The 116,806-nt window shown below is 58.7% G+C and overlaps 3 protein-coding genes and 1 long non-coding RNA gene across 9 annotated transcripts; 1 reads left to right on the top strand and 3 right to left on the bottom strand.

Moving 5' to 3' along the window:
• The first annotated feature begins 15,889 nt into the window (after nt 1–15,889).
• LOC129006018 (uncharacterized) lies at nt 15,890–17,326 on the top strand. The gene is made up of 3 exons (XR_008491890.1): nt 15,890–16,020; nt 16,110–16,257; nt 16,763–17,326. It is a non-coding gene; the product is annotated as an uncharacterized LOC129006018 (long non-coding RNA).
• Nucleotides 17,327–21,731: 4,405 nt separating this feature from the next.
• Nucleotides 21,732–26,568, bottom strand: VENTX (VENT homeobox). Of its 2 annotated transcripts, none has more exons than XM_054504017.2 (3): nt 25,397–26,568; nt 23,672–23,832; nt 21,732–23,586 (listed from the first exon to the last, which is right to left on the bottom strand). In XM_054504017.2, the coding sequence occupies exons 1-3, from the start codon at nt 25,635–25,637 to the stop codon at nt 23,206–23,208; spliced, it is 783 nt and encodes a 260-aa protein (XP_054359992.1). In that variant the 5' UTR covers nt 25,638–26,568; the 3' UTR covers nt 21,732–23,205. The 2 variants fall into 2 exon arrangements, with proteins under 2 accessions (XP_054359992.1, XP_063526489.1); XM_063670419.1 differs by having other exon boundaries at nt 23,678–23,832; nt 25,397–26,543.
• A 5,344-nt stretch (nt 26,569–31,912) lies between these two features.
• On the bottom strand, nt 31,913–33,291 carry UTF1 (undifferentiated embryonic cell transcription factor 1). Its single transcript, XM_054504016.2, has 2 exons — nt 32,634–33,291; nt 31,913–32,504 (listed from the first exon to the last, which is right to left on the bottom strand). Exons 1-2 carry the CDS (start codon nt 33,259–33,261, stop codon nt 32,029–32,031), a joined length of 1,104 nt encoding a protein of 367 aa, XP_054359991.2. The 5' UTR covers nt 33,262–33,291; the 3' UTR covers nt 31,913–32,028.
• A 4,111-nt stretch (nt 33,292–37,402) lies between these two features.
• KNDC1 (kinase non-catalytic C-lobe domain containing 1) lies at nt 37,403–107,779 on the bottom strand. Of its 5 annotated transcripts, none has more exons than XM_054504007.2 (30): nt 107,293–107,770; nt 99,933–100,131; nt 99,213–99,271; nt 83,746–83,892; nt 83,247–83,364; nt 77,679–78,394; nt 75,702–75,816; nt 74,488–74,559; nt 74,342–74,403; nt 67,976–68,134; nt 66,124–66,201; nt 65,487–65,580; nt 64,735–64,897; nt 63,967–64,655; nt 63,631–63,775; nt 62,744–62,829; nt 61,359–61,756; nt 56,198–56,291; nt 56,023–56,120; nt 55,625–55,839; nt 52,103–52,216; nt 51,243–51,390; nt 50,955–51,134; nt 49,877–50,083; nt 49,056–49,138; nt 48,661–48,811; nt 42,924–43,046; nt 42,787–42,846; nt 41,781–41,938; nt 37,403–39,195 (listed from the first exon to the last, which is right to left on the bottom strand). In XM_054504007.2, the coding sequence occupies exons 1-30, from the start codon at nt 107,392–107,394 to the stop codon at nt 38,964–38,966; spliced, it is 5,265 nt and encodes a 1,754-aa protein (XP_054359982.1). In that variant the 5' UTR covers nt 107,395–107,770; the 3' UTR covers nt 37,403–38,963. The 5 variants fall into 5 exon arrangements, with proteins under 5 accessions (XP_054359982.1, XP_054359983.1, XP_054359984.1 ...); XM_054504008.2 differs by having other exon boundaries at nt 64,594–64,655; XM_054504009.2 differs by lacking the exons at nt 37,403–39,195; nt 41,781–41,938; nt 42,787–42,846; ... (22 more) ...; nt 83,247–83,364; nt 83,746–83,892 and adding an exon at nt 86,373–88,376 and having other exon boundaries at nt 107,293–107,779.
• Between the last annotated feature and the right edge of the window lie 9,027 nt (nt 107,780–116,806).

Genomic DNA, 116,806 nt, shown 5'->3' with positions numbered 1-116,806 from the left:
CCCCGCCCCGTCTCCGGACAACGGCCAGGCCCCGCCCCCGTCTCGTCTCCCGGCAACGGCCGCGCCCCGCCCATTCCGTCTCGTCTCCCGGCAACGGCCCCGCCTCTTCCGGCCCCATCCCCTTGTCCCGGCCACTGCCCCGCACCATCCCCGCCATGCTGGGCTCGTCCCCGGCCCCGCGCGGCTTCCACGCCTGGCTGGACGCGCTCCCGCTCAGCCACCCACGCGCCGCCTGGCCCGGGACCTCAGCTGTGGCGGTGGGCGCGCGTCCGCGAAGTCGTGGAGTCCGAGGGGCCCCGCAGCCGGGGCCTACGCCCTCGGCCCAGGAGAAGCGGCGAATGGCCCGCGGCGCCCCTCCCGGCTGCTCGCTGACCCCCCCCGAGTCTGGGGCTGCGAACCCCGCTTCGCCTTTGCTGCATCCGACTCAGCCTTTAAGATCTGTAGGATCCGGGACTCCAGTGTCCGGCCACAGGGCAGGGCTCACGGCCCACACGCGCCGCAGTACGCAGCCCGATGCGCACGTTCCCTGTGGGCACCCCCTGGGAGCGTCCCTGTGGTGCCAGGCTGGCGCGCTGGCCTCTGAGGAGGTGGCTTCTGGTCTAGGCACCTGGGCAGCAAGTCTGAGTGGGCGCCCACGGGGCGGAGGCTGTTAGACGCATCTGGTGCTGCACCGAGGAGGCCTGACATTGGCCATCTACGTCTCCTGTGGCCAAGCCCCCACACCCATTGGTGCTGTCTCCGGGTGGCTCCTCCGAGGCAGAGCCCTGAGCTGATAGCGCCCATTCGTCTCGCAGGCCTCCCACGCCCCCAGCTCCCTTCAGCACGAAGAATGAGAGCGTTCTGGAGGGGACAGGCCACTGCACTTGCAGAGGCTGGGTTCCTGTCTCTCAAGCCCGCCAACCGCCCATACTTCCCTCCCTCCTGGTCTCCCCAGCCTCCGCCGCCCACCCCATTTCCTTGACAGTTGGATTCAAGGCTGGTGTCTGCCTTGTAGTGGGGACCCAGCCGCCGGGCGCCAGAGCACCCAGACCCCGGAGTCCAGCAGCTACTGGAGGACAAGGAGCAGGCGCTGTCCTTTCCGCAGGAGACAGTCAGGGTGCAGGCAACCTGGCGCCCTTGTTGCCGGGACACCCTGTGGCTGAAGGACTGGGAAACAGGGCCTGTGCCGAGCCTTGCAGAGAGGGCATGGCCTTCGTTTTCTCCAGCCCTCCCCAAAATGCAGACATTTGCTGAGTACCTGTGGGCACCAGCTCTTATCACCTGGCAGTGCTGGCTGGCAAGTCTGCCTGGCTGCCCTCCAGCCAGAGCCGAGCCCCTTCTCCCATCCCCAAATGTACAGAAGACAGCCAGAGAGCCAGGGTCATGGGCAGCACCTGCCCAGCCCAAGACTCCACATGAGCACTTAGATATGCAGTGCACACCTGGCTCTCTGCACACACCTGGTTCTCAACAGACACCTGGCTCTCCATGCATACCTGGCTCTCAGTGCACGCGCGGCTCTGCAGTGTACACCTGGCTCTCTCTGCACACCTGGTTCTCAGTGCACACCCGGCTCTGCAGCGCACACCTGGCTCTCAGTGCACACGCGGCTCTGCAGCGCACACCTGGCTCTCAGTGCACACGCGGCTCTGCAGCGTACACCTGGCTCTCTCTGCACACCTGGTTCTCAGTGCACACCTGACTCTGCACACCTGGTTCTCAGTGCACACCTGACTCTCTGCACACCTGGTTCTCAGTGCACACCTGACTCTCTCTGCACACCTGGTTCTCAGTGCACACCTGACTCTCTGCACACCTCGTTCTCAGTGCACATCTGGCTTTCTCTGCACACCTGGCTCTCAGTGCACACCTGGCTCTCAGTGCACATGCAGCTCTGCAGTGTACACCTGGCTGTCTCTGCACACCTGGTTCTCAGTGCACACCTGACTCTCAGTGCACGCCCGGCTCTGCAGCGCACACCTGGCTCTCAGTGCACACGCGGCTCTGCAGTGTACACCTGGCTCTCTGCACACCTGGTTCTCAGTGCACACCTGACTCTCAGTGCACACCCGGCTCTGCAGTGTACACCTGGCTCTCCGTGCACACCTGGTTCTCAGCGCATACCCGGCTCTGTGGTGTAAACCAGGCTTGACAGGCTCTGTGGACCCATGCCTGGCTCTGCAGGTGCACACCTGGCTCTTTCACCAGGGGTCTCCAGTTTTCCTGCATGCAGGAAGCCCCTTGCCATACCTGCCTCTCTCAGCTCCAGCCATCAGGGCCCTTAAGGGATGCTGGACGGGAGCCCTGGCTCCACACAGATGTTCACTGCAGGCCTGCTGGGCAGTGCACGGCTGCATCCGGAAGAATCCCTCTCACCCCAGGCACCTGCCGAGGGCACAGTGGCCGTAGGAAAGGTCTGCTGACTGCCTCCTAAACCTTCCTATACTGGAAGCACAGACCCAGCCAGTCTCCAGCAGCAAACAACGTGACCCACTGTGGAAAAGCTGAGCTGCCTCAAACGACGTTTCCCAGGTGAAGCCCAGGAATGACGGCCACATATGGGCAGAGCTGGGTGGCAAGGGGCAGGCCTGTGCTCAGTAGACTCAGCCAGACCAGGGCCCCCATGTGGACCCAACGCCACTTGCCGGTCATCCCAACAGTGTCTCTCACTCAGAGACGAACTCCAAAGGGCAGGGTGGCCTCGGCCTGCACGTGAGGGGCACGGTCCAGGGTGCTGGGCCTCTGCCAGAGGACACAGGAGGTGCCTGCTCTTCATGGCCCAGGCCACTCACTGCCCCTGCCAGGGGGGTCTCTGCTGACTCCTCCGGGGCATCCATCTGACCCCGTGCTGTGCAACGACTAAGCCAGGGCGCTCCGTGGAGTCGCCTTAAACTGCAGCTTGAGCTGCTTTCCCTCCGGGTGTCATAATGCAGCTGTGATTCACGCTGCCACACGTGGACCATGGAGGCCGTGACTGGGAAGTCAGCAGCTTCGCTTCTGCCAGCACTTCCTCTCTGCCAGGCTGCGGTCAATCTGAAGCCACCAAATGACGTCACTTTCCTGTTTTCTCCAGAAAACAGCTCATCCAGATCTGGGCACCCGCTCAGGAACCGTGATGTCGACATCACTTCCGAGAGCCCCTTTGACTCCGAGGCCCCTTGGGCACAGCCTGCACACCTGCCCCACACACTCTGTCGTGCGTCACGGGCCCCTGTCTTGAGGTTCTGCCCTCCCCGGTGCCCCTGGGCCAAGAGCTTAGTCCCCTGCGGGGTCTCAGGAAGGAACTTCAGGGCCACAAACCTCAGGAGGGTTCCAAAGCCGCCTCAGGAGGTGAGGCGAAGGCAGCTGAAAGCAGCTGCTTCCTCCCTGAGCCAGAAGGCAAGGCCCCCTCCCCCTGCTGGGCTGGCTGCTGCACCGCCCTGCAGGGTGACTGAAGCACAGCCCTCTCCACGCAGTGTCCCTGCAGTGCATAGGCTGAGAGGGCGGCTTCCCAAAGACTGGCCTGGTCAGGTGTGGTCAGCTACCCGGGGCCGCCTGTTCCCAGAGCCCCTCTCGAAGCCAGGCCAGGGCTGCCTCTAGGAAGGGGCTATTCCCAGGGGAGCAGCCCCTCAGTGCCACAGTGGGCTGGGGAGGGCCACGGCGGGTGCCAGCCCCCAGGGTCTGCCGCTTCCCTGCTGTCAGGGGGACTCTGGGTCCTGGCTCAGGAGTCCGGGTCATGCTGGGTCATGCACGTGGCAGGCTGCAAGCGGTGCTCCTGGAATCAGGAGCAGGAGACTCAGGTTTTCCTGAGTCACTGCAGTGACCCCTCAGAGACAGTGCTCCCACAGCACAGATTTCAGCAGGTCCTGCAGCTGGGGCTGGGCAGGAAGTGCTGGGGAAGGGCCTGGCCAAGAAGCCCGAGCCAACCCAGGCCCAGGCAGCTTCCATCAGGAGCTGTGGCAGCGCCAGACCCTGCCCTGCCACCCCGGGTGGCGACAGCACAGGCCACCGCTCAGCTCCAGGTGCCCCCACACGCTCATGCACACACAAACAGGACTGCCTGCCACCTGCGAGGAACCTGCTCTCTCCGGGGACTCAGAAGCAGGCGCCAGGCCAGAGGTGCACCACAGCCAGAAAGGCAGGTATTAGGAGCCAGCGGGTGCTTGGTGCCTGGAGGCCACACCCCAGACACCCACAGGCAGGGCTGGCTCACAGGCCCAGGAGGCCTTCTGCAGGGTCCCCAGGATGACCAGGGCCCTGGCAGCATGAGGCTGGTGGAGGGTGTTGAAGCCAGGAACCCTCTCGATGGAGTATGGACCCCATCCTGGCCGGAGGAGAGGTTGTCAGGGCGGGGCCGGCCCTTGGGAGGCGCCACAACCCCTGTGCTTGGTACCCCAACTGGGGAGAAGCCACCAGGCCACGCTGGAGTGGGAGCCAGGACCTCAGCGCCAGGTCCCCGCAGCATCTGCCGTGCCCGCCCTAGAGGGTGCTGGCCCCTCCCAGCTCTGGGTGTGTGGTGGGGAGGAGCTGCTTCTCTCCGTCCTCACCCGGCCTTGCCCTCGGCCAGCAAAGACCCCAGAGGAGAATGAGACCCTTGGGAGCTCCCTGGGCTCAGGGGTTCTGAGCGCCTGTGCCGGGACCTTGGATGGCCAAGACGCCGCTTGACTTCCACGTCCTGTCCTCCGGCGCCCGCCTGCACCTGGTCCTCTCCCTGCCCACGCGGCCAGCTAGGAAGCGCGCGCCCTCCAGTGGGAAGGAGAGCGAGGAGTAAAACGTCCCGCCAGGGAGTGGGGAGTGTCAAAATTAGGAGGAACTGTCGGGGCTGCGGCGGCCTGGATGAAGGAGCACAGGCCCTAGGGCAGAGGAGGGGCGGGGGGAGCCGTGAGAGGCCCGGAGGGAGCAGGGGAGGTGGAGAGGAGCTCTCCCAGGTGGAGCTGACAGGAAGAGTCCCAGGCCTCCCGCAAGGAGCGCATTTTAGAATTCCAGGACCCGGGAGGAACCCGCAAGATGAGGCTCCCCTTGGGGGCAGTCAGCCCGTTTCTCAGCGGGAAGGTGGGTGTGGGTGCTCCTCACGTCACCTGGTGTTTATTTTTGCATGTGTGAAATATAACAACAATTTTAAGGGGAAAACACCCCAGGGTGCACAAAAGTTGTAAAAATGGGAACAGATGGTCCGAAACTCACTGCTGAATGATGTGCTGTCATGAAATTTACTTCAAAAACCCCTCACATAAAGTACAATCTTGGGTAGATGAAGGAGAGAAAAAGTAAAAATGAATTTAAAAATCTCTTAAAGCTTCTGTTTTTTGTTTTTTATTTTTGAGACAGATCTGGCTCTGTTGCCCAGGCTGGTGAGCAGCTCACTGCAGCTGGAGCCGTTCTCCCACCTCAGCCTCCGGAGCAGCTGGGGCCACAGGCAGGTGCCACCACGCCCAGCTAATTCTTTTCTTTTCCTTTTTTTTTTTTTTTTTTGAGACAGAGTCTCACTCTGTTGCCCAGGCTAGAGTGCAGTGGCACAATCTCAGCTCACTGCAACCTCCACCTCCTGGGTTGAAACGATTCTCCTGCCTCAGCCTCCCAAGTAGCTGAGATTATAGGCGCCTGCCACCACGCCCGGCTAATTTTTGTATTTTAGTAGAGATGGGGTTTCACCACATTGGCCAGGCTGCTCTCAAACTTCTGATCTCAGGTGATCCGCCCACCTCAGCCTCCCAAAGTGTGGATTACAGGCGTCAGCCACTGCGTCTTGCGTAATTCTTTTCATTTTTTGTAGCAATGGGGGTCTCACTGTGTTGCCCAGGCTGGTCTTGAACTTCTGGACTCAAGCGATCCTCCTGCATCTGCCTGCCACAGTGCTGGGATTACAGGTGTGAGCCACTGCGCCTGGCCAGCTTCTTTAGATCAAGCTGTAAATAACTTCAAATAGTAAATTAGCAGAGCAGACACAACTGACTGAAATTATTAGCAATGAAAGCACAAAGGAGTAAGCAGGAGAGAGGGCACCCTGAGCATGTCTGGACGAGGAGCTCGCGTGGGAAGTCCAGGCTCAGAGCACCCCACAGGTGTGCAGGAACCGGGCTGGACAGGAACCGGCATGAACCACAGTGATTGCCTTTGGTGGCAAAACTTATTTCTTTTCTGCAGTGCCCACAATTCTCCATCATAACAATGTGTCGCTTTATAAGCAGGAATAAATGAAAACGATGGCTGTTCAAAGCTTGCTGGAGAGAGGTGGCGGCAAAGCCCTGCTGCTCCCTGTGTTTCTGGAATCTGTTTACAGTTGTATCCACGCTTCTCACAGACTCTGAGAAGGACACATATGTTTAAAATATATATATAACTTCCTCAAAGAACCACTGAAGGCCGGGCGTGGTGGCTCACGCCGGTAAACCCAGCACTTTGAGAGGCCGAGGCGGGCGGATCACCTGAGCTCAGGAGTTCAAGACCAGCCTGGGCAACACAGCAAAATCCCGTCTCTACAAAAAATACAAAAATTGGCCTGGCGTGGTGCCCGTAGTCCCCTCTACTTGGGAGGCTGTGGTGGGAGGATCACTTGAGCCTGGGAGGTGGAGGCTGCAGTGAGTCGAGATTGCATCCCTGTACTCCAGCCTGTGCCACAGAGTGAGACCCTGAAGTAAAGAAAAGCTGTGGACGTGGCTGAATCGTGTGCACCGCTGACCTCCAGCGCGGGGGCCTCACCCACCATCCATGCGACGTCCTCGCCAGGAAAAACAGAGCCACGTGACCGGGGAGGGTTGATGGGGGTGTCCAGAGGCCAGAGTGCCCTGGCAGGGTGGCCCCCACCCCATCGGTCCCTGGGCGTCTCTGTCTCCTTCTGTGCTGAACTCCACTCTCCAACAGCTCCCCATGGCTGCCCAAGGAGGGGTGGCGGGGTGTCAAGGGGTGCCCAAGGTGGGTGGCGGGACCACGGTGCAGAGGGGCTGTGCATCCTGGGTAACCCCACCCTCGCCCTGGGTGGCCACCAAGCGGTGCCAACAGCTGGACCTGGGTGCAGAGTGTGGAGTCGAGTTCACCTGCCTTTTTGTGGCTCCCAGAGGAACACACAGAGACCCAACTAAGGCCAGCCTAACTGGGGCTGCTGAGAGTCAGCCCCAGCATCGGCTCAGGGCACCAAGGACCCAAGGAGACTGAGCAGGGGCTGCAGCCACTAAGCAGGGTTTGGAGGTGGCAGAGCCCTCCTCAGCCTGGGGGAGCTCAGCCCTGTCCTCAGTGAGAAAGACCCCCGGCCCCCAGGAGTGGACGGCGGTGACCGCACAGGGGCCTGAGACCAGGGGCTGGGACCTGGGCTCAGTGTGGGGTCCAGACCCAGGTGGTAGAGAAAGGAGTAGGCTCTGCAAGTGAGTGTGTGTGCATGTAGTGTGCTGTATGTGAGTGTGGGGTGTGTGTGTGTAGTGCTATACACATCATGTGATGTGTATATGTGTGTGGTGTGTCTACATGTGGTGTGGTGTGTGGGGTGTGTATTATATGTGGTGTGTGTGTGGTGTGTGGGGTGTGTATTATATGTGTGTGTATTATATGTGGTGTGTGTGTGTGTGGGGTGTGTGTGTGTGTGTGGTGTATGGGGTATGTATACATATGTGGTGTGCATGTGTGTGGTGTGTGGGGTGTGTATTATATGTGGTGTGTACGTATGTGGTGTGTGGGGTGTGTATTATATGTGGTGTGTGTGTGTGTGGTGTGTGGGGTGTGTATATATATGTGGTGTGTACGTATGTGGTGTGTGGGGTGTGTATTATATGTGGTGTGTGTGTGTGTGTAGTGTGTGGGTTGTGTATATATATGTGGTATGTACGTATGTGGTGTGTGGGGTGTGTATTATATGTGGTGTGTATGTGTGTGGTGTCTGGGGTATGTATACATATGTGGTGTGTATGCGTGTGCGGTGTGGGGTGTGTATTATATGTGGTGTGTGTGTGTGGTGTGTGCGGTGTGTATATATATGTGGTGTGTACGTATGTGGTGTGTGGGGTGTGTATTATATGTGGTGTGTGTGTGTGGTGTATGGGGTATGCATACATATGTGGTGTGTATGTGTGTGGGGTGTGGGGTGTGTATATATGTGTAGTGTGTACATATGTATAGTGTGTACATGTGTGGTGTGTGTGTTGGGTGGCATGTGTGCACGTGAGATATAGGGGTCCAGCCCGGTGGCCCCAGCTCCTGGCCAGGCGCTCCCAGGGGACAAAGGCTCCTGGACAAAGTGGCTTTGGCCCCTTCCGCCCGCCGTGGCCTTGGAGGGCAAAGTTCTCATGGCCCGGCGAGGGCTCCTGATACGTGGGTGTGCACAGGAGAAGAGAAAGAAAATATCAAGAAGCGGTGATTATCTCCTCTGAGGGAGTCACAGACACGCAGCCTTGAAACGCCGGCCCTGAGCTTGGGGCAGGGCTCTCCCGGGGCAGGGCTCTCCCAGGGCCGGGGATTAACTCTTTGCCTCCCTCTCCCTCTGGGGCTGGGGGCTGCCTCCGCTGAGCCCCTGGCCCACCAGCCCCTTGAGACCATCGCAGACCCTGCCAGGGGCCAGGGGGTGATCAGCTTCTGGGCACAGGCCCAGCCCTCCATCTCCCCGACAGCCGGCCTAGAGCACAGATTCCAGGGCCTGGCCCTCAAGGGGATATCCCATGGGGGCCCAGGGCCTCAGGAGCCTCAGGGCCCGGTCACTCAGCTGCACTGCCCTCCACACATGATCTGGGGCAGCCCCAACACGCCTCAGGTCCTCAGTCTGACCTGGATCCCGGGAGCCCCCTGAAGACAGACGAACCGACCTGGGTCCTGGTCACTGCTCCAAGCTCATGTCCTCTCCATAAACTCAGTGTGGGGCCACCAGATGTAGCAAGTAAAAATTCAGGACACACAGTTAATTCAAATTTCAGTGAAACAATGGAAACTTACAGTGTGAATGCGTCCTAAATATTTCATGGGACATATTTATCCTAAGAAATGGTCAGTGTTCTTCCGAGACGCAGATCTGACCCCGTGCCCCGTGTTATTCTGACCGGGGCATCCCGGGTTCAGCCGACCACCACAGAGCGGGCACCCCCACGGCTCCGCCGCACAGCCCCAAGTTTTATTTCTATTTTATTTATTTTTTGTGGAATAAACAGTCTCAAGTGTACAAGCCCAGGGTTCTGGCAAATGTGTCCAGCATGTAACCACCTCCTCCTCAGGCCACGGAACATTCTACCGGGGGCCCTGTCACCCCATGTGGTTTGGCCTGCTCTGGGGAGGCCCGAGACCCTGTGTGTCTGCTTCTTTTTTGTACAGTCGTCATAATTTTTTATCCATTTCTCTGTGGATGAAGGGGACTTGGGGACTTGGAGTGGTTCCTGTTTGAAGACCTTCTCCTTCTCCTTCTCTTTCTCTTCTTCTTCTTCTTCTTTTTTTTTATATGGAGTTTCACTCTTGTTGCCCAGACTGGAGTGCAATGGTGCAATCCCGGCTCACTGCAACCTCTGTCTCCAGGTTTCAAGCAATTCTCCTGCCCCAGCCTCCCGAGTAGCTGGGATTACAGGTGCCCACTAACACGCCCGGCTAATTTTGTATTTTTAATAGAGACGGGGTTTCTCCATGTTGGTCAGGCTGTCAGGCTGGTCTCGAACTCCCGACCTCAGGTGATCTGCCCGCCTCAGCCTCCCAAAGTGCTGGGATTACAGGCGTGAGCCACCATGGCCAGCCTTTTTTTTTTTTTTTTTTTTTTTTTGAGACAGGGTCTCGCTCTGTCACCCAGGCTGGAGGGCAGTGGCACCATCATAGCTCACTGCAGCCTCGAACTCCTGGGTCAGGTGATCCTCCCGCCTCAGTGTCTCGAGTAGCTGGGACCACAGGTGCATCCACCACACACAACTAGTTTATTTTTTAATTTTTTGTAGAGACAAGGTCTCACCATGTTTCCCAGGCTGGTCTCAAACTCTTGGGCTCAATCAATCCTCCTGCCTCAGGCTCCCAAAGTGTTGGGATTACAGGCATGAGCCACCCACCGCACCCGGCCCAGAACATTCTTACTGAAGTCTTTCTGGGGATGGATGATTGCATTCCTTTTTGCAAAAGCTTAGGAGCGGAACTGCCAAGTCACACGGTGGACACAGGTTTCATTTGTAAGACTCTGCCCATCTCCAAGGGAACTCTATTTCCAGCACCTCGTTTGACAGGTGGGGAAACTGAGTCCAGGAGCGGTCACCTTTGCTCTAGGCCTCGACTGCTTCTCTGGGGTAGCCACTGACATTGCCCGGCCTGCAACTCAGGGGTTGGTGGGGCCAGCACATCACCCGAGGGAAGGGCTGACTCCCAGGACACTGGCCCTACGGGGTGGGGGCTACAGGGCAGGGTCAGGAGCAGAGAGGGACAGGGTGCAGGGAGGGATGGGGTGCAGGGCAGGACGGGGTGCAGGGAGGGATGGGGTGCAGGGTGGGATGGGGTGCAGGGCAGGACGGGGTGCAGGGAGGGATGGGGTGCAGGGCAGGCTGGGTGCAGGGAGGGCTGGGGTGCAGGGAGGGATAGGGTGCAGGGCGGGCCGGGGTGCAGGGAGGGCTGGGGTGCAGGGTGGGCTGGGGTGCAGGGAGGGCTGGGGTGCAGGGTAGGACGGGGTGCAGGGAGAGATAGGGTGCAGGGCGGGCCGGGGTGCAGGGTGGGCTGGGGTGCAGGGAGGGCTGGGGTGCAGGGAGGGCTGGGGTGCAGGGCAGGACGGGGTGCAGGGCAGGACGGGGTGCAGGGAGGGACGGGGTGCAGGGCGGGACGGGGTGCAGGGAGGGATGGGGTGCAGGGTGGGGTGGCGTGCAGGGAGGGCTGGCGTGCAGGGCGGGCTGGGGTGCAGGGTGGGCTGGGGTGCAGGGAGGGCTGGGGTGCAGGGAGGGATAGGGTGCAGGGTGGGCTGGGGTGCAGGGAGGGCTGGGGTGCAGGGAGGGATAGGGTGCAGGGAGGGATAGGGTGCAGGGCGGGCCGGGGTGCAGGGAGGGCCGGGGTGCAGGGTGGGCCGGGGTGCAGGGAGGGATAGGGTGCAGGGAGGGATAGGGTGCAGGGTGGGCTGGGGTGCAGGGAGGGCTGGGGTGCAGGGAGGGATAGGGTGCAGGGAGGGATAGGGTGCAGGGTGGGCTGGGGTGCAGGGAGGGCTGGGGTGCAGGGAGGGATAGGGTGCAGGGAGGGATAGGGTGCAGGGTGGGCTGGGGTGCAGGGAGGGCTGGGGTGCAGGGAGGGATAGGGTGCAGGGAGGGATAGGGTGCAGGGCGGGCCGGGGTGCAGGGAGGGCCGGGGTGCAGGGTGGGCCGGGGTGCAGGGAGGGATAGGGTGCAGGGAGGGATAGGGTGCAGGGTGGGCTGGGGTGCAGGGAGGGCTGGGGTGCAGGGAGGGATAGGGTGCAGGGAGGGATAGGGTGCAGGGCGGGCTGGGGTGCAGGGAGGGCTGGGGTGCAGGGAGGAATAGAGCAGGACAAGGTGCAGGGCAGGCTGGACTGCTGGGCAGAATGGGCTGCAGGGCAGGGTTGAGCCCAGCCTCAGGGTGTGGCCAGTGTAGACTGAGGTCTCCACGTGCGATGCAGGAGGAGCAGGCCACGCTCTTTGCGAACTTCAGCAGGGAGAGCCCACCAAGGGTTAACAGTGGGCTGCCTTTGGTCAGAGACAGCTGCAGGGATACCCCGCCACCCCCCTCCACCAGGCCCCACAAGGAATGGAATGGAGGGAGTGGAGCCGCCTGAAGGCCACGCGTTATCACCGCCAGCTCCGTGCCAAGCACGTCTGCCAGACCCACAGAGATCCTTTCTGTCTCTGGTGGAGGGAGGGAGGGAGGGTGGCTGGTGTGTTTGGTGTGGAGGGGCTGCTGTTGGGGTCCGAGGCACCCAGGGAGTGTCTGGACCCGCAGCAGGGCCCCTGCCCAGGTGGCCATCCTGACTCCTGCTGATGGGGGAAGGACCAGGACACAGTCCCTGGCTGGTGCTGGCTGGACTGCTGAGGCCTTCTTGGGGTGGGCGGTGCAGCAGGAGGCCCCGGGATGGTGGGAAGGATGCCCGGGGTGGGCATCCTCTGCTTTCAGGCCCTTCCACCCCTGCTGCTGCAAATCTCCGGCAGGAGGTCCCCAGGATGGGTGGGAGCCAGGCTGTGCGGCCTCCAGTGGGTGAGGTGGGGCCCTGTGCTGCTGCTCACAGGCTGGGTTTCATTCAAAGCACTGGGGAGCCACAGGGAGCTCGGGACAGGGGCAGGTGTGTGGGGTGCGCCTGTCGGGAAGCCTGGGGTCCACCTGCGGGTGGTCCCTCAGCCCTCAGGGGCTAGGGTTTGCTCTGAGTCCCTCCCTTCACCTCACAGAATCCCCCGAGGGGTCTCAGGACCTCCAGGGCTCGTAGCCGGGATGGCCAGGTGACACTGACACCTGGTCCCTCGGCTGCCTGCCCCTCTGGCCAGTTCGACCCGGCAGCCCAAGCCCAAGACAGAGAGACAGAGACACAAAGAGACACACACAGAGAGACAGAGACAGCAGAGAGACAGAGACACATACAGAGAGACAGAGACAGTGGGGAAGCAGGGAGACAGAGACACAGACACACACAGAGAGACAGAGACAGTGGGGAAGCAGGGAGACAGAGACACAGAGACACATACAGAGAGACAGAGACACAGAGACACATACAGAGAGACAGAGACAGTGGGGAAGCAGGGAGACAGAGACGCAGAGACACACACAGAGAGACAGAGACAGCAGGGAGGCCCTGGGCTATTCTAGGGCATCGCCCAGTTCCTCACTTTGTTTCCCTAACTTTTCTCTGGATTATAAACCCACACCTGCTGATCAGGAAGCACTTTAATCATCCACACGGGTTTAAAGGGGCATCCAGGGACCGGAGGGTCGGGCTGCACACAGGTGTGAGGACGGCCACCCTCTGCTGCCTCTGCAGGTGGAGGAGCCCAGGGCCCGTCTTCCTGCTGGCCCCATCGGCTGGAGCCTGGGAGCTGGGGTGACAACTGGGTGGGGGCCCAGACCCCCCCTCTGTTTCCCCCTAGGCCGCAAGGAACCACGTAAGGCTGTGGGACAGGCTGTGGGCAGAGGGTGGCCGTCCTCACACCTGTGCGCAGCCCGACCCTCCGGTCCCTGGATGCCCCTTTAAACCCGTGTGGATGATTAAAGTGCTTCCTGATCAGCAGGTGTGGGTTTATAATCCAGAGAAAAGTTAGGGAAACAAAGTGAGGAACTGGGCGATGCCCTAGAATAGCCCAGGGCCTCCCTGCTGTCTCTGTCTTTCTGTGTGTGTCTCTGTGTCTCTGTCTCCCTGCTTCCCCACTGTCTCTGTCTCTCTGTATGTGTCTCTCTGTGTGTGTCTCTTTGTCTCTCTGTCTCCCTGCTCTTTCTCTCTGTATGTGTCTCTCTGTGTGTCTGTCTCTGCCTCTCTGTCTCCCCACTGTCTCTGTGTCTCTGTCTCTGTGTCTTTGTCTCTCGGTCTCTGTCTCCCCACTGTGTCTGTCTCTGTCCGTGTCTCTCTCTCTTTGTCCCTCTGTGTCTGTCTCTCTCTGTCTCCCCACTGTCTCTGTCTCTCTCTGTCTGTGTCTCTCTCTGTGTCTGTTGATCTCTCTCTGTCTCTGTTTCTCGTGTCTGTTGGTTTCTGTGTGTCTCTCTCTGTCTCTGTGTTTCTCTCTGTGTCTGTCTCTCTCTCTGACTCTGTCTGTGTCTCTCTGTGTCTGTTGGTCTCTCTGTCTCTGTCTCTCTGGCCCTCTGCCTCTCTCCTCCTTCCCTCTTGCAGAACCGAGGTCAGGAGCCCAAGGTCAGGGTTTGCATTGTGTGTTTCCCAGAAGCCTCGCCGGGCAGCTGTAAACGGGGAGAAACGGGGAGAAACGGGGAGGGCTGATGCCGGGCGGAGGCTCAGGATGGGGGGCTCTGCATGGCCCTTTTGGGCCCAGGCCCCCGAAGTGTGATGCTGGGGCTCTCTGTGTAGGTTCTAGGTGTCTGGAGGAGTGGGGCCCCTCCCCTGCTAGCCCCCCAAGGACCCTTCCTCGGATCCGCAGACCTCATGGAGGTGGGGGACCACGGGCGTGTGTGAGTGAGGGTAAGCATAAGTGTGTGAATTGTGCATGCGCATGTGTGTGGATGTGTGCGTGCCTGCAGGAGTGTGGGTGAGCCTGAGTGTGAGCATGCGTGTGTCTGAGCTCCACGTTCCCTCCTCCCCCAGAAGGCAACCCTCAGCCTGCCAGCAGGTGGATGGAGCCCAGCAGCCCCCTGTGCCCACTCTGGGCCTTGTTGTGGGGGCCCAGCCCTGAGCAGGGCCTGTCCCCAGCCCCGTGTCCCCACCAGGAGGGCTTGTGACCGACTGATGTGCTCACCCCCACCCATCTGTGGCCATCGCTGGTCGTGACGATCACCTGCTTGGCCTGGCGCATGCAGATCAACGGTTTGCACGAGGCGGGGGCAGAGGCTGCTCCCGTGGGGGGTCTGCAGAGCGGCCTGGTAGGTGGCTGGGTCATCATCCATCGTCCATCGTCCCCATGGTCCCTATGGCTCCTCCTGCCCAGCAGGGCCCACTCGTCCTTCCCCAGACGGGGCTCCTGGCCGCCTCGGGGGCCATCAGGAGGGCTCTGGACAGTCTTGCAGCCCCACCTGGCCCCTCATGGCCCCCTGTGCCCCTCCCCGCTCAGGGGACAGGAGACTCTGGCGTACAACAGCCAAGGCCCGCTGCCCCTGGGGGGTGTGTGGCCCATTGCGTGCGTGTCTGTGTGTGTCTCTGTGTGTGCCTCTGTGTACATCTGTGTCTCTGTGTGTCTACATGTCTGAGTGTGTCTCTGTCTACATGTCTGTGTCTCTGTGTGTGTGTCTGTGTGTGTCTCTGTGTCTGTGTGTGTATGTGTGAGTCTGTGTGTGTCTACATGTGTCTGTGGGGGTCTCTGTGTGTCCCTGCCGCATGTGGGTGCTGAGTCGGATCAGTTCTGAGACTCTGGCCCTACAGATCACAGGTGCTGGAGCCAGGCGCCCACACAGGCCTGCCTAGCGACGTTGAGTCTCCCCAAGGACGTGGTCACTGCAGAGGCCTCCGAGGCCTCAGCCTTGTTCCTTCGCCAGCCTCCACTTGCCTACGTCCTGGGGAGAGGCCACTGGCTGGGGTTCAGAAGCCCCGTCCCCTGGCCTCCTCTGGGCTTCTTCCTTATGTCCTGAGCCTGGGACACAGGGGCAGCCCCAGACCTGCAGGAGTTCTGCTGCCTGCCTGGGCCCCTTGGCCAGGGGCTCCCTCGCCCTAGGAGAGGGTGTCTGCCTGCCTGTGTGGTCTCACTCTGTGTGGGCAGCTGTGGGTCTGGCCAACTGTCCCTGAGGGGCTCTCTCCCTCTGACCCTGCACTCTTGCCGCCAAGGCTGCAGAGCCCGGCCCCTCTCCACGTGCTCGCGGGCTCTGTGGCCCGGGGGAGGCTCTGGGCCTCACTGGACCAGTGTCCGCCTGATGCTGCGAATCCTCAGGGAGCCCCAGCTGTGAAGGCCACCCCAGGCCAAGCAGGGCCACCTGCCCTGGGGGTGGGGTCTGGTTCCCAGTGGCTGGGACAGTGTTAGACACGCTGGCTGGGGGGTTCTGAGAGCCCCTGTGAGCCAGGAGGCTGTGGGTGCAGCCCAAGGTACTGCTTATCGCTGAGCTGGGCAGGCCCAGGAAGGGGAGTCGGCCCCTTCCCTGGACAAGCGATTCTTGCTCACGTGTGCTTTGGGGCCCCTGACGCAAGCAGAAGCTCGTGGGGAGATAAGGGCTGGAGGAGGCGGGGGGACAGGCTGGCCCCGTCCCAGCTCCCGGGCCAGCAGCCCCCGGCCCACAGCCCTCGCCGCCCGCCCGCCCGCCGGGCCCTGGCTCAGCACTCTTTTCACAGCAGGTCTTTGTGCCCCAATCTGGCAGGTGCGGGGGTGGGACGGGGTCCTTGGCACAGAGCAGCCCTCTGGCTGCATGTGACAGCGGCAGCCAAGGTCTCCCCTGCGCATAAATGTGGAGCTCGCTCGGCGGCAGCACAACTCCCGGCTCAGAGAGTTCTCCACCGCTCCTCCCAGGCTCACGAGGCTCACGGGCTACCCAGTGCCAGCGGCCCGGGAGGCTGGACCACAGGTAAGACGAGGCCCAAGGCCTGCCTCTGGGAACTCGGCCCTGGCTCGGCTCTGCTCTCCTCACTCCCACAGGATCTCCGCACCCACCAGGCCTCAGTCCCGACGTCTCCCTGCTGCCCGGCACGGGACCCTCCCCCAGGACAGCCACCTCCCGGTGCTGAAGAGCCGGCCCTCCACAGAGCCGCCCGCCGTTCCTTTTTCCTATGCATATACTTCTTTGAGGATCTGGCCTAAAGAGGTATAGGGCATGGGAAAACGGGGCGGTCGGGTCCTCCCCAGCAGCACCTGCACCAGCGCACCTGTACCTGCTCCAGCAGCACCTGCCTCTTGACTTGGGACTCCGCCTGCTTCCTCTCTCCTCCGCCCGGGAGCCCCGGGGCTTTGGCCCCCACGTCCTTGGGGCAGAAAGGGGCCAAATATTCTAGAACAAGGAAAACGGGGATGTGTGCTTTTGTGTGGGTTCTGGAAGTGTCTGGGGAGGACGTGGTCCAGGCCTCTGCCCTGGGTTGATCTCTGTAGCCCCTGAGCTGGGACCCAGGATGCAGAGAGGAGGGCTGGAGCTGGGCGGTGCTCTGTGACCAGTCTGACCGGAGATGGGGGTGGACGCCTTACAGGAAGTGGCGGGAGGGACAGGCCTAGGCTCTGGGGCTGCCTGGTGGTTGGGAGAGGTGGGGCCGGGTGCCTGGGATCTGGGCTCTGGCTGGGAGGATCCACAACTCATTCTTTGGACATTTTCTTTGCAGACCACGAAGCTGCACCGTGTGGGGCCCACTTTTTACACAAGTGGGTGGTGGTGGATCCAGGCGAAGACAGGAGTGAGGCGTGGCGGAGACGCGTGCACGCTGGGTCTGTGCGCTTCTGCTGCTGCTTTTTTTTTTTTTTGAGATGGAGTCTCGCTCTGTCACCCAGGCTGGAGTGCAGTGGCATGATCTCGGCTGACTACAACCTCCATCTCCCGGGTTTAAGCGACTTTCCTGTCTCAGCCTCCCAAGTAGCTGAGATGACAGGCGCCCGCCACCACACCTGGCTAATTTTTGTATTTTTAGTAGAGATAGGGTTTCACCTTGTTAGTCAGGCTGGTCTTGAATTCCTGACCTCATGATCCACCTCCCTCGGCCTCCCAAAGTGCTGGGATTACAGGCGTGAGCCACTGCGCCCGGCCGGCTGTTGCTTCTTAACATCTTTATTACTTTTGTAATCATGGGTATGAGTTGATTTTCTGGTTAGAAATTTCAGTAGAGCTAATTTCATTCAAATGTGTGAGATGTGGTCAAGTTTTGACAATAAATACAAATTTTGACAAAGCAGCTCTGTCATGCTGGTCTCCTCTCGTTCGTGGTGGTTGGACGTCACATTAGTTAAGTGTGGACTTGGGGAAACTTAGTTAAAAATGCATAAACATAACGGGGATGAAACGGCTCCTGGAGCCTTGGTTGGGGGCCTGGCCTGGGCACCGGTCTGGGGCCACCCTTCTGATGACCAGGGTCGCTGGAACAAGTCCAGAGCCTGGGACCGGCCAGCAGTGTTGGGAGAGCCCAGACGGATGGCTTGTGAGGGCGGGGGCCCCGTGGCTTCCAGGCCTCCGCAATGGCCAGGGTGGGACTGTCGGTTTGACTTCCCGCTGAAGGAAAATGAACAGGGGGGTCCCTCATCAGCCTGGTTTAAGGAATGACAGTCGGCTGCTGTCTTAAAAGAAGGCCTGAACGGGAGTTGGGGAGGCCCCACCCTTCAGCCAGAGTCCTCGTCAGCCGGCAGGGCCACGCCCAGGTCTTTGAAGGTGGCAGCCTTTATCACCACTGAGCCTAGCAAATGGAGCAATGAGCTGGCTGAGAAGCCCCCAGGCCCGTTATCAGGGGCTGCCTCCCCAGGTTGCGCATCCTCTCCAAGCCTAGCACTAATCTCATCTGATAGTCACCTCCCACCTCCCTCATAGCCTGCAGCCTGGGTGTCGGAGGGGAAAGATCAGGCAGCAGGCAGAGGGGTAAGGTGCTTCCAGCTGGGAGGGCTGCAGGCCACACGTGGAAGGGCAGCCACGCCTCCCACCCAACGAGCTGGGCTGCTCCCCCTGCCCCCTAGGGAACGGTGGAGGTCCGCCCTGCTGGGGAGTCTCTTCCGGGCCTTTGAGTCACTCTCCACAGGACACCTGAACATAGGGTTTTAAATCTGCACAGATAAAGCAGGTATCACCTCACTGTGCTGTGTGGACATGCAGCAGCTGTTACTCACAGACGGTGTCGGCAGAATGGTGGATGCAGGCACAGCTGGATCCAGGGAGCCAAAGGCTCTGCCTCACTCTGCACTCGTACCCCGCCTGGCTCCGTCCCTCTGCCTCACTCTGTGCAAGTACCCCGCATGGCTGAGACTCTGCCTTGGGGAGTACTCAGGAGCCCCAGGAGTCCCCTGAAAAGCTGACCGCCACTCCAGGGCACGAACGGAACCTTTCTGAGGTGGGGGTGGCAGAGCCTCCCAGCCAGGCTGCAGAGGCAATGGGAGAAGGGCCAGCTTTTCTGGTACTTACCCTTTTTTTTTTTTTTTTTTTTTTGAGATGGTGTCTTGCTCTGTTGCACAGGCTGGAGTGCACTGGCGCGATCTTGGCCCCCTGCACCCTCCGCCTCCTGGGTTCAAGTGATTCTCCTGCTTCAGCCTCCTGAGTAGCTGGGACTACAGGTGCCTGCCACCGTGCCCAGCTAATTTCTGTATTTTTAGTAGAGATGGTTTTCACCATCTTGGCCAGGCTGGTCTCGAACTGCTTACCTCGTGATCTACCTGACTTGGCCTCCGAAAGTGCTGGGATTACAGGCGTGAGCCACCATGCCCAGCCCAGGTGATTTTTCTTTGACTGGGGGCCGTGCAGGGCCCTACCAAACACCCCTAAAGGGGGCCGAGGCCTGCTTTTGTTCAGTGAGCCCACTTTGCTCCAGAGGTCCTGGCGTGGCCTAGGAGGCCCTGAGCACTCTGCCACTTCCTCACGGCCTGGAAGCCGACAAGTCTGGGCTCGGAATGGGAGCAAGTGCTGGGCCTCGGAAGAGACGCTGGGGCCAGCTAGGGGCCAAGTCCAAGCAGCCTCTTCCCTGCAGGTTCCTGGATAGTCTCAGGTGCAGAATCGAAGAGAGAAGTGCACGAGCCCCGTGGACTCCTCAAGGAGAGGGGAGTGGCTATTCTGCCATATTTATGTCATGCTATGTTTTGAACCCTTTGAATGTCAGTTTCAGATCTGAGGCCCTGAGCACTGCCTCCGGAGACAGCGTGTTCTCCACACCTGAGGACACGGACCACTCCCCAGCACCGTCCCGAGCCCCTCGGAATCGTCCCCACCAGCTGTGCAGGGCTGTGCTTTCCCACACTTCTTTGTCACGGCTCATGTGTGCACCTGTGGCTGTGTCTCCTCCGCCTCTGCATCAAGGGCACCCTGCCCTCTCTCACAGAAGCTTCTGCAGAAGCCCAGCTGAGGGCCCTGGGAGTCCCCGAGGGTTCCTGTCCACTGGAAGTTAGATGTGCAGGTTCCCAGAGATTCTTGGCAGGACTATTTCATAGCGACTGCACCTCTCACCCGATCCCGCGGGGAAGGAGCCGGCATAGCCCTCGGCCCCATGTGGGTGAGCAGCTCAGAGGGAAAGGAGGGTGAGCAGGAAGCCTGGTGGCATCCAGCAGGCCCTGGGCCCATCAGCAGCCAGAGCCCCCCGCCGGTGTCCACACCTGGCCCCACAGCCTCCCTGTCCTGACAGCCACTTGGGTTACAGAGAGGACAAGGCAGAGGTGACAAAGGGTGTCCAGGGCTTGGGGGAGACACACGACATACGCACAGTACACAAGTTCACTACACACGACACACGCACAGCACATGTGTTCACTACCCACTCACACACAGTACACACGTTCACTACACACATGCACAGCACACTTCACTACACAGACACGACACACGTGCATACAACACACACAGTACACACATTCACCACATGCACACAGGACATGCACACGCTACACACGACATAGCACACATTACACATGCACAGCATACACATTACACATGTACAACATACACACGATACAGTAACACCACACGTGCATACACTACACACGCACACACAACACATATACACCCCACATCCAGAGCACAACACGGAATTCTCACTTTCATGACATGTACGCACTCACACCACACACATCACACGTGACACACCCACTCACACGCCACGTGCAGCACACGTGACACACCCACAAGTGACTCAGCTTCGGCAGGAATCATTGTGGAGCTCAGGAGTTCTGGAGGGGCGTCTAGAGACGGTTGTTTTCTGATGCATCTTGACTGGACCCCAAGACTTTCTGTCTCTGAGAGCTGGACCCTGAGGGCCCTGTCCTACGCCATGACCCCTGCCCTCTGGTGCGTCCAGGCTGCACCCCTCGTGCCCAGCTCCGCTGAGACCTCCTCACAGATGCAGCTTCTGACCACCTTCCTCTGCCCGGGATGTGTGGGTGTCTCTGCCCCGCCGCCCTGCACCCCCAGTCAGGTCAGGACCCCCAGTGCTTGTAAGATGTCCACATGGGGATGCTGAGTGGGGTGGGGCCGAGAGCACCTGGAGCACTGTGCTTGTGGGGGCAGCTGGGGGCATCCAGGAGCAGAGGACTTGCCAAACTCTGGGCCTGACGTCCAGCAGTCAGCCAGAGGACCCCAGGTGAGAGCGGGAAACGGGCTGCAGGGATGTGAGGAAGGCCCCCAGGTGAGAGCGGGAAACGGGCTGCAGGGATGTGAGGAAGGCCCCCAGGGGAGAGTGGAAACGGGCTGCGGGGATGTGAGGAAGGCCCCCAGGGGAGAGCGGAAACGGCTGCAGGGATGTGAGGAAGGCCCCCAGGGGAGAGCGGAAATGGCTGCAGGGATGTGAGAAAGGACCCCAGGTGAGAGCGGGAAACGGGCTGCAGGGATGTGAGGAAGGCCCCCAGGGGAGAGCAGAAACGGGCTGCGGGGATGTGAGGAAGGCCCCCAGGGGAGAGCGGAAATGGCTGCGGGGATGTGAGGAAGGCCCCCAGGGGAGAGCGGAAATGGCTGCGGGGATGTGAGGAAGGACCCCAGGGGAGAGCGGAAGCAGGCTGAGGCCAGCGGAGTGGTCACTGCATCCTGGCCAGCTGTGACGCAGCAGGTGGGTGGAGTAGGGCTTGGGGGCATCTTGGTCTTCAAGGTCCACCCAGATACCAGCAGCCCATGGGGCCTGGGCCAACTCACTCTGCAGCCCCGGATGGGGGACAGGGAGAGAAGTTTGGAAGTCACGGGTGGCAGAGCCTTCCCTGGGCCTGAGGGCCTTGTGGATCCCCCAGAACTCAGGGTCTAGGTCCCTGCTGGACACTTGGAGCCCGCCCCACTCCTCAGCCTCCGGGACTTTGCCCTTTTCCAGAGCTCCTCATCTGCAGGATGGAGCCAGGGCCCTACGAAGGCACAGGTGTGCCTCCGAACAGGCCCAGCTCAGCCCCAAGGGGCTGCCTGCCTCGTAGGGCCCAGTGTGCTGGCAGGACCTCGAGACACCACTGGGCCAGGGCCCTTACTCACTGGGGGAGTTCAGGACCAAGATGGTGTGGTTTGTGGCCCAGGGCCACACAGGGGACCAGAAACCAATCCCCAAGGGCGGTGACGGACACTTGTACTTTTATCACGGACAACGTGACCCCGTCCACATCCACAAATCAGTGCTGTCCTGGCCAAACCCAGTAGCCCCTGTCCAGCAGCTGCCCTCTGAGGGCCTCGCCCAGGCTTCCGTCACATCATCACTTGCCAGGACAATGCACGGCAGCTGTTCCCCTCTTACCTGAAGCTGTATTTTAAAAGCACATGCCAGTTGTAAACACTTCCAACAAGGAAGAAACAAGCAAGGGGAAAGTGAAACTCGCTGTGAACGCAGCCGCAGGACCACGCTTCTGTTCCTGTTGGGGTGCCGGGTGGGTTTCACAGGTTGCCTCTGGTTCTGCAGGCTGAACCCGTCTGCCTGGGCGCCCCGTGCTGCCTGCCTCCTGGGCACTCTGGGGCGACATGGACGGATGTGCACTTGTCTCAGGTTCCATGCATACAGTCAGGCGTCTGCACCAAGCACGGTCCATCAACGTGGGAGTCCTCCTCGGGAGGGGCTTCCGTGCCTCCCATTCTGGGCACTTCCAGACCTTCTGTGGGAAGTGCTGTCCTTGAGTCATTCTGTTTCGTCCCGAGGCTGCTGCGAGGAGGGGGACAGGTGAGCACGTGTTGGAGGGTGGGGACCTGCGGAACAGCTTCAGTCCAGGCACAGCCGCAGGTCCCGGCTGCCCCGCTTTCCCTGGCCCGAGAAGAGCAGCCCTCAGCAAGCTGTGGGTACAGTCCTGGCTCACACACAGCCTACAGCGCACTGCAGGGCCCCAGCATCCCCGCCCTCATTTTCACCTTTGTTCCCTCCTGCTTTCCAGCTTTGGAGTTCTTGTTAAGAGGGACTTGAACCATAAGGCTATAAACACGACACCTGCATTCCGTGTTTTCTTTTTTACACACAAAGCTTACAACCTTTACTGTTTCCAACTGGAAAACCAGTTTTTCCAACCCTTTTTAAAAAACAAAGGATCCTTTTATCGTACTCTGAAAGCCCTACCCATGACAAGCCCCCTTCTGCATTTGACTCTGTTCACTGACCCTTCGTTTCCTTCCTAAACCGACTCTTTTGGTAACTTTCAGTGAAGAGGTAGCTTTAATAAATATATTCTCAGGGCCGGGTGCGGTGGCTCACGCCTGTAATCCCAGCACTTTGGGAGGCTGAGGGGGGCGGATCACAAGGTCAGGAGTTCGAGACCAGCCTGGCTAACATGGTGAAACCCCATTTCTACTAAAAATAGAAAAAATTAGCCGGGCGTGGTGGCGGGTGTCTGTAATCCCAGCTACTCGGGAGGCTGAGGCTGGAGAATCGCTTGAACCAGGAGGCGGAGGTTGCTGTGAGCCGAGACTGCTCCACTGCACTCCAGCCTGGGCGACAAAGCAACACTCCGTCTCAATAAAAAAAAAAAAAAAGTATATATATATATTTAGTTTTTTTTATATATATTCTCCAGAAATCTCCAGAACCTTTGTGTGGGTTAGGGTGAGAGGTGTCACCACGATGTAAACAGAACAGCTGAGTCCTCCAGGTAGGAGCCAGGTGCGATCAGCAAGACCGCGAGTGTGGGAGTCTGAGGCGCCTCCTCAAAATGCATCCCCTGTCTGGGGCAGAGCACACAGGCCCCGGGGCCCCGTGGACAGGGCTGGTCCCAGCGTAGGCCGGCCACTTCCTGGGGTAGGGGGGTGGGATGCTAGAGGCTGCCAGCAGCAGGAAGCCTCCGCAGAGGCCAGGGCCTCTTGTGCCACTTGGCAGAGACCCCAGAAGGAGCCAGGGGGCAGCATCAGAGCCTGGGGCCCGGACAGGGGTGCCCAAGGGCACAGCAGCTGCAGGCCATTGGTAAGGCCAGAAGACGGTGAGTGGAAAGCTGGGGGCGCGTGGAGAGACCCCGAGAAGGGGCTGTGCAGCTGGGGGTCCTGCATTTGCCGTTTGTGTTTCATCCGGCGATTCTGAAACCAGGTTTTTATCTGCAGGAAAAGCAAGATCAGAGCAGGGGTGAGACTAGGCCACCGGCCCACCCTTGCCCACCCCAGCCTGCCCAGCCCACCTCACCTGGACCTCTGAGAGCTGCATCTCCCTGGCCAGCCTCTTCCGCTCCAGAGGGCTCAGGTACTGGTGGTGCTGGAAGACGCCCTCCAAGGTGCGGACCTGCTCCGTGGTGAAGGCTGTGCGGACACGGGGGGCCCGCAAGGTATTTGGCTCCTTACTCAACCCTAACATGGAGGGTAAGGGCATTTGGCTCAACATGCCACCCCATGGGGCAAGCTCACGCCCACGGGTAACAGGTGAAGACAGCCATGCTGGGGGCTGGGCAGGGCAGATCTTCTCACCTGACAGTGACCAGCAGCCCCCCACCCCGCCGCCTCCCAGGTCACGTGCGGAAAGGGGGCTCAGAGAGGGGGCTCAAGGGAGGAGGGAATGTTAACAGCAGCTTGGGCCTGCCTTCCACTCAGTTCACTCAGTTCACTCAGTTCCGCCCCATCCCACACTTCCCTTCCAGAAGCCGGTTCCCAGGATGCCCTTCCCGCAGCCTTCCAGGCAGGTAAGGTACAGTCCATTATATGCTAAGGCCTGGCGACCCACCCAGGGGGACCCGTCCCTGTCCCGGGCTCCGTCTCCTCAGCCAGCGGAGGCCAGCTCAGTTAATCCCCAGGCCCATTGTGGTCAAGCCTGTTTCCTAATTTCTAAGTTAAGGAATGGGGGCTGGCACTAAACAGCCCCACGAGGTGGTCTGTGGAGCTGGGTCTGGGTCCCAGGAAGGATTAAATGCAAGTCTGACCAAAATGCTCACTGGAGTTTCTGCGGAAGGAAGCATATTTTACAAAATGTCTTAACGTTAGCCTGAAAGCACATGGTAGACCCAAAAAGCAAATGCCTTCTGGCAGGGAGGGCTGTAGGACTGGCATCAAGAAGGGGGTTGCGGGACAGGGATGGCTGGCTTTTTTGTGGTGGGGCAGGATAGCTAGCTGGGGAGAATACATTTAAATTTTCATTTTCCTTAAGTACAAAGTTATTCCATCATCAGTCAAATTTTTAAAAATGAAAACTTGTAGATGATGTCAACCCCACTTTTGACCAAGTACTACCTTAAACCTAAAAGTGGTGATGATGTCACAAAGACTAAAACACAAACGCAGAGAACCTTTGTTCTCAGCAGACAGCAGAGCATCTGGGCGGCCACAGGGGGAACTTCAGAGCTTCTGCAGGCATGGGGTCACCGCCACCCCTGCAGCGAACCGGCAGGCTCTTTAAAGACAGCTGTGCTCCAGGTGGCCTGGAATGGGCTTGAGCCTAGATGCTGAGCAGGCACCGGCTTTGCTGGGGGGCGGGGGGGGAGGGGCTCGGCAAATCATCGAGACCCCTGGGTCCCGATGGTTGCGGGGCTGGAACACCAAGGGCACAGGTGCCCACGCCCGCGCTGTGTTTCAGTGAGCGCCCAGAATCAGGGCAGGGAGGTGCGGACAGGGACCCCTTGGACGGTCCCTCGGCACCAGGCCGGGGCGGGGGACGGGGACACAGCTGAGGAACGGGTTGACAAAGGAGGCAGAGGAGCCCATCGGGGGCTCAAGGAGAGAAAATCCCCGTCAAGGCTTTGGTTCCGAGGGAAGCTGCGCTCCAGTGAGGGCGCAGGCAAGGCCTTCGCCGGCCCTCATGGAAACGCCCCCGGCCCTGACCTAGTCCGCAGGGCACCGCGGGGAGTGCAGCCGCCGGGCTCCTGGCCTCTCCCCCACTCCCATCTCCACCTGGGAAGGAATGGACCCCCCCACCCGGACCTACCGGCCACCGCCCTCTCCGGCGCAGGCAGATTTGAGGACCTGGCGGCCTCCCTGATGCTGACGGCCTGAGGGCGCTGCCGGGCGCCGGATGTCTGGCCCGGGCCAGGGAGGATCCCCGGGGAGACGTCGGCAGGCCTGGGGGTGTGGGTTGTCCCTGAGCAGCTGCTCTGGGAGAGCCAGTCCACGGAGCCAAAGCTGGAGGGCTGCTGCCCGCCACGAGGAGGGGAGGAGGAGAGGCGCATGGCGGCCAGGTGCGCCGGAGGGAAGGCCAGGCGGGGCTGGCCAGGCGCAGGATCTACCTCGGGCCTCGCCAGGCGGCGGCGTTTATAAGCCCAAGAGGAGGGGGCGGGAGCCCGGTTTGCATACACGGCTAATGCCGAGATAAGCGGGGCCTAATTGCCTTCGATTCAGAGGCACAGAGGAGGCCGTTCACACCTCCCCGGCTCCTCGATGTCTGGGGGCGGGGCGGGGCTGCGGGCCCTGGTTAATGGAGAGGTGATGGTTCGGGACGGGTCACCGCCTTTCATCTCTCCCACCCCCCACCCCGCGGGCCGAGGCCGCAGGAAGGTAGGAGGGTCCCACTCCCACTTGGGCCTGTCCTGAGAGGTGCCGGGCGACCTCTCCTCTCCAGGGGGACGCTGGCGCCTGTGCCCAGCCAGGACACCCGAGGGCGAGCAGGGCTTCAGGCTGGGAGAGTCAGGCCGGTGCCCGCGTGCGCTCCGTCCAGGCTGTGCGGCCGCGCAGGAACCGAGGGAGGCTCTCCCGGAAAGAGACGCGGAGGGCCCGGGGAGCGGCGCGCGGAGGCGGGAATGTCGGGAGGGGCCTCTCGGGGGACTCGGCCGCCTCCAGCCCTAATCCGGCTCCTCTGGGGGACTCACTCCCGGGGCCATCGCAGGAGCCTCTGCATTCGGGCGCGGGTGGCTCCCTGACTCCATCCCGAGCTGGAAGGGCCGCAGCCACACTGCCTCGCACGGCGGGGTGGGAACTCCGCGTCGTTTGCGGGACTGGCGCGTCCCCGCCAAGCCAGACTGTCCCCACTGTGGCCAGGGCGGGGGCAGAGCCGCCGGTGACTGTGGAGCCCAAACCTCACGGGGACGCCCTGAGCACGGGCCCCCGGGACGGTCATAGCGACGCGCGGCCGCCGCTCCCACGAACCTGAGTCCCGAGCTGTCTGCGTCTCCGCGTCCTGGGCGTCCCCGGGTCGCCTGCGCACGGCGTCTCCGGCGGCCGGAGTTAGGCGGAGGCGCAGGTCCGGCCCCCGAAGCCATGCGGGGTCCACGGAGCAGCCCCGACTCCCGGCCAGGTCCTGACCGCGGCTGCCTCAGCGCCCACCCCGCCCGCGGAAATCAGAAAGACCGGCGGGCCTCGCCCCACGGTTACGCCCACCCCAGCCAGCCGAGTCTCCGGGGCTGAGCAAAGAGGGAGGAGCCCGGGAGGCGGGCGCTGGGGCGGGACCTCAGCCGGGAACCGATCGGCGGCCGACCTGGGGTCACAGGTAAGGGGTCGGGGAACGGACCGTGCCGCCGCTGACCCTGGTCTTCCTGGGACCCTGACGGCCCAGTTAGGTCACTGGGCCCTCAAGGGGGAGGCTGGCGGCTTCCCCCTTGGCGCTGGGGGGCTTTGGACGTGGCCTCGGGGGTAAAGCCAGGAGGGGCGGGGGGCCAGGAAGCCGGCCTAGACCCCCTCCCCATTTCATCTCCGGAGAGACCGGGTCACCCCCGGTAGAGGAGCTTTGAGCCACTGCACAGGACCGGCAGAGTGTCCCGGCCGGGAGCAGCGAGGGCCCAGATGCCTGTGGCCACAGGGCTGGCCCCGAGGATGCGCCATGGGGCAGGTCCCCAGCACTCCCGCAGTGGGGGCGGAGGCCGTGAGGGTGGGGGCTGCGGCGGGGCGGTGCCTCAAAGTGGAGCAAGACAGCACACCCTCACACATCCCGCAAAAACATACAGAACGTTCGACAGGCAGGGAAAAGGCCCAGAAGCCTCCCTTACATAAAGAGGAACACCACGAGCATGGATTTGCGAAACGCCAAGCACCCAGCTTTCCATTTCTCCATTTCTAATTTCCGGGGCCCCGGGCCCCGGTGTCTCAGCCCCCTTCTGTACGTGGTTCAGCCCCCCCACCCCCAGCTCTACATAGAGCCCCTCCTGCCAGTTTCCCAGCTCCCCCACCCACCACTTCCACCTGAACCGCCCCCTCCGACCCCCCGCAAGTCCGAAGACAACGTCACCTTCACACAGCAGGATCACACAGCCCCTCTCTCCTGGGCCCCCACCCCAGCCCCTTGCTGCGGCCGGGGTGGCCCCTCTCTCCTGCCCAGCGGCCCCACCGCCGTGGCTCAGGCCTCCCCGCCTCCTGCAGCCCGGGCCCCTCCCTTCACCCTCCCTCTAGGGCCCGCAGAGGTTGCTCTAGCCCAGGCCTGGGGGTCCCCAAAGCTTCCGCCTCCAAGCCTCCGTCCGCCCCCGGCTCTGGGACGGCGCCCTGATGCGCTGCCATGGGTAGGAGACTTAGGCGCCCCCCTCGCCTCCTTCCTCCCAGCCCCTAGGGCAGCCCAGCCCCGAGAATTGCGCCCCGCACGCCCCAGAGCGTGGTCCCCGCGGGCGTCGCCCCGTCCCCCACCCTCCGGGGCCAGGCCGGGTTGCGCTGGGCAGGAAGTCCCGCGTCACTCCCAGGCCGGCAGCCCCGTCCCCACGCACAGCCCGGAGCCCAACTAGTCCCCGAAACGCGCTCCCCCCGAGTCCACAGCCTGAGGACAGGCACTGGTCCCAGCGCGTGCTGCCGGCCCCGTCGCGACTCGCCCGAGCCTTCTCCGAACACTCTGGGACCACCTGAGGGGGAGGCCCCAACCCCTCCCCAACACCCACCCCCACGGCCTCGGCCTCCCTGGCACCCCACGTGCCCCCTTCCCCGAAGCCCCACGATCCCCGCTCCCCGACATCTCCACGCCCCCCTCCCCGACACCTCCATGCCCCCCTCACCGACACCCCCACGAGCTCCACTCCCCTACACCCCCACACCCCCCTTCCCTGACACCCCCACGCTCCCCTCCCGGACTCCCCCACGCGACCCTCCCCGACACCCCCACACTCCTTCCTCCCTACACATCCACGCCCCCTTCCTCGACACCCCCAGGCCCCCCTCCCTGACACCCCCAGGCCCCCCTCCCCGACACCCCCACGTCCCCCTCCCCGACATTCCCACGCCCCCCTCCCCGACACCCCCACCCCCCCTCCACTACACATCCACGCGCCCCCCTCCCTGACGCCCCCCTCCCCGACACCCCCACGTCCCCCTCCCCGACACCCCCCTCCCCGACACCCCCACGCCCCCTCCACTACACATCCACGTGCCTCACTCCCTGACACCCCCACACCCCCTCCCCAGCACCTCCACGCCCCCCCGACACCCCCACGCCCCCTCCCCAACACCCCCACGCCCCCTCCCCGACACTTGTCCACTAGGAAGTGGGGCTGGTCTGGTGCACGGCCGCTAAAGAAACGCTAAGCCGGCCAGGTGCGGTAGCTCACGCCTGTAATCCCAGCACTTCGGGAGGCCAAGGCAGTCGGGTCACCTGAGGTTGGGAGTTCGAGACCAGCCTGACCAGCATGGTGAAACCCTGTCTCTACTAAAAATACAAAATTAGCCAGGCGTGGTGATACATGCCTGCAATCCCAGCTACTCGGGAGGCTGAGACAGGAGAATCGCTTGAACCCGGGAGGCGGAGGTTGCGGTGAGCCAAGATCGCACCATTGCACTCCAGCCTGGGCAATAAGAGCGAGACTCCATCTAAAAAAAAAAAAAAGGAAATGCTAAACCAACTGTGCTCAGACACTGGCCCCATTAAACAGCACACAGGAGGCTAATCCTGCCATCCCTACAGAGTGCCTTAGTTATTTTAGAGACAGGCTTTCACTGTTGCTCAGGCCGGAGCACCTCATGTGATCATAGCTCATTGCAGCCTCGACCTCCGGGGCCCAAGTGATCCTCCTGCCTGAGCCTCCAGTGAAGCTGGGACTGCAGGTGCGTGCCACCATGTCCAGTTAATTTTTGTGTATTTTGTAGAGATGGGATTTTATCATGTTGCCCAGGCTGGTCTCAAACTCCTGAGCTCAAGTAATTCTCCTGCCTCAGCTGCCCAAAGTGCTGGTATTACAGGCATGAGCCACCGCATCTGGCCCCTAGATTGATTTAAACAGCCAAAATATACTCCTTGCACCAGATTAGAAAGCATCAGAAGTCCGGGGCCCATGTATTCAGATTCATTATTCTGATACCGGGCTCAGGAGGATCATAGCACGTGGCCCCTGCCCCACTACCTGAGCAGGAAGGCAGATTAATTGTGCTTGGTGCCCCTAAATTGCTCCAGCCCAGAGATGGGTCCTTCCTCCAGGGCCGAGTGTCCAGTAACCCGAGTGATAGAGTGGCACAGTCCCCACCCTTAGGGTGTTGGTGTGTTTGCTGGGATGTGGCTGTCTGGACCTGGGCTTGCTGTCAGGCATAAGCTCTTGGAGCGACAGGGTCACGTAGGGTGCACCTACGCTCTGTTTCAGACCCCACTGTGACCCCAACCTGTGATGCTGACCTTTGGGGGCTGTGTATGTGAGGGGGAATGTTTGCAAGCTTGGCTCATCCAACAGGCTTTTAGCAGCTTGGAGATTCTCAGGAAACACAGCAGGGTGGAGCTGATGTGAGACAGGGTCTCACTCTCACCCAGGCTGGACTGCAGGAACAAAATCAGGGCTCACTGCAGCATTGACCTCTTGTGCCAAAGTGATCCTCCCACCTGTTTCCCTGAATAGTTGAGACTACAAGTGCATGGCACCACACCCCACTGTTTTTTTGATTTTTAATAGAGATGTGGTCTCACCATGTTGCCCATGCTGGTTTGGAGCCTGAGCTCAAAGTGAGCCTTCCGCCCAGGCCTCCCAAAGTGTTGGTATTACAGGCATGAGCCACCGAGCCTGGCCTAGAGTGCCTTTTTTTTTTTTTTTTTTTTTTTTGAGACGGAGTCTCACTCTTGTCACCCAGGCTGGAGTGCAGTGCAACCTCCACTTCCCAGGTTCAAGCGATTCTTCTGCCTCCTCCTTCCTCAGCCTCCCGAGTAGCTGGGATTACAGGCGTGAGCCACTGCATCTGCCATCAGTGTTTTTTTGTTTGTTTGTTTTTTGAGACAGTCTCTGTTGCCCAGGCTGGAGTGCAGTGGCGCAATCTTGGCTCACTGCAACCTCCGCCTCCTGGGTTCAAGCAATTCTCCTGCCTCAGCCTCCCGAGTAGCTGGGGCTACAGGCACGTGCCACCACACTCGGCTAATTTTTGTAGTAGAGATGGGGTTTCACCATGTTGCCCAGGCTGTTCTCCAACTCCTGAGCTCAGGCAATCCACCCACCTCAGCCTCTCAAAGTGTTAGGATTACAGGCATGAGCCACAGCGTCGGGCGCCTCAGTGTCTTAAATGAGGTGAAGCGTGGAGTTAGTTTTTGTAGGCGTGGTCTCACAGGCCTCCCCCTCAGACCTGGGCAAGCCCTTCATTTCCCCAGGAGCTGCCATTAGCACTAGCGGGAACTACTCTTCCGGATCCCCAGAAAAGCATGTGCAGGAGGGGCTGCAACCCTACCACCCACAGGGAACCCCTCAGGACTGCTGGGTGCTGGGCCAGCGGGGACCCCCCCAGCCCCATTTAGCTGCATGGCCCTGGGCAAACCACTTGTCTTTCTGGATGGGCCCACTAATTTGCAGGCATTGTTATGCTAGCGGAACTCCTCCAGGCTACATTTGTATCTCCGGCTCCACCCAATCCCCCCTTCTGACTCAGGGGTCCAGGGTGGGGCCCTCTATTGCTACTTGGAAAATGCTTCCTGGGCAGGTCTGCTTCGGTTTTCTCAAAATTGCAAGGATCCTGCCCTCAGCCTCTGTCCAAGGATCACACCCCAGCCGCTCAGCGCCTCCCTAGGCCCACCCAGACCAGAGCCACCTCCCTGGAGACAAAACAAGCATCCTCCCTGGAGCTGTGTGGCTCCTCTTCCTCTTTTCTTTCCCAGGACCTGGGAGAGTTCAGCCGGGTGGTTCAAGACTGCCCGAGGCCATGGGAGGACCTTCGGAACCCCCCATGCTACTCCTGGGTCAAAGGGGGTTTTCTGCTGGGCAGTGTGGAGGCGACCACTCTAACCCCTACCCCTGCATTGAGTGAAGAGGTGGGATCAGCCTCAGTTTCTCTCCGGACCCCCTTCGTTTTACTCAGTGGGGCTCCCTGGGAGGGGCAGGGAGAGTCCGGTGTGGCTTTGAGAACCGGGTGTGTGACCAGAACCCGGCAGCAGGCACCATGCCCACCACCCTCGAGCCTGGCCTCCTGGGCCTACATTTGGGTGCACCCCACGGAGCTCTGTCTACACTTTAGGAGCGAGTGGGAGCCCCTCTCTGTGATGAGAGCGTTGCAACCCTGCCCTGACCTTCGCAGCCCCAGCACTGCAGGGCGTCACTCCCTCCCCGCTTCCAGACCCGCACTCCTACACAGCCCGGAGTCTAGGAAAACAATCCTTTTATTGAACCTACCCAAGAACGGGAGTGGGAAGGCAGCAGGAGAGGTCAAGGCGGAGGGGCCTCGGCCTGGAGAGGGGAGACTGGCCGCAGCCGGGACTCACTGGCACGGGTCCCTGAGGACCCCTCGCTCGGCGGCCGCGCTGCCCAAAATGAAGCCCACGGCCAGGGACACTGTCTGGTCGAAGGCGCCGCGCAGCTGCTCCACGTGCTGGTTCAAGGTCAGCAGCTGGTCGCGCAGCGGGCCCAGGATGTTCGCGATGTCGCCCAGGTGCCCCAGGGTCTGCAGCAGGGCGGCGTTCAGCGACGGGGGCGCGGCCGGAGGGGGCGCGCAGGCCTCGGGGCGGCCGGGCGGCGAGTCGGGCTCTTCGCGGGCCGGGGGTGGCGGCGGGGACCCGGGGCCGCGGACGGGCGCGCGGTCCTCGGGGATGCAGGTGGCGAGTGCGGTCGGGGCGGGGGCTGGCGGGGAGCTGGGCGCGCGGGAGGCGTCCGCAGACTTCGGCGGGGACGGGCTAAAGCGGAGCGTCCAGGTGGGGTCCGCGTCGGGGTCGCGGGCGGTGGGCAGCGGGGTGGCGTCTGGGAACGCGGAGCAGGCGGTCGGGCGGATATTCGGGGGGCGCCCCCGCCCCTCCCCCGCAGCCCTCGGCCGCCCCGGGTCCCTCCGCAGCCCTCGGCTCCACCTGGCCCCCCCAGTCCCCCGCCTACCTGGTTCGCTGGGAGCCGGCGCGTGCGCGTTGGGGACCAGGCGGCGGCCGCGCTGGGGGCGCCCGGACCCCGGGGAGCGGCGGCGAGGCCGTTTGCGCCCGTTGTCGCCCAGCAGCCCCATGAGCTTCCGGATCTGCTCGTCGAAGGGCCCGGGCGGCTGGCCGTGCGCCTCGCGAAACTTGTCTTTAAGGAACTTGTAGCGGCGGCGGCACTGCGCTGGGGTGCGGCGCACCTGCTGCTGGGCCAGCGCGGCCGACACGCGGCGGTAGGTGGGCAAGGCCTGGCGGCGGTCCAGGAGCAGCGCGCGCCACACGGCCGGTTGCAGCAGCGTCCCCAGCAGCAGCTCCGTCTCCCGGGCGCTCCAGGGCGTGCGCTGCGCCGAGCCTGGGGACACCGGCAACCCGAGTTCCCCCAGCGCGCTGGGCGAGGCGGGCCTCCGGGGCGGGGTCCCCGGGGCGTCTCCGGGCGTCCGCGGCTCGGGGTCGGGGCTGGCGGGCGAGGGCGGCGCGGGGGGCGCGAGCGGGGGCGGCCTGCGGGGCCGGAGCAGCATCCCGGGGCCGGGGCGCGGCGCGTGAGGATGGGGAGAGGGTCGGACGCCGCCCGGGCCGCCCACACGCGTTCTGAGCATCCCGCGCCGCCGTCCCTCCGTCCCAGCCGGGTCTACGCGACCCTCCCACCATCCCCGCCCCGCCCCGCGCGCCCCGCCCCGCCCGCCCGCCGGGTCCTAAGGGGTCCGTCCTGGCGCTGCGGCCGGGAAGACGCAGAGCAAAGCCTGGCTTCGGTCGGAAACGGGGGGTCCTCAGCGGTTCTGTTCTTAAAGCCGTTTAACTGAGGTGCCGCGATGCCCAAGCCCCGGCGGCTCCGTTCGTTTTTAGCCGTGCCGAGCCTACCCCCGCCCCCGTCGAGGTGTGTGCGGGGCCCCTCCCGCTCCGGAAGGCGCTGGCGCCCCCTTGTCCGGCCCCCAGTGCTGTCCCCGCCCCCGCCCCCGCCCCCGCCCGGGCTTGGCACCTGTACGCGAGGGGTCCCGAGGACCCACCCGGGTCCCAGTGGGAGTCGCCAGGCCAGGGGATGGGTGGGAGAAGCCGCGCCAGCCGCGGGAATGGGTGTCGGAATTCACGCGCTCGCAGAAGTGACTTTTTAAATCTGAACTTCCATCTGCAGCGCGTCTGCAGCCCGCATCCCTGGGAGGAGGAAATTCTCTTCCTATTAAATGCTTTTCCTCCTCGCCGCACGGCGCCGAATCCTTCTGTCTCCTGGGTCTCTTCTGGGCCGTGGCAGCTTCTCGCGTCCTCGACACCGTTGAGGACGGGCCAGGTGTTTGGTTGAATGTTCCTCGACTTGGGTTTGCCTGGTGTCTTCCTGTGATCGGATTGGGGTGGTGGGTTTTTGGAAGGAAGGCGCAGGGGTGGAGCCTCGCCCCTCCTGCCTTGTGGCTCAGCACCGGTGAGGTCCGCTCCGTGCTGGGGTGCGGACTGTCTGCCACGCTTGCAGTCTTCAGGTATCGCCTTTACATCCCTGCTCCGGTCACTGGAATCCGGCCCCTCAGCCCATCCCCAGCTCATGGGGAGAGTAATTAGGCCCCACCTCCTGGAGGGGTGTCTGTATTTTCTGGGATTTTTCTGTAAGGAGGTTTGTCTCTCTGCCTGTTGATTTATCTACTCAGTCATTTATTTCTACAGTGTGGGCTCGTGTATATTTATTTTATCCTTTAGGTCATAACCCGATGCTGTTATTATTTATTTATTTTAAAAGTTCCGTTTGTTTTTATTATTTTTTACAAATGGGGTCTCTTTCTGTCACTCAGGCTGGAGTGCAGTGGCCCGATCACAGCTCACTGTAGCCTTGAACTCTTGGGCCCAAGTGATCCTCCAGCCTCAGCTTCCTTGGTAGCTGGGACTACATGTGTGCACCACCACACTCAGCTAGTTTTTTTTTTTTTTCACTTTTTGTAGGGACAGGGTCTTGCTATGTTGCCCAGGCTCGTCTTGAACTCCTGAGCTCAAATGATCCTCCTGCCTGGGCCTCCCAACGTGCTGAGATTACAGAAGTAAGCCCCTGTGCCCGGCTTTTATTTATATTTTTGCTCATATTGTTCCCGCTTTGGCCATTGAAAGTCTTCTCACCTCTTCCTCTCTTCCTGTGTCCTTTTGAAACCCCCTCCCAGCTCCCTGGCACTACAGGATGCTCCTGCCTCATCTGGTCCTTTGCTGACCCTGGCCCTAGAATCAGCTTTTCAGACACTTCTCAAGAAATCTGTGGTTCCTGGCCAGGCACTCATACACGTGGCTCACACCTGTATTCCTAGCACTTGGGGAGGCTGAGGTGGGCAGATCTCCTGAGGCCAGGAGTTTGAGACTGACCTGGGCAATATAGTGAGACCCCCATCTCTGCAAAAAAATTAAAAATAGCCGAGTGTAGTAGCAGGTGCCTGTAGTTCCAGCTACTTGGGAGGCTGAGGTGGGAGGATGTCCTTTTGCTCAGGAGGTTAAGCCTGCAGTGTACCGTGATCACCTGACTGCACTCCAGCTTGGGTGACAGGGCAAGACCGTCTTAAAAAACAAAAAGAAAAGGAGGGGCGTGCAGGAGTGGTGGCTGTAATCCCAGCACTTTGGGAGGCCGGGAGGATCACCTGAGGTCAGGAGTCTGAGACCAGCCTGGCCAACATGGTGAAACCCCGTCTCTACTAAAAATACAAAAATTAGCGAGGCGATGGGTGTGCACCTGTCATCCCAGCTTCTAGGGAGGCTGAGGAAGGAGAATTGCTTGAACCTTGGAGGTGGATCTCAAAAAAAAAAAAAAAAAAAGGCCGGGTGCGGTGGCTCAAACCTGTTGACACCCAGCACTTTGGGAGGCCGAGGCGGGCAGATCACGAGGTCAGGAGATTGAGACCATCCTGGCTAACACGGTGAAACCCGTCTCTACTAAAAATACAAAAAATTAGCCAGGTATCGTGGCATGTGCCTGTAATCCCAGCTACTCAGGAGGCTGAGGCAGGAGAATCGCTTGAACCCAGGAGGTGGAGGTTGCAGTGAGCCAAGATCGCACCACTGCACTCCAGCCTGGGTGACAGAGCGAGACTCCGTCTCAAAAAAAAAAACCAAAAACCTAGAAAGATTTTTAATAACAGGGTTGGGGGTGCTAGGGGCATCTGATGGGTGGTGATCAGAGATGATGGTGCACAGGACGCCAGCGCAGACTGTCCAGCCCACAGTGGCACTGCAGTGCACGGCACAGCCCGCCATGAACCCACCTGGGACAAAGCCAGGAAGTGGATGACGGCGTAGGGGACAGAGCTGGAAAGTAGATGACAGCGTGGGGGACAGAGCCGGGAAGTGGATGACAGCGTGGGGGACAGAGCCGGGAAGTGGATGAGGGCGTGGGGGACAGAGCCGGGAAGTGGATGACGGCGTGGGGGACAGAGCCGGGAAGTGGATGAGGGCGTGGGGGACAGAGCCGGGAAGTGGATGAGGGCGTGGGGGACAGAGCCGGGAAGTGGATGACGGCGTGGGGGACAGAGCCGGGAAGTGGATGAGGGCGTGGGGGACAGAGCCGGGAAGTGGATGACGGCGTGGGGGACAGAGCTGGGAAGTGGATGACGGCGTGGGGGACAGAGCTGGGAAGTGGATGACGGCGTGGGGGACAGAGCTGGGAAGTGGATGAGGGCGTGGGGGACAGAGCCGGGAAGTGGATGGCGCCGAGGAGCGAGGCTCATAGGGTTGCTGGCTGTCAGCTCTCCAAGAGAAAAGTCCTGTGCTCAGCGGAGCTGAGTTTATTGGAGCCACTGCAGTGAGGGGTCCGGCCTGCATGGCGTGGGGGATGAGGACACACACATGACCAGGACCAGGGCCCCCTGTCTGGGGCAGCTCCTGTCCAGCACAATTGGACTCCACCATCTTGTCTTCTCGGCTTTTCCTGGGCCTCCCTCCAGGCGGATAACCGCACCGTTCATCACAGGAACTTCCCGAAAGACCCATCAGCTCTTTTCCCCAAAGCATCCACAGTTTACAATCCCAAAACCGTCGGAAGCCTTGGCCGTGAGCCTCTCCCTGAGTGGTGTCCACCAGTCTTACCCTATGACAACTGTGAGAGCGTCGTTTCCCGGGCCACCAGCCCCACCTGCAGGAGCTTCCCCTTCTGGCCTCCCTCTCCACTTTGGTCAGAGCTACGGCTTGTACCGTGATGACGGGGGACCCAGCTCTGTCTTGCCCACAGGGCTGCCAGGTGGGAACTGGCTGGGCTGGGCAGAGTTTAGGGCAGGTTGACCCAAGAACAGCCATGGGTCTGTGCAAATAGCCTGTAAGAGCTGACGGACAGACGCCCGTCCTGATCTTGGATGAAGACACTGCACGTCCAGCATGAGGGACGTCCTTTTTGTCAATGGAGGGGCGAGCCTGGATGTGTGCACACATGAGCGTGGTTTTGGGAGTCCGTTCTTTTAGGCTATTTGCAGTCACAGCCAGAAGCAAGTGTTTCCTACCCCAGCAGGTACGTTTGCTTGTTCCCACGGCCTGGGAGTTTTGGCGGCAGCTTTTCTCCTGGCGGGGCGTGAGTTGCGACACACGTCTGGCAGACCCAGGCCTTTCTCTGCGGCATCAGAGGGCGTCGCTGTGGACCGGCAGGTTGGTTTTCAGTCCTGGGTTGAGCACATCTCGCACCTGGAGTCCTTGTGAGCACCTGTAAGGGGCCTTTGTGCGGCCATAAAGGAAACCATCTCGACCTGCAGAGGTCACCTTGGGGACCCACAGAGTGACCACACAGCAGCGGCTGGTAGAAAGGACTTTATTCAGAAATTGGTGCCAGGACAGGAGGGAGCCATGCGGACAGTCGCGCTGAAGCCTGAGCCCAGTGCTCCCCCGGGGTCAGTCCTGACCGCTGGAATGTTGATTTGCACTGGGCACCATCTTCGTTAAATACAAAACCTGAAAATGCGGGCAGGGGTCAGCAGAACATAATCCATATAAAAGCTTAAAAAAAAGTGAACTGCATTTCGTGGCCAGGACGCCGACTTCCTCTCATGTTACATCGAAGCAGGGCCCAGATGTCTCCGGTGAATTTATGTGGGAAAACACATCTTGACATTAAAAATGCAGCGATTTGTCACAGGTCACGGTTTTCCTAGAAATGCCACTAGCTGGCTGCTCTGAAGAATGACTAATTCTAAAACTCGAAAGCACAACCCTGGGTCTTGTGATTGGCACCGTGAGAGCCACACGGAGCTGGGGCCGTGCCCGGGGCTCTGGCCACCCAGCTGCAGAGGCCAGTGTGGATCTGACTGCGCGGGTCTCCCATGGCCCTGGCCGAGGGGCTCCACACCAGCTGCCTGGGGTCCAAGAACCTGAGCAAGGGCTCAGGGCCGTGGAGGCAGCGCACTTCCTGTCTCTGGCGAAGCGTGAGTGTGTGGCGAGCTGTGGAGGCAGGGCTGCGGGCGCACATGCATGGCTGCTGGAGGTGGTGGGCAGCGGCAGCCCCTGGGGCATGAGATGGGTGGGGGCACTCTCAGGGACCCCCGCCACAGAACCTCTGTCTTGGAGCTGCTCTGAGTGTCCTCTCCAGAAAGCAGGGCCTTTGCCCGGGCACGGCCGCCTCACCAAGGGCTGTTCTAAGCTGGGGGGCCCTGGGCCCTGGGGGAGCAGGCCCAGCCCAAGGTGCCTGCTCCAGCAGCAGGCCTTGGGCACCTGGGGGTCTGGGCTGGGGAGGAGGGGCACTGGGCAAGGAAGGGGAGAGGGGTTCTGGGTCTGGATTGTGGGGGGTGAACCCAGGCAGGGTCTCAGATGGGAGGTCTCGGAGCCCCTGGGAGCTGCGGTTGACATGACATGCTCAGAGGTCAGCTTTGGTCCTTCGTTGCTCAGCCAGCCGAGGCTGGCTCAGAAACCTGCTCAGGGAGGAGCTACTCTGAAGTCTGTTGAGTCGGTGGTGGAGGCTGTTGCTGTTTTGTGGGGGAGTCGCTGAGAGCTGGGTAAGAGCCACTTATCTGTGTGTGAGAAGTGCAGACAGGATAAGAGCCACTTATCTGTGTGAGAGGCGCAGACAGGCACAAAACTCCTGGGAAGCTGTCTTTCATTTTCATTTTTAAATTTAACTTTTTAATTCTAGCAGAAACACGCAAACCTCCAAGACTCTTGTGCCCGTCCTGGCTCCGTCTGCTGGGTGGAGACCAGCTCTGCCTGTCCCCGTGGGGTCCCCTGAGCCTCCACCTCCTGGTCCAGCTCCCCAGGGCTCGGGGGCGGAGGGGCCTTGATAACGGCCGGGCCTGAGACACGGCTCCCACCTCCCGGCCCGCCCCCCGCAGTCGGATTCGGATCTGGAATTCCACACCAGGCCTGAGCTCGGCTACTGGAATGTGGCCTTCATCCTCCGTAGCTTGTCCTGAATCTTCCGCGAGTGCTTATCGCCGGAGACCTGGTGGAAGTTGGCCCTGCTGTCTGCGGCGAGCGTGGAAATGTCGGCACCGCTGAACTGGGCAATCCTCTGCTTGAGGTACGACTGGAGCTTGGGGTCGGGGCTGAAGGTGTAAGGGTTCTCCTGGAATGCGTGCACCTGGCTCACCACCTTCGCGATGTTCCTTCCGTTGGGGAAAGAAGAGACGTTAGTTTGCACAGGGCAGGGGTGTGGCTTCCATGGGGAGGGAGTCCCCCCGCGTTCTTAGGAATCATTTGGACTAAACCTTTTCACCGTGTAAATTCTGAAGGGTGGGTTTTCTGTATTTATTAGCGAGGTGAATCTCACGTCACTACTCAGACCGAAAATTTCCGTCTGTCTGACTGTCCATCCATCCACATTTCAGTCCACACACGCTTACGGAAACCCTGCAGGCTCAGGCTTGTCCGTGCCGAGCGTCCCAAGCAGAGTCAAGCCCAGTTGGCCGCAGGGACTGCAGCTGAGAGGACGAGGCAGGCAAGGGACTCCCTGCTGCCGTGCAGAGCGTTCACATTCATACCTGGGAATCGCCATGGCCGGGGCCCAGGGCCGGATTCCCGGGACAGCTGGTTGTTGACGGTGACCAGCACACTACAGAATATAACGGAGAAAACTGGCCAGTCAGGAGCAGGAGCCCTCAGCCAGGCCTGGGCACACTGATGCCACAGACAGACGCCCTGTCCTGATTTTGGATGGAAACACCACATGCCCAGTGTGAGGGACAAAGAAAGGGACGTCCATTATGGCAAAGAAAGGGCAAGCCTGGATGTACTCACACACACACGCTGGGAAGAGCATGCCTGGATGGGCTCACACACGCCGGGAAGAGCATGCCTGGATGGGCTGTCTCTCACACACACACACACACACACACACGCCGGGAAGAGCATGCCTAGATGTGCTCTCTCACACACACACACACACACACACACGCCGGGAAGAGCATCCCTGGATGTGCTCACACACACACACATGCCGGGAAGAGCATGCTTGGATGGGCTCTCACACACACGGGGATGCTGGGAAGGGCAGATCTGGAGGCGCTCACATACGCACGTGGACGCCGTGGTGAGCAAGCGCCACTCTTGGCTTGTTTTCTTTCCTGATTGAGCATCATCTTAAGTTTTGTTTTTTTTTTGAGATGGAGTTTCACTCTTGCCGCTCAGGCTGGAGTGCAGTGGCGTGATCTCGGCTCACTGCAAGCTCTGCCTCCAGGTTTCATGCCATTCTCCTGCCTCAGCCTCCCGAGTCGCTGGGACTACAGGCGCCCGCCACCACGCCCAGCTAATTTTTGTATTTTTAGTAGAGACGGGGTTTCACCACGTTAGCTAGGATGGTCTCGATCTCCTGACCTTGTGATCCGCCTGCCTCAGCCTCCTAAAGTGCTGGGATTATAGGCGTGAGCCACCACACCCAGCCTTTTTTTTAAGACGCTGTTTCACTCTTGTCGTCCAGGCTGGAGTGCAGTGGCGTGATCTCAGCTCACTGCAGCCTCCGCCTCCTGGGTTCAAGTGATTCTCCTGCCTCAACCTCTTGAGTAGCTGGGATTACAGGCGCCAGCTACCACACCCAGCTAATTTTTTGTATTTTTAGTAGAGATGGGGTTTCACCATGTTGGCCAGGCTGGTCTTGAACGCCTGACCTCAGGTGATCTGTCTGCCTCGGCCTCCCAAAGTGTTAGGGTTACTGGCGTGAGCTGCTGCGTTCAGCCTACCTAGGGTTACAGGCGTGAGCCGCCGCACCTGGCCTACTTTAGTTTTTAGCTTCTCTTTTGCTGACGTGGGTTTTCTGATCTCTTACAATGAGCATACGTTTATGGCATATTATAATTATTGTTTTTAAATTGGTGCCTATCTAAGAAGGGGACCTTCACCTATCAGGCTGAGGATCCATAGGCACCTGGTCCACTGGGCACTGCTCCCCAAGTGAGGCCATCCACCGTGGGGGAGGGTGGAGCCGCCGTGGCCTGGGCAGCCTCCACCTGACCGTGTGTGGACAACGGCAGGCGACGAGATGAGACGGGAGGGTGGGAGATTGTGAGTGAGGCCGAGCTTGGGGCTGTGGGCACCTGAGGGCCATCGGACACACCGGCCTGGGGCTCCGAGGAGAGGCTGGCCCACGTGCCTCACCAGGTGGAAGAGCCCTGTGGGTCGTGGCGGTGGGTTTACAGCCAGCCCCAGTCTGCGCCTCCCAGGTGGTGTGCAAGGTGGACAGCAGGACCACAGGGACAGGCTGAGGACTGATCCTGGGTCCCACGTGGACGTCTCTAGGGAGAGGGGTCTGAGGGGGAGCAGGGACACTGTGGCACCCAGCAGTCAGGACGGGTTGCTGCCGGGCAGCCTCTGTGCTGCAGAGACCCTCAGGGTGGGGTGGAAAATGTGCCTGGGTCCCAACACGAGGGTCCCTAGAGACCACGGGGAGTGTTTTGGGACCATGGACAGCAGGAGTGCAGGAAATGCTCCAGATTTGCAGAGAAGGAGGTGGCTGGAGGTTATCCTGGGTAGAGGGAGGTCTGAGGCTGTGAGTGCCAAGCGAGGGGCAAGGTACCCAGGCCTCTGAAAAGCAGGGACAGGAGGAGAGGTGCCACCGGAGACTGCCCCACCTGGGCGTGTGCCCATCTGAGCCCCTCCTCTGCTGGATGCGCGGCCGCCTGAGCCCCTCCTCTCTTGGGCGTGTGCCCGCCTGAGCCCCGCCCCACCTGGGCGCGTGCCCGCCTGAGCCCCTCCTGACCTGAGCTTGCTCCATCTGTGGGCCCCGTTGGTCATGGTGAAGCCACCTGTCTCCAGCTGCTGGATGTGCATGGCCAGGAGGTGGGCCGAGGGCAGGGTGGGCTGCGCCCGGAAGCGCCGCCCTTCCATCAGACACAGGCTGTCGCTCTTCAGGAAGACCTGGTGGTCCAGCCGGGACGGGGCCAGGGAGAGACACGGCCTGGTCAGTGCAGGAGCCTCAGCCCGGGCCAGCGCAGCCCAACCAGTCCCAGCTGGTCCTGCGTTCTCCACGCACTGGGTCTACCCGGCTCTCTGAATTAGCTTCCAGTCCCGAATGTGCCTGGATGGTTGGACTTGGCTCACACCTGCAGGGTCTTAAGCTTTCACGGCCCTGACAGCCGCTGGGAGGTTTTGTGCCTCCTGCTACTGAAATGGTGAGTCCCTTTCCTTGCTCTCTGCTGGACTCCAGGAAAGTGCCAGGTAACCCAGCTTCTCTAAATGAGACCCCGGCTGACCAGTGCAGGGCCCCGCGTCTGCGTGTCCAGCAAAGACACGCAGGAGCCCTCCCACCCGTGGACAGCTGTGGCTGGGGCTTGAGGCCGAGCTCTGAGACCCAGGATGGGGACAGGCTCTGGCTGCTCTGGGGCTCGTCTGTGTCATTTTTGGGGATGGCCGATCACTTCCAGCAGTGCTTCCTTGTTCGTCATCTGATGAGGCCACCCCTGCCGTCCTGGAGGACGTCCAGGTTGGTCAAGCGCAGGCCCCAGCCACAGACCTCAGTGCTCTCCTCTGGGCACCTGTGCTCTGTGTGAGGAGCTCAGACCAGCAAGGCCCCGTGACCGAGCAGGTGGGACACCTTTGCCCAGGTGGCAGCAGAGGCCCTGCCGGGAGAGGACCCCTGGGCCTTGGTGAGGCCACCTGCACGCTCTGTGGTGCCTGCGTCTGGGTGCGGCAGGCTCTGCACAGCAGGCCGTTTAGGAGAGGGCCTCGGGGGACCAAAGCTGCCCGGCCACGTAAAGTGCTGGTACCTCCACGGCTTTGAGCTCCTCCATGACCTCTGCTATCTTTGCAGGCAGAATTCTCCAGGCCTGAAATGAAAGTACAGGTGAGACTCCTGCGGCCGTGCGGGTGCCCACCCCCGCCTCGGGGCCCGAGGGGGACGCACGGGAGACTGCCTCACGGCCGGGTGCTCCAGCCCGCTCAGGATCTGCATGGCTGTCGCGAAGTTTCTCTGCTCATAGCAAGATTTTGCAATCAGCAAAAATTTGGACAGCAAGTTCACCTGCAGCTGCAATGAGAAAATGACACATTTAGCGTCTTCTGGTTTAAGATGAACAAAGGGAATATTTGAGAACCTGTTAAAATCACCCAGCTCCAAGACACAACAGTGTGTGCTGCATCACGTGTGTGGAAAGGAAGCGGCCGTGTGGACGCAGGTGAGCCGTGGCCATGGCCGTGGAGGGGCTGGGCTGGCGGGATGGGGTGGGCATGACTTGAAACAAAACAAAATAAAAGCAAAGCCTGATAATGTGGAAAGATGTGAAAAGAAGTCCACCCTCACTTCTCAAAAGCAAGATTGTGCCTGGACGCACCTCCCCAGGCAGCTTCAGGACTGGGAAAGGCGTCCCCACCCAGGGAGAGGCCGCTGTCTGTCCACAGGCAGATGGGGAGCCACACGCAGCTCCTTGCCTACCCCCCACCCGCTGCGCCGAGCCCGTGGCAGGAGCGTCTGGGTGCAGTCCGGGGCCGTGGCAGGAGCGTCTGGGTGCAGTCCGGGGCCGTGGCAGGAGCGTCTGGGTGCAGTCCGGGGCCGTGGCAGGAGCGTCTGGGTGCAGTCCGGGGCCGTGGCAGGAGCGTCTGGGTGCAGTCCGGGGCCGTGGCAGGAGCGTCTGGGTGCAGTCCGGGGCCGTGGCAGGAGCGTCTGGGTGCAGTCCGGGGCCGTGGCAGGAGCGTCTGGGTGCAGTCCGGGGCCGTGGCAGGAGCGTCTGGGTGCAGTCCGGGCCCGTGGCAGGAGCGTCTGGGTGCAGTCCGGGCCCGTGGCAGGAGCGTCTGGGTGCAGTCCGGGCCCGTGGCAGGAGCGTCTGGGTGCAGTCCGGGCCCGTGGCAGGAGCGTCTGGGTGCAGTCCGGGCCCGTGGCAGGAGCGTCTGGGTGCAGTCCGGGCCCGTGGCAGGAGCGTCTGGGTGCAGTCCGGGCCCGTGGCAGGAGCGTCTGGGTGCAGTCCGGGCCCGTGGCAGGAGTGTCTGGGTGCAGTCCGGGCCCGTGGCAGGAGTGTTTGGGTGCAGTCCGGGCTGTGGCAGGAGTGTTTGGGTGCAGTCCGGGGTGGGCGCCTGAGTGCCGTCCCCTCCTCTGAGGCTCTGTGGCTGGCGGTGACGACCTTGCTGGTCTTGGTTGGAACACCCCATGGGTGGTGAATTCCTCACCCGGCAGGATTCGTATTCTGAGCTGTCCCGAAGGGCTGCATTCTTGGATCCACTTCCAGGACTTCAGGAAGATTCTGGAGAACTCAGCTGACCCCTCCTGTTGGAGCTGCCTGTCCCTGAGGAATCACCTTGGCCTGGGCTATCCTTTGGTGGAAACCAAGGCTGCAGAGTCCAGCTGGACGCCGTCCCCTGGATCGACTCCTTTTTTTTTTTTTTTTTTTGAGATGGAGTCTTGCTCTGTGGCCCAGGCTGGAATGCAGTGGCGCGATCTTGGCTCAGTGCAGCCTCTGCCTCTTGGGTTCAAGTGATTCTCCTGCCTCAGCCTCCTAAGGAGCTGGGATTACAGACGTGATAATTTTTGTATTTTTAGTAGAGACGGGGTTTCCCCATGTCGGCCAGGCTGGTTTTGAACTCCTGATCTCGTGATCTGCCTGCCCCAGCCTCCCAAAGTGCTGGGATTACAGGCATGCTAATTTTTGTATTTTTAGTACAGATGGGGTTTCACCATGTCAGCCAGGCTGGTCTCGAACTCCTGACCTCGTGATCTGCCCGCCTTGGACTCCCAAAGTGCTGGGATTACAGGCGTGATAATTTTTGTATTTTTAGTGGAGATGGGGTTTCACCATGTTGGTCAGGCAGGTCTTGAACTCCTGATCTCATGATCTGCCTGCCTCGGCCTCCCACAGTGCTGGGATTAGAGGCGTGAGCCACTGCGCCCAGCCCCCGGGCTCAACTCCTGTCTGCAGGGCCCCTGTGCAGCTGAAGGCACCTCATATGATCCTGGGCTCACCCCAACTGCGGCCCCAGCTCTCCTGCCTGAGCGCCTTGAGAGGAGTTTGAGAAGTGTTTACCGGATACACTTTCTACGCTGACGTCTCAGTCTATTTCTTCATTGGTTTAAGTAGATGAAAAGTATGTAATTTTGAGATACAACTATTTCACCACACTTTTTCATGGTTGTTTTAACCTTTTGATTTTTAATTGTAAAAAGTATGTAATAGAGGATTTACCTTTGTAGCCTTTTCTAAGTGCACAGCTCAGCCGTGTTAACTACATCCACATCGTGCAGCATGTCTGCAACTCTCCATCTTCCCAAACTGAAACTCGGTCCCCGTTCAACACGAGCTCCCTGCGCCCCACTCCCAGCCCCCGGCACCCACCCTGCTACTTTGTCTCCGTGAATCCGGTGCCTCCAGGCACCTCGTGTACGTGGAGCTGTCCAGTGTCTGTGCTTCGTGACTGGCTCATTTCCCTGAGCCTGAGTCCCTCGAGGTTCATTGTGTACGTGGAGCTGTCCAGTGTCTGTGCTTCGTGACTGGCTCATTTCCCTGAGCCTGAGTCCCTCGAGGCATCGTGTACGTGGAGCCGTCTAGTGTCCGTGCTTCGTGACTGGCTCCTTTACCTGAGCCTGAGTCCCTCTCGTGTACGTGGAGCTGCAGTGTCCGTGCTTCGTGACTGGCTCCTTTACCTGAGCCTGAGTCCCTCGAGGTTCATCGTGCTGCCGCAGGTGTCAGAATTTCCTTTTTGTTAAGGCTGAGTGACTTCTTAAGGTACGAAGAGGCTGCATTTTCTTTATCTGTTCTTCCCTCCGTGGACATTTAGGTGCCTCCACCTCTTGGCTATGGTGTTCTAAACTTTTAAACAAATCTAAATAAACCAAAGCCCTATTCTGCTTTCAAACTCCCCAGTTTTTAAATTTTTTTGAGATAGGGTCTCGCACCGTCATCTGCGCTGCTGTGGTGCGACCTCAGCTCACTGCAACCTCCACCTCCTGGGCTCCTGTGATCCTCCCGCCTCAGCCTCCTGAGGAGCTGGGACTCCAGGTGTGCGCCACCAGCCTGGACAATTTTTTATATTTTCAGAGGAGACGGGATTTCGATATGTTGTCCAGGCTGGTCCCAACTCCTGGGCTCAAGTGATCTGCCCTCCTCAGCCTCCCAAAGGGCTGGGGTTACAGGCATCAGTCACTGCGACCGGCCTGTATTTTGTTAAGGTGAGAAATTTTATGCTGTTTCTTCCTGCTTCTGTTTCTACCTTGTCTCCCTCCAGACATCGTCTAAACGGTGCCACTGAGACATCATCTGAACGGAACCACCAATCCCCCATTTTCTTAAGGTGAGAAATTTTACACCGCTTCTTTCTGCCCTTGTGTCTCCGCTTTGCCTCACTCCAGGCATCGCCGGAACGGAGCCACTGACCCCCGAGCATTTTTATTGATCACTGCTGCCCTCTGTGCTCAAATTTTATATTTTAACGATTTTCTGGGGTCCTGAATTTACAAATGTGAAACTCAGTGTCCTGGATCGTTCCGACCTCACAGCCATTGAGACACAATACGTCAGGACATTGTGGATCTAACACTTGTTAGATGGACGAGCATGGTGCTTTTAGAAGTGGGTCTCTGGCGAGGTCTGTCCGCTCCCGTGAGGAGGTGAGGGGCCTGTGGTCTCCGGCGAGGTCCGTCCGCTCCCGTGAGGAGGTGAGGGGCCTGTGGTCTCCGGCGAGGTCCGTCCGCTCCCGTGAGGAGGTGAGGGGCCTGTGGTCTCCGGCGAGGTCCGTCCGCTCCCGTGAGGAGGTGAGGGGCCTGTGGTCTCCGGCGAGGTCCGTCCGCTCCCGTGAGGAGGTGAGGGGCCTGTTCTGAGCGATCCGCAGCTCCCTTTTGCTAACGGGTATGTGGCAGCAGTGCCAAGCTCTGTCCCAGCCACGCTGGGTGCCAGCAGCCCTGGGTGTGAGCCTGCACGACTCTTGCCCACCCCGCAGACCTGGACATGGGCGCGTGACCAGGACGAACGGCCATCCTGGAGACCCTCAGGCAGGGCCGCCGCAGGCTCGAGGTGGGTCTCAGGCTGGGAGGGGCGGTCCTCCACCTGCTGGGGCGGCTCGGGGTGAGGGTGCGCCCAGGACACTGCGGGTTGGCCAGGTGACGGCCACCTGTCCTTGTGCTCATCCTCATGAAGCCTGGCCACACGGGCCGTGCGTGAAGGCTCTGGTTTAGGGAAATCGCATTTTCACGTCCCTCATGATATGGTGAAAACCATGGATCCAAGCAAACAGGCAACCAGGCTCCCTGTTCCCACATCCCGTGCTGGTGTGCCCTGGCAATGAATCCCCAAAGTTGGAAAATTCTCCCCAAGGGAGGAGAGAAGGCAGCGCCTCTGCCTTCGTTTATGGCCCGGGGTTGCCTGCGGGCTTGGAGGAGCGTGAAAGAATAATAGGAAGGGAAGCTCTGTCCACCGTGGAGGTGGCTTTGCCACCTGGCAGGGAGGTACTGCACCTTGGTGGGCTGCGAGCAGCTCCTGGTTCCCCCAGAGCCTTCGGCCCACTCTGGGACAGCAGCAGGGACGGCAGTGATGGGGTTCGTGGCCGGGAGTCCTGTTCCTTGGGCTCAAGTTTGCTTTCAGAGAGCTGCGGCCCAGGAGGGGGTGGGTGTCCACCCATGGGCCGAGGCCGCCACCTCCCTGCTGTGGGGGAAGGGGCCCTGTAATCCTGAGTCTTACTTGGAGCGGGACCTGGTGACCCCAGCCCACGACAGCCAAGCCCCAGCTGAGCTCAGGTGTGAGGAGATCAGAGGCCTCTGTAATAGGCTGTCCGTCCACTGGGTGAAGGCGTCCGCTGGGTGAAGGTGCAGACCCCCGGGGCTGAGGGACTGTGGCCTCCTGAGAAGCTGTGGACCCTGATGCCTCCTGGGCAGGTGGGCCCCGTGAAGGATGAGCTGGTGGAAGCAGGTGACTCTCTCGGGGCTGCACAGTGCCCTGCCTGACAGCTGGTGGGGCGGGTCAGGTGAGGAGCCCCCAGTCCAGCCCAAGCCCCACAGGACCTAGAAGAGGCTGAGACTGGGCTCCGGCGCTGGAGCTTGACCTTGACGTTGGTCAGACCACGGAGCCGATGCGTTCCACAGACTAAGAACCCACAATGAGCATTCGGCCAGGAGGAGCCCAGGGTGGGACGCTGGGCATCACAAGCCCCAGCCCAGGGACTAGGCTCAGGCACAGAGGGGATGGGGCCTGGGGTGGGGTGGGGTGTGTGGCGGAGCCCAGTGCTGGGGGTGGTGCGTGAGGGACTCTGTGTGTGGTGAGCACAGGTAAGGGTGGTAGCAGTGGTGGGTGCAGTTTGTCCTGGGTCTCCAGGCGGCCCACAGCCAAGGATCACCCACAACTGAGGGGAGCCATCTCTGGCTGCAGATGTGGACGTGGCTGGGGATGTGGCTGGGCACACGAAGATGTGGCTGTGGATGTGGCCATGGATGTGGCAGGCAGTGCTGGGGGAGAGCTGGGAGGGAGGCTGACCGCCCCCCACCCCCGATGTAGTGAAGCCTGTGCCCTGCTCCCCTCAGCCTTGGGTTGGGTGTGGCTCCAAGGGACACAGAGTTGGGTTCACTGCATTGGGAGAGGGTTCAGGCCACGGCCTTACAGGAGGCGCTGCCACCCCCGGGTAGGCGGGCCCCACGCCCCGTGTTGGCCTCGGAACTGTAGGGTGCCCACCTTGGAGGTGTGGCTGGTCACAATCTCTGCAGCCACCCAGGTGCTGACGTCATCCGAATTTCTTAGAAGCTGTAACAGATACTTGTCCTGAACGTAATTGGGCAGAAATAAGCTGCAGGTTTTGGCTGAAAGAGACTCAGAAGAGCTGGCTCTGGAAGAGAAATATGGCCCCCGTCACCCCCAGAACTTGCGCAGGTGGCCCTGCCCGGCCCTGGGGCTGCTGGTGCAGGGTGGGCTGGGGTCGGGCCACGAGGCCGCTCCGACTGGCAGACACCACTCTCTCGCGTCTCTGGAGACACAGGCATCTCCTGCTGGTCAGGGGCGTCCACAAGACTCTTACGGGAAGCCCCCAAGACCCTCCACCACTGCTCCCAGCTGAGGCCCCGGACACTCACTTGGGGATGGCGGTGCTCTTGTCCATGACGCCCAGGGCCCGTGAGTTCAGGAAGTGGACTGGGTGGCACTTCTGAAACAACTCCTGCCCAGAACATGGAAACAAGAGATTCAGGCTTCCATCCCTTAGGGCCTTGTGTCCAACGCAGGGTCCCAGGGAGGGTGGGGGTTTTCTAGGGGGCCATCTCTGCAAACCCAGGTTCAATACCCACCCAACAGTCCACAGGGATCGGCCGCAGGGCTCCCCATGTGCTTGGCCCCCAGGGGCTCATGGCGTCCGGGGCAGCCCTCGTGACAGCAGGTGGATCACTAGGTTGGCATCACTGCTGTCACCTGCTACATGAGGTGGGCTCCCGGGATGGCAGGGACCTGGGAAGAGGCCACCTGAGGGCTGGCTGTGGTGGCGGCAGAGGAAGTTGGGCAGCGCCCTGGAGCTGGGTGAGGCACAAGGAACCGGGTTGGCCCAGCTCCGGTGGAGGGGCTGGGGGGAGAGACTTAGCGCCCCATGCAACCCTCAGGGCATCCTCTAGTGCCTGTGAGGCCGGAGTGCTGGGCAGAGGCAGGGCCAGGCCCAGCGGGCAGTGGTCTGGAGAGGAGGACTCAGGTTTGCTGGGGCCCAAGCCCCTGCTTGGGCCTCCCATTGAGGCAGCAGCCACCTGGACCTGTGCACCTGGCAGCCACCCCCAACCTGCGGACCTGGCAGCTGGCCCCTTCTCTGCCCGTCTATTCCTTTGGAAGCAGCCGCTGAGGGCCCTGTGGGCGCGGAGTGTTTCTGGGGCCCCGACTCGCAGGTGACCTGGGTGCGGATCCTCTCCCTCCTCACCTGCTGTAGCAGCGTGAGCTGGCTGAAGAGCTGGTGAGTGCTGTACTCCGTCAGGAAGTAGGGCCCCTTCTCGCTGGTCTTGGCACAGGGGCCGTAGAAGTCCTCGAGGAAGCAGGGCTTGGGCAGGGCTGCGGCAATGGTGTAGGGGCGCTCCTTGTGCGGTGGCAGCACCAGCCCGTTGCCTCGGGGCAGCCTCCAGGGGAAGCTCTGCAGGGCAGGCCAGGCACTGAGGGGCCCAAGCTCCGTGTCCCCTCCGGGTCAGGGGTCCAGGGAGGTGGGGGGGGTGGTGAGGACCAGGCCAGGTCCAAGCCCGGTGCTCCTCAGACTGGCCCAGCCAGAGCCAGAGAGCAGCCTGCCCACCCACAGCTGTGCTGGCACAAGGATGCCTGTCCTGGTCGTTTCAGCAGGTCCCCCATGGGCAGGATGCTGAGGTTTAATGGAAAGGGCATTTCTCTCCCCACACTGGCTTCTTCCGCCTTAGTCTCTGGCCCATGGGTCAGTGAGTCACAGCAGGACCCTCCTCTCCTGAGCACCCAGGACAGTGCAGGAGGTGCCAGCCCAGCAGGGCTGCCTGGGACCGGGAACATGGAGGGGGTATGTGAGTGTGCACATGTGGATGTGAGGGTGCATGTGTGTGTGTGTGTGCGGGTACACGTGTGCGCATGTGTGGATTGCGTGAGGGTGCACACGTGTATGTGTGGATATGTGTGAGAGTGCACATGTGAATGTGTGAGGGTGCACACGAGTGTGCATGTGTGGATGTGTGAAGGTGCACGTTCGTGTGCACGTGTGGATGTGAGGGTCACGCGTGTGCATGTGTGGATGTGTGAAGGTGCATGTTCGTGTGCACATGTGGATGTGAGGGTCACGCGTGTGCACGTGTGGATGTGTGTGATGTGCACAGGTATGGATGTGCACACAAGTGTATGTGCACACGTCTATGTGTATGCACATATACAGATGTGCCCATTTGCACTTGTGTGTATGTGTGTGCATGCACCAGTTACGTCTTTGAGGCTGGGCTCAGGGACCCACATCCGCCTGTCCAGGGAGGCCCTCCCCTGAGAAAGGACCCCACCTTCCTGGAGATGCCGTCCTCTGAGAGCCTCTTACAGAGGGCGTTGAAGGGTCTGGCATCCTCCTCGGCCTCCCTGGGGTTCTCCAGGTCTGTGCCGCGAGGGCTGCCCTCGGCCCGCCGGTCCATGCCCACCTCCAGGAGGCTCAGCAGGTGCTTGGCAGAGCCGTCCAGGGGTAGGATCTAGGCAGAAGCACGGTGGTGGGGGGTCATTGCCACCTTCCGGAGGAGGGCGGCACCTCCCGCTGTGGGAGCTTTGGGTGCGGCCGCCCAGCTCGGCGCCACCGTCACCTTGGAGGAGATGAAGTCCTCCAGCTTCCCCAGCAGCCCGCTGTTCCGAGGGAAGTCCACGGCGTAGCAGTCCTCCACCCAGGCCTGCAGGACGCAGAGGCTCCGCCTGTAGATCTTGCTGAAGGTCGAGGTGGGGTCCTGGTGGGCCCTGGAGACGCAGGGGAGCTGCTGAGCTGCCAGGATGTGGGAGTCGGGGGCAGAGGCCCAGGGGCTGCGTGCGGCTCTCCCGGAAAAGCAGGATGGGACCAGGCTCCACGTGTGCAGGGGGCTTAGGGGGCTGGGAGTCTTCCGTGGGTCCCTCCCCCAAGGCAGGAGCTGGCTGGCTGATGGCCTGAGGTGCCAGGGAGGTGCCCAGCCTGGGCGTGTGGGGGCAAGGTGGTGCATGGCGTGTCCTGGGGGGGGCAGCAGGTCAGCCCGGAGAGAGGGAGAGCTCCCCCCCCCTCGGCCCACCACCCCTCTCCTGATGCCAGGTGCTGGCCATGGGTATCGAGGGAGGCTGGGGGCTGGCAGGACCCTCCGCTTGGTGCTCCCCCTTCCCCCAGCTGACCTTCTGGCTCTCACTGCCTGCTCACCTGCTGTCCGCTTTCCTCCCGGGTCAGCAGGAAGAGACCCCGACTCCCCCAGGTCCCCTCCCAGAGCTCCCAGGTGCCCAGGCCACCGCCCTCCTGCCCCAGCTGCTTTCTCCACATCCCTGTGTGTCCCCCACCTCCAGCCAGACCTCCAACCAGACTTCCCTGGCCCCTCACCCCCTTGGGTCACTAGGGACCACCTCGTTCTTCATGGGGGCTAAACCAGACCCATGGGCGCTCACCCTACCCCGGGGGAAGCTCTGGCGGGCGTGGAGCTGTGGAGTGTGGTACCTGGTCAGCGTGCTGTTGATGCGGTCGAGGAGAAAGTGCAGGAAGTCGTGGGGTGTGCAGAAGTAGCGGAAGGTGTAGAGGAACTGCTGCACGTAGCCCTCCAGGAAGGCGTCACTGTGGGGCGGGGCGGGGCGGGCGGCGGTGAGGGGCGGGGTGGCCTCACCCCAGGGCTCGGCTAGTGTTCGAGTGGGGGGTGTGACTGTATGTGTGTGTGCATTTTCTTTGTGTATCACCGTCAGGAGAATCCCCGGAGAAATTAAAGGGGGGACATGGATAACCCTCAACTTTCAAGTTTCATTTGAAATTCTCAACTACTTCCCAGCCTTCCAGCACCAGGGCCTTTTTTTTGTTTTTTTTTTGGCAGAGTTTCACTCTTGTTGCCCAGGCTGGAGTGCAGTGGTGCGATCTCCGCCTCCTGGGTTCAAGCAATTCTCCTGCCTTAGCCTCCCGAGTAGCTGGGACTACAGGTGCCCACCACGCCCGGCTAATTTTTGTATTTTAGTAGAGATGGGGTTTCACCATGTTTCCCAGGCTGGTCTCGAACTCCCGACCTCGGGTGATCTGCCTGTCTCGGCCTCCAAAAGTGCTGGGATGACAGGCGTGAGCCACTGTGCCCTGCTGAACACCAGGGCCTTTCTGAACGTAGCCTGTGCAGGACCTTGTGGCGTCTCCACTCGCAGGACCCGTTAGCTCGGGAAGCTGAGGGAGCCGGTGCCTCGGGACTGGGCACAATGCTGCACGCTCAAAGGTTCTGGGTCTTCACTGGGTGAAACTGGGCCACCCTCAGGAGACACTGACCAGGGCCCCGCCTGCCGGTCTGGGACTGTCCTGGGAGCCCGACGGCCACGGTCAGGAAGCAGAGGCCCGGCAAGGCCTTCTCCCACCCTGGAGGGGTCTCAGGCAGGAGACGGCACGGCCCTGGAACAAGGGGCCTGGTCACCCGCTCACCTGGGGGCTGAGGACACAGGTGGCCACAGCCCCAGCCCCAGGCTGCCCTGCAAAGGTGACGCCCACCAGGTCCACAGAGCGGGGAAGCCCCTCGTGACCACATCACGGCCTGGAGACGCTCCTTCCATGGAAGCACAGCACTCACACTCACGCCGTGCAAGCTGCAAACTCCACAACCACAGACACGCACACCACACATGTGCACACAAGCCACACAGAACTCCACAACCAGACACACACCACACATGTGCACACAAGCCACACAGAACTCCACAACCAGACGCGTACACCACACACGTGGACAAAGCCACACAGAACGCCACAACCAGACATGCACACAGAACTCCACAACCAGATGTGTACACCACACACGTGCACACAAGCCACACAGAACCCCACAACCAGACATGCACACCACACACGTGCACACAAGCCACACGGAACTCCACAACCAGACACGCACACCACACACGTGCACACAAGCCACACTATACCCCACACCACACATACGTGCACACAAACTATACCCCACACCACACACTACCCACACCACAGATCACACGTGCACACATGCCACACTATACCTCATGCCACATGTGCACACACACTATACCCCACACCGCACACCACACATGTGCACACACACCACACTATACCCCATGTCACACACCACATAGACACACTATACCCCACGCCACACACCACATACTCACCACACTATACTCCATGCCACACACCACAAACACACTACCCCATACCACACACCACACGTGCATACACACCACACAAAACCCAACCACACACGTGTACACGCCACACTACACCCCATGCCATACACACATGCACACATGCCACGCAATACCCAAACACACACCACACAATACTCCACATCACACAGCATACATGGGCACACAAGCCACACACCACCCCACACATGCACACACGTCACACTATACCTCACAACCGCACACATGTACCTACACCACACAATATCCCACAACCACACAGCACACACGTGCACACACGTCACATTATACCCCACGCCACACACACGTGTGCTCACATGCCAGACAATCCCATCAGCACATACACCACACACATCACACAGTCCATACAAGCCTAAATACACATCACATTTGTGTACTACACATGTACAATAAAGCACATCACACATTACCCGGAGACACCACATATGCACACACACCAAGAACACACCACACTGCACACGTGCACAGTCACGCACACGGACGTCTCCCACAACAGCACAGAGACCCTATGGTGGGTGTGGGCCATGCCTGTCTTGCAGATGAGGAGGCTGAGAACTAGGTCCGAGGGTCAGCCTGGACCCCTGGCTAGTAGCTGACCCCATGTGACCAGGGGCAGCTCACCTTGGGAGAACGGGGTCGGGGGTGGGGCTGCCATCCCTCTCTAGAGGGTCCTTGGGGGTAATGGGGTCGGGGGTAGGGGGCCACGTCCCTCTCTAGAGGGTCCTTGGGGTAACGGGGTCTGGGGGATGGGGCTGCCGTCCCTCTCTAGAGGGTCCTTGGGGGTAACGGGGTTGGGGGGGGCCACGTCCCTCTCTAGAGGGTCCTTGGGGTAACGGGGTCCGGGGGATGGGGCCGCCGTCCCTCTCTAGAAGGTCCTTGGGGGTAACGGGGTTGGGGGGGGCATGTCCCTCTCTAGAGGGTCCTTGGGGTAACGGGGTTGGGGGTGGCCGCCATCCCTCTCTGGGGGCCTCCCTGTCCCCACTGGCTGCTGAGAGCCCTGACTCCCTGCTGTCCTCCTTGGCGTCCTTTGCTGGGCCCCATGGCCTCTGCTCAGACAGGACCCTTGGGGCTCCAAGGTGGTGTCATAAGGGTCCCATAAGCCAACGTGGGGTTGGCCCCAGTCACTGGCAGGGTGGCCTCTCTGGGAGCTGGTCAGACCAGTGGGTCCAGAGCCTGCTGCAGCTCCCAGTGCCTGAGAACAGGGTGCAGCCCAGGGGCCCATGCAGGCCAGAGTGGGTGAAGGGCCGAGGGGGCTGGTGGGGCGGCCGGGGGTCTAGCCCTGTGGCCCCGGTGGAGGTGAGTGGGCCCGGCGGCTCCTCCCTGCTGCAGGCGTACGTACGCGCACCAGCGTTTACGGATCAGGGGTCTCCTGAGCCAGTGTGCACACCGAGTGGAGGGGCTGCAGAAACACCCAGCCTCACCCGTCCCTGGAGCTAATTACCCCGGGTGTTCTGACTCGGTGAGTTGGATGGAGTCCAGGCCACATCGCCGAGCTGCCCATGCGTGTTATTTTTGGAAGCCATTCCGTATGTTAATTATGTAGGGCGGGTTCCGCAGCACCTCTGGGGACCACCAGGCACACCTGAGACCCGGTGCCCAGGCCCACAGGCGGCGGAGGCCACTCTGGCCAGGGCTCTGCAAAGCTGCCGGCGGCACCTAGTGCACATTGGCCTAAACCCCGATTAAACATTTCTCTAAACTAAAAAGTGCAAACCAGCCCAGCTGAGCGGCGAGGGCACGTTCCGCACCTCTTCTCAGCACCCAGGGCTACGTCTCCTTTTCCGGGTGAGCTTTTCTCCCGACGCACCTGGAGTACAGGTAGGCCATGAGCCCCAGCGGCGTGCCGGCCTGCAGGATGCGGGCCTTCTGCCGGCCGCCCGGGTGCTTGTTGACGTTGTAGAAGATGAGCGAGGAGGACTCGTCCAGGGGGCTGAAGTCCAGCGTGTCACAGGGTGCCGCCGCGATGTTCACAATCACCGGGAGGGCGCAGGGCTCCAGGCCCCAGCGTTCCGCGTACATGACCTGCCGGAGCGGGACACGGGCGCTTGGTCACTCTGCCCCTCGCCCCAGGGCTTCCTGGCGTTGGACCCTCAAATCAGGGCCCCTTTTATGACTTAACATGGACAGATTTACAGCGTCCAACAGTGGGAGGCCCGTCTGAAGCTACTGCCTCATGGGGCAGAGCGGGGTCTGGAGCCCACTTGCCTGCAGATACTTCTTGACCAAGCTGAGGAACTGCACCCTGGATTTCATTTCTTCCAGCTGCCCTTTCAGCTTGGACAGCATGGTCTTGACGTCGGAACCTGTGGGCGGAGCAGAGTGGGTGGGGGCCGGGCTGCCTGCGGCCGGGGTCTCAGATCTGTGCCCACGCGGGCCTTACCTTTGTTCCTCTTTTCCTTCTGTAAGAGTTTCTGGTAGAACTTCAAGGTCTTGCGGTAGTTTCTTTTCTCCATCATGAGCTGCTGTTCCAGCTCCTGGGGACGAAACACAGCGCCTAAGCCCCAGGCAGCCCCAACACACATCAGCCACATCCAGGGCCAGGTCCCACCCCACCGGGGCCTCCCCGGCCTTGGAGATCAGCTGCAGGGCAGGGTCCCATGGAGACAGAGGCCCACTCAGCCAGCGAGGCCAGCCCCGGCCTGGGCAGTGTAGTCTGGGGGGCCCTGGGCTGCCCCCAGGCTCACAGGGCAGTGCCCAGCTTGGGGCTGACTGCCACCTGCGCGCCTCACCCACAGTCAGGCCCTTGTGGAGGATGCTCAGGAGACTGCTGTGTGACCACCACCTTGGGCCCTCAGGGGAACCAGACCCCACCCAAGTCAGCACCAGGCCCTCCTGCCCAAGCAGGGCTGTGCCACCTCTGCACTTGGGGGCCCACATTGTGGGCGGGGCTGGGGGAAGGGGGTGGCAGCGTGACCTCCCCAACGTGCATCCCGTGTGTCTTCAGGTGTCTGCCTTTTTATTTTTAATTTAGTTATTATTATTATTTTTGAGATGGGGTTTTTCTCTTGTTGCCCAGGCTGGAGTGCAATGGCACAATCTCAGCTCACCACAACCTCTGCCTCCCAGGTTCAAGTGATTCTCCTGCCTCAACCTCCCGAGTAGCTGGGATTACAGGCATGCACCACCATACCCAGCTAATTTTGTATTTTTGGTAGAGATGGGGTTTCTCCATGTCGGTCAGGCTGGTCTCGAACTCCCGACTTCAGGTGATTGGCCCACCTCGGCCTCCCAGAGTGCCGGGATTACAGGTGTAAGCCACCACATCCAACCGTTTTTTATTTTTATTGACTTTTTTATTTAATTTTTTATTTTTTGAGATGAGGTCTTGCTCTGTCACTCAGGCTGGAGTGCGGTGGCGCGATCACAACTCACTGCAACCTCCAACTCCCTGGGTTCAAGCAGTTCTCCCATCTCAGCCTCCCAAAGTGCTGGGATTACAGGTGTGAGACAATGCACCAGCCTTGCCTTTCTTTTAAACTTAAAGAAGCCCAATGATGCGGATTCTAGCTGGCCCGTGTAGACGAGCCCCGCCAAAACCCTCCTCCCGGGAACCCACTGGCTGGACCATCGCGGTTTGCTGGGCAGCGGCCGCAGGGTTTGCCCCAGCCCTTAGCTGCTCCGTAGAGTGTGAGTGTGAGTGTGAATGTGAGTGCACGCCCGGGTGTGATTCTCCGGAACCTCCCGAGTCTGAGTTCCTGCCTGCAAGATGGAGCCGGGGACCTTATCCCCAGGGCTGTCTCCATGAGGGAAGCAGGACTGAGGCCAGACGGGCAGGTCCTCACTGCAGGAGCTGGGGGCGAGGGCTGCCGGGCTCTGTCCCTGGACTGCAGAAGCCGGGAGCGAGGTCCGCTGGGTGCTGCTTCATGCAGACACCAGTTGGGGCTGAGCGCCTCCCTGGACGGGACTACATTCAGGGAGAGGGCGCCGCATTGTCCCAGGACGCCTCCCACGCCTGGCCGGGCAGCCCCTCGTCTGAGCACTCCTTTCGTCCTGCGGGACAGGCACACGGGCATAGAGGCTGGAGGAGGGGCGCCCTGAGGATGGGCTGCCAGGGCAGTGACCCCAGAGATGGCTCTTCCCTCCAGGGGTACAGGAGCAGATACAGCCTCCTCCTGCACCCATGGGGCTTGGCCCAGTACTGAGGAGGGTGGTGATTCTGGGGTGAGGGGTCTGGGAAGCCCTGGGGGTCCATAGGAGCTGGGCCTTGAGCAGCAGGTCTTCAGGGGGACTGTGAGGTGCCACGGGGCAGGGGCATCTGGCTGGGGGCAGAGGCGAGAGGCGAGAGGCGAGAAGCGCAGCAGCCCTCGGCCCGCGGCCTCCTGTGAGGGGTTCACGTGCCCAGGGCCCGAAGCGACCGCCCCGAGGGGCTCATCCGCGAGCCCGTCCACCAGGCTTCCTTTTGTGAAGTGCAGTTGGCTCAGATCCACACAGTCACCCCCTTGCCTTGTCAGCCGCCAGTGACTCTGCTGTTGACAGTGTTTATTTTTGAATGTTTTTTGCAAAATAAAAAAATGCAGGCGACATTTCTATTTAACTACTTGAATCCGCTCTGTCTGGTGGTTCCATGGAGACGGGGTCCCTGTGCTGTCTTCTCCCACGCACGGGTTCAGCAGCGGCAGTGGCGGTGCCACGGAGGGCCAGGCTCCCAGCTACGGCAGTGTGGGCAGTGTCCCAGCTGCGTAAAGACCAGGCCCTCTGCAGAACCTCGGCCACTAAGCCAGGTTCCCAAGCCCTCTGGATCCCGCTGCCACCCAGCCAAGTGCGACCCCACCTCCCATGCTGAGCTGCCTGAAGTGCAGTGAAATTAAAACGTCAGGTCCTCGGTCACGTGGGCCACGTTTCCAGAGGTCAGTAGCCACACGTGGCTGTTGGCTACCCCGTGGACAGCGTCTAGAACATTCCATCATCAAGGAAGGACCTACCGGGCTGGGCAGGTCAAGGTTGGTAAATGCAGGTGCCCCCATGGAGCTGTGTTCTGCTGCCGGGGCACCTGGTCCTGGCTTCTGAGGATGGTGGTGGCCACGTTCCCCCATGGGCTGCAGCATGGGGCCCTCGTCCGGCCCCCGGAGGTCACCCGCACCAGGCTCCATCCAGCCCTCTCACCCCCATGCATTTGCAGAGGTGCTGATGTCGAGAAAATCTCCTGGGAAAGGTCTGTGTACCCCGAGGCATCTGGGAACCTGGAGGCGGGTGCCTGCGAGCCCAATGACCGCCTGGGTGGAGTGCAGCCCACGCACACGCGTCTCGGGCCGGCACCTCCACAGCCTCCGTTCACAGTCAGACTCGATGTCCGTCAGGGGCGCTCCTCACGCGGGAACCACAGGCAGACTCGAGAAGGACGGTCTTGACTGACTTTAATAAGTCCACGGGAACTAAAATCCACACCACATGTGGGGTGGTGAGGAGGGAAACACGAGGCCAGGCTTCACCGGAGCAGACAGACGGGGGAGGAACCCACACCAGTGCTGTCCACCCTGACGCTGGGAGCCACGCTTGTTTTAACAGCAGGAGACATGGATGCCGGCTCCACAGCCCCAGAGCATCCGCAGTGCTGAGCCCAGCACACACGGCCGGCACCGGTAGGTGGGGGTCAGCGCCGAAGGGAGGAAATGCCCACCGGCTGCTCCGGCTGCCCCAGAGAATGGCCCTGGCTGCACTGTGTGCATTTTGGGCTGCAGATGTGAAAATCTGTCTCCAGGTGGTTTTTGCCCTTGCTGTGTTTCTGAGCCTCCTGTTTTGAAACAGACACAGTAGTTCCTCCAAGAGAAACGTGAGGCTGTGGCCACGGGCCGGATGCTGTGCATTTGGGGGCCGAGTGCTCCCTACAGGATGCTGGGCATTTGGGGGCCAAGTCCTCCCCAGGACACTGTGCATTTGGGGCCGAGTCCTCCCTGCTGGACTCCGTGCGTTTGGGGGCCGAGTGCTCCCTGCTGGACTCCGTGCGTTTGGGGGCCGAGTGCTCCCTGCTGGACTCCGTGCGTTTGGGGGCCGAGTCCTCCCTGCTGGACTCCGTGCGTTTGGGGGCCGAGTGCTCCCTGCTGGACTCCGTGCGTTTGGGGGCCGAGTCCTCCCTGCTGGACTCCGTGCGTTTGGGGGCCGAGTCCTCCCTGCTGGACTCCGTGCGTTTGGGGGCCGAGTGCTCCCTGCTGGACTCCGTGCGTTTGGGGGCCGAGTGCTCCCTGCTGGACTCCGTGCGTTTGGGGGCCGGGTGCTCCCTGCTGGACTCCGTGCGTTTGGGGGCCGGGTGCTCCCTGCTGGACTCCGTGCGTTTGGGGGCCGGGTGCTCCCTGCTGGACTCCGTGCGTTTGGGGGCCGGGTGCTCCCTGCTGGACTCCGTGCGTTTGGGGGCCGGGTGCTCCCTGCTGGACTCCGTGCGTTTGGGGGCCGGGTGCTCCCTGCTGGACTCCGTGCGTTTGGGGGCCGAGTGCTCTCTGCTGGGCGCCGTGCGTTTGGGGGCTGAGTGCTCCCTGGGGGATGCCGTGCGTTTGGGGGCCGGGTCGTTTGGTGTCTGCTGTCCCGGCCGCCCTTTTCTCTCCCCAGCCCCAGGGGAGGCCTGCGTCCTCGAAGCCCCCTGAGGCCCTGTGTGGGGTGTCGGAGATGCAGGTGCGGAGGCTGTAGCACCATGCGGGTCTTTCACGTGGTCCAGAAGCTGAAATGAAGTGAACGCTTCACAGAGCTTAACCCCTGTCCCCTCACCTGCCCTGAAGAGACACCGGGTCATGTTCTGGACCGAGTCATAAAGTGCAGGCCGGGAGGCGGCAGGAGATGAGCGAGGAGGAGCCCCAGGAAGGGCTCCGATGCCCAGAGGCTGGGGGAGGCTTCCAACGGCGGCTCGGCTCGAGGCAGACGGTGGTGGGAGAGGTTCCCGGAGCTGATGGCCACTGGGCCCCTCCTGTCATCCACCCTGGAGTCCCGGGGCTCTCGAGGCTGCAGCCCAGGTCGGGGCTGTGGGTCACCAGCCCCACCTTGCGTCCAGAGCTCTGCAGCCCTCTCCTGCACCCAGGACTCCCCAGTCTAAGATCTCCTCTCCCTGCTGGCCAGGGAGGAGTTGCAGCTGCTCCTGACTCAGGATGGCACCACTGGCCAGAAAGCCCGGACCAGGCTGCAGTGACCAGGCCCAGCCTGGACTTGCTGGGCAGGCGTTTCTGGTGTTTTCTTTCCCTGCAGAGCAACGCTGCCCAAGGGCCCGGAGGCTACGCCTGCCCTATGGGAGACACGGCCGAATGCAACCTGGTCACGAGCATGGAGGGGCCTCCTGTGAACCCATCGCCCCGGCGACCATGAGAGAAAAGCCCTTCCCTGTCCCCAGACGTGGAGCCACCAGAGGCACCAGTGCAGACGAGCCTGTCCCCAGACGTGGAGCTCAGCCCAGGGAGGGGGCCCTGACCATCTTGACGGCCACGGGGTGGGGGCACCAGGACCAGCGTCACCCTGGTGGGGGCTCTGGGCACACGGTGCCATCTGTCACCTGCAGTGACCAGGAAGCTCTGCTGGAAGGAGACCCCCTGCCCCACCCTGCAGTGCCGAGGCCTGGGACTCACCGGGCTCTGGGCGTCGGGCAGGGCCCCGTCCGCCTGCTGCCGCCCCAGGTCCTTCACATAGTTGTGGACGTCGGCCCCGAAGCAGTCGGCCTCGTAGAAGGCGCTGCACCAGCCGGGGCTGCAGCTCTGGAATCCGGCTGGGCCGGGGGACAAGGCTGGGCCAACCCCCTTGGACCTGGCCAGTCGGGTCACTGCCTCCACGTCTGAGGCCCCGCCAGCTGGCCGTCTGTCCTCGCCAGCCTCAGGCTGCTGTGCTCTCTCGGTTTTTACGGACCTCTGAGGCCGAAACCCCACCTCAAAGTTTCCCCGTGACAGTGCGTCCGAGTCCACATCCGACACTGAGGTGGGTGAGCAGGGGGCCCTGCTGCTGGTTCTGGCCATGGCTGGCTTCTCTTTTCCTTGAAAGAAAGAGATGCGGGTTACGTGGACAGCGGCTCCTGTGGGCAGAGCCTGGGCAGGCTGTTAATGGGAGGCCGGTGGTGCTTACACGCCCGACGCCTTTCTCTCTTGCACCCACCCACCATGGGCGCCCCCCGGGCACGGCTGCCGTTTCCCAGTGCGGGGTAGATGCTGGGACCCTGAACTGCCGCATGGGGCCGGGTTACAGAGAGAGGCCTCTCCCCAGATGGAGCCCCTCTCTACGCCCTCATTGCTTCCAAACTTGTACTTGCCCCTGGGGTGGGGCCGGGCCCTGTCCTCGCTGGCTCCGCTATCAGGACTGTGTCCCTCTGCCCCCTCACGCTCTCCTCTTTTCTTCTGGAATTTAAAAAGTGGTCCCCAGCTCTGTCCCTGCGGAAGCTTCCCCTGTGCAGGGCTTTCCTGCCATCCAGGAGTGCATGGGCCTCATGCCTCAGCCTGCCTGCCTGGTCTCCGACTTGTCGGAATAGGAACTGGGGCCATCACCAAGCCCGGCCATGACCACGGACAGCCTGAGGGTGACCACCGCCACCACCTTGTCCCTAACACCAAGCCTGCTGGCAGGACGCTGGGACGTCCCCAGCCTGGCATTCATGTGCCCTGGGATCCCAGGGCTACCAAGCCAGGAGCCCAGCCCCAGGGTCTTTTGGCAGCAAGCCCGCTTCTGCCTTGTCATCAAAGCCCCGGCTCACAGGCCCCCCTCTGCTTGAAGAGCGGATCCCACCTGGCTCCCGGTGGCTCCCACTGTCCCAGTGGCCGGTGACAGAGGACCCCCACTTCCAAGGCCCTGGGCTCCTGCTCGCCCCCAGGAAAGGATGACCTTTGGCTGGGCACCCCCGGGGCAAAGGCAGCGCCGCTGGAGCAGTGCAGTCTGAGGCTGCCGGGACCCTGGGGCGCCCCCCAAATTGCAGAGAGCACAGAGGAGCCGCCCTGCAGAGCTCCTGACGCGGGGCCCACCCAGCACTTACCCAGGCGGTGCAGCGAGGGCCTCTTGCTGGACGGGGAGCGGGGGCTCTGGCTGCCCTCGAGCTGTGACCCAGCCTCCTTGGCCGTGCTGACAACGAGAATGCAGGTCAGTCCCCACCTCTGCCCACTGGGAGGAGGCCTCAGTCTCCATAGGGCCAGGCCCACAGGCCCACACGTCTATGCGGAGCTGTCGCTGGAGGCGGCAGGAGCTCATCCCTCTCGGTCACTAAGGGGCACAGCAGCCGACGGGATCCCTGGGTCATTCACTGCTTGGGGTCCCTGGGGGGACTCTGGAGCAGCCTCTCAGTGCTGCGGGGCCGAGGAGGCCGGGGCTGGGGTGGGTGCACTTGCTCACAGCTGTGTTTACTCCACACACAAGCGGAGGAGCTGCCCGGGCTGCTGGCACCGCGTGGAGCTGTGAGCAAGGCAATGTGGGGTGGCCGCTGCCCCACCCAACACAGCTCAGTGCTGGGCCCTGCGGGGTCTAGGGCCGCCCGTTTGGGGGTCTCTTCTCCTCCTTGGGGCCCTCACACTGGTCCCTCTGAGCAGGGAGCCCTGTGGCCACTACTGCCCAAGCCCCCTGCAGCCTCCCGGAGAGCCCCTGCCTCATATTCCCTGAAAGCCCTTTCTTCCTCCAGAAGAAACCCAGGCCCGATGGGAAAGCTGTGAGTAGGCGTCAGGCCCAAGGAGGGGCTGCTGGGACCCCCACCCGTCTTCACCAAGGGTGGCCCCTCTGGAGATGGCAGCGAGACGGAAGCAGCGAGACGGAAGCGGCGAGACGGAAGCCGAGGGTTGGGAGGGGAAGGCTGGGCCCAGGTCAGGGCAGCAGAGCCCGGGCACAGTGGGCGTCAGGGAGGGGCGGGGATGCAGGGCCGACCTGGGCACCCACCTCGGGGAGGGCGACGCCTGCCCGTTGACCACTTTAAAGAGGTTCTGCAGCAACTTCTCATCCCAGTACAGGTCACAGAACTTCTCGGAAATGGCGCCACAGAAAGTGGCAAAGGTGAGATCTTTCAAGGCGAAGATGTACTCCCCTGGTTTTGCAAAACGATGGAGACAAGTGAGACGGTGGCAGGGCCATTCGTCTGGTTCCCTTGTGGCTGATGAAACGGACAAGGCTGATCTCGGCTGGGGGGCTGGGGGACGGGTGCGGGGCAGCTCCGAGTCCCCTGTGGGGCTCTGCCTGGCCCAGGCCTCCTCTGGGGCGTCTGCGGCCCCCACGTACCCATGATCAGAGCCTCCAGCCCATTGTCCAGGTAGCCATCGAAGGCAAATTCCTCCTGGATGAGGCGCGTGGCCTCCTGCAGCGACGGGCAGGCCGTCCTCCCTGGGAGTGGCGAGGCGTCCACGCAGGGCAGACAGAGCCTCCGGTCTGTGGGCCGTGGCCTCTCTGGGACACTGTCTGGGCTCTGGTCATCACGTTCCCCGGCAGGGGTGGCCCCGGGGCCCTGTGGCTCCTGGCCCGGGCGCTCGGTGGCCTTGCTTCGGGGGGGCTTGGGTGGGTGGCGTGGGCCGTAGTGGGCTGTGGTGGGCCCCAGGGTGTCGGGCCTGAGGCCCCCGGAAGTGACTCCAGGTGGGATCTGCCCAGCCGGCCCTTGCTCTTCGGGCAGCGCAGATGCCTTTGTGGGCAGGGCGGGGACTGGAAAGCTGGGAGCTGCCGATGAGGCCCCCTCTGGCTGGTTTGCTGGGGTCCGGGGTGGAGGGCAGGGGCAGCCCTGGGCTGAGTCACGCTGCACTGACTCCCCAAGAAGCTCTGGGGCTGCTCCCTGTGGCCCTGGACCAGGCACAGGCCCGTCAGGTGTCTTCAGGCTGGGGGACCCAGCGTGGGCCTCCGGGGAGAGCTTCTCCTCACCTTCTCCCTCCCTCTGGCCGCCCCTCTCCTCGGACTCCTCCTGGGCCAAGGCAGGCTGGTCCCTACGGGAGGAGCAGAGCTCAGGAGGGGCTGCCTGCGCCCGGGACCCAGCAGCTCCGGGGTGTGGGGGACGATGCTCACCTGGCCACACTTGTGTCCTGCGCGAGGACAATGGGCTTGAAGTGCGTGGCCTCGGAGGTGAACGCTGCAGGCAGCTGGGTGGCTTCTTCACTGCAGGGGTGCTGGCCGGGCACAGGCCCTGGCACAGCCACAAGCCCGGTGTCGCTGTTCACCAGCAGGAAGCCTGGGGACCCGGGGGGCTGAGGATGCAGGCGGGCGGAGTGGCCCCAGCACGTGCCGCACCACCGGCTCATCCCACCCAGTGCTCATCCCACCCAGTGCTCATCCCACCCAGTGCTCATCCCACCCAGTGCGTGGCGCCGCGTCCCCTCCTGCATGGCCCTGGTGGCTTCCTCTGTGCTGGGCCCCGGAACAGGAGGGTGGGTGAGACTGGTGCTTGGGGGAGGGCCAGCAGGCGGGGACAGGCCAGAAAGACCGGGCCCCACCAGAAGCCTTAGAGGGGTCTGCTGAGGAGGGCTCAGTACGGGGGTGGGGTGGGCTCTGTGTGGACTCGGGGGGGTCTCCAGATGTGGGCTTGGGAGGTCCAGCTGCTGGGAGATGGGAGTGAGAACCTGGAGCTGGGGCCTGAGGGACTGGGAGCTTTGGGAGATGGGGGCTGACAGGGGCAGGAAGGCTGGGCTGCGTGGGCCATGTTGGCCGAGCTCTGGACTTGCTGCCCGGGTTTCCGGGAGGTGCCCAGCTGTGTCTGTCCATGCAGAGGTGGTGTCGGGTGCAGGGGCCAGTGGGGCAGCAGGGACTGGTCAGGGCCCCACCTGGGCTGGGCTCTGGGGCTGGTGCCACACTGGGCTTCAGTTCAACCACCGAGAAGGCGTTTTGGAGGCTGATGGTCTCTTCCTCCTGGTACACCTGGGGAGGAGGCGACAGCCCTGGGCCAGGTGACCATGGAGCTCTGCCAGCGCCGGCAACACCCACAGGGCGTCCCCCACCCACCCACCAGTGCCGTGGAGCTTCCTGCTGGGGAGGAGCCAGGCATGGCGGCCGCAGGGCCCAAGTTCTGTAGCGGCTCTGCCTGGAGAGGGAGCCGTTAGGGCTCCTTTGCCTCCCAATCCAGCCAGGTTTCCGTGGGTTCCGGGGAGTGGGAGATGCCGGCACCACCTGAGACTCAGGGCCCACACTCCCAAAGCTCTCTGCGCCCGGGGTGGGTGCTGGGCCGCCATCCTTGGGACCCTGCCCCGATCCTGATCTGGGTCCCTGGGGGCCACTGCGGGGCCTTCAGGAGATGGGACTCGAGTGTCTCCCTGCACCCCCAGACGCACCCCCCCACAGCTCGGTGGTCAACAGAGACCCGGGTGTGGGGCTGCCAGGAGCGGCCAGGCAAGCGCAAGCGCGTCCAGGTAGGAGGAAGCTAAGAGCGGCGGGGGAGGAGGCGGCCCGGCTGTTCTAGCCCACCTGGCAGATGGAAGCTCTGAGGTGGGCAAGGATTTTCCGGCTGTCCATGCCTCGTTGCAGGAGGTAGCTGCCGCACACCTGGAGGGAGGAGACAGTTCACACGTCCTGACAGGCCTCAACCACGGCTGCACCATCCCCATGTCACTGGGTCCCCATCTGAAAAAGCTCAGGGCTGCCAGGAGGGTTTCCTGTTTGTTCTCACCGACACCCAACTGCAGGCCCAGGACAAGCCTTTCTTAGAGCATTTCCTGAAAAGGGCTCACAGTCGGCCACTGTCCCCCAGGCTCCTTGGGAGGGCAGAATCCCAAACCCAACGTTGGCCACAGACCTGGTGGCCTCGTTGCCTGGACACTGGCAGCCTTTGGTCACGTTCGCCTGAGCCCCATGCTCCCTGCCCCCTGCCACTCCTGTCCTCCCTTTGTTACAAGCCCAGGCCTTGTGCACGTGGGAACTGAACTCAGCTTCCCCAGCTCTCAGTAGTTACTGAATAAAATCTGCTTTCACTGCTTAGCAGACGTCCAGCCGTGTCTAGATCTCATCCTCCCACGGCAGAGGAGGCCTGAGAGGCCCAGAAGGTCCCAGCAACCCGCCCAAGGCCACAGAGCAGTCGAGGCGGAGACGGCTGGACCCAGGTCCCCAACCCCATGGCCGTCACCGCTCCCCCAGACACGGCTCTTCCCCAGGAGGTCCTCCTGATCACCCACACCCGGCTTGGCTCCTCCCCAGGAGGCTCCTGCCCCACCTGCTGGTCCCCCTGCTGGGTGCGGGTGCAGGTCCCGGCAGGAGTACGTTAGAACCCAGCCCCAAAACCTGAGTCCAGCAGGGAGACCAGGCAGGGAGGGGCGGGGCTGGTGGGCTCCTCAGAAGAGGTGGGGGTTCGGGGTGGGGGGTGGGTTGTGGAGGCCTCTCTCTGCTCCCCTCCATCAGGGCCTAAGAGCAGGAGTCTGCACGTGGCCACAGGACACTCCTTGCCCCCTGCCCTGGCCTCTTGGACAAGCTGGAGAGAGCAGGCTCTGCAGGAGGAATGGACGTGGTGGGGAGCAGCAGAGACGCCCATGCTGTCCACCCACATGGATGTGGCCATGACACAAGACCCACTCTCTTCCCCACGAGATGGCCGGGCCGACGTCCAGAAACAGGGACCTAGAAACAGACCTGGTGGCCTCATCACCGGGCCGACGTCTAGAAACAGGAGCCTAGAAACAGACCTGGTGGCCTCATCACCGGGCCGACGTCTAGAAACAGACCTGGTGGCCTCATCACCGGGCCGACGTCTAGAAACAGGAGCCTAGAAACAGACCTGGTGGCCTCATCACCGGGCCGACGTCTAGAAACAGACCTGGTGGCCTCATCACCGGGCCGACGTCTAGAAACAGACCTGGTGGCCTCATCACCGGGCCGACGTCTAGAAACAGACCTGGTGGCCTCATCACCGGGCCGACGTCTAGAAACAGACCTGGTGGCCTCATCACCGGGCCGACGTCTAGAAACAGACCTGGTGGCCTCATCACCGGGCCGACGTCTAGAAACAGACCTGGTGGCCTCATCACCGGGCCGACGTCTAGAAACAGGAGCCTAGAAACAGACCTGGTGGCCTCATCACCTGGCTGACTTCTAGAAACAGGGGCCTAGAAACAGACCTGGTGGCCTCATCACTGGGCTCACGTCTAGAAACAGGGACCTAGAAACAGACCTGGTGGCCTCATCACCTGGCCAACGTCTAGAAACAGACCTGGTGGCCTCATCACCTGGACACTGGCAGCCCGTGCTCCTCCACCCCCGGTTCAGTGAGGGTGGCCACTGCCCACAGTCCTTGGACCCTGGGCTGGGGCCATGACCATGGTGTGGTTACCTTGATGGCCTCAGCCACGGACGGCCGCTCCGGGGCGCTGCGCCTGGCCATGTCCAGGAGGAGGGTCTTGAGCCTGCGTGGCAGGGCCAGCTTGTGGTTGCGGGGGATGCTGAACTTGGCTGCGGTCCACAGGACGGCGGCCACACAGTACACAGAGGCCTGGGCGGGTGGGGAGAGAATAGTGGTGTCGACCACAGGGCTGTGGGTCGCCGTGCCCAGCCGACCTGCCCACCTCAGTCACCTTGAGGGGCACCCAGGCACTGCTCCCCCAGAGGGGCTCCCCTCAGGAACCCTCCTCAGCATGTCGGGCCCCACCCTGGACCCCCGCATCCGCCTCCAAGTCATGGTCCAGGAAGCTGCAGGTCGAACTCTCCCCTGTGGTTCTGTCTGCGTTTTAAACACCAGAGAGTTGGAAGCCTCAACCGGACTTTCTCGCCTTCCGCTCTCCTCATGAAGGCAGCAGCTTGAGGATTTGAGGAGAACTGGCCGGCACACCACCCACCTCATGGACCTGGGAGCCCCCGACTGGTGCCCGCTCCCAGGAGGCCCCCGACTGGTGCCCGCTCCCGGGAGCCCCCCAACTGGTGCCCACTCCCGGGAGCCCCCTGACTGGTGCCGTGCTGCTACATGGCTAGCAACTGGCTCTCCGAGTGAACGCACCGCCTGTGTGCAAACTGAGTTCATTCGGCACGTCGCTGATGTAAGGGATGCGCAGCGCACCATTTAATGCACGTTTTGTAAGTTCCACAGAGCCAGTCGATTCTCACTGAAGGCTTTCATTGATTTTTACCCACGTTCATCCACAGTCCACCGCAATACACGAGTGCTTATGACATGAGTGTTGGTTGATGTTTTCATTCATTTCAGTAAATGAGATGGAAGTGAAGCAGGACAGACCCATGCTGGAATCCGGGGCACCCCTCTGAGCGACGTCTTTGCTGAATCAGATGATCGTGGTTGATATCGTAAGACCATGTGCTCCACCTTTTGGGCTATTCTCAATGGAGCGGCTACAGACATGACACACTTTTAAGTTTAATCACATTATCCACGTGCTCTCCGTCACTTCAGTAAGTCCAGAGAGTCAACAGAACAAGACATTTGTAGCATTTGCTGCTTTCCCTGGTGTAAGTACTCCCATGTGGCTGACTTCCGGCTACCAATGCAGTGCCCTTGAGTGTGGAGCTGGGAAGAGGCAGCTCCCCTTTACAGAGTTTCCACCATCCAGGCACAGCAGATGCAGACAGCCCCACGAGCATAGTAACAGCCAACTAGAGTCAGATAAGTAGGAAATTACCCATTTTGAGCACTTTTTACACTTTTAAAAAATTAACCTTTTATTTTGTGATAATTGTAGATTGACATAGTTTTAATAAATAATATAGAGAGAGCTCATGTACTTTGTACCCAGTTTCCACAACAGTAGCAGCTTGCAGAACTATAGTCCAATATCTCAGCCAGCACATCGCCATTGGCACAAAAATCCTGGTTCACCATATGCTGCATTTTCATTTTCACTCAGTTCTATATGTTTTTAAAATTTCCTTGAAATTTTCTCTTTGACACAGAGTATTTAGAATGTGTTGTTTCGTTTCCAAGTATTTGGAAAATTTCCCTTTTATTTTTGTTACTGTGGTCAGAGAACACATTTGTATGACTTAAATTCTTTTAAATTTGTTGAGGTTTGCGTTATGGCTCAGGATTTGGTCTAGCTTGGTGTATAGTCAGTGGGGCAACTGAGAAGAATGTGGATTCTGCTGTTGTTGGGTGGAGTGTCCTTTAAATGTTGATCCAGCCGTGTTGATTGACGGTGTTGTTGAGTTCCTTCATATTTTTACTGGTTTACAGTCTGATTGTTCTGTCAAGTGTTCAGAGAGGGAAACTGGCATCTCCAACTATAATTGTGGATTCATCTGTTTCTCTATTAATTCTATCAGTTTTGCTTCACATATTCTGCAGCTCTGTTATTTGGTGCATATACGTTTAGGATTGCTATGTCTTCTTGGTGGATTGACCCTTTATTGTTATAGAATGTCCCTCTTTATCTCTGGTAATTTTCTTTGCTCTGAAGTACACTTGACCTGATATTAATGCAGTCACTTCTGCTTTTTATCATTTTCATAATGTATCTTTTTCAACTCTTTTAACTTTCAACCTACTTATATTGTTTTATTTGAAGTGAGTTTCTGGTAGACAGTGCATGGTTAGGTCATGTTTCTAAACATTACTCTGTCAATCTTCTTCCTTTCTTCTTCTCTTCCTCCTTCCTTCTCCTTTTTCCTTCTTCTTGTTCTTCTTCCTTCCTTCTCTTCTTTCTTCCTTCTTCCTCCTTTATTTATTTAAGAGACAGGGTCTCGCTCTTGTTGCCCTGGCTAGAGTGCAATGGCTGTATCTGGGCTCACTGCAGCCTCCACCCCCCAGGTTCCAGTGATTCTCCTGCCTCAGCCTCCCAAGTAGCTGGGATTACAGGCACCCACCACCACGCCTGGCAAATTTTTGTATTTTTAGTAGAGACAGGGTTTCGCCATCTTGGCCAGGCTGGTCTCAAACTCCTGACCTCAGGTAATCCACCTGCCTCAGCCACCCAAAGTGTTGGGATTACAGGCCTGAGCCACCGCAACCAGCTTGTTTCCTTAATTTCTGAATGATATTTTTGCTGGAAATAGGTTTCTGGGTTGAAAGTTCTTTCAGCACTTAAAAAAATGCTATGCACTTCCTCTACAGTTACTGATGAAAAATCTGATCATTTGAACTGTTTTTCCCCCCATATGTATATATGTAAGCTGCTGTTCCTCTTCTTTTTGTTTTTTATTTTTATTTTTTCGGAGAGGGGAGGGTTAGTATTCAGAGGTTTGACTATGATGTGTCCTGGTGTGGATTTCTTTGCATTGATCATGTTTGGGGTTTTCTCACCTTCTTAAATCTGTAGGCTTATGTGTCTTGCCATAATTTGGAAGTTTTCAGCCATTATTTCTTTGAGTACTTTTTATACTCTACCCTCCTTTTCTTCTCTTTGCAGGATTTTGATGACATGGATATTAGATCTTTTATTATAGTTCCACAAGCTTCTCAGGCTCTGTTCAGTTCTTTTGGTCTATTTTCTCTTTGTTGTCCAAACTGTGTAATTTCTATTGTCTCCATTTCACCAATTCTTTCCTCTGCTCTCTCTATTCTGCTATTAAGCCCATTCACTGAGTTTTTTAAAAAATCAGCTCTAAAATTTCCATTAGCTTTTTCTTTTTCTTTTCTATTTCTTGGTTGAAACTTTCTATTTTTTGCTGAAACTTTTTCATTTGTTTCAAGCACGTTTGCAGTTGCCCAATGAACCATTTTTATGATGGTTGCTTTAAAAATTTTAAAGTCACTTTTAACATTTCTGTCATCTCCAGGTTGGTATCATTGGTTGCCTTTTTTCATTCAGTTTGACATCTTCCTGATTCTTGGTATCATGAGTCCTTCCCCATTGCTTGATTTTGTCAGCTCTGTCAAAGATCAGATGGTTGTAGGCGTGCAGCCTTATTTCTGGGCTCTCTATTCTCTTCCATTGGTCTTTGTGTCTGTTTTTGTACCAGTGCCATGCTGTTTGGGTTACTGTGGTCTTGTAGTATAGTTTGAAGTTGGGTAACGTGATGTCTCTGGCTTTGTTCTTTTCACTTAAAATTGCTTTGGCTATTTCAGCTCTTTTTTGGTTCCATATGAATTTTAGAATAGTTTCCTCTAATTCTGTGAAAAATGACATTGGTAGTTTGATAGCAATAGCATTGAGTCTGCGGATTGCTTTGGGCAGTGTAGCCATTTTATGAACACTGATCCTGCCCGTCTGTGAGCATGGGATGCATTTCCACTTGCTGGTGCGGTCTCCAATTCCTTTCAACCATGATTTCCAGCTGTCCTTGCAGGACACACTGCAGGGAAGGAAGGTCCTGGCTCCTGCTCACTTTCTCTGAGGCCACCTGGGGCCAGGGCGGGCACTGGGCACTTCTCTGCAGTCTCACGAGGATGAGTCCAGGCTCCAGGCCCGGCCCTTGCTGGGCGGGGCCACAGTGCTCCCGTGGGGTTTGGTTGGTGCAGAGCAGGGGGTGTAAACGCATCCTGGTCCTCCCTGGTCCTCTGATTACAGACCCAGGCTTTTGTTGGGGCATTTGTTTTATCTACTTATTTTTTTGAGACTGAGTCTCACTCTGTCAACCAGGCTGGAGTGCAGTGGTACCATCTTTGCTCACTGCAACCTCTGCCTCCTGGGTTCAAGAGATTCTCCTGCTTCAGCCTCCCAAGTAGCTGGGATTATAGGTGCACACCACCACCCCTGGCTAATTTTTGTATTTTTAGTAGAGATGTGGTTTCACCATGTTGGCCAGGGTGGTCTCAAACTCTTAACATCAGGTGATCCGCCTGCCTTGGCCTCCCAAAGTGCTGGGATTACAGGTGTGAGCCACCACACCTGGCCCTATTGGGGTATTTATTTATTTATTTTTTTGAGACAGGGTCTCGTTCTGTCATCCAGGCTGGAGTGTAGTAGCATGATCTTGGCTCACTGCAACCTCCTGGGTTCAAACAATCCTCCCACCTCAGCCTCCTGAGTAGCTGGGATTACAGGCGTGCCCCACCACACCTGGCTGGGATTACAGGCGTGCCCCACCACACCTGGCTGGGATTACAGGCGTGCTCCACCACACCTGGCTGGGATTACAGGCGTGCTCCACCACACCTGGCTGGGATTACAGGCGTGCCCCACCACACCTGGCTGGGATTACAGGCGTGCCCCACCACACCTGGCTGGGATTACAGGCGTGCTCCACCACACCTGGCTGGGATTACAGGCGTGCTCCACCACACCTGGCTGGGATTACAGGCCTGCCCCACCACACCTGGCTGGGATTACAGGCCTGCGCCACCACACCTGGCTGGGATTACAGGCCTGCCCCACCACACCTGGCTGGGATTACAGGCGTGCCCCACCACACCTGGCTGGGATTACAGGTGTGTGCCACCACATCTGGCTAATTTTTGTATTTTTAGTAGAGATGGGGTTTCACCATGTTGCCCAGGCTGGTCTTGAATTCCTGGACTCAAGTGATCTGCCCGCCTCGGCCTCTCCAATTGCTGGAATTACAGGCGTGAGTCACCGTGCCCGGCCTGTTGGGGCTTAAATGCTTTTTTATTACTAAAAAAAGCTTCGTTTTTTCTTTAGTTTTCTGACTCTGTGCTTGTGCCTCAACACTTTCCCAGCGATTTTCGTTCCTTGAAGGGGAAAGCACTGGATCCTACAGGAACACGCACAGTGCACACAGAGCCACTGCAGCCTCATGGACGCGGTTTTTGTTTGAGACAATCTCATAAGAGCTTCAGGTCTCACAGCACCAACCCCCTGAGGTCGGCCTGGGCCACCTGCAGATGACGGTGCTTCCCAGCCTTCTTGGTGTAAAGGTGAATGATCTATTGTTGGCGTTCGGGACAGCCTCTTTTCGTTACAGGCTGGACTGCAGGAAAGCCTTCGATGGTTTGGCAGCAAATGGTGGACCATTCTGAGTTTCTCTAGACAACATCCCCAAAAGATGAAAAAGCACGGGTTTTAGTGTGTGCCCACTGGTTTTTCCCGGTCGCCGGGTTCTTTACCTCCAAGTCTCAATATGTGAGGCAGAAGGAAAACCCAGGGCACTCACGGCTGCCTTGTTCCTTGGTCCAGAGGCCCCTCGCCGGCTGCCGTCTCCTCCCCCTGCAGGTGGCCTGGTGCTTGTTTTTTGCAGTGTGCAGGGTGCTTAGTGCAGGGTGCTTAGTGCAGGGTGTTTAGTGCAGGGTGCTTAGTGCAGGGTGTTTAGTGCAGGGTGCTTAGTGCAGGGTGTTTAGTGCAGGGTGTTTAGTGCAGGGTGTTTAGTGCAGGGTGCTTAGTGCAGGGTGTTTAGTGCAGGGTGCTTACTGCAGGGTGTTTAGTGCAGGGTGCTTAGTGTAGGGTACTTAGTGCTCTTCCTCGGTGGGAGGAGCGGGAAATGCATATTTCTATCATTCCTGAGTGGAAGTTTTACCTTGATTTTGAATGTAATTTATTGAATTGTATTTAAATTTGTATAATTTAAATTTTAAGAATGGTCATGTTTCACAGGTGCCTTATCCACATCCCTGGATGTTTAGCCCTTGGTTCTCGTGAGTCAGGAGGCGCAGCTCTAGTGCACATGGCCAGTGCCATCCACACCAAGCCCTGTCTTGGTGCCACGGCCCTGCTGGCAGATACTGCCTGTGGCTGCCTGGCCAGGAAGGGCTGCCCTGACTCCCTCGAGTCCTGATGGGGGTGCTGCTGGACAGATGGGGGACGTAGCATCCCCGAGGGCTGGGGGCAGGGCTGGGGCAGGGTGGGGAGGGCCCAGGTACCTTTTCAGTTACCAGCCTCTCCTCTGCCAGCTCGGGAGCCAGAAAGAACGAGTCATAGGAACCTAAGAGAGAAACCCCGACTGAGCTTTCCTCAACCCTGGCGAGCCGGTGCTGGACTCGGCCTGAGGGTGAACCCACACACTCACCGTTGGCAGGAGGTGGCTGGAAGAGCACAGCCCCGTCCTCAGCAACCAGCACGGAGTCCAGACACAGGTAGGCTGTGGCAGAGCTTGGGTCAGGGCTGGTATGTGTGCTGCCCCGCAGTTGGGGCTGGCTGGGGGAAGGAGCTGCGGAGCCTCGGTCAGGCCGGGCAGCTCCCCAGCCTCCCCAGTGCACGCACACGGCCTGACTCCAGCCCCCGGGGTCCTCGGAGCTGCCTCCTCCCGGCCCTCCCCGTGGGTAGCGCTGCCGCAGCCGACACAGTGGCTGCAGTGACACATCCCGACTGAAAGGGAGCCGAGCGGCAGGGAGAACACGGTAACTTGAAGCCCCCGTGTCACAGGCCCCGTCCTGAGTCAGGGCCCACGGGGCAGCCACGGGCTCACGTTAGACGGACACTGGAGCCGGGTGTGTCTCCGACGGCCTCTCCCCCAGCCCTTTCAGATGTTGCCCTCATCACCCCCCAGGACGTTCTTACGTCGCAGATGCACCATCCGTCTGCCCTGATGTGTGGCAGGGCTGGGCTTTGACGGGGCAGACCCGTGCAATGCTGAAGATTCCCTCCCCACTCCAAAGCCAGTTGCTGCCTCCCTGGGGACAATGTCACTGTGTTGAGAATGTGTGGGTGAGGGCCATGGCAAGGTCCCCGTTCCTCTTCACGGCACGGTCACCGGTTTCAAGGCCCACCTTGCAGGCATCTGTCCCCACATCTCCCTCGGTGCTGCAACCCAGCAGGCACTCACAAGGTGCTCCAGATGGGAGCCACCTGTTCCGTTCACCGGAGACACTGTCCTGGCTGCCCCTGGGTCCCTTGGTTCAGGTGGGGGCCAGTTATGCATGGGACGGCGGGGGGCGGGGGTGGGACGGCAGGTGGCATGGGACAGGGCGGATGGGACGGTGGGGGGGTGGGGACGGCAGGGGGCGGGGGTGGGACGGCAGGGGGCATGGGACAGGGCGGATGGGACGGCGGGGGGGTGGGGACGGTAGGGGGGTGGGGACGGCAGGGGGCGGGGGTGGGACGGCAGGGGGCATGGGACAGGGCGGATGGGACGGCGGGGGGGTGGGGACGGTAGGGGGGTGGGGACGGCGGGGGGGTGGGGATGGCGGGGGGTGGGGACAGCGGGGTGTGGGGATGGCACGGGGTGGGGGTGGGGGGGTGGGACTGCGGGGGGCGATGGGACGGGGGTGGGGGGTGCGTCACCTGGGTGCTCAGGGTGTGTCTGCAGTGCGCGGAGGCAGGCCAGGCACAGGGCCCACAGCTCGTACTCCCGGAAGGGCCGGCCCAGCTGGGACAGGAGGTCCTGCAGGGACACCCACTGTGGGCAGGAGAGCGGCGAAGTCAGTGTGGACACCCCTTGCTGGGGCCCGCCGCCTGGAGAGGCATGTCCGGGGGACAGGCCAGGGCGAGGCCCACTCAGCCCCTGAGCAGGCGCCCCCCACACCTGACAGAAGGGCTGGGGAGGTCCCTAAGTCAACTCCAGCGTGTGGGGGCCGTGGGGAGACTGGGGCCCTTGGCCCTGTGGGTGGGAACGTCCCACGGTGCAGCCACTGCAGACGACAGTGCTGCCGTTCCTCAAAAAGTTCAACATACACCTCCCAGGTGACAGCAGTTCCACACGGCCACATTCCCCAAGGAACCGAGGGCAGGGCTCACGCACACGTGCACACCCATGTTCGCAGCAGCACGGCTCGAAATAGCCAACGTGGGGAGCACCCAGGCATCCATGGACGGATGCAGGGGCAGTGTGGACGGCACTTGGCCTCGGGATGGGGACGGGGGGTTCTCACGCAGGCTCCCCGGGGAGGAACCGTGAGGACAGCGGGCTCAGTGAAGAGGCCAGACACACAGCTCTATCCATCCCACTCCCACAAAGCCCCTGGATGGAGCTCATGGAGGTGGAGGGCGGGACGGGGCGCAGGGGCCTGGCTCGGGGGTTGGGGTTTCGTGTGGACTGGTGAGGACAGCTGCGCAACAGCGTGAACACACCTAATGCCGCTGAGCTGTGCTCTTGCAGAGGGTTAAAGTGGTGGCTTTGTTGGGTGCATTTTCTCATGTACACACACACCCTGACACCAGGCGTGCGTTCAGCCTGGGAGGCTGCTCTCCACTCCAAGGCCTCACGGACAGCTGGGACCAAAGTCCACCCTCCAACAGGTGGCTCGGCCACCCTGTGCCTCCGTGTGCCCTTCTGGAAGGTAGGCTGTTGTGCGTGGGAAGGCGTGCCGCCAGGGAGAGCAGTGGGAGAGTGGTGGAGGGTGACGGGGCACACGTGCTCAGGACGTGCAGAAAAGCCCGAGACAGAATGGCCTGTGCCCTTGTCCTTCAGGTCAACAAGGCCTGGCAGGACAGGTGGCTTGAGGGCACCCCTGTCCCCGGGCCAGGCGCTGCCTGGCAGATGGACTTGCGTGCAGGCCACTGGCTTCGGGTGTCCTTGCCCTGAGGAGCTCACAGGGACATAGCTGGGGGTGGCTCACTGAGGAGCCGAGGAGGGCAATGCACTTGGCCAGGTCTTGGCCCAAGCGTCTTCAGCTGGACAGAGGGGTCGACGGGCCAGGCCCCCCAGAACACTGGCTCCAATAGCATCTTCCATCCCTCACGAGGAGCAGCTGACCAGGGGCAGCACTGGGCTGGGGAGGCATCCGGGCAGCTGCACCAGATTCCAGCATCCCTGCGGAGGCAGTGGAGGTCGCCCAGCACCGACACCGCCAAGCGCCATAGATGAGCAAGCTCAACCCACAGCTTCTGTTTCTAACTTTTAAAACCATCAGAACAGGAAGATGAGGAAGGCTGTGAGCATCAGGACTGGGGAGACGGAGCCCCTGAAATGATACCACGGAGCCAGGGCTGCTGGCCTTGCTTCCCGGAAGAAAATTAACCCCTCGGGATGGCCGTGCGGGGCTGTGCGAGGAGCCGGGCAGGGGTGAGGAGGCGGCTGCTTTCTGGGTCATCCAGAGGCAAACGTCCACCCGAGAGGCCACGCCTGGGTGACAGCATCCCCAGCCGCAGCCACAGCTTCCTTCAGAAATGGGGCAGCTCAATGAAAATGTCTTTAATTATGGAGTGAGGGTGAAAGTTAATTCTCTGAGTCAAACAAAGTGTTTGCGTCTGTGGAGAGGCCCAGGACCGGACTCACTGACCACCGACCCCTCCACCCACACGCAAGACCCGGGCACCCACCTTCTCCACGGCTGCAGTTTCCAGCTGCCTGGCTCCTTCTGGAATTCTCTCATCATCCCCGGGAGTCTGGGCTTCACCGCTAGCATCTTGAGGGTCTGCAGGGCAGGGTGGGGGTCTGGCCTCTGCTGGCCCCTGGCTGGGGTGTGAAGTCTCGGGCTGTCCTGGACTGCCGGGCACCCCAGGGCCCCTGTCCGCGCTGCGGCCTGCAGAGGGAACCCGTCCCAGCTGGTGTTCCGGCTCCTGCTCTGGCCACAGCCTGCATTTGGGCTGAGCCTGGAAGCTGGAAAGGCCATTTTTCCTGTCCAGAAAGGCCCTCCTGGGGTCCGGAGAGAATAATTCCGACATGGGCAGCTGGCTTTTCCCGCGGGTCAGCGGCAGGCAGAGGGTGGCCTCGGGGCTGTCGGACAGCAGCCTAGGGAACGTCTGCACCTTCCGCAGGCGGCTTCTCCTGAGGGTGTCTCTGTCCAGCTCCCCGAGGGTGCGCTCGGCATCCAGGACGAGGCCGGCCAGCCCCTCCCGGCTGTGGCTCTCGCCATTTTTCACCGGGGTGGACAGCAGAGCCTTGGTTGGGGAGGCTCTGGGGCCCCGGCTGGTCTCAGACTCTGGGCCTTCGGGGGTCGGCAGAACCTCTGGGTCAGTGCTGGGGTCCCCAGGCGGCCTCCTGGGCCCAGTGTTTCCTGGGGCAGGTCTGTCCCGCCAGCTGCTCTCGCTGACATCTGGGCACAAGCAAGATGTGTCACGGCTGGGCGCCCCTCCCTCCCCTCCCCTCCCGTCCCTCCCCTCCCACCTCTCCCCTCCCCTCCTCTCCCCTCCATTACCCATCACAGACCCCCGCGCAGGCTCTCATCGCTGCTGGGCGCCCCTCCCTTCCCCTCCTCTCCCCTCCCCTCCCCTCTCCTCCCGCGATCACAGACCCCAGCCCAGGCTCTCACAGGAGGGGGCTCCTGCCTTCCTCGCCTGACCCACTCATCACGTCATCGTGGCTAATTAGAGGCTGGGGCTGCCTCTCCCCCAGGCCAGGCGGGGCTTCCCACTGGGGCTTCCTATGGGAGCCTGGACCTAATTATCTCATCCAAAGGCACGTCATTTTCCTTGAGAATTACACATGTGAGTCCCCACAGGAAGAACCTGGGTGATGTGGCTACGGCCGTCAGCGGCCACCTCCCGCACACGGCGTTGCTCTCTCTGCTGTGTGTGGCTCTGTTCTGCCTACTCCACACTGCACACACTCCTACTCCACACTGCACACACTACTCCACACTGCACACACTCCTACTCCACACTGCACACACTCCACACAGCACACACTCCTACTCCACACTGCACACACTCCTACTCCACACTGCACACACTGCCTACTCCACACTGCACACACTCCTACTCCACACTGCACACACTCCTACTCCACACTGCACACACTCCTACTCCACACTGCACACACTGCCTACTCCACACTGCACACACTCCTACTCCACACTGCACACACTCCACACTGCACACACTCCTACTCCACACAGCACACACTCCTACTCCACACAGCACACACTCCACACTGCACACACTCCTACTCCACACTGCACACACTCCTACTCCACACTGCACACACTGCCTACTCCACACTGCACACACTCCTACTCCACACTGCACACACTCCACACTGCACACACTCCTACTCCACACTGCACACACTCCACACTGCACACACTCCTACTCCACACAGCACACACTCCTACTCCACACAGCACACACTCCACACTGCACACACTCCTACTCCACACTGCACACACTGCCTACTCCACACTGCACACACTCCTACTCCACACAGCACACACTCCTACTCCACACTGCACACACTCCACACAGCACACACTCCTACTCCACACTGCACACACTGCCTACTCCACACTGCACACACTCCTACTCCACACTGCACACACTCCTACTCCACACTGCACACACTCCTACTCCACACAGCACACACTCCTACTCCACACTGCACACACTCCTACTCCACACTGCACACACTCCACACAGCACACACTGCCTACTCCACACTGCACACACTCCTCACAGCACACACTGCCTACTCCACACTGCACACACTGCCTACTCCACACTGCACACACTCCTACTCCACACTGCACACACTCCTACTCCACACTGCACACACTCCTACTCCACACAGCACACACTCCTACTCCACACAGCACACACTCCACACTGCACACACTCCTACTCCACACTGCACACACTGCACACACTCCTACTCCACACTGCACACACTCCTACTCCACACTGCACACACTCCTACTCCACACTGCACACACTGCCTACTCCACACAGCACACACTCCACACTGCACACACGCCTACTCCACACTGCACACACTGCCTACTCCACACTGCACACACTCCTACTCCACACAGCACACACTCCTACTCCACACTGCACACACTCCTACTCCACACTGCACACACTCCTACTCCACACTGCACACACTCCTACTCCACACTGCACACACTCCTACTCCACACTGCACACACTCCTACTCCACACTGCACACACTCCTACTCCACACTGCACACACTCCTACTCCACACTGCACACACTGCCTACTCCACACTGCACACACTCCTACTCCACACTGCACACACTCCTACTCCACACTGCACACACTCCTACTCCACACTGCACACACTGCCTACTCCACACAGCACACACTCCTACTCCACACTGCACACACTCCTACTCCACACTGCACACACTCCTACTCCACACAGCACACACTGCCTACTCCACACAGCACACACTCCTACTCCACACAGCACACACTCCTACTCCACACAGCACACACTCCTACTCCACACAGCACACACTGCACACACTGCACACACTCCTACTCCACACTGCACACACTCCTACTCCACACTGCACACACTCCTACTCCACACTGCACACACTCCTACTCCACACAGCACACACTGCCTACTCCACACTGCACACACTCCTACTCCACACTGCACACACTGCCTACTCCACACAGCACACACTCCTACTCCACACTGCACACACTCCTACTCCACACTGCACACACTCCTACTCCACACAGCACACACTGCCTACTCCACACAGCACACACTCCTACTCCACACAGCACACACTCCTACTCCACACAGCACACACTCCTACTCCACACAGCACACACTGCACACACTGCACACACTCCTACTCCACACTGCACACACTCCTACTCCACACTGCACACACTCCTACTCCACACTGCACACACTCCTACTCCACACAGCACACACTGCCTACTCCACACTGCACACACTCCTACTCCACACTGCACACACTCCTACTCCACACAGCACACACTCCTACTCCACACAGCACACACTCCACACTGCACACACTCCTACTCCACACTGCACACACTGCACACACTCCTACTCCACACTGCACACACTCCTACTCCACACTGCACACACTCCTACTCCACACTGCACACACTGCCTACTCCACACAGCACACACTCCACACTGCACACACGCCTACTCCACACTGCACACACTGCCTACTCCACACTGCACACACTCCTACTCCACACAGCACACACTCCTACTCCACACTGCACACACTCCTACTCCACACTGCACACACTCCTACTCCACACTGCACACACTCCTACTCCACACTGCACACACTCCTACTCCACACTGCACACACTCCTACTCCACACTGCACACACTCCTACTCCACACTGCACACACTCCTACTCCACACTGCACACACTGCCTACTCCACACTGCACACACTCCTACTCCACACTGCACACACTCCTACTCCACACTGCACACACTCCTACTCCACACTGCACACACTGCCTACTCCACACAGCACACACTCCTACTCCACACTGCACACACTCCTACTCCACACTGCACACACTCCTACTCCACACAGCACACACTGCCTACTCCACACAGCACACACTCCTACTCCACACAGCACACACTCCTACTCCACACAGCACACACTCCTACTCCACACAGCACACACTGCACACACTGCACACACTCCTACTCCACACTGCACACACTCCTACTCCACACTGCACACACTCCTACTCCACACTGCACACACTCCTACTCCACACAGCACACACTGCCTACTCCACACTGCACACACTCCTACTCCACACAGCACACACTCCACACTGCACACACTCCTACTCCACACTGCACACACTCCTACTCCACACTGCACACACTGCCTAATCCACACTGCACAAACTGTCTAATCCACACTGCGCCCCTCCCGCAGCAGCACAAACCCTGAGCTGCAAACGTGCTCACTCAGCAGGGAGGGCCCTGCCGGCCACCATGAGGCTCCTCACGGCCGTGCCCCTGGCCACCGTCCTGAGGCCCCGCAGGGCTCCGTGCTGCAGGCAGTGATGCCAATGCAGACATGGCCTCTGTTCAAAGGCGGCCTGAGAGACGCCAGAATACACGTGAGCCACGAACGCCCCAGATGCTGCGGCTGCAGCTCTGTAACGCACCCACCTGGCGCCCCTGGTGGGAGCAGGTGAAAATCAGTTGTGAAACATCAACGCATCCATTTATCGAAATGCCCATGAGACTAACACCCAGATGCCCGGCACCAATGCCACACCAGCACCAATGCCACACCGGCACCAATGCCACGGACTTCTGAAGCTGAGCCTGAGTCACCTCTGCCTGGGTGGGTGCCTGCAAGGCTGGCACAGGCAACACGATGCGCATGAGAGTGTGGAAATGGGTGTGTGCACAGGACCAGCATGTTTGCGCGTCTGACCACGTGTGAGGCAGTGGACGTGGTAGGCATGAGAGCGGGCGTGTAATGTGTGCATTCTGGTGTGGGTGTGTGCAGTGTGAACAGGCATGCCTGAATTTGCATGTGTGTGACTGTGAGCAAGTGTGAATATGTGTGTACGGGGCACATGTGATCTATTTGAACACTTGTGTGTGACTGTCGGTGTGTGAATACACGAGTTTGTGTGATCTCTGTGAATGTGTGAGTGGGTGTGTGTGCATGTGTGTGTGCAGCATGTGTGTGTGCATGGGTGTGTTGCAGCGTGTGTGTGTAGTGCGTGGGCATGGGTGTGTGTTCAGCGTGTGTGTGCATAGGTGTGTGCAGTGTGTGTGCATGGGTGTGTGCAGCATGGGTGTGTGCATGGGTGTGGGTGCAGTGTGTGCATGGGTGTGTGCAGCATGTGTGTGTGTGTGCATAGGTGTGTGTGCAGTGTGTGTGCATGGGTGTGTGCAGCATGGGTGTGTGCAAGTGTGTGTGTGCATGGGTGTGGGTGCAGTGTGTGCATGGGTGTGTGTGCAGCATGTGTGTGTGTGCATAGGTGTGTGTGCAGTGTGCATGGGTGTGTGTGGCATGTGTGTGCATGGGTGTGTGCGCAGTGTGTGTGCATGGGTATGTGTGCAGTGTGTGTGTGTGTAGCATGTGCACGTATGCATACATGGCACACAGGTATATGTGCATGCACGAGGATGCACCCGTGTGGGTTCAAGAGCTCACCCTGCAGCGCTCCGAAGGATTCGATGGAGAGGACCCTCCTCCCCACAGCAGAGAGGCTCCGGCACACGCGACAGGAGGATGTGAGCTGCAGCTTCTCCTCACACAGTGCGATGATGCTCTGGGGACGTGAGCACCTCAGACAGGAAGGCTCGGAGAAGGGGCCATCTCCCACAGCCGCCCACCCGACACAGCCGGATCCTTTGAAGGTGACCTGGGGACAGTCCCCAGAGCCTGCCTGCGCCTGCCTTGCCCATTTTCTAGTATGAAAAGGCAGCACGTCTGGGTTGCAGAGAACCAGAAGGCTTGTCACAAGCGAGACCTTTCATAACAAAAATGGACAATAAAAAACCAAGTCCTCCTTTAAGCAAAATGCCGTGCCATGAGACTGTGGTCGCGGAACCCAGGTGAGGCTGCTGGGCCTGTGTGTGGTGAGCACGCGGTGCCCAGGTCTGTGGGGTTAGGGTCACAGCCTGGGGTGGCCCAGGGCAGCCTCGCTTACCTCGAGGTCCGGCCGGTCCCTGGGGTCCTCCGCTTGCATCCGGCTCAGCAGCGCCTCGAGGTCTTGGCTCAGCCTGGGTTCCAGTGTGGGCTCTGCCACGTACTCGAGGGCAGCCTTCAGCGTGGCCCCCAGAGAGTAGATGTGCGCCTGTGGGCACGACAGGCCGTCAGCTCCAGAGTCTGTGCGTGTGCGCCACCCCGACCGCAGCCACCACTTCTCCGGGCCAGGAGCTCAAGTTTCAGGGATCATGAGATTCCTGAGGGGAAGCAGCGCCCGTGCCCACGCGGCTCGCACCCTCGCCGCCACCCTCGCCGCCCCCGCCGCCACCCACGTCCACGCTGCCCGTGCCCATGCCACCCACGCCCTCACCACTTGTACCCACGCCACCCATGCCCTTGCTGCCTGTGCCCACACCATCCGTGCCCACACTGCTCGCACCCACACCACCCATGCCCTTGCCGCCTGCGCCCACGCCACCCACGCCCACACCACCTGCGTCCACACTGCTCGCACCCACGCTGCTACTCACGCCACCCACGCAGTTGGGCCTAGATCTGAGCTGGCCCACGGCCCCACCCCCTGGGCTTTCTGCCCACCGCAGCCTTGAGGGGCACAGACTCCTCTGGCTGCCGTGCCTTTCAGTGTTTAGATTGAAAACTTCAAAACTTCAAAAACTGGATTTCAATAGAAGGAACGATGGGTTTTTCTTTTTGTTTGAAAGTCTGGGTTTTCCTCCCTTGCCTGAGAACGTGGGCTCTGCACTAGGTCCACCCTGGACACGGCCTCACCGCAGGCCTGGACACTTCTTCCCAGGATGGCTGCCTGTGGGGCTTCACCTTTCCCACAAGAGGAAGCAGAACCCAGAGCAGCTCAGGAATCTGCCTGGGGCCACGTCACAGGTCACACAGCTCACGTGTGGAGCCGGGACCTGACCCAGGGCCTGCTCTGCCCCCGCACCTGTGCTCCAAGTGTCCACTGTAGTCCAGGCTGGCTTAGTGGACACGCGCCCACGTCCTGGGCTGGCTAAGTGGACACGCACCCGTGTCCTGGGCTGGCTGAGTGGACGCGCACCCGCGTCCTGGGCTAGCTGAGTGGACATGCACCTGTGTCCTGGGCTGCCCTGGCCCCAGGCCTCTCCCTGGGTGGTCTCAAGATACCATCACAGAACCCTGAGACCCGCCTCCCCAGTCTGTCGTGAGGTCCAGGGTGACCAGCGGAGTGTGCAGTCTTCACAGAAAGCCCTGCATCCCGGGGCCCCAGGCTAGCTGGTCATCCTGGCCGACTCCCCCTCTCTGTCAGGGTCTGTCTCAGGGTCAGGATGCAGGGACCCAGCCAGATCCCAGGGCCCTTGACTCCACCTGAGCCCGGCTCCAACCACTATCGAGCCCAGCTCCAACCACTATCACCAAGCTCATCCAATTCTGCCTCAAACTCCTTTTTCTCCTGAGATGTCTTATTTGAACAAGACAAAGTGTCACAGAGAAGAAACCAGGAGCACCCAGCACCCCACACTTTCTTCTCTGGGGCATAAACTGTGCCTCGCAGGTGGCTCCACTTTCACAGTCTGGGGGGTGTGTGTGTGTGTGTGTGCGTGTGTGTGTGCATGTGTATGTGTGTGCGCGCGTGTGTGTGTGGATGGTCTTGGGGCCTCCTGGTCTGGACACGGGCACACATGCAGACATATACGTGCACACCCAGCACACACAGACAGCCGGACATGCATCTCTTCCTTCTCCCGAGCTGCGCTCTGCCTGCATCCTGGCTTTTTCACGGCATGAATCTCCTTCCAGGTCAGGAACCCCAGCTGACCTTCTTTGTCCCATGCCTGGCCCTGCCTCCCCGCAGGCCGTTTTCTGCTTCTCCTCTACCCTCTCCCTCCTACACCCTGCCTGGTGCCCTGGGGCAGCCCACCTGGCACACCAGCCAGGCCCCCGGCCGCTGGCCATCCCCACAGACTCGCTGCTGTGCACGCGCCTCTGGTAGGGGACCTGGCACCTCCCCGTCCCCTCACGGCTCGCCTGGCACCGGCCCCAGCCACTGTCTCTGCCTTTGCATCTTGGGCCAGGAGCCCCGATAGCTGCTCTGCTGCCAACTCCTGGGGTCTCCTGTGCCATCCTGGGGGGACCTGCCACCCTCTCGTGCCTGGGCCAGGGTCCACCTCCCTGGGGGACCTGTGACATGCATGTTTGGGCACAAAGGGTCTGTCCCCTCCGCTCTGATGCTGCTGTGGGTGCATCCTGCGTTCTGTTGTCATGACTGACACTTCAGCGGGTGCCCCGTGCGGCGTCAGCAGGTGCCCCGTGCGGCGTCAGCGGGTGCCCCGTGTGGCATCTGTGGGTACCCCGTGTGGCATCAGTGGGTGCCCTGTGTGGTGTCTGTGGGTGCCCCGTGTGGCGTCTGTGCAGCCACATCAGGTGTGCAAAGCCTCAATTCCAAGAAGGGGGATGCTGGGTCCCAGGTCACCTCCACTTACAATTCTGACAGCTGCGACAAACCCTCCTGATAAATGACCGTCCGGTTTACTCATCGGCCGCAGCCAGTCTCCACGGCTTTGCCAATCTGTTAGAGTAAACTCACTCGTCGAGTTAATTTGCATTTTTGTAATTATGAATGAGACCAAGCATCTGTTCGTATCTACTTGCAGTTTTCATTTTTTCCTCTGAATCCCCATGCAAGGACTGTGCTCTCTCCGCTGAGGTAGGACTGCCGAGTGTCCCTGCGCATCAGGGCTCGCCTCAGCCTGGGCGCCGCACACATGCTTGCTCTGTCTGTTGCCGGCTTCTAACATTGTTTATGTGCCTTCTCACATCCAAGAGCTCTAAGCTCTAATGTGTGGAATCTGACCTGTTTATCTTCAGCAGCTTTGTAGGAGGATGTTCTCCACCCCAAGGCGACAGGGACAGCTTTCCTTTGTTTCTGCTAATATTTTATAATTTTAAAATATCCAGACCTAATCTGTTTGAAGCCTCACCCTCTGGGGTGTGAACTTGGAGAGCACCCTCCGGCTGGCACCGTTAAGGAAGGGCTCCTCCTGCCCCTGAGACGCTGTCCTTGCAGCCGCGGAGCCTCTCATCCCCAGGTCTCTGCATGGCCGCGGGAGAGGGGCCCCTCGGAGCCCAGAGGACGCAGTCGGCCCTCGAGGTGCAGAGCTGTACGGGGCCTGCCTTGCACCGCTGCAGGGAGCTCAGCATTTCTGCCTTCTGGAAGCTTCTGACCTGAAGGACGGTGCGCCCTGAAGGAGGGAAACACAACTGTGTGCCACCCGTGGGGGTCAGGAGACAGCGATACATGGAGAAACAGATTTCTGTGAGAAACTGTGCTGGAATCTGAGAAACTGCAGTATTTCAGCCACCGGCTAAGAGCAGCCGTTTGAGTGAGTTCCCTGGGGGTCATGTTGCCAGGAAAGGCTACTCTCAGGAAACAAGGACATCGGAGGCCCCAGGGCAGCAGGATGAGGCTGGACCGCGGGCAGGCGTCTGGCAGAGGAAGGGAGGGTGGGGCCCTCTCTCCAGGCCTGTGTCCCAGAGAACCTGGGATGCTGTCCGGGGAGCACTGAGTGGCCCTGCCTGGCTGGGCTTGGCCATCAGCGGAGGGGAACAGGCTGGAGGGAGGCCGATCAGGTATGAAATGATCACACCTTAGGCCACAGGGCAACGGGGAGCCGGGTCAAGGAGGCGGACGTTGCAGCTTCCTGCTCCAGGCCTCTGTGTGGTCCAAAGCCTGCAGCTCCCATGGCGCCTGCGCTCGCGACGGGCGTCCCGGTGGCTCTCGCCTCAAGTGGGGACAGGGCCTGGCCACCCGCGTGAAGTGGACGTGAAAACTTCCCCACGAGATGCGATTCCTGAGCAAACGCAGTCAAGCCAAATGGGCTTCAGTTCAACACTGGTTAAAGTTTTTCTCCAAATTGAAAAGGCCGCCTCTCTAGGGGGTAGGAAGCGGGTTACACTCTCCCGAGTCTCACTTCAGGAAGCCCCTCCTCTGCTCTGCTGGAGATTCTTGGATCAGGGTCCAGGTCAGCCCTGGGAGGCTCTTTGTGGCCCTGGGAAGCAATTCCACTGGACTTGAGGTGACTGGTTCAAAGAAGAATTGCTGGCTGCAGCACTCAGCGTGGTGGGTCCGCTGCAGCCCGGGCCTCAGGAGGACACTGTGAACACACACCTGGGGGCTCCCAGGGCCGCCTGGGCCCAGACAGGGCCTCACTGGCCAGGGCTCTACAGACAAATGGCTGATCAGATTTGGGGCAGGAACCCCACAGAAGGGGCTGGAGCGTCCTGCAAAACCAAGAAGTGGGTCAGAGCCCAGCAGAGCTGCATCCCAAGGACCGGGGTACCTTCTGAGCTTCAGCTGGAATCAGCAGAACAGACCAAATCCCATCAAAGATGTGCGAATCTTAAATTCATAAGATCATAAAACCAAGCTCACTGGTCCGCGTTGGAGGATGCTGGGACACTCACTGCCTTGAAAACGGGTGGATGAAGAGGAATCGAGCCTCCCACCTCTGTCCGCACGGACTGTCTGCTGTGGCTGCCCGGCGTCGATGAGGGTGGCTCTCCTGACAGCGGGAGCCCTGCTCACGAACCAAGGCAAGGACTACCGTGGCGGCTCCCAGGATTCATGGTGGCTGCTGACGGCTGTCAGGGAGCAGACGCCACAGGCCCCCGACAGGCCCTGGTAGGAACCTGAGTCCTATGGCACCCCTGACTGTCCTGGACCTGGCCTTAGGGACAAACCACCAGGTTTTCAACAAAAACCACAAGGAAGAAAGAGAATCGGGGGTGTGGGGTCATGAGAGACTCAGGAGGCACGGAGGCAGCCGGGTGTGTGGATCTCACTCAGATCCCATGGGGAAATGGCTGGAAGAGCAAGATTCGGGCAGCAGAGGGGGGACCGGAACCCTCAGTCCATACCCACCCAGGCTGGGAGTGGCTTGAACGTTTCCAAGTGTGGCCGAGGCTTTGTGGTTACATGTTAAGAGGGGCCTGATCTTTTAGGGGTAAATCTGAGGCTGGGTGGAAAGTATTCCTTGAAACTTGCTGTAGTTTCACTTAATGTAGCTTCACATATGCTGTTCTTACTCTCTTTTCTGTATGTTTAAAATGTTTCATCGTGAACATTAAAAAATAAAAAGCACTATCCACTGAAAGCCTTGTACTCACCCAAAGACTGAGGGTCAATCCAGTGCTGCAGACACGCACCATGCTACACACATGTGCCTGTGACACGCAACACGCTACATGCACGCATGCACACACCACATACATGCACACACACTGCACACACATGCATGCTACACACACGATACACTCATGTGCCTGTGACACATAACACACTACATGCATGCACACACACCACACTGCACACACATGCATGCTACACACACACACCATGCTACACATATGCTCGTGACACATAACACACTACATGCATGCACACACACATTACACCACAAACATGCACACACCATAGTTCATACACAGGCATGCTACACACACCATACCACACACGTATGCACACCATGCAACACTCATGTGGCCACAACACACCATAGCACATGCATGGACACACACCATATTACACACATGTGACTGATACACACCACACCACATGCATGTACACATCATGCAACACATGTGCTCATGACACACTATGTGCATGCACACACATTACACACGTGTCCATGATACACACCATACTACATGCATGCACACATAGCATACATGTACAAGATGCATACCATATTACATACATGCACACCATCATACACACGTGTGGTTGAAACACACTGCGCACCATACTGCATACATGTGTGCACAACCCACTCACAGACATAGCATGTCATGCACGTACACATGGGCATGACACACCACACTACATGCATGCACACACGACATAGATGCACACAGACATATGCCATACCACATACATCTGCACACAAAACACACACTATATCATATTGCATGCATATGCACACACCATGCACACACACACTCTACTACATACACGTGCACATGACACCCACTATACTGTATACATGTGCACAGAGACACAGACACACAATTGGACATGGACATGGATACATTCTCTGCCAGGCAGCAGCTGCATGGGTCCCCAGCAGAAGAGGGTGAGCAGAGGTTGGCGCACAGCTGGGTGATCTGCTGTGGGCTGGGTCAGCTGCCATGCAGGGCAGCAGGGAACGTAGACTCAGATGGCAGAGGCTGCATCTGAATTCTGGCCCTGCCATGGCCTGACCAGGCCAGCTCGGGCACGTCTGCACATTTCCGAGCTGTTCTCAGCTTGACTGTGGACAGTGTTCTTGCAGAGTGGGCAGCAGCATTCTCGGCTGTGGCCAATGGCTTGAGCAGAATAACCCCAGACGGCACCTCCCTCAGCCTAGACGCAGGGGGGCTGAGCAGCACCAAGCACAGCCCAGGTCTCCAAGGGATCTAATACCTGGAGAGCACATTAGCAAAACTACAGCAAGTTTCAAGGAACTGGAGCGGGGTCAGCCTCTGTGGGCTATGGGTCGGGGAGGATTCCATGGAGATGTGAGTGAAGCTGTGAGAAGACAAGAGAGGACACTCAGGGCAAAGATGTAGTGGCAAAAGTGTGGACCAGAGGTTCGAAAACCCGGCCGAGCATCCAGACGGCCAGGGCCCACTGCACATATGCGTACCAGGCACTGCACACACAGAGGGCAGGAGACCAGCAACAACCCCCCCGGAATCATGCTCTCAACAGTGATTCCCTCAGCCTTGAGAATAGAACTTATCTCCATACCACACGGAAAGCCAGGGTATTCATTCCTTCCCTCTATTCCCCTTTGTTTCCATCCAGGCACCTGGAACCCATCCGTCCACCCATCCATCCACTTATCCATCCGTCTGCCCATTCCCCATCCACCATCCATCCATCTGCCTATCTATCCATCCACCCATCTAACTACATATCCACCCATCTATCAACCCATCCTCCACACATCCACCCACCCATCTATCCTCCATCAATCCACCCACCCATGATCCATCCACAAATCCATCCATACATCTGCCTGTTCATCCACCTATCAATCCATGTATCTACCCATCCACCTATCCATCCATCCACCCATCCATTCACCCACCCATCTATCTATCCGTTCATCCATCCATCCATCCACCCATCCATCCACCCACCCATCCATCCACCCACCCATCCATCCATCCAACCATCCACCCACCCATCCATCCATTCACTCACCCATCCATCCACTTAACTGCCCATCCACACGTCCATTCACCCATCCACCCAGCCATCCATCTACATATTCACCCATCTACCTACCCATCCATCAACCCATCCTCCACCCATCCGTCCTCTACTAATCCATACACTCATCCGTCCATTCACCCATCCATCCACACATCCATCCCTATCCGCCTGTTCATCCACCCATCCACCCACCTACCCATCCTCCACCCATCTATCCACCCACCCATTCATACACTCATCAATCCATCTGCCTGTTCATCCACCCATCCATCCATCCATCCATCCAACCATCTACCCACCCATTCATCTACTCATCTATCCTCCACCCAACCATCCACCCACCCATCCATGTGCCTGTTCATCTACCCATCCATCTACTTACCCACCCATCCACCTGTTCATCTACCATCCACCCACCCATCCACTCATTCATTCATCTACCCATCCACCCACTCACCCATTCATCCACCCATCCATCCTCCACACATACATCCACCCACCCACCCATCCATCCACTTATCTATCCAACCACATGTCCATCTACCTATTCACCTACCCACCCATCCACCCACCCATCCATCCACATATCCACCATCCACCTGTCCACCCATCTATCCACCCACCCATCCATCCATTTGTTCATCCACCCATCCATCCACGTATCCACCATCCACCCATCCACCCACTCATCCATCCACTATCCACCATCTACCTTTTCATCCACCCATCCACCCACCATCCATTCACCCATCCACCTATCCATCCACATATTAACCATCCATCTGTCCATCCACCTATCCACCTACCCATCCATCCACATATCCACCATCCATCTGTCCATCCACCCATCCACCCACCCATCCATTTACCCATCCATCCACATATCCACCTTTCCACCCATCTTTCCACCCACCCATCCATCCACATATCCACCATTCACCCATCCACCCACTCATCCATCCACATATCCACAACCTACCTGTTCATAATCCCATCCACCCACCCATCCACACATCCACCTATCCATTCACATATTAACCATCCATCTATCCATCCACCCATCCATCCACCTAACCATCCATCTGTTCATCCACCCATCCATCCACATATCCACCATCCACCCATCCACCCACTCATCCATCCACATATCCACCACCTACCTGTTCATAATCCCATCCACCCACCCATCCACAATCCACCTATCCATTCACATATTAACCATCCATCTATCCATCCACCCATCCATCCACCTAACCATCCATCTGTTCATCCACCCATCCATCCACATATTAACCATCTATCTGTCCATCCACCTATCTACCCACCCATCCATCCACATATCCACCATCACCTGCCCATCCACCCACCTATCCACCTATCCATCCACCTGGCCATCCACTCATCCATCCCTCCATTCATCCATCATCAATCATCTATGCTCCAACCATCAATCCATTTATTTAGAAAATAACTCAGCAAATAACCTTCTGGTTAGTTATTGGTTGACACTGCCTGCTACACACCTGGTATATCAGCAACCTTCCCACTCACTGCCCTTCGTTCTGTGTTGGAAGTTCCCCGTCTTCATGTAGTGAACCCTACTCAACCTCAGGTCCCAGTTTAAACTCCACCTTCTCACAGTGGCCTCTGGAGGCCTCTGATGCAAACAAGAGCCTTGGGGCCCCATTCTCACGTCCCAGCATTATTGGATCCCCAGCCTGTGGGTCTCACATCAAGTCTGTCACTTGTGTAGACCAGAACCAGCAAGAGGCAGGACCCCACTCACCCTGCTGTCTGTGAGCCCAGACACTTGCTAAGCCTGCATGTCGTGGATGAATGCCAAGAAAACAGGCCAGCGATGGGGGAGGGGTCGGAGTCTTCCAGGCTGGGCCACTGGAGCCCATGGATGCTCAGGGCAGCGGGGTGGAGAGGGGAGCCTCATGGGGTGGAGGCTGGAGAAGTTAAGAAGAGAATGAAAATGACACATAAAAGCCCTAGTGTGTTTGGAAGTTTAGAGACGACTGTTGGGAATAAATGCTTTCCATGGCCACATGGAATAAATCTCGCACCTGTGACACTGGCTGGAGGACTAGCCACCAAAGGTAAGCGCTGCATGAGCCCACCCACCCACAGGAGGCACAAAAACAGGAAAACCGCAACCTCTGCTCTGCGCTGTCCGGACAGTGACGCGGGGAACAGGCAGGAGCTGCTGCCATCCATCTGGGTGCTGCTTACACAGATGTTCGGTGTGAAAATCCATCAAGTTGTATGTTTGTGATATATGCATTTTTCTGCATGTATATCTCAATAAAAAGTAACAAAAAACCAATCTGTTCACATTGTTAAATAACTCAGGGACTAAAGAAGAAATCCCAGTGGAAATAAAAAAAATCAGAAGGAAATGATCATGCAAACATTATGTGGCAAACTCATAGGATGCAACAAAACCTACATGTTGAGGAACATTCACAGCCTTAAGTACTCTTACTGATATTGGAAAGGAAGAAAAGCTGAAAGCCAATGACCTAAATGTCCAGCTCAAGTCAGAAAAGGGATGGATCCTAAACTCAGAACAAGGAAGAAAAGAGAGAATGAGAAACAAGAATCAATGGAAAAGAAAACACAGACAGGCCAGAAGAGCAGACGGGACACAGAGGAGGCTCTTTGGAAAAATGAATGAACTAAACCCCTGTGAAACCAAGAAGAGAAAGCACAAATTAACTGTCTAATCAGAGAATCGGGGTGACCTGCAGCTAATGCAGCGGCCGAAGAGGAGAGCACCTGCAGCTGAAGGCCAGAGATTTCACAAACATAAAAAGTAGACCCACAGCTGACTCAATAAGAAACACCAGAGATCAGTCCTATAACTATTTTTTTAAGAGGTGGGGTCTCACTCTGCTGCTCAGGCTGAAGTGCAGTGGTGTAATCATGGCTCACTGCAGCCTGGAGCTCCTGGGCTCACGCAGACCTCCCGCCTCAGCCTCCTGAGTGGCTGGGGCTACAGGTACATGCCACCATGCCTGGCTAATTTTTAAAATTTTGTGTAGAGACAGGGTCTCACTTTGTTGCCTAGGCTGGTCTCTAACTCTGGTCTTCAAGTGATCCTCCTGATTTGGCCTCCCCAAATCTCCCTGTGCTGGGATTATAGGGGTGAGCCACTGTGCCCAGCCAGTCCTGTAGCTATTAAAAACTGAGCAGTAGTTAAAAATCTTTCCTAAAGAAAACAGGTGGCCCTGTTTACCAGACTTTCAAGGAACAGATCATCCCATTCTTAAATAAACAGGACAAAGAGAGAGAGGGGGTGCTGCCTATACAAGATTAGAACAATCCTGAGGCCGGTGAAAACATCAACAAAATGGGAAATCGCCAGTCCACTCCAATATGCGCAACAACCTGAAGCAAGCGTTAGTCAATCAAATTAAACAGTGTATACGAAAGGCAAGACACTTGGCCAATTTAGGTTTTTCTATGTAAGAAAGGATGATTTAATATAATAAAATAAAGATGTGAATATGAAGATCTTCAGAAAAAAATTAAAGGATCATGTCAAAGGATGCAGAAGAAACCTCTTGTAAAATTGACACACACACATGCACGATAAAACTCTGCATTGAGGGGGACTGGTGGTGGAGGCGGGCGCCATTCTGGATGAGGAAGGTGAAAAGCGCTCTTTTTAGAATGGGGGATGGGGGGAGTGGTCAGTTTCTCCCTGAGATGAGACAGTGCTGAGCCTCACACTGCTTCTGTTCCAAGACTCATTGCTGTTCCTTGCTGCATCGAGTAAGAGAAGGAAGGAAAACCTGCAGCAGGACCATCGGACAGGAGGAACCAACACTTGTTTCTTTGTCAGTGATTGATCAGTTAAATAGGAAAACTAAAAGAATCTGTAAGTTACTAGAAATATTTAAAAAACTTTAGCAAGATGGCTGGATATAAAATAAAGATACTAAAGTGAATTGTGGCCAGACACAGTGGCTCACGCCTGTAATCCCAGCACTTTGGGAGGCCAAGGTAAGAAAATCACCTGAGCCCAGGAGTTCAAGACCAGCCTGGGCAACATAACAAGACCCTGCCTCTACAAAAATAAAAATAAAAACATTAGCTGGGTGTGGTGGTGTGTGCCTACAGTCTCAGCTACTTAGGAAGCTGAGGTGGGAGGATTGCTTGAGTTCAGAAATTTGGGGCTGCAGTGAGCTATGCCACTGTGCTCCACTCTGTCTTGAAAGAAAAAAAAGTGCATTGCATTTCTGTAGACTAGCAACAAACAAACAGAAAAATGTAATTAAAAAGAGGACAATACAATTGGCCAGGGCCAGTGGCTCATGCCTTTATCTCCAGCACTTTGGGAGGCCAAGAAGAGAGGATCACTTGAAGGCAGGAGTTCGAGACCAGCCTGGGCAACAGAGTGAGACCCCATCTCTATAAAAATTTTAAAAAATTAGCTGGACATGGTGGTGCCCACTTGTAGCCCCACCTACTTGGGAGGCTGAGGTGGGAGGATCACTTGAGCCCAGGAGGTGGAGGCTGCAGTGAGCCGTGACTGCTCCAATGCACTCCAGCCTGGGTGACAGAGCGAGACCTGCCTCAAAACCAAAACAAAACAAAAAGAGGACAATGAATTTTAGAATAGAATCAAAAAACATCACATTCCTGAGGAAAATCTAATAAACTATATCTAAGACCCCTACAGCAAAACTTTACAACGTTAAACTAACTTCAGGTGGATCAAATGTGAAACAAAGCTTAAAACTCTTCGTAGAAAATATCAGTGACTATCGGCTCAACCTTGAAACGGGAAAGGTTTCTTGTGAAGGTTAGACCCTAACAGTAGAAGAAGCATTAAAACATTTGATTATATTAAAATCGAGCAACTACTTTTCAGCAGAGGACACCGTCAGCCAGCTTTTCTCTGAGTGTGGCTCAAGAGGTTAAACTCTTCCTGTAATGATGCCGAGACGGCATTTGCCGCGGTCACTCTCATTCCTTCATGAGTGGACAGTGGAGTTAGGGCTGAGGTTGGGCTTGGGGTTGGGCTGGGGCCACGTGATGTGATATCACAGCTGACTGAATGCAGAAGCTGCCATGAAAATCCAGGCGTTTTCCACAACCCAGACGTGAAAGATTTACAAATATGCTACCCAATGCCACTCTTCTCACTAATTTTGGAGAGAAAAATATTCTTCATAAAAATGTTATGTATGTTAACATGCAATGGGTATTGTGATTTTTAAATGAATTAATAGATAACTTAAAATGTCTTGGTTTTAATTCATAACATCATAAACATGAAAAGACAGAACGCACATAAGCAAACGCTCTTAGGGGCAGACAATACTTTTTAGGGTTATAAACCTTCACTGGAGAGGCACTCCTCACCCACATACCCTATGACGCAGGAAGGAGACGCAGCGCAGTGCTGTCCTGTGTGCGAGACCCCAGGCCCCTGCCACACCTGTGTCCTGCAGGAGCCAGACCCCAGGCCAGACCCCAGACCCCTGCCACATCCACGTCCTGTGGAAGCCAGACCCCAGACCCCTGCCACGTCCACGTCCTGTGGGAACCAGCGATCCTCACATCGTGTTCTCGGGCTTGCAGTTGGGGGAGTTCCAGGAACAGACGTACGTCCACCTGACCCACAAGCCACACTTCCTCCTGGGCACGCACCCTAGAGAAACCTCGCCAAGATCTGTTCTTGGTGTACACACCAGGAAACATCTGCGCACCCCTCGGTCCCCCCACAAGCGGGGATTTAAATGTAGCATTTCACCCGACGGGATAACACGCAGCAGGTGCCACATTACGGCCACACAGTGCTCTGCAGATGAAGTTTAACAAGAAATACACAAAAGGAAGTCCCAGAAGATCACAGATGGCCTCAACTCTTTTCAGAAAGTTGAAAACGGCGCCGATGAAACAATAGGACTTGGAGGAACGTGCAACGTGGATAAAAATGAAGGAATGCTAGTCCCACGGGGGAACCACGGAGTAGGGGGCTGGGCACGGGCTGGGCTGAGGTCATGTCCAGGTCTGAGCTGGATTATGACATGACTAGGAACGCAAGCACAAAACTAAAACTCTCTCATGTGCACCAGGGATCACAGCCACCAGGCCACGCGCCGCATCACAGCCACCAGGCCACGCGCCACGTCCCGGCCACCAGGCCACACACCGCGTCACGGCCACCAGGCCACATGCTGCAGGGAGTTGGGTTCTGGACACTGGGGTGCACTAAAACATAGGACCCCGCAGCAGAGGCCTCCTGGGGCCCTGCCCACCTCCCAGGGCGAAGGGCTCCAGCCTCACTTGTTTCAAAGTGGAAGCAAGTGGGGCGCGGGAAGTCATCCCCAAAACTCTTCTTTCCTTGTTTTTGAGACAAGGTCTTGCTCTGTCGGCCAGGCTGGAGCACAGTGGTGCCATCTCCACTCACTGCAGCCTCGACCTCCTGGGTTCGAGACATCCTCCTGCCTCAGACTCCTGAGTAGCTGGGACCACAGGTGTGCACCAGCATCCGGCTAATTTTTGTATTTTTAGTAGAGACGGGGTTCGCCATGTTGGCCAGGCTGGTCTCGAACTCCTGGGCTCAAGCGATCTGCCCGCCTCGGCCTCCCAGAGCGCTGGGATTCCAGGAGTGAGCCACCATGCCCAGCCCCCAAACTCTTCTTTCAAGGTCAAATTTTAAGGTCATGACACAGCTGATGGGCTTTTATTGGGAAGATCTTTGAGTTCCTAGTTACTTGTTTATTTGTTAATGATTGCTTTACTTTCTCTGCCCATGGGCTTCGTGACAATGGGCCACTCCCTGCCGGGGGACAGAGCCCAGCCTGATGGACTGATGGAGCCTGAAGGCCCCGGGGTGACTCCGCTCCTTTCCAGCCGGCCACACAGGTGCTGACCCTGAGGCGCTGGGCTGCCGTTGCCCGACTCCTCCCACACAAAGGGTCCCTGAGGGGCTGCACGGGGGTCTGCTCTAGGAGCAGCAGCTTCTATGACTCTGCCGGTGAGGCCCCCAGGGTGGCCCACGCCCACGCCTGTGCCCAGGAGCTGTGCCTGGAGGCCTTGTGTCTGAAGAGGCTGTGAGTGGCCCAGCTGCTAACTCCCTCGGAGGAGCTGTGATTTCCCGCCGATCATCACTGGTCATTTTGGTCACTTTTAACATGTTAAGGGCAGCAAATTTGCATTCCAAAAAACATACTATAAAATGATAATGATGACAAACGTAGCCAAAGCCTCTGCCCACAGTCCGAGCTGCCCACAGAACCCACAGTCCGAGCTGCCCACAGAGAACCCACAGTCCGAGCTGCCCACAGAACCCACAGTCCGAGCTGCCCACAGAACCCACAGTCCGAGCTGCCCACAGAACCCACAGTCCGAGCTGCCCACAGAGAACCCACAGTCCATGCTGCCCACAGAACCCACAGTCCGAGCTGCCCACAGAATCCACAGTCCGAGCTGCCCACAGAACCCACAGTCCGAGCTGCCCACAGAACCCACAGCCCGAGCTGCCCACAGAACCCACAGTCCGAGCTGCCCCACAGAACCCACAGTCCGAGCTGCCCCACAGAGAACCCACAGTCCGAGCTGCCCACAGAACCCACAGTCCATGCTGCCCACAGAACCCACAGTCCGAGCTGCCCCACAGAACCCACAGTCCGTGCTGCCCACAGAACCCACAGTCCGAGCTGCCCCACAGAGAACCCACAGTCCGAGCTGCCCACAGAACCCACAGCCCGAGCTGCCCACAGAACCCACAGTCCGTGCTGCCCACAGAACCCACAGTCCGAGCTGCCCACAGAGAACCCACAGTCCGAGCTGCCCACAGAACCCACAGTCCGAGCTGCCCACAGAACCCACAGTCCGAGCTGCCCCACAGAAAACCCACTGTCCGAGCTGCCCACAGAACCCACAGTCCATGCTGCCCACAGAACCCACAGTCCGAGCTGCCCCACAGAGAACCCACAGTCCGAGCTGCCCACAGAACCCACAGTCCAAGCTGCCCACAGAGAACCCACAGTCCATGCTGCCCACAGAGAACGCTGCAGGGGACGAAGCCGGGTGTGCCCCAGAGGCCGTCCCTGTGGCCCAGTGAACCGGGCAGCAGCGGCTCCCAGCCAAAGGCCACTTGCAGAGGCCGCCCCAAGGCAGGTGCGTTTCTGAGTTAACAGCAGAGGCCACCTTAGAGGTAAGGGGGGGCGTGGCACGTTACCCCCACCTGCACTTACCTCAAAGGTGTTCCCGGTCACGTCGAACTCGGGGGGAACGAAGGCACCCTCAGGGTCATCTTGGGGAGGAGAGAGAGAAGGAGAGAAGGCTTTGGTCACACCTGTGAACCTGAACCCGCCAGCCGGGAAGGGCCTGGAGGGGGAGCGGCCCCAGGTCCCCTCCCCACAGACCTGGCATCCCCAGACCATTTTAGGCCACGAAAAAGGGAAATCAGCTCCTTAACAGTCATGGTAGGAAATGGGTTCCAAAGTGGAAGAGGGAAGGGTTCTACCGCTTTCCCAAGAAGGAGGCTGAAGACATTCACCAGGGAAAATCAGCTCCCGGGCAGGGGCCACGCAGTGGGAGCAGCTGACCCACCGAGGCAGGGGCGTCCCACCCTCCCGGGCCTGTGTCCACTCACAGCAGGGCAGGCGGGACTGGCCCAGGGGAGACAGAAGAGGCGCACGACCTGCCCTTAGGGGAAGTCCTGAGCGGAGGGGGCCCGGGGCGGGCCGAGTGTCCCTCTGGTGTCTGAGGGTAGGCGTGACTGCCCTGGCACAGCAGGCACCCCCACGAACCCTCGGCCACTCTCCAGCCTGAGTCCCTCCCGAGGAAGAGAAGGTCTCCACCGGAAACCTGGGTCCGGGCATGCTCCCAGCATCCGCTCCGGCAGAGCCAGTGCTCACATCCACTCTGAAAGGCACCTCCGCCCCGCATGCCCGCCGCCACCACCGCCTCACCGCTGAGCTGCTCCATGAAACACACGTTCCCGCTGGTGTTGAAGGCCAGGGTGTCGGGCGTGATGCACAGGCTCTGGAAGATGGCAGCGTGGGCCACGCTCCGCATGGACAGGCTGCACTCCAGGCACACAGCCCAGGCTTCCTGCTCGCTGAGGCCGCGGTCCCGCAGGGAGAGGATGTCAGCCAGAGACACGTTCTCCTGCCAAGACAGGCCCTGGCCGTGAGCCCAGTAGGACCCCCAGCCAGGCCCCGGCACCCCCACCGAGACGATTCCCTGGGGAAACGGACGACTCGTGGCAGCATTTCAACGCGTGGGTCAGGGAAAGGGCTTTAGACCACGTCTCATTTTGTTTCAAGAGTCGTCCTGCTGTTCCCTGGACGTCAGAGCCATGGAACATTTGGTGGCACCATCGGCGTGCTGCCGGGAGCAGGTGTCTGCTCCTGGAGCCTGGGCACGGGGCCTTCCTCCTGGAGGCTTGGCCAGAGCTGCTGGGTCACCTACTCCGTGGGGCACCCCTGACCCTGCAGGCTCACGGCTGGACTGGCCTGTGGAGGCTGCCAACAGATGAGCGAGGCGACGGAGTGGACATCCCCAACTGTGGACTCGTGCAGAGCTAATGGGGCGTGATCCTGACACACTCACACGACGTACAACCACACGCGCTGCCAACATTTGTTCCAGGCAGTTCACACGGAGGACACAGTCACAGCGGTTCCCTCCACGTGGCCCGGCCGCCCCCGTGTGGGCTCACCTCCAAATCCGAGTGGGCTCCTGGACTCCGTGAGGGCTCAGTTGTGATCACGATGGTTGCCACCAACACCCACACCCCCAACGAACATGCACACGCACAAACATACCCACCTAGCACACGTGTGCTCACCCTCACACAGACACACACATCCCCATACATGCATCCCACGGACACACGCCAACACAGGACACGCTTACATAGTAACACTCAGACAGACACACGCCAACACAGGACATGCTTACATAGTAACACTCAGACACACGCCAACACAGGACACGCTTACATAGTAACACTCAGACAGACACACGCCAACACAGGGCACGCTTACATAGTAACACTCAGACACACGCCAACACAGGACATGCTTACATAGTAACACTCAGACACACGCCAACACAGGGCACGCTTACATAGTAACACTCAGACAGACACATGCCAACACAGGGCACGCTTACATAGTAACACTCAGACAGACACACGCCAACACAGGGCATGCTTACATAGTAACACTCAGACACACGCCAACACAGGACACGCTTACATAGTAACACTCAGACAGACACACGCCAACACAGGACATGCTTACATAGTAACACTCAGACACACGCCAACACAGGACACGCTTACATAGTAACACTCAGACAGACACACGCCAACACAGGGCACGCTTACATAGTAACACTCAGATGCTGGTGCAAGGCGTGTGCACACTCACAGTTCCATCCGCTTCACACACACACACTCATGCAATGAGAATAGACATCCTCATACACACACCTCACACTCACATACATACTACACGCCACTGCACACATGCCTAACACTGACCACATGCACGCTCAGACACGTATACCCGCACACACCCATTCCCATACTTGGTGCACACACCCTCACAGGAACACACAAGGCTGCACAATTCACACTTGCACGCACCCCAGAGTATGGAGCTGAAGGCCCTCTTGGGTGTGCTGCTCCCTGGCCGGGGCACCCCATGTGCAGGTAGGAGGGGTGGCTGGGGGCTGCAGCCTGGACACATGTGGGTGGGGTCAAGCAAGGCTCTGGACACGGGGCCTCGGAGGATGGGATGGGCAGGTGAGGAGGAAGCAGAGGCCCCTTCTGCCCCATCCCTGGCTCCCCCTCTCCCCCAGTGCACAGAGCGGCGCTGGCTCTACTGGTGCCACTGGGCTGATGTCCTGAGAGGCACCTCCCGCCTCCAGTCCCCCTACCCTGCCCCAGCGGCTGGCACTGCAAGAGGCCCCCCAGGCACAGGAAAGGGATGAAGGGCTCAAACCAAAGCAGGAGGCCAACAAACGACGGGATCAGGGCACGGGCACCCAGTGGGCCTGCCCATGGGGCTGGGTCTGCGTCTGTTCGTGGGGGCCTGGCACATCCCATCCATCTCCTTCTTGCGGTCCAGGGAGGGGCTTGATGACATCATTTCCCAGACTCTTCCAGCTCTTTCTATGGTGGGAATCTCCCTGCCCCGTTCCTGTGGTCCGTGATTGATCAAAGGTGTTTCTGATTTGGGCTCAAGCCTGCCGCCCTCGTAGCACCGCCCAGGACTCCTCAGGACTCCAGAGAGCCCGAAGCTCCCAGCGACGCCTGTGGGGCTGGTTGAAGAGGTACCTGGGCACTGTGTACACAAAAACACATGCACACACCCATGCACCTGCACACACAGGCACACACATATGTACACAGTCCTATGCACTGCACACACATGCACACAGCACGTGTTCACACACACATGCCTGCAAACATTGGCACAGATGTGCACTAAGCGGTAAACAAGCCTGAGGACCCCGTAGGTTGTGCTGCTTAGGAGGAAGGGAGTCAGCATGAGGTGTATCTGAGCCGGTCCCTGTCCCCCTGTGGGGCCCTGGGGTGCCTCTGGCTGTTGCTCACAGGTCAGGGGGCCTGTCGCCAGCTCACACAGTGGTGTCGAGACACGTGGACCCGGGAAGGGAGCCCAGGTCAACCGTGCCAGCAGGGCCACCCCTCGCACACAGCACGCCCTCCTGCTCAGACCTGGAGGGGAGACGCCTGGTGATGGGCAGCCCCCTCCTCCCCTCAGGGAAGCAGGACACCTGGAGCCCCAGCACCCATGAGAGGTGGGCGTGTCTGAATTCTGTCAGAGATTCTCTGGATGACTTTAGCGGTGAATTCCATGGGGTCTGTGGCTGAAGCCTCCCCTCAGGGACAGGATTGTCTCAGCCTCTCTGGGGCTGTCCAGAGGGTGGGCTTCCGCTCACACAGGGTCCTGAGCCCGGCCACCCAGGGGGTCTTGTCATGTGCTAAGGGCTCCCAGGCCTGAACTCTGGGCCCCAGGTCACCTGCCCTCTGGGACCTGCAGCCTCCACCCTGCTCTGGCACAGGTGAGAGGAATTAGCCCCCCTTGCCCGAATCCACAGTGGCTGGGTGAGCGAGGGGGGGTCAGACAGGCCCGAGAGGCCAGGACAGGACGAGAGAGACTGGGAGAGACACAGGCAGCACTCAGCAGCCTGGGGATCCCACGTCCGTGGCCCCCCCCCCCACCGCATCCCAGCAGACACCCCCACAACCACCCTCGAGGTCGGAAGCTATCTGGGCGTCCTGTAGTCACCTCCAGAAGGGGCCCTTGGAGACCCTGGGGCTCTCAGCCTTGCTACCAGGTGGGTTCAAGTCCATAGCTGGGCCAGGAGGCTTCATGCTCAAGTAAAATACGCCCAGCCAGGCTGTGGGGCTGCCGAGGTGGCCTCGACAGGAGTTTAATGGGCTGTGGCAGACACTTGGGAAGGAGGTGACGTGCTGTGAATAGCAACGTCGGCCTCAGCTGGCCGACGCCCGTCTGTCTGCCCAGCGCCTCCTCCTGCGCACCTGCCTGCCTGGCACCCACGAGGGCCCCACGGCAGGCTGGGGCCTCGTGACTTTCCACACTTCAGCCTCTCCTGCCCCTGCCAATACAGTCTGACCTTGTGGCTGGCCAGCCTTCAGTGACTCCGTCTGCTGGCACAGACCCAGCCTCTTGGGCAGGCCCAGAGGGTTCTTCATGACCTAGCCCAGCCCACCGACCACCCACCCTGCCCCTTACCATCCCTAGCAGGGCGTGCCTGGGTGAGCCATGGGGTAGGTCTGAGAGCGGGGACCACCTAAGACCTGTTCCTTGCAGGACAGGAAAGACTGGTCCCCACTTTGCAATTGTGTGGCCACGAACTCCACCCCCATCCCAGGTGGGAGGAGGGATTTGGGAAGGCAGGTGGACATGAACCCCCAGGACTGCGCTGCTCTCCAGGGCAGCAGCACATCAGCCAGCCCCTGGGTCTCAGAGGGCAGGGCACGCTTCCCACCGAGGACCCTTATCTCATGGCAGGTCCCCATCAGGGGCTCCTGTGCATTCAGAAAGCTCCCACACCCCCTGCCACACTACCAGGCAGATTTCGAGCCAGGGTTACACAGGGACGCCTAGACCATGTGGCGCATTTCAAATACACTGTCTTATGACCAACTGATTTTTTTCAGCCGTGGGAGTCTAACAGGACCAATACAAAACTCCAATCACTGCTGGGAGCACTGGCTGCCAATCCCAAGGCCTCCTGTCAGCTCTCTCCACACTGCCAGGCCTCCACCACAAAACCACCTCGGCTCCCGAGGTGCCTTCTGCTCTGAGCTCGTCCTGGCACAGATGTCATATGGACCCTGCAGCGGGGACATCCTCTTCTTTACTGGGAGCCCCCAGCTGTGTGCCCCTCCAGGGAGCAACTGCATCCTGTCCAGCCTCAGATTCTGAGCCCAGCCCGACACCGACACACAGGAGGTTCTGGGAGGCACTTGCTGAACTCCGAGAGGGATGACAGTGCTGCCTGCCTCGCAGGGACCTGGGACACGTCCTGCTCTGGCACCCAAACCGGTGCACCCTCTTCGTCTCATCTGAATCCCCATGGGGCAGCCAGAATTGCCCATCCATCGACTCCGGCCGCCTGGCCTGTGTGCCTATTCTGCAGCTGCTGTTCTGCCTGGATCGCACTGTTCTGCCTCAGATCCCATACCCCCATCCACAGTGGCTGAAATCTCATGGGAATCCCGGGCAGGACACCTCCTCCAGGAAGCCCTCCTTGCATTGCCCCGACAGAACATCTCCCTGTCTATTGTGTACTGGTGGTTCTTTGCCTGTACTGACCCAGCGGGGCCGCCTGCAGGTGGCCAGGGATCCAACCTGGCCACATCCTCCAGGACCTGCTGGCCCACTTGCTGATGCTCTGGTGGGTTCCAGCTGAGAGTGTTCTCACACATGCACGGCCATGTGTCTCTGGGGCCCACACCATAGTGAAGTTGCTGGGACACAGGGCACTGGTGCCTTCTACTTCACCAGCGAATGCTGGGCTGTTTTCCAAAGAGGCTGCTCCATTTGTCCTCCCACTGGCGCGAGGGAGAGCTGCTGCACCGTCCTTGCCAGCACACGCTGCTGTCCGCTCTTCAGTTCTTGCCAGCCTGGCGGTCTTGGGAAGGCATTCGTGGGGGTGTATTTTGCATTTCCCTGATTGCAATGAGCAAACATCTTTTCACATGTTCAGCAGCCATTTGGATTTTCTCTGGGACCATGTCAAGGGAGGGACATTCCAGGGGCTCTGGTGGGTGTCCATAGGGGTCTATTTCTTGACCCCACCATGGAGCCAGCCATTATAATTAGCTGTAGAATGAGTGAGTTCCTACATCTTACACAGCCTGCATATGTCCTGGGCCTGGTGCCACCGTGCTTTCCCGGCAGCTGCCCTGCACCCTTGGCCTTCCTGGCATTCTGGGATGATGATGCAGCCTCACCGTGCCCTCACCTCACCCAGGACGGTTTTCCGATGCAAGTCAGGTGCAGCCACGTGCCCCGATGGAGATTTCAGAACCTTCCAAGCCAAACACGTGTGGGAAGCAGAGTCCGAATGCCAGGGGAGTTCTGAGACATGGGATGTGTTGGGCTCAGTACTGGGCACAGGGTTGGGCCAGGGATCTCCCGATGCTTTCCAGGAGTGTCTGCGAAGGGCCCACCTGAACGTTCCCACTGCATGCTGCTAACTCATGGGATCACAGTTCACCTGGAGGCCTTGGTGGCCGTCACAGGATGGAGCCCCCCACCCCAGCACTGTGCCGGCCGGGAGCTGTCCAGCTGGCCGGAGGACACTGGTGTGTGCGTGGGGGTGGGGAGCGGGGGTGGGGGGCGTGCAGAAAGACAGCCTGTGGCTCCAAGTGGGCTCACGCCTGGCGCGGCGTGTTGTGTGCGTGGCACCGGCTGCTGCCTCCGTGTGCGGCGCGGGGAGGCCCTCAAGGCCCAGGCCTCTGATGCACGAAGGAGCTGTGGGAAGAGCTGCGTCCTCAGGGCAGCCTCCCAGAGTGATGAGAAGGCGGCCTCCTAACAGATACCCTGGGATGTGTCCTGGGGTGTTTCTGAAGGCTGCGGGCTGCCCTTCCCTCTCGGTGAGAGCCGCGGTGATCTTGGAAGCTTTATTGACTCCCCTGGCTGCACCCCTCTGCAGCCTTCAACTGCACCAAATCCAGGCCACGGTGGGGGCGGGGGCAGCGCCAACCCCCGCACAGCCTCAGCCGTTTCTAGGTGGCCGGGCAGAGGGCCTCCTGGGGCTGAACCTTCCCAGAAAGACGGTGCTTCCACAGCAGAAACTCCCGGTCCCTTCAGAGCCCACTCCCCTGGGGCAGCAGGTGGGGACTGCGAGGGGGTCAGGCCCAGGGCTGCTGCAGCCGGGATTCCCTGCTCCAGGCTTGCTTGGCCGGCTTTAAAGAGAGGGCGCCGCAACATCCCACTAATGGCTGCAGGTGACAACGCTGTCACCTGGAGACACAGGCGCCCAGCGTCTGGGCTCTTGCCTGTTGGAGGTTTGGCAGATCTCGGATCCCTGGAGGATGAGGGTCCCTTTGGGAGCTGCTGCATCCCCTGGGGGCCACCTCTCATGCTTCCGGGCCTGGCTTGTCCACTCCATCCCAGCCAAGCCAGAGCTGAGCTACAGGGTCAGACCCAGCCAAGGTGGGGTCTGGGCAGCCGGTGCTGTAGGGTGGGTGGTCCATGAGCAGAAGCGTCAGGGTATGCTGATGGCAGGCAGAGCCCCTCTGCACCTTGCGGGGTAGGGGGATCTTGGTTGAAGGCCCGGAGAACCAGAGAGCAGGAAGCAGCTCTCAGTCTCGGGGGGCAGTCATCCAGCGCTCCCCCCACCCCCCGCTCCTGAACCTCAGCTCCGGGGACCTCATCCCCCAGCTCCTGAGCGGCGCCTGATTGGACTCTGCTGCCCTGCGCCCCGCTGGCCTCCTGGGGCCCGGCAGGGAGTAAGCAGACCCCCCTCCGTCCCCCTCGCTGCCCCCACACTGTCCCGCCAGGGTTTCCACCAGGAGCCACCGCGCACCAACTTCTGCAGGGGCTGCCCACCCACCGCCGTCCCGTGCGCATTCGGGGGTGCTGTCCCCTCCGGATGAAAATCCTAACGCGGGGTCTGAGAACGGCGGTGGGACCCCCTTGGCCAAGGAGGGCGCCTGGGGAGGCGGGAGCTCACAGCCCCTCCCGGGTCCTCCCCCCGGGCGCTCTCCGCGGACTCCTCGGCGGCGGAAGGGGCCCCCCAGTGGGGCCGGGGGCTCACCTCGTCCTCGGGGAGGGTGGGCAGCGGCTCAAAGTCGTAGAAGTCCAGGTCTTTGCCGTCCTCCTCGTAGAGATCCGCCGCGGCCGGGTCCATGGCCTGCATCCTGCGGCCGCGCCGCGCACCGCCCCCGGGGCCTCCAGCTGGGCTGGGCTGGGCTCGGCTACGCGCGCCCTGGCTCCATGGAGACGCGCCCGGCCCTCGCCCGCCCCCGCCCGCCCGCTGCTGCCGCAGTGTCTCCGGGGGACGCGGACAGGGATACGGGGCGGACCCGGGGGGACGCGGGGGGCGCGGGGGGCGCGGGGGCTGCGCGGCGCTGTCCGGACCCGGCGCCTAGGGGACGTCGCTCCTTCCTGGGGGAGGCACCGGGGGCGGAGCCAGGCGTGTGGCCTCCGCGGGGAGCCACGGGGTCTGCGCCCCACCTGGGCCCCGAGGGTCGAGGGGCGGAGCCGGCGCCCAGGAGAGCTCGGACGGGCCGACCCCCTCGCCGGCTCCCGCCGCCCCCGTCCCACCCCCGCTGCCGCCGCGCGGGGCTGCCGCAGTCCCGGGGCGGCCTCTGCAGAGGCGTTGGGCAGGGCAGGGCAGGGCGGGGCCCGGGGTGGGGGGCGGGGCCGCAGGGGGCGGGGCCCGGGAGGGGGCGGGGCGGTCGCTGAGCCGGGGTCTCTTCCGAGCGAGGGTCTTTCGGAGACCCGGAGGTGTTGGGGGTGGGGCAACAACGCTGCCTCATCCCCACTTGGAGGCGTCGGAGAGACCCACGGGGCACCCGACCTTCCCCGGTCCTGGGGGACCCTGGGGGGTCCTGGGGCTCTTGGTTGACCTCTTCCTGCCCCAAAGCCCCCCCGGGGCTTTCTTCAGCGCCAGGGTGACCCCGGCCCACGGTAGTGCCGCGGTCAGAAGAGCCAGGATAGCCCCAAGCCCGGCCAAGAGGCGGGGAGGGTGGAGGAGAATCTCACCTTCCCGGCCACCCCCAGCACTCCCACAGGAGAGGGGCTGCTTCAGGGCCAGGCTGTCAGCTCCCCCTCCGTGTGGCTGGCCAGGCACACAGTAGGTACTTAATACATGCTCCTGGCTTGAAGGAGGCAGGGCTTTTGACCGCAGAGTGGGAGGGTGCAGTGTGCTCAGGACGTGAATTCCCAGCACTCTGTCCCCTGGTCGGTCACCCGGGCTGTCAACTCTGGCCTGGCAGGGAGTGCAGGGGCTCAGCTCCCCGGGAGACAGGTGGGCACTGAAGCCCGAGGCTGGGAGTGGGGCAGGTGCTGGGCAGACTCCGTGCGTCCAGCCAGGCAGCCCCACCTTATTGAAAATGCACACCCTGGGGCCCACCCTGGTCCACCGAGTCAGCAGTCAGGTGCAGCCTCCCCCATCCCCCCATCCTTGGGTGTTTGGAAGCTTGGGCAGCAGCCAAGGTGGAGCGGGGTGGAGCTGGAGAGGAGCAGTCTCACAGAGTGTGGCCTCAGCCAGCTGTCCCTGAGCTCTCTCTGTCGGCCCCACAGGGCCTGCAGCACTCCTGTCCCTGTCTTGGAAGGAGGCCGAAGTGGCAGGCAGACTCTGCTCCAGGAGCCTGATCTCGCTGCACCGTGGTGCTCAGACCTGGACATTGGAGCTGAGCCCCTGGGCTCCTGGGCCCTCTGCTGCAGGGCTGGGGCTGCTTCCTTTGTCAGGTCTGGATGTGCCCCTGACGCCTCTCAGCTGCCACCCAGACTTGCGCCTCTGGGGGAACGCCGGGCTGATGTGACCCCAGAGGGAAGGCACCAGGGACCCCATAAGCACAGGACTTTGTCACCGAGTGCTCAGGTCACCTCACAGGCTTAGGGGTGAGGACATAGACACTGAATGGGGGCAAAGGTAACCCCATAATTTGGGGGGCAGCCACAGGGCAAGCACTCCTGGAAAGACGTGGATGTGATTGGTAAAATGCAGAACTCACGGGCTCCTGGAGTCGGCTGCGTCAGCTTCGGCTGTTGCAGCCTAAAACCCCTCAGCAGGCATTTCCCACACCTGGTCACTCAGCGCTCCTTCTGCTCAGGGCCGGGCACATGGGCGCGTGGGGAGGGGCCTCGGGCAGGGGCCGAAGGCTCTTTCTTTTACGCACCTGCTGCTTTCCTTTAAAGATTTGTGGGCTTTGGTCTCTGTTGTTCTGGGGAGTGGTGGGAACTTCCAGATGTTTTGCGAGTCGTCCTGGGCACCCGCACGCTTGCCTGCAGTGATAAAGCTTTGACCCAAGTGGAGAGTGTGATGTCGGTCCCGTGTCCTGGCGCCTCAGTTATGTTGGACGAGGGCGCAGTTCCTCCAGGGTCTGGATTCAACGCCCCGCGTCTTCTACAGCTGGTGAGCAGCTTCTGGGTGCCACGCTGAAATGGCCAAGAGCCCTCCGTGGGCCACAAGGAATGGCCTCCTCATCAAGCCCTGCTGCCTCTCGGTGCCAGCCCTGTGTGCCCAGCAAGTGCTGGCACCGCTTCCTGCCGAGGACACTTGTGGTGGTGTCGGAATTCTGAGGGGCTTCCCGGATGCACGATTAGGTCCGTGGTCCAGGGCCTTGACTTGGTGGCACTTTCGTCCTCTTCCAAGTCTTCCGTGGCCTCTGCCCCACCCCACTGCCCTTTCCCACCAGACGTTCCCCTCTGCTGGAGGCAACAGCCTGAACTGCGGCTCCTGGCTGGAGCGAGGAACCTGGCTCCTCCCTCCCTGCCCAGACCCTGCCCGTCCTCCCTTCTCCGTGAGGGGCCCAGGGTAGGACTCCCAGATGCTTCTCCTGAGACCTTGCTCCAAGGGGGTTGCCGGGCCCTTGTCACACCCGGATGCTGTCAGGATCGGCCTTGTCCTTCTCACTCGGTCTCCCGCAGTCGGCGCTCAGCTGGACTGGGCTGCGTGCTGAGGCGGGTGGAGCAGGGGTCTTCAGGGCCTTGGCTCTCGTTTTCCCTAAAACAATTTTGAAGAGCTGCCAAACCACTCACACATGTTGACGTCAACATCTAGGTTTCTTAAAAAATCCAGACATGTAAATGATGGCAAATAATGTCATTTCTGGTGTGATGTAAATACTCACATTTTGAAATAAAATTGTTAGTCACTCCTGTAAATGTATCTAGGAAGCTAAATGCCAAAATGGTTTTGATACCTATTGTCAGTCACTTAAAGAATCCGTAAACACATTCTTCTCTAACAGTCCGAGATCTTCGTGCTAACATTTTTCCTTAGACGCATCATAGCCATCTGGTTTTTGCCCAGATTGTATCTGACGATGAATTATTTTTATGCCCGAGTTTCTGTTGACTCCTCATCACACTTTGCAACAAATACACATGTAAATTTTAATAAATCAGATATTTAGTAAAGAAAAAAAGTAAATGTTGAAGTAAATGGCGGTGCTTGTGTTAGAGATTGGGAGCCGGTACGCAGGAACCGTGGACCACGACTGGCTTCTGCGGGGAGCTGCCCTGTGGCTCTGGTGGCAACACGGTCTCCTCACTTTGTCTCTGTGCGCTGGGCTGGCCCTGTCCTGCCAGGCTCACCCCACAGGGGAACCAATGCAGCTGGGAGCAGACGGAACCCCCGTCCCTCTGTGTGTGTGTGTATTTGTGTGTGTATGTGTGTATATGTGTGTGTACGTGTGTATGTGTATTTGTGTGTATGTGTATTTGTATTTGTGTGTGTATGTGTGTCTGTGTGTCTGTGTATTTGTGTGTATGTGTATGTGTTTTTGTGTATTTGTGTGTGTATGTGTGTGTATTTATGTGTCTGTGTATATGTGTATTTGTGTGTCTGTGTGTATGCGTATGTGTATTTGTGTGTGTGTATTTGTGTGTGTATTTATGTATGTGTGTGTATGTGTGTATGTGTATTTGTGTGTATTTGTGTATGTGTGTGAATTTCTATGTGTGTATGTGTATGTGTATTTGTGTGTGTATTTGTGTATGTGTGTGTATTCGTGTGTGTGTATTTGTGTATGTGTGTATTTGTGTGTCTGTGTGTATGTGTATGTGTATTTGTGTATGTGTGTGTATTTGTGTGTGTATGTGTGTGTATTTGTGTGTGTGTATTTCTATGTGTGTATGTGTATTTGTGTGTTTGTATGTGTATTTGTGTGTGTATTTGTGTATGTGTGTGTATTTGTGTGTGTATGTGTGTGTATTTGTGTATGTGTGTATTTCTATGTGTGTATGTGTATTTGTGTGTGTATTTGTGTATGTGTGTGTATTTGTGTGTGTATTTGTGTATGTGTGTGTATTCGTGTGTGTGTATTTGTGTGTGTATTTGTGTGTCTATGTGTGTATGTGTATGTGTATTTGTGTGTATGTGTATTTGTGTGTATGTGTATTTATGTGTGTATTTGTGTGTGTATGTGTATTTATGTGTGTGTATTTGTGTGTATGTGTGTATTTGTGTGTGTATTCGTGTGTGTGTATTTGTGTATGTGTGTGTATTTGTGTGTCTATGTGTGTATGTGTATTTGTGTATATGTGTGTGTATTTGTGTGTGTATGTGTATTTATGTGTGTGTATTTGTGTATGTGTGTGTATTTGTGTGTGTGTATGTGTGTGTATTTGTGTGTGTGCGTGTGTATTTGTGTGTGTGTATTTGTGTGTGTATTTGTGTATATGTGTGTGTATTTATGTGTGTATTTGTGTATGTGCGTGTATTTGTGTGTGTATGTGTGTGTATTCGTGTGTGTGTATGTGTGTGTATTCGTGTGTCTATGTGTGTATGTGTATGTGTATTTGTGTATATGTGTGTGTATTTGTGTGTGTATGTGTATTTATGTGTGTGTATTTGTGTGTGTATGTGTGTGTATGTGTGTGTGTATTTGTGTGTATTTGTGTGTATGTGTGTGTATTTGTGTGTATTTGTGTATATGTGTGTATTTGTGTGTGTATGTGTATTTATGTGTGTGTATTTGTGTATGTGTGTATTTGTGTGTGTATGTGTGTGTATTTGTGTGTGTGTATGTGTGTATTTGTGTGTATGTGTGTGTATTCGTGTGTGTATGTGTGTGTATTCGTGTGTCTATGTGTGTATGTGTATGTGTATTTGTGTATGTGTGTGTATTTATGTGTGTGTATTTGTGTATGTGTGTGTATTTGTGTGTGTATGTGTGTGTGTATTTGTGAATGTGTGTGTATCTGTGTGTGTATGTGTGTGTATTTGTGTGTGTATTTGTGTGTGTGTATGTGTGTATGTGTGTGTATGTGTGTGTATTTGTGTGTGTATTTGTGTATGTGTGTGTGTATGTGTGTGTGTGTGTATTTGTGTATTTGTGTGTGTATGTGTGTGTATTTGTGTGTGTATGTGTGTGTATTTGTGTGTGTATTTGTGTGTGTGTATGTGTGTGTATTTGTGTGTGTGTGTGTGTATTTGTGTGTGTATTTGTGTGTATTTGTGTATTTGTGTGTGTGCGCGTGCATTTTTCCTCACTCAGTGTCTCTGAGATTCAACCATGCTGTCATGGGTAGTAATTTATTGATTATTGTTACTGAATTGTATTAAATTACATCAATACCCCACAGTGGAGGTTCTCTTTCCCCACTGGTGGGCACTCGGGTGGCTTCTAGATTTGGGGCCTTAGGAACGAAGCTACGGGGGCATCTTTTCTTCACGTGCCTGTGTTTCTGTTGGGCCTATCTTTAGAGTGGAGTTGCCGGGTCTTACGTTATGCATGTACGAAGTTCCTGTTTTCCCTGCACTGGCGATGGCTGGGCACGGGCTGGGTGTTGGGAAGGTGCCCTTCACTCTCCGTTTTGCCAGCCTGGCTTCTGCTGGGTCGAGTGTGCCCAGGTGTGAGTCTGTTTCTAGACTCTATCCTTTCCCATCGGTCTTTCTGTCAGTTCTGCAACAGCCACAGAAGTCTCCACGCAGAGCCCACCCTTGCCTCTTCCCCCACCTCCTTCTTCTTCAAGAAGGTCCTGACTGCCCGTGGTCCTCTGCATTTTCGGACCCACCTGGAAGCAGCATGTCATGTGCCCTGCAGTATGGCTGGGGTCGCACTGACCCTGCACAGCTTCCTCACCTGTGAACATGCATCTCCTTCCACATGTTCAGATTATCGTCCTGTTCTCCCAGTGATATTTTGTAGTTTTCTGCGAAAAGGCCGTATGCATCTTGTATCATGTTTAGCATGAATATCTGATATTTTGTGGTGCTACTATAGATTCTATCTTTGCAAAACACGTATTTTCTGTTTAGTGCTGGCCTATAAAGTTGGTTTTTGTATAATGACCTTGTATCTGGCAACTTTGCTAAACCTGCTTATTAATTCTGATCTTCGCATTGCTTTGGATTTTCTATGTAAGCAACCATATCATCTGAGAATAATGTCAGGCTGACTTCTTCATTACTAATCCTTCTCATGTTTCTTTCTTCCTCCTCCTCACTGTCCCTGCCAGGGCCTCCTGAACAACAGGGAAAAGCAGGTGTAGCGATCATCCACTCTGCTGAGTTCCCAGTGGGAGGGAAGGCCAGCTTTCCATTTCACCATTAAGTGTAATTTTGCTTCAGGTTTTTGTAACTCCCTTTAGCAGATTAATTAAGTCTCCTTCTTTTGCTAATTTGCCAAGTGTTCTATTAAATCACAAATAGGCGCTGAATTTTATCAAATGTGTTTTCTGCATCTACTAAGATGATTATGTGACTTTCATATTCTGATAATGTGTTAGATTACATGGGTAAATGTTTGATGTTGAACTAATTTTGCATTCCTTCCATCTATCTGATTGTGATATAGGGTCTTTACTCAATATGCTGGATTTGGTTGACTAATATTTTGTGTAAGAACTTTTGCATTTATTTTCATCGGCCAGTGATGTGTCTTTCTTATAATGTCCCTGTTAGCTGTAAGTATCAAGGTTATGCTTCTTCCTGAAATAATTGGGATGTGTTCTTCTTTTTATGTTCTCTGAAAGACTTCGAGTTCTAGTAAAACTACTGTTATTTTTTCCTTAAATGTCTGGTGGAATTCTCTGGTGAGGCCATCACTGGATCTAAAGGCATTTGTTTTTAAATACGAAGGTTTCAAATTATGAATTCAATTATTTAATACTTATACAACTATTAAGATGCTTTCAGGCCAGGCACAGTGGCTCACACCTATAATCTCAGCATTTTGGGAGGCTGAGGCAGGAGGATCATTTGAGGCTAGGAGTTCAAGACCAGCCTGGCCAACATAGTGAGACCCCATCTCTAAAAAAAAAATCTTTCACATTTCCTAGGAATTTCTCTCTTTTCCAAGTTATTGGCATCAACTTGCAGGTATTATCTATTTGCTCTTTACCTTTTAATGTCTGTAGGGTCTGAAGGAATAGCCCCCCAATTCCTGACATTTGTTGCTTGTGCCTTCTTTCTTTTTTCTGGATTGGATTTGCCAGGACTATATTGATTTTATGAACCCTTTTAAAGGATATATATTTTTTATTTTGTTAATTTCTGTTCTTATTTTTTCTTTCTTTCTTTCTTTTTTTTTTTTTTTTGCAGACTGAGTCTCGCTCTGTTGCCTAGGCTGGAGTGCAGTGGCGTGATCTCGGCTCACTGCAACCTCTGCCTCCCAGGTTCAAGCGATTCTCCTGCCTCAGTCTCCCGAGTAGCTGGGACTACAGGTGCACACCGCCATGCCCGGTTAATTTTTTTGTATTTTTAGTAAAGACAGGGTTTTACCGTGTTGCCAGGCTGGTTTTGAACTCCTGAGCTCAGGCTATCTGCCTGCCTTGGCCTCCCAAAGTGCTAGGATTATAGATGTGAGCCACCACGCCTGGCCACTGTTCTTATCTTTATGATTTCATTCCTCTAGTTTTGGTTAATTTGTTATTATTTTTCTAAATTCTTGAGATGATTGTATAACTGACTGATTTTCACCCTTTTCTTTTCTTTCTTTTTTTTTTGAGACAGAGACTCAACTCACTCTGTCACTTAGGCTGGAGTGCAGTGGCGTATCTTGGCTCACTGCAGCCTCCGCCTCCCGAATTCAAGTGATCCTTCCACCTCAGCCTCCCGAGTAGCTGGGGTTACAGGCATGTGCCGCCATGCCTGGCTAATTTTTGTATTTTTAGTAGAAACCAGGTTTCGCCATATTGCCCAGGCTGATCTTGAACTCCTGACCTCGTGATCCACCTGCCTCAGCCTCCCAAAGTGCTGGGATGACAGGCGTGAGCCACTGCGCCCGGCCTAAATCTACCATTTGTTAAGTGTTTTCTGTTCTCCACTTGTTCTCTGCTCCCTTTTCTTTCTGACTTATTTTGTATTGGTTATTATTGTATTGTTTCATTTCTATTCTATATTAGTTGGAAGTTTGTAGACCTGCTGGAATCCATGGCTTGTGTTTTTAATCAGTTTGGGAAAGTTTTCACCATTCTGTCATTAGATGCTGTTTCAGTGTTTCCTCCTGTTCTCTTTCTCTCGGCCCCCGGCTTGTCCCAGCATTCGTGGACTCCGGTGACGCACGCGTGATAGATCCGCCTAGCCTGTCCCCGCATTCGTGGACTCCAGGGACGCACGCGTGATAGATCCGCCTAGCCTGTCCCCGCATTCGTGGACTCCAGGGACGCACGCGTGATAGATCCGCCCAGCTCGTCCCGGCATTCGTGGACTCCGGTGACGCACGCGTGATAGATCCGCCTAGCTTGTCCCCGCATTCGTAGACTCCAGTGACGCACGCGTGATAGATCCGCCTAGCCTGTCCCCGCATTCGTGGACTCCAGGGACGCACGCGTGATAGATCTGCCTAGCTTGTCCCTGCATTCGTGGACTCCAGTGATGCACGCGTGATAGATCCACCCATTTTGTGTCTGAATGCATGGACTCCAGGGACACACGTGTGCTAGATCCGCCCAGCTCGTCCCCGCATTCGTGGACTCCAGGGACACACGTGTGATGGATTTGGGTGCACTACACTGTGTGTCTTTTGCCCTCTATTCTGTAGTTTATCTTTTAGCTTTATTCTGGATGTTTTCAGATGGTCCATCTTCCAGTTCACAAACTCTCTTTATGTCTAATCTACCATTAAACCCATTCATTGTATTTTTTCCATTATTTCTTTTTCAGGCCTTTTATTTATTTTAAAATTTTAATGGTTTCTGATTCTCTGCCAAAATTCTCAACCTTAGTTTCTATGTCTGTCAACTCTCAAACATCAAAAGGATCAGAATCCAGTTTAAAAGAGTATATTCAAGCTCGAAGCTGAAAATAGCCATCCGGATAACACAGACTCCAAAGAAATGGGGTCAGTGCTCTGAAGCTGAAAAGTTAAGGTCTCCCTTATATATGCAGAAAACAGAGAAATTTAAAAGGGTTACAACATTTTTCATACAAGGCTGGCTTGTGAGTGATAGCAATTTGATTAGTTATACTTTGTTTTCTGTTTTCCATTTCAAAGAGCATATTTAGCATTCAGCCTTACACTGTGTGGTAGTCATGAGGTCTTGTGTCAGTCCGGGAAGAAAGGGGAGTTAATCTCTAATGAAGATCAGCAGGGAAGAGGGAGGGTCTTCCCGACGCCTTAAGTTTTCTACATTTTACAAAACAATGTCGGTCA

Source organism: Pongo pygmaeus, chromosome 8 (genome assembly GCF_028885625.2).
Source record: "Pongo pygmaeus isolate AG05252 chromosome 8, NHGRI_mPonPyg2-v2.0_pri, whole genome shotgun sequence".
Lineage (NCBI taxonomy): Eukaryota > Metazoa > Chordata > Mammalia > Primates > Hominidae > Pongo > Pongo pygmaeus.
The sequence above is the reverse complement of the archived record's forward strand: the minus strand, read 5'-3'. Positions and strand labels throughout refer to the sequence as shown.

Excerpts from the sequence above, each read along its gene's own strand:
- KNDC1 (XM_054504007.2), bottom strand. The coding sequence starts at position 107,394 with ATGCAGGCCATGGACCCGGCCGCGGCGGATCTCTACGAGGAGGACGGC. Across the intron at positions 83,365-83,745 it reads GGGACCGGCCGGACCTCGAG|AGCATCATCGCACTGTGTGA; the intron begins GTAAGCGAGGCT and ends TCACGTCCCCAG. Across the intron at positions 78,395-83,246 it reads ATCCTTCGGAGCGCTGCAGG|ATGTCAGCGAGAGCAGCTGG; the intron begins GTGAGCTCTTGA and ends GCTTGTGCCCAG.
- UTF1 (XM_054504016.2), bottom strand. The coding sequence starts at position 33,261 with ATGCTCAGAACGCGTGTGGGCGGCCCGGGCGGCGTCCGACCCTCTCCC. Across the intron at positions 32,505-32,633 it reads GCCGGCTCCCAGCGAACCAG|ACGCCACCCCGCTGCCCACC; the intron begins GTAGGCGGGGGA and ends CCGCGTTCCCAG.
- VENTX (XM_054504017.2), bottom strand. The coding sequence starts at position 25,637 with ATGCGCCTCTCCTCCTCCCCTCCTCGTGGCGGGCAGCAGCCCTCCAGC. Across the intron at positions 23,833-25,396 it reads GCCGGAGAGGGCGGTGGCCG|GGTTGAGTAAGGAGCCAAAT; the intron begins GTAGGTCCGGGT and ends CCTCCATGTTAG. Across the intron at positions 23,587-23,671 it reads TGCAGCTCTCAGAGGTCCAG|ATAAAAACCTGGTTTCAGAA; the intron begins GTGAGGTGGGCT and ends CTTTTCCTGCAG.